This window comes from Cyprinodon tularosa, unplaced genomic scaffold (assembly GCF_016077235.1).
Source record: "Cyprinodon tularosa strain WSP-4 unplaced genomic scaffold, ASM1607723v1 ctg125, whole genome shotgun sequence".
In the NCBI taxonomy this organism is placed as follows: Eukaryota; Metazoa; Chordata; class Actinopteri; order Cyprinodontiformes; family Cyprinodontidae; genus Cyprinodon; species Cyprinodon tularosa.
Window position 1 is genome coordinate 483,340 of NW_024038059.1, and position 121,896 is coordinate 605,235.

At 39.1% G+C, this 121,896-nt stretch overlaps 4 protein-coding genes across 4 annotated transcripts; 3 read left to right on the plus strand and 1 right to left on the minus strand.

The window, feature by feature from the left end:
* Positions 1-62,773: 62,773 nt before the first annotated feature.
* Positions 62,774-67,851, minus strand: naga (N-acetylgalactosaminidase, alpha). Its single transcript, XM_038276522.1, has 9 exons — positions 67,695-67,851; positions 66,265-66,421; positions 65,906-66,046; positions 65,365-65,576; positions 65,178-65,272; positions 64,911-65,072; positions 63,789-63,986; positions 63,546-63,686; positions 62,774-63,424 (listed from the first exon to the last, which is right to left on the minus strand). Exons 2-9 carry the CDS (start codon positions 66,417-66,419, stop codon positions 63,224-63,226), a joined length of 1,305 nt encoding a protein of 434 aa, XP_038132450.1. The 5' UTR covers positions 66,420-66,421; positions 67,695-67,851; the 3' UTR covers positions 62,774-63,223.
* A 3,664-nt stretch (positions 67,852-71,515) lies between these two features.
* On the plus strand, positions 71,516-75,367 carry LOC119777587. Its single transcript, XM_038276524.1, has 2 exons — positions 71,516-71,602; positions 73,810-75,367. The coding sequence occupies exons 1-2, from the start codon at positions 71,584-71,586 to the stop codon at positions 75,198-75,200; spliced, it is 1,410 nt and encodes a 469-aa protein (XP_038132452.1). The 5' UTR covers positions 71,516-71,583; the 3' UTR covers positions 75,201-75,367.
* A 222-nt stretch (positions 75,368-75,589) lies between these two features.
* LOC119777586 (adenylate cyclase type 3-like) lies at positions 75,590-93,169 on the plus strand. Its single transcript, XM_038276523.1, has 20 exons — positions 75,590-76,655; positions 77,989-78,138; positions 81,256-81,395; positions 81,508-81,619; positions 83,332-83,459; positions 83,622-83,780; positions 83,857-84,016; positions 84,124-84,231; positions 84,845-84,921; positions 85,069-85,230; positions 85,372-85,459; positions 85,559-85,675; positions 88,403-88,674; positions 88,770-88,851; positions 88,965-89,123; positions 89,974-90,120; positions 90,962-91,078; positions 91,202-91,328; positions 91,408-91,532; positions 92,050-93,169. Exons 1-20 carry the CDS (start codon positions 75,987-75,989, stop codon positions 92,230-92,232), a joined length of 3,282 nt encoding a protein of 1,093 aa, XP_038132451.1. The 5' UTR covers positions 75,590-75,986; the 3' UTR covers positions 92,233-93,169.
* Positions 93,170-94,911: 1,742 nt separating this feature from the next.
* wdr26b (WD repeat domain 26b) lies at positions 94,912-120,193 on the plus strand. Its single transcript, XM_038276525.1, has 14 exons — positions 94,912-95,629; positions 97,567-97,666; positions 100,720-100,776; positions 105,041-105,177; positions 113,409-113,506; positions 113,598-113,754; positions 114,758-114,896; positions 116,294-116,434; positions 117,001-117,120; positions 117,955-118,100; positions 118,218-118,296; positions 118,438-118,567; positions 119,589-119,783; positions 119,883-120,193. Exons 1-14 carry the CDS (start codon positions 95,325-95,327, stop codon positions 119,906-119,908), a joined length of 1,830 nt encoding a protein of 609 aa, XP_038132453.1. The 5' UTR covers positions 94,912-95,324; the 3' UTR covers positions 119,909-120,193.
* The last annotated feature ends 1,703 nt before the right edge of the window (positions 120,194-121,896 follow it).

Consider the following 121,896-nt stretch of genomic DNA (forward strand, 5'->3'; position numbering starts at 1 on the left):
TTTTGATGCATGCCTGTGCCTGTTTCTACTACTCTGTAGAACACAGCCTTCATTATCATCAGTAGATGGTATAGAAAGTGGAAGGTGCAGTAGTTGGTGTTATGTTTCTCGAAGTTTTTTTTCTATTTTTTTTTCTGGTTGCAGTACCTTTTTTTATTTGTTGACAGTGTGTTTTCTATTATTGGCCAAAAGGTTTTAGCCAAAGTTATGGTTATTGCAGTCGCCAAAGTCATCATGTATGATCAGTGGAGATTACAAGATAAATAAATATAATACACAAATAATCATGTCAGTGGAGTCAATTGAGGTGGTCTTATTGAAAGCTCTTCTGTCTATTTTTGGCACATCAAACTAGAAAGACAAACCACAGCCATCCCAGAATACATTAAAAGGCTTAAACTTGCCTTCAAGCACATCAAACTTCACAATGATCTGGGAGTCTTGTTTAAGAATAGTTATGACTGGGTACTTCTTACCCTCATAACTCAATTATGGGTAAAGGACAATGAATGCTTGAATTAAATGATGTGTCAAATGTAATAGTGTGCAGAGTAGAACATTTCAAATCTAAAAACTGCCAATTGTCTTTAGCTGAGTCATTTAGGTCTTTGGCATATCTACTAGGCTTTTAAATTGTTTTATCAGTTATCTATGTAATTTATAATGGTTACTATTATTGTGATGACAATGTTTTCCTCTCTTTTTGTTCATTCTTGTAACCTTGCATTTGATCTATCTGTAGGGTAATTTAAGTAGCAATTTTACAAAAGTCACAATGTCCTGTTCAAAGGTGTCATTTGTGTAATGTCTAGAGAAAACCAGGGCTAAAGCTCTCTCTGTGTTACTGAGCTATATCACAAACGAGCGGTGTGACAAATGTACCCTGGAGAGGATCAGGTATTACTATGGGAAATGAATGAGAAGAAAATTAGGAAAATGGAGACAGGTGGGACTGAAGTCTTGCCAGTGGAGAGGACGTGCTTCCAAGCAGGTAAATCAGCACATGCTGCTGAGCTAGAGCGAAATAAATCCCAACTCTGCAAAAGCCCCTCCCTGAGGTGTGTCAGCGGGGCAGTATGTGAACACTCACACGTACTATGTCTTTAAGGCCTCCAATCTATATTTACCCATGTTTTATGACTGATTGTGGCACTGGAAAAGACTACATGGGTCATGTGGCAGGCAACGAGAGAGGGAGGGAGAGGGAATAAGACTAAAATCAGTTTAAAGAGGGATCACTGGAGCACAGTGCAAATGAGACTAATTGAGGTGAAGGGGCAGGAAATTTGTGTTGCTGAGAGCTAGCTAAGAAAGGAAAGAGAAAACTTGAGAAGAAAGGAGGAGACTGTAATAAGGTTCAAACTTCTTCATTTGCATTTCTCCTTAAAAAAGAAACTCATAAACATTTAATATGCCTTCCTTCCAAACCTGTTCATAAACACAGCATTTTAGTGTTCCTTTTTTATACATTTACAGAAACTAGTGAAGGTTAACATTTTATCACTTAACAGTCACAGAATTCAATATATTTTATTGATAATTTGTGTTTATTAAAACATAAACACAAATTCAATTTAAGTGAAAAAAACTTAGATGATTTGTCTTTATCAAGAAATGTGGTGTTCTCTTTAACCCCTTCTACTCTGTTGCCCCAAAGGAAAACCTAGTGCAGACAGTAGCCTTCAGAATTTACCTTATCATTAAATGCTTAACTCTTAGTTCATGTAATTTTATTTCAGTATGAAAATGTGACAAGAAAGAAGATGGCGATTTGTTTAAACCAAGTGACAGGCCCATTTTAATTCCCAAAGCAGAGTAGGGGGCACAAAACACATGTACAGTAGCAATATGGTTACAAGACACCAAAACTGATTACCTTTGCAGAATACCACAGGTTTGCAAAGCGGTGTACATCACACGGACAAGAGCATCTTCACTGTGAAGCTTTTTCGGGTGTCTGCAGTATTATGTTGTGGGAAAACAATTTAATTCAGTAGAAATTATGAACTGGTTTGAGCCTATGCAATATGCTTTGAGCTAAATTCAAGAATCTGACGTTGTTCTATTTTACAAAGAAGTATGAAAAACATTTTGATTTCTGCATGTTCAAAGCTATAAAAACTCCAAAAGGCTAGAAGCAACCATTAAGTGTTAAATTTACCACCAATTCGAGGACATTTGGTCCCAGTCTGAATTAGTGTCAAATTAACTCTCTACATAGTGTATATCTTTCTCCAGATGTTGTTGTAATAACTCTATAACATGTACTTTGACAGTGCATAGTTAACACTGTGGAATTTATGAAACATGTTTTACTGACTCGGGGCCATATGAAAAGGCATGCTGTATTTTGAAAAAAATATTTTCCTTCCAGTTCTCCAATAACTTGTATTGACTTAAATGCTATATTCTAGTACATTTCACAAACATTGTAATAGTAAACACATCGGCAAGACAGTATTAAGTTGCACATATTTAAACCATCATGTTGGCTAGCTGTAGTTTAGGTTAACTGGCTACACTGCACCCACTCAACCCTCACATGGGTGTAGTCCAGATTACCCTCATTACCACAGCATTACCACTCACCAGGCATATTCATGAGCACAAGTGTGTTCCTGTGCATGTCCCTGCATTTCTTTAGATGTGTACACATGCAAATGGATATTGATTAACTGGACATCAGTATTTCTTCAATACATTTCTGTCAGTAGACTAGTTATGTGTGATGGTATGTTTTCTAGAAAATTTTTTCACATAAATGTTAAACAGTCAAAGCTTGAGAGATCTTAGTACTAGAACTTAAACTGGTTACAGGATTTGTGTTAACACACAAAACACAAAAAACAATGGTTCAACTGGAAAGTGGTCTTTATTCTACTATTACACAAAGACATTTTTTGTAGATGTTGTAATAGAGAAAACATAGTTTTTCTAAAACCATTAAAGTCAGTTTGAATCAGGGAGTAATTTCTTGCTAAGATACTGTGTGACTGAACCAAGAATATACACTACAGATATCTTACCAGTGGCTCTGTGCTACAAAAGTATAAAGCTGTGAGGAAGTGATGTGAGCTTATGGACTTACTGCAGATCATGCAGAAATGAGCTGGATTTGTGGGTTCTCGTATTAAGGGAGACCAGGCCTTGTTACCGAATCCACAAAGGCTCTGTGTTGAATAAAGAAGAAAAAAAATATTGGCAAAACCTCACATGTTCTTGATCAACAGCAAATCACTCCCAAAAAAAAAAAGCAACATGTACGGGAACCAACTTAAAAAACGTTTCAAATTAGTATTTATTCTACAAAATGAAATCGGTAATTAGATGAAGAGTGACGCTGGGGAATTATGGGCTTTTTCCTTTGTTGGAGGTGGATAAAAGTCCGTTCTCACAGGGAAACTTGATTCTTGGAATCCCAAAGTCCAAAAAGGGACTTTTGACTGCATCTCTTTTGCATCGGCATGTCTGCAGGTTACTGTTTGACTTCTTATCTGCCTTTCTTTAATGTTTGTTTATCATATTGTAAAACAGTCTTTAAAGCCCATTTATGGACACTAACATAGACTTTCTTGTCAAGTGTTCGAAACCAACACTAGTAGTGTTTTAATAGTGTTTGTTTATTTAGATTTTTGCTGTAAATACTACAGTTATGTTTTCATATCTGCACATTTGGAAGTTTTTATTGTCTCCTTTCTTTTAAATGATAAAATATATGTTTCTGCTCTGAATAAATAAACTCCCATATCTTTACAGTTATAACCTGCATTGTATTACAATTTTTCTATTTTTGCCATAGACGCTGTAAACACCCATTCTTTCCCTCTGTATTTAGATTATGGAACTGGCTGCACGAAGAGTAGCCTTCTGCTGTATATAAAACTTTGGAATTTTGTGCAGTTATTTTCTAGGCCTGGATATGAATGAAAAAGAGAATACAATCTAATAAAATGCATATGCACAATATGCAATCTGCTGAGACTCATTTGTCACATTTAAAGTACCTTTTGAAAATGACTTAACTATTGTAATGATGCCAGTAACGCCAAGGTAGTAGTGCCAACAAGGTTCATTAGAAATTTCTGAAGCAATAGCTCACACCTCTAACAACACAACTGCAACACACAACCAACCGCTTGGTATAGCCCCAAACTCTCTCTACTTCCGGTCCTGGAACTGCTGCTCTTCCGATCCCCCATGACAGAGAGGAAACACATAATAAGGAGCACAGTACACATAACCATATTGGCCGCATAGAACCAAAACACAGAATCGTTACACTATCCCCCCACTACAGAGGGAACAAACAAAGGCATCAAACAACTTTGGGGCCCTTCTCATCCCCTGTAGGCAGGCTCCCTGCAGTGCTTCAGGGCATCTGCACTCTGTAGACAACCTCCCCCATGTGTTCCAACACTCTGCAGGGGCCAACCCACTGACTGTCCAAGTTCAGGCAATGGCCCCTCTTTCTCTGGGGGTTGTAAACTCAGACCAGTTCCCCTGGTGTAAAGTGCTGGCCCTTCATCCTCACATCATAGTTCCTTTTTTGACACACACCAGCTTGCTCCTATTGCCTCTATGTGAACATATGTGCTGTCTTCAACCTGTCCTGGAGCTTTCTATCATACTCAGGACCAGCTGGAACAGCAGGTGCATCCGGAGGGCGCCCGAAAGGCATATCTGCTGGTGTGTGCAACTCTCTCCCCAACATGAGGAGCGATGGAGTGCATGCTGTGGAGTCCTGTACAGCTGAGTGGGATACCATTAGCACCAGTGGAAGGTTCTCGTCCCTCCTCTGTGAGAACATCCAACTGCTGTCCCGTAGGTGCTCTGTGCTGTGCTGCTGTCCGTCGGTCTGGGGATGTAGTGGTGTTGTCATTGTTTTCTGGATTCCAAGATGGCTACACATTACAGAAAACACCAGTGACTTAAAATTTCCGCCCTGGTTACTATGAATATGTACGGTACTCCAAACCTGCTAATCAGCCCTCTACCCGTCTCGTCACAGTCATCTAAATCTAATGGAGACGGCATCCGTTTAATGAATAAGCATTACTATACAATTTTCAGAAATGGTATATGATTTACTAGGAACCACATTAAGCACAGCCAGTGATATAAAACTAGCTACTTACCACCAGAGTTGCCTTCCATGCTGGTCGTAACTATAGCTTCTGTCCGGAAAGCATCAAAAGTAATATGTATGCCATGTTGTGTGTGCAAGTGTTTCTGCATGTTGGATGTATTTCCTCCCGTGGATGTATTGCCAGTTTGCAATGATTGCAAAGCACCTTGTTTTCATCTTTCTCTTCCTTAAAATGAAGTCAAAATTTAAATAGCTTTACCCGATGGGACGCCATTTTTTTTTTATTGCTTTTCTAGACCTACGCCTGGTCACGTCGTACTTGCTTACTAAATGCTGTGTGCCTAACTTGCGTAAAAAACGTGACGCAAGTTGTGCTGCCCATAGCCCTAGGCTCTGGTGCTGCCTGAAATCGATAAGATAATCGTTAAGTGAGCTGCCAAACAGTGCCATGGAATTTGAACAGACGGAGCCGGTTTTGAACAGGAACCTGTTTTCGATTCCCATCCCTACAGTACCCCCTCACCAGGCACAGCACCTCAAACTTGGACCACTGTCCATGTAGTTACTAGAGAAAAGGCCAGCAAAATCCTCCCATGGTGGCTTTAACTGTCTTTCCAACCACTGCACCACACGCTGGATGTCAAGATCCTGGTCCTACCACTGCCTCCCGGTATCAGTGTCTACTGTCTGCAGCTCTCTGCCGGAAATCCAGTCAGTCTGAGACGATACTGGCTGGCAGCTGCTCCTCCTCCATCCTCTCCCTCCAGTTACAGTAACTGCATCCTTCCATAGCACAGGGGAGCCAGGAGAGGGTGTCGGCATTAGCATGATTTGTTCCAGCTGCAAACTTGTATGTTTGCAGGCCTTCTAGCCACCGGGCCATTAGGTTCTTTAAAGGACATCAGCCACTAAAGAGTGGTCACTATTGTGAAAGGCAAGGCTGCAGAGGTAATACCAGCAGCTCCCGTCTTGTCACAAAGTAACACTTTTCTGCCTTGTTAAAGGCCTTGCTGAAGTACCCCACCACCCTCTCCCTTTCTGGGCCCACCTGGGAGAGGACAACCCCCACCCAACTTGCATCTGTGTCAAGAATGAAGGGGAGAGTGGGGTCAGCTGGAGCTGGAGTGAGGCTCTCGATGTCATTAGCTAACACACGCAAAGGTTCACCTGACAACATGTTCCTGGGGGAGAGTTTATTTTTAAAGATATCATCCTGCAAACATTGCCCAAAATGCCTCTTTATTGCTCCGACCAAAGCATCATAGTCATAGTCAGTTTTGCTGAGGCTACAGATCACACCTCTAACACAACTGCAACACAAAACTGACCACTTGATTGCGAGCCTCCCTCAGAACTCTCTCTACTTCTACATGTGAGAAGAAGTCAGCAGAGTCAGACAGTAACGAACACAATACACATAACCATATGGACTCCAATAGAACCAAAACACAGAATCGTTGCACTATTAAAGACAGTTCAAGACCATTCCACAGCTTTGATTTTTCCACATAAAATATTTGAAAAATTAGCCTTATGGAGAGTTGACCAAGGAGGTGGTCTCTGTGATTGACAAATGAATTGACAGTGACACAAACACAGAGAGCAATCACATTGATGACAGTTTTGTAAAACTTCTGGATGTTATTCAGTTGATAAATGTATGCTGATCTGACAATTAAATTCTTGATAAACTGTGTGCTGGTCTTACAGCTTATTCATGTCAGATAGATATAACTGTAGAGGAGAAGGGTTTCTCTCTATCCTCTTTACCAAAACAGAGAAAATGGGGGGAAACTGTAAAACTATGATCTGTCTCTAACTCCCTCTAACTCACTATCAAGCAAAGTAGAGACGGAGTCCCTTCTTTTATCCCACAGGGCAGAGCTACTGATGACAGTTTTCCTACAATAACAAGGAAGCCAAAGCTAATACTGGCAAATTCAGATTCAATATACTCGTTCAAGCCTAAGGAGGGCACCGAAGAGACGGTTTAAGACACAAATTAGGATTTCAACAAATATCAAACTAATTCTCAAAATAATGCCTGGAACAAATACACAGGACTATAAAACATCCATGTATCTTTCCAGGTTATTAGAAAAAAAACAAACTTTGATTTAGGGATGAGTTCTTAAATATAAAAAATTCAATCCATCCATCCATCCATCCATCCATCCATCCATCCATCCATCCATCCATCCATTTAACAAATACTGAACAAAGAGCCAACAGGTTTTTAAAATTTTTCTTACTGTTGAACAGTGGGAAAATAAGATTGCTGGAAAATAAACTGCAATGCCAAACTGACAAAGCAGGAATTCCAGGATTGTACACCTGTGCGTCACCATGACGAGGCTGCTGAGAAGCGGAAGAGAATTACAGTAGCAGCAATTCCAGGTAAAAATGGATTGTGTAATCCCGGACGTGATATTTAAAAGGTGCTTTTTACATCCTGGAAAGGGAGGTCTTTAACTGTCAGTTTTTATCCCTCACATCTAAAGATGGCTTTCCAGCTAATTCTGTCAGTGACTCAATTGGCTCTGAGGCTGTCAGGCCATGAACTTCACTAATCTTTTTTCAACTGTCATTTTTCTCCAACATAATTCATTTCAAATAGTTACATGTACATTAAACTCATTCAGGTACATCAAATTCAGGTCAAATAATATATAAATATTCTGTTTCCATTTTTTCTAGAATGCATCCCACAATTATGTACAGGACAGAGTTTCAGTGGAGGGCATTAATGAACACACAGCACCACAAAGACCAAGGATCAATAAACATGTAAAAAAAGGATTATTCATATTTTTATCTGTAAGATATATAAAATTAAACTGTTACTTAAAGCAATAAATAAAAATTAGACAGAGTCATAACTACAAACCTACCGTATAAAAGAGACAGATCTAGCTTGAACAATCACAGTGCAGGAGGCGGGACTTTATAATGTAATGTGTGAATCTCAGTGCCAGAATAACCCATAATACATCAACGCTTTTCTATTGGCATAACAACAACATGGCGCAATCAAGCAATGCTACGATGACAATTAAGGACACAAATTTAATCCTCAGATATTTAAGGCCAAAACCAGAAGAAATTGTTCAATGCAAAGTTTTTTCGATTGCTTGACATTTTTCAAGGACTACAAAATTACGAAGACAGAGCATGTCGCTTGGAGTTTGCATCACATTCGTACTTATCTGAGTGGTTCCAACCTGATGACACCGATCCTGATAGCCCAGTCTTTGACATAGAATAGAATTCATTCTTAATTGTCATTACAATTGTCACAAGTAAAAAGCAATGAAATTCACTTACCTCTGCATTTAACCCATCCCCTTGGGGAGCAGTGGGCTACCATCGTGTGGCACCGAGGGAGCAGTTTGGGGTTAACGGTTTTGCTCAGGAACCCAGAGTGGAGACTGTGGGGATTGGACCGGGTACTTGCAGCCTTCTCAGAGCACAAGTGCATTGCTCATACCACTAGGCCAACACTTCCCCGTTTGCACTATATACCAAACTCCACTCGTTCCTGAACTTCAGCCAGCTCATTTGTTTCTTGTCTTTCATTACTGAACAAAATGATTGATCCAGGTGTGTCTGACCTCAATAACTATGACACAATTAGCCCGACACAACTAGTTTTCACCGCCTTCCATGGTTTGGAGTGGCAGACATAACTTTTAGATAAAATTACATTATAATTGTTTTCAGATGACAAAGTTGCCTGTTATTTGTATAATCAGAGGCTCCAAAGAGTCATGTAGTTCCTATTAGGAGGAAGAAGATAAGCTTTTAGCTTAAAACAACCACAATGATGCAAATTTTGAAAGGAGTAGGAGAATGTGACAAGAGTAGGAAAGTTGGCTCCACAGGAAAGTAGGCTGATAACTTAAAGATGTGCCTCTTATTCTACTGTCAAAAAGTCTAAGAACTGCCAGTAAATCTGCAGTCTAGAAACAAAGTGGAATAACAAAGGAACAATCAGATCTATGATGTAAGATGGAGCTCAATTATTAAGATCTTCATAAGAAAGAGGATTTTAAACGTTATTCTGGATTTACTAGGAAGACAATAAAGGGAAAATAATTTAGTTGAATTATTATATATCTTTGTAATTTTCAACGGGTTTCTTTTTGCAGTCTTTTCAGATAAGAAGAAGGCTTTTGTTTGCATAATGTGGACTTGTGGTTATAAACGTCCAGCATTAAAAATTACCTAAATGTTAAAGTACCTTTAGCATCATTTTTGGAGAGCTCAAGCTTTGATCAAATTAGAACTGGATACATGAGATTTAGTGTGCTGGCACATCTATGAATGAATAGGAATAGTGCTATAATTCAGACAACTCTGTTTTAACTGGTTTTATTATGGTTTGTCGAAAGGTCAATAAAATATAATAATAATAATAATAATAAATCTAAACATTTATAACAGGGAACTTTGTGCTTTTCAACACAATACACAGGCTGTTTGTGGGGATTTTTGACTTTTCCCATAATAAACTTAAATTCAGTGCCTCATCTCCTTCTCTCATCGGATGACATGCAATTTAAAACCCAGTATTAAGTTGCCAGAGGCTGTAAGATTATTGAGCTAGCTTTTGGTAAAATTATACTGTGCATAAAAGAAAGGAAAAACGTTTTTGGTTAGGTTTACAGTAAAACACTTATGTCATGATCTTGGCACTGATGACTGGACTATTAATCATTTCATTCACCTGCCTAGCTCTGCCCAGTTCTCATTACCATTTATCTGATGCACCTGCTTCATCTGTTTAACCAGCCTTCAACCATTCATCAGTGCTAGATTATTTGATCCTGTGGGGAGAGTTCTCTAATGTATCTAAATGTTTTCTAATTGCCTGATCCTGACTGTTCTCAACCACTGAGCCTGCCTTTTCCCATTCTTATCTGTTTGCCTGACCTGTCCTTGGACTCCTGCTGCATTCTGCCTGTGTACCGAACCTGGAATTGATTCCTGACATCATCCTGGATTTCCCTTCTGTACCTCTTTGGATCTCTGATCTGGACACCGGCTTTGGCTTCGCCCTCTGGATTATCCTTTCCTCTTTGGTCTGTTTGGTTTTGATCTCCTGCCTGTCCTATCCGACCTCTTCAGCATCTGGGACTCTCTAGGCGGTGCCTGCCACGTCTGGTTGGCAGTGGGTGGACCGGCTGGAACCAATCTCTTCTCCTTAGCTTGGACTGGACTTTAAGAACAAGTTAGTGACTCACACATTCATTATCATCCTCCGCCAGATAGACAGGTTTACTAACGTGTGTTCTCCCCCTGCAGAGGTTCTTGCCTTGGACGCCAACGCTGTTCTTTGCAGTTCCATCTTTAATAAACATTTTGTCAAACCTAAATGTCTCTCCACCTCGAAAACGGGGTCCTTTTGTTCTGAGTCTGACAGCATATCCATTAAGTATTTTAATATGCAAAATTTACCAAAAAAAAGTCTTTGGTGAAAAAAAACATTGCTTTTCACTTATGTACAGCACGTTTAATTTTCTTGCCACTCAAATGTATTATATAGAAAAATTGACTTGCCTTGCCTTATCAGTAGCAATGAGTGAAACATAGACTTAAACAATACAATTTCTTTTAAGCCCTTACAAGTCTCTAGTTGTAAGGATTTCTTAAAGTGTAAATCTGGCTGTGCAGATGTCAATTGTTGATCAAATGGCAAAGTTGACAAACAGATTGGTGGACCAACTTAGTATAAAGTATTAAACAACTCAGACTGCTTGCCATCCCCTTTTCTCTGCTTGTCCCAACCAGCCACTCATTGTTTCACAACTGCTGTTAAGAGCAAAGTGTAGTGGATGTCAGGAGGAGGTTGTAGGAGTAAATGGCTGTTTATGTTTGCACTGATTTTCTCCTGTTTATTTAGTTAGAGACGTAAGCTATTGTCATTTGGTTTATTTCTTTATGTACGTGTAGTTTGTTGAGAAAGTTCCTTTCTTTTGGTTTTGGCTTTGGTTCACTGTAAATACTAAGGTATGTATTTTGCTCGTCTGTAGGCAGAATGGGTCATCAAACAACTTTGAAGAAATCAGCAGACTGCCAGTAGGATTTTACAATTGTTTTGGTTACTTGGGATTTGCTGAGCATTGGGATCATTAATAATATGGTGTTATCAGAGCCTTTCCCCTAGACAGGTTAAAAGATGTCCCAAGCATATGTGAGAGGTCCTGGGCTTAAATCCTGGACAAGTCCCCATATCATGTTACGACCTATCTTCAAACAACGGAGTGTATCTTATTTGTCTAGTCAAGTAGAGTTATTTCACATTTCGCATGTGCTACTGGTTCTCAAAACATGAAAGTTATTTATTTTTTATTTCTCCAGAGTGTTTGGAGCTTTATTGATAGTCCTCGATGAATCACCATTTGCAGTGCAAAAACTAGCTAAAAATAACTAGAAATTTCTTTATAAAATTGTATTCACCATTACTTTGAGTAAGCATATAAGATAATCTACCAATGGAATTAATATATTTACACTTAGAATAAAGTAATCATGTATCATAGACTGGAAATATTTATTTCAAATGTAAATTGTCTTATTGCATTGGCAGTCCCACCTGCCCTTCTTAATTCAAGAACAAATGCACTTATTTTAAGAAAACTTGACTTGTTTAGATTAAACTTTTGGCAGTGTGTGGAAGGATGATGATAAACAGGAGAAGGATGAGGCTGAATCACGCTGTAAGTCAGGTTACAGGCAGATGAGTTTGATCTGTACTGTTCCACAAAGGAGGACAAAGTTATGTCATTTTCAGGGGAACATGAAATACAACTTCAAACTACAAAGACTTGCTGAAGCGCTCCGGGCTCCTTTTGCTTTTTCATAATAAGTGGCACTATAAAGTATACATAACCTGTGTGATCTCAGCAAATAAAGAGTTCACAAAATCCCCCTGCAGTCACCGTGTAGGAAGCCAGTGTCCGATCGGCTGTCCGAACGGTCAGTTAATTGAGTTCACTATGAAGTCCACTATACATTATAGTCCCTGCTCTATATAGTGATTTAGGGGTTAGGGCGGACATTTGGACACAGCCACAGTCTCTCAGGGAAATTTAGTTGCAACAACTCCGTCTTTATATCGAATGCGAAAATAGGGAAGAGATGCATGCCATAAAGCAGTCTGCACATTTGTAGTTGTAGTTGTTCCTGCCACCCTCCTCAAAGTTGCTTAGTGCCGGTGAAGTGATACAGACCTCCTCAGGCCATGACAGAGGTGACATATAATCACAAAAATTAAAATATTTTATGAAGGTTAAAAAATAACTTAGTGATGGTTTAAAATGAGATGAGAAAATAATATGAGATGTATGAGAGATCAAATAAATGTATATAAGAGCACAGATGTACAGTATGTATGTGAAGAGTAAAATGTAAATGAAAGATAAGCTATATCTATGTGAGAAGAGAGAGATACAATGTACACATGTATGTTAGAGATCAAATGTAAGAAGTAAAATGTAAGAATAGCCAGAGTGACTGCATGCAATGGCTTCAGATTGTTGAACTCAAACATTTACTAAAACAAATCAAACGTTTACCAAAATAGATATACTATAGATAAGATAAAGATTATTTGAAAGTTATGTTTAGGGGCTAGCTTATTGTGACACCCTATTAACTTGAAATTTATTTCATTGGACTTGGACTTGATTCGGGACTTGACTCTGAAGACATAAGACTAAGTTGTGGATTGGGAAGCAATGACTAAGTTCCACTTTCGGGGGAAATGTTTTCATAAATACTTTTTTGTAAGTCACTGTAGTTCATCTAAACTTTACATCAGCCTTCAACCAAAATAAAAAAAAAATTGAAAGAGATGCACAAGTCTTCTGTGTATTTGTTTTCATAGATCTGTCAGCTAAACTTACACAATACTGCTCCAACTTTAGATCTGTACTTCAGCTGAAGCCATTAAGTCAAAGTTGATCCTTCTAGTGTGTCAACCCTCACCTCCTACTTATGTTTTGTTCCCGAGTGACTCACTCATCATCTAACTCCCATAGGGCAAACATAGGACAGTTTTACCCTCTTTAAATGACCACAACAAACTTTGACCAGGACGTTTTACTGGCAACAGCTTTTCAGCACAATAAACAGGCTGTTTGTGGGGATCTTTGACTTTTCCCATAATAAACTTAAATTCAGTGCCTCATATCCTTCTCTCATCAGATGACATGCAATTTAAAACCCAGTATTAAGTTGCCAGAGGCTGTAAGATTATCGGGGTAGCTTTTGGAAAAATATACTGTGTATAAAAGAAAGGAAAAGAGTTGTTGGTTAGGTTTACAGTAAAAAGCTTATCCATTAACTATTTTAATAGGCAAATTTTACAAAAAAAAAAAACCTTGGTGAAAACGATACTACCAGGTTTTTATAACAACCTTTGTGTTTGTATTCATGTTTTTATGCCTGTGATATAATTTGCACAACCTTTTGTTGTAAATAAAACAAATCCTTTAAACATCTGCATTTCATCAGTAAAGCGGGCAATGATGTAGATTATAAAAAAAGGTTCCTATTAAATATATACCAGTTTGTGGCTGTGTGTTATATTTATGTGTTTAGCACCATCTCTGCTGTATTTTGTATGATTTTATTAGTTTGAATTAATTCATGTTTTTCTATACTGAGAGAAAACAGAAAAACACATAAACATACAAGGCTTAAAAATATCAATAAAAGAACAAGGAATTTAAATATCTAAGCAAGACATTACATAAAAACCCCACAAATACATTCACATTGTGTGGGGCTAAATAAGAGGCATTGTCCATTTTATAGTGTGAATCCTGGCACTAATGACTGGCTTGATTACTCATTTCATTCACCAACTCCGCAAAAAAAAACACCTGGTGCAAAAATGCATTGATATGGAAGTTCAGAGCATTACATATGTATGGTGCAAATATGCAGAATTTTGGATTGGTGTTATCAGTGTGATGCGTAGTCAGTGATGTGTTTAAGGGTTTTCACAATAGTTCAGCTGTCTGATGGAGGAGGTGAAGGAGCTGTTTTGGAATCTGCTGGACCTGCATCGGATGCTTGGAAGTCTCTTCCCAGAGGTAAGCAGGGAGAACAGTCCATGGTGGGGGTGTGAGGGCTCATTGATGATGTTACGGGCTCGGGACGCCCTGGGATGAATTGTCTTTAATGAAGGGAAGAAGAGCCCCGATGATCTTCTCTACTTTTCTCACCACTCTTCTCACATTCTTCCAATATGAGATGATGGCAGCCTCCACACCACACAGTGAGACAACTGGTCAGAACGCTCTCTATGGTCATGAGGATGGGCTTGGGCAAGTCGGCTCTCCTCATCTTCTGCAGGAAGTACAAGCGCTTTGTACCCTGTGACATCACTGCTTAGAGAACTACAACATGGCGGCGCACCTTCCCAAACATTTATAAACAATGCCTTATTATATGTTTACATTTGTCACATTTGTAATATAATGATTGACAATAGTAAGACACATTCTTGTAAATTGTTTAGTTGAGCATTTTATTTTTACTTTATGGTTAAGAATCCTGAGGGTCATGAGATATAAAAACAAAACTTTCAAATAAATAAAATTAAACCAAATGGAATTAAATTCGAATAAATGAGATTACAAATGAATATAGAGGTCAGTATAAATTATGAAAATCAAATTTAAATAGAAAAAAATCACAACTCTTTTTTTCTTGCTTCATAAAATTCTTTAAAGTTGTCTTAAATTGAAGCACCACATTTTGAAGCAGGGCTTAGTCGCGGTTAATAATGTTATGATAGCTTCAGAAAAAAAACAAGCTCTTCCCCTTTTTTCACTTAATTTAATTCTAATTCCACAATTTATTGACATTATTTACTATGCCTTTTTTTTAATCCTAAAATCAACACTCTACAATTAAATTAACACCTTTAGTTTTACAAAAACACCCAACAGCCCTGACAATTCAATCAATGGGTCTTTACCCCTTGAGGTGGTACTGTATATATATAAATAAGTTTCACCTTTTTGTAGCCCCTTTCAGGCATAACCACGAAATCATACATATGATGTAATTATATATATATTTAATTATACATCATGTTTATCATCATGTAGTTTCTAACTAATCTGAGGATGCACAAGTTAACTTTAATTAACTGCTGTTTTTAAAACTCTGTAACTGAGAATGTGTCTAGCAGCAAGAAGCCCCTCGCAGCTGAGCCATGCCTTATTGCTTTATTGTGCACAAACTGGCCTGCTGCTGGCGTTAATTAGTCGTGGCTAATTGCTGGTAACATGTAGCTGAGAAACCTGGTATCCTGGAGCTGCAGATATTTCAGAGATTAGCAGTTTGAGGGGGCCACTAAAAGGTGAGCTTAAGACATTCTCAGCGTGTTCCTGGTGAAATCGGCCTATTTCTGACCACTTAAGTCATTAACGTGATTATTTTCACGTCGCTAAGGCTTCAAATCGTATATGAGGCACAAAGAAATGGTTGACATGCCTTGTTTAAGTTATTAGCTCGTCTGGAAGGAGGCAGTCTCCTGGTTAAAGGTTAAATATATTTGTTACGGATCTCTATTTTTAGCATGACCCCAATAGTCAGTAATCTGAAGCCTGTGTGTGTGAGTGTATAATAAACTTTAGTGGTGGTCTTCTGCAATGAACATGCATCACATGCACTTATTTTAAAATGGGTTATGTAAAGCTTTAACGATGGGTTTGCAGAGCAAACACTTCAGCTTTGGTGCAAGTTTCTGTGAAAAAGCAGCAATCCCACATCTTAGATTCCTCTTTTTTTCTATAAACTACACTAAAATACTTTCAATGGAATTAGAGAAACGTTGCAACACTAAATCTCTAATTTTCTGATTTAACTCTTAATATGTGACCTTATCGCATTACGTGCTCTGTTGTGATCAAACTACATATTGCCTATGCTTTACACAAGGCTAATATCAAAACTCCTAAGTGGATTAGTGTAATCTCCTTACTGTGCGTGTATGTGTACTGTTCACGTAGACATATTAGTGGCTGCTCCCAAATCCGTCCGGAAAAACCATCAACCACTGTCGCTCTAGCCTGCAAGGTTTCAGCGCTGCGTCAAAAGGTCCTCCTCTGCATTACAATGTGAAGTGCTGCTTCACAAAAACCCACAGCCACAGCACATCTCAGGAGGGTCAACATGACAGACGCAACCCGAAGGGGAAACCATGTATCACAAGGCAGTCGTATCAGATGTCCAACACTTGGGGCTGCATCAGAGAACGAGTTGTTGCATCACAGCATTGGACTCAGGTTAACCCGTCATTACAGTACATCTGTTTCTTCAGTTAGCTGGAAACATGGATTGCGTTCAAACCCCTCCTTCGGTTCACACATACTCACAACCCAGTGGACAAAAATAAAAGTTCCTATTAGGGAAGAAAACAAATAAGTTTGTGACACCTGTTATTTGTAGATAAATATACACCAAAAGGACAAAAAGCCAACAGGTTTTAGAGGCTAATTGTTTAGTTTGGCAAATTCCAGCTTTTATTTATTTATTTATTTTTGTAGTTGTTATTACTAGGGCTGGGCGATAATTCAATAACAATATATATCAATCGATAGACGTGTGGCGCAATAGAAAAAAAGAGAGTCAATAAAAGTTTGATAAAAAAACACAGTTTTCCTTCCTTCTCATTGTAGCCTATCATGTAAGGTTTATGCTAGTCACTACTTCCTCCCAACCAATCACAATGGCGGACCCAGGCACGCCGTCACAAAGTGCCGCCCTCTCAAACCACAACACAGAGCACATGAAGATGTCGCAGCAAGGAGAGGCGGAGGAAATTGTTCCAAAGAAGGGTTTTTGTAGTTTGCCTGTTTGGCAGTATTTCGGTCATGGCAAGTCGGACAAAAAACAAACCACAGTCATCTGTAAAATGTGTCGGGAACCAGTGAAAACGAAGTCTGATAACACAACCAACTTTTTTTTATCATCTCAGCCGCTCACACCCGCACGAGTACAAGCTGTGTAGGCCCCGGCACGGCTCTCCACCGAGGAATCTTCGGGAATTTCAGTTCTGGGCAGTTTCCCACGTATTTCTAACAATTGAGAGAAAACTGCTGAGGGGCCAGAAACTTCAAAGTAATAACTCAGGTTAAAGCAGGAAACTAAGGTGAACCAGGTTCAGCTTAGAAGAATGGGGGCAGCGAGGGGGGGTCCATTTATTTATTTGTTATATTTATTTTGGTCACTTTTCTGGTCACTTTAGTTTATTCTTTGTCAGTATTTAATAACATAACTTAGGTCTCTTAAATTATTTTTCTTTAAAACAATTCTGTTATGGTTAAAAAAGTTGGTTAAATAAATATTTAATTGGAAGTCTGTGTTTGTGTTCTTTACTAAAATCAAATCATTTAGCAAAAGTACAGGCAGAGATGCACATAAAATATGGTTTCAAATCTTTTCAATAATTATCGATATCGATCAATATGCTTTTTTTATCGATAAGCTTTTTTTCTATATCGCCCAGCCCTAGTTTCTACTACAGTGTTGTTGTTTCTAGCTAAAAGTTAGTGATTGACACCCATCAGTTTTCTTCTGTAAAAATGTCTAGCTCAGTCAGATGAACTTTGCGCATTTTTATGAAACTACTTTCAAGTCTGACTACAGATTCACTCTCAGATTAATGTCTGGACTTTGACTAAGCCATTCTAACGCATTTATATTTTGATTCAATATTTTATTGTTACTCTGGCTGAGTTTAGCTCATGCTAGTCCCTGTTCTTTTTAGGCTTTTTGCATTTTTTTTCAAGTCTCTAACAGGTTCTCTCAAAGGATTTTACTGTATTTAACTTTATCCAACTTATTATGAGCAGTGATCAGCCTCCCTACTTAACAAAAGCCTCTAAACGGCATGGTGCTGACACAACAGTGAAGATGTGGTACTTAGCCAGTTTTCCTCATTACGCAGATCACTTTGTATGTAGGCCAAAATGTTAGCCTCATCAAAGCAGTTTCCTCCATATGTTTGTTGCTTTGCCAACATGTTTGACATTTTTATGGCTCTCTTTCAAATAAAACTCATTTTGTAACTCATCCTAAAGGACTAAATTTGCAGAGAAAAAGACAGATAGTTGATTTATTTATAGATTCTGCCCCCTACACCGTGGATCAGAGTTCAAATGCCTGCATCTTTGTCATTTTCCTATGTTTTTGTTCATTTTTGGATAACCTATAATGTGTTCTCTGCAAGATAGCACATTGTTTTATAATCTTTACAAATTTTCACCAGTTTGTGTTTGATCATACAGGAGTGACACATAAGCTATTTTCAGGTTGACTGGAAATTGAAGAGGTGTCAGTTGTAGTCTCACAATTGCAAGAATGAATGTAAATCCATCTGTTTAAATCCATGTTGTTGTTTTTTGTTGTTTTTCATAGTTCCCACTAAATCTTTATCATGACATACAATCTCTTGTCAGGACAATAAGTATATGACTAAAATACATCACCATATTCCTCCAAAGGGAAGCAGCCATAACGGTTAGGGCAAATCTATGGAACAGTAGCGGAAGAAGGGTGGCATTGTACAAAATCTAGCACCCCAATACTGTATGGGGGGTTCTAGATTTTACTCTACTGGACCGGGAGGGAAATGCCGCCAACTTAAATCATGCAGCACAGTTTTCTATGCTTTCTCTGACAGTGAGTGAGTGAGCATTGGACTTGTTGTGATTCTTTGCACTGAGATGACTTTTACGTCAGTTTTGTTGTAACAACAATAGAATAATCTTTACGGGATATAATTTGATGGCACAATAAAATTGATCGCGTAAATTTCTGCACAGAGCAATCTCTACGGAGAGCCTAGACCATCATCAGGTCAGATTTTTTAAGCTCAAAAACATTTGTCCAGATTTATCTGTAACTTTCACTAGAATAATACTTGCAACGTGAGTTGATTAAGACTGTTGCACATTTTCACTCGCATGTCCTACACCTTAGATTTCAAAGCTGCAAAGCTTTAAATTGGAAAGAGTAATTGTTTTACATTTTTTTATATATAATATAAAATCTTTTATCTTTTTTACAGCAAAGAAAAATTATGGCTGGGAAGGCGGATGTGCTATCATATCCACTGACTATAGGGGGACCCTAGGAGTGAAAAAAACTTCTGATTCTCTCTGTATTTATGTTTGGAATTGTATAAGAGAAAACCAAAAAACATACTTATTTAAATTTAGATGGTATACAAAACCAAGGTGGTTAAAGAAGAAAACATCTATTTTTTTCTTAAAGAGGCTGGTACAGTATGTTGATGTTACCCACTGAATCATCTTGAGTTTTGCGGGTTGCAAATACAAACCAAGTCATCCAGAAATGGCCACTTTAGCTGTTTTCATATCTGCAAAAGACAAAGTAATTGAATTATAGAATGAATTATAGAAAACACAATGTAATTGAAGGTTTTCTATTAAAGGAAAAGATGTAAAGAAAATACATTCAAGACTGGAAAGAGAACATGTGAGAAAAATAAAATATAAGCATCACAAAGAAACAGTAAAGGATTGCTTTGAAATAAACTAATAACTAACACACAATGGAAAAAAAATTGATAAAGTAATTTGGAGGTATATGGGAAACCTGCAGTGATCATTGACATTGTTAATCTAGATTTAAAGGAACCAACAGTTTCTACAAACAGAGTTTGCTCTAAAGCTGAGGAGCATTGATATTCCCTCCATTTGTATAGTTAAGGTCTTGAGAACCCTAAGGGAACAAGGATTTCGATAGCTCACACATGATCTGCAACTTATGAAATGGAGCCTAGGTGGAAGTTCAACTGAAGAAACTCTCCTACATCCACCTGCAACACAGCCAATCAGCTTTGAACCACACCTCCTCCACGAAAGACAATCGGCAACCAAAGCTCATCTTAAAAGGCCTCCTATACACACCTGTCTGCTCCTGTGCACAGGCGGCAGATGCGCTGTGTGACTTCATTCATATGACACCGTTTCAACCCACCTCTAGCCCCTCCACCACCATCGTAGCTAAAGCTTAATCAGAGTGTCATTCCTCCCGAACTCTTACTGTGTTGAGACCACCATGTTGAGCCTGGTTCTGCCAGAGGTTTCTTCCCAACAGGGAGTTTTTCCTCTCCACTGTCGCTCTAAGCTTGTTCATCATGTGCAGGTTCTCTCAACCTGTGTTATGCACACTGGACTTCCATCTTCCAGGTCTCTGAGTAAAGCTCTAGTATGAGCTCACGCAATCCACTGGATCTCCCCATAAAGCTCAGCGTACCGTCTCGCTAACCAGCAGTCTACAGACTGACCAACTTCATCTATCTCCACTCCACCACCAGTTTCAGGCCTGGCGGGAAACAGCCCTATTCTTTGCTCCTGTTCATGCATATCTATCAAAAGCACTGTTTCCTGCCGAGTTCTGTGCCAAAGGGGGTGCCAAAGACAAGTAATTGTATCAATAAATTTCTCCTAATTTTTTTTTCTCTTCGTGTGTGTTTTTCAGATTGTAATATAATTTTCTCATGAAGCATTTGTTTCTTTCGTTGAGATAACTTTTTTTTTTTTAAATCAATAAATATACAAGCAGGAGGATAGTTCTGACTAATACTATTTCGTGGCAGCAGCAGTTTGGATAAGTTCCATCTGCCTTATTGATTTCCTTTTTTTTATTGAGCCCACAATAAAACCACTGGCAGACATTAGCAGGACCTTTTACTGGCAAACATAGTTTCTGAGCAACTAAGTTAATATTTACTCAAAAAAACTTATTTCCAGAGTCGATATCAGTGGTTATAAAGCACTGAAAGCTTCAGAGGTTCGCTAACATTACAATAAATCTATTACAAGTTAAATAAAACCGACAAGGTACTGATTTCAGTGCATGTTAGCATTAAGACAAGCAGCTATAAATGCACAAAAAAAACAAAAAAAACTGCCGCTTTAACCTGACAAAAAAAGGTTCCATGACGTCAAATATTTTATTTACAGCATTGCATGAACTCAGTCAGACTGGATGAGATAGTGTGAGCACTGTATCTTTTTTTTTATTCTTCCAAGAAAAGCTTGATTTATATCTAAACAAATTAACAAACAAATGAAAATAACAATTATGGGCTCTATTTACTAATTAGTTGATCTCTTAAGACATTTCGTTGCCATGGATTTTATTTAGGAATTAAGGTTTTGAATACAAAGTGGTACAGTTTTAATCTTTCTCTTTGTAAAAAATATTTTGACCACCACATGTTTACCCTCTACTCTATATTTATGCGCTACTTTGTGTTTGTGAACCACATAAAGCCCCTATAAAATCCATATACATTTTGGTGGTAACATGACAAAGTTTGCTAAATTCAAAGGTACATAAGTCTTGTTGAAAGGCATTGTAACTTCAACTTGTCAGCAATTTGTCAAAGAGAATCCCTCTTCTTGTCCAGCTTATCTACAAACCTTAAAATCATCCAAATCCAACCACTGTAAAGCCTTCAGAGCTACTATTATATGTCCTCTCTATTATAAACCAGTACTTTCCTAGTTCCACAAGCTCCTGTCACCACCCCAACTCCACCTACTGCCAGGGGACAAAGGACCTCTCCCTGGGAAAGACTCCCTCTGGCAGGACTGGAACTGCTCCTGCTATTCACAGCTTTTGAGTCTGCGTTGAATTGTATCATCTCAGTTTCACTAGGTGAAGGCTCTTCAGATTGATTCTCATAAGCTTACTAGTCCTAGAAAAAGCTTGGCATCTTCACTGAGCCATGATACTCCTGTCACACTGTCAATGTGGCTCCTGGCAGAGACAACTGAAGATTTGGCTGGTTAGCCCAGTGAATCTTCTCCACTCAGCTATGTGATTTAATTTGGGTAGGGTGGCAGAAACACCATATCTAAGATGCACCACTGTTTCAAACATATCTCTTTCTATACTGACTGTTCGCAGGTTTAACCAGGTATGTCAGACTCAAGGACAGACAGATAAGAGCACCCACTCACACAGACTTCAAAGACTAAATTAAATATTTATTAAATTCAGGGAAAGTTTAAAAAGGTTTAATCTTGACCTTTTGAGATCTGGTTTAATAGATTTTTTTAAAGAAAATATGAAATTGCTTACAAATATAAAACCATATATATCAAGCATACATATTGATAAATCTGAATGTTTTCAAGGATATTAACTTTAACAATTGGGTTTTATATAAAAAAAACTGGACACAGAGAAATGTAATTTGAATTGGTGGTGATAGCTGCAGTTCTGCTGGGGTTTAATGGAGTCCCAGGTTGCTTTAGTAATGTCTTATTCATCTGTATTGATTGCTATTGTGTCTTGCCATACAACCTTCCTTATATTATCCAAGGCTTTTTGTTTAGGCCAATCTACTCTCCAGTCAAGCATTCTGATCATGAGACAAAATGTTGTTTGGCAATGTGGGTTGGTGCAAATTGCTATGGCAGAAGATGGTTTAGGTAATGAAGTAGCTGCTTTTTTCTTTAACAATGACCTTTCACAATATTTTCAGCGATAATTAGGGCATGCTAGGCCACAAAATAACATCTATCAAACATTTCTTTTTTTGTTTTGTTTTATCCACATCTTAATTTCTTCAGAACCTGAATTTTGGATTTTGTTAGGTGGTAATTTTAACAATTAAATTGTGTTAAAATAAATGCCTGAAATGGTTTACTTGTATAATTAATCTATAAGCAGTAATTGTAAGGTAAAATAAACAGTTTATTCTAACAAGCTAAATAAGAATGTTAGTTCAGTATAGTTTTTGATTCTACGGCCCAATCCCAGACTAACCCCTAAACACTTCTTCTAAGTTGGAACACCTCCATCTGTGCATTGCGGCGGAGGGTACGCCACATTAATGGACATAAAAAAAAACACACAGTGCACTGCAAAAAAATGGAAATCTAAATAAGTAATTTTTGCTCAAATTAATTGCATTTTTTTCTTGAATTGTGGAGGTAAGTGAGACACTTTTCCAATGGAACAAGACAATTTCCATCTAAAATAACAAAAAAAAAACAATTGCTTTGTCTGATTTTAAGTGTATATTATGTAATTATTATTGAATTATTATTTTAGGACAAAAAAAAAACTCCTTACATTGACAGATCATCTTGTTTACCTGAAGATAAAATGTTTCTTTTTTCTAGATGTTTTTTGCAGTGTGAGTAGGACGAGTGGACCATTCTGCCTTTAAAGCTACAGTGTGTAACTTTTAGCGACATCTAGCGGTCAGACTGCAGACTGCAGCAACATGAACATCTCCCCCCCACCGCTTCTCACCCCCAACAGTACGGCGAGCGTTACGGGACAAAATGTCTTCCACGACGTCCGCATCACCTACCTTCTCAAGTGATGAGGTTTGTTTACATAGATAATTGTACAGATAGTATTTCATTAGTCTGTGTAGGGTATAGATTTCATGTAGACTTTAGATAATAAATATACCCGTTATTTTTTCTACATCGTTGTGACGTTTTGGCGATCTCGTAATCGCTAGTTTGTTGGCTCTGCACTGCCGTAGCGCAAAGATGTCTGCCTCCATGGCTGCGAGACCCGCTCCTATGTAATTATAAATAACGAATTCTAAGGCAACGCAAATATTAAGGTTAAGAGGCTGAGCTCGTAGATGATGATAAATAACATAGTTATGTATAATATATTACATTTCTGACTGTATATCCCTGTAATTATTACACACTGTAGCTTTAAATAGTAAATTTGCCTCAGAGCAGGCTCTCTTGAATTTAGCAACAGATGTCATTATGAACTAATGCCGGACGAAACACCTGCTTTCAAATGTTAATTCCACCGGTTTGCTGCATCTTCTTCACAATGACAGAAAATCTCAAGTTAGGAAAAAGAAAAAAGTAGTCATTGATTCCAAAAAAGAAATTTCATGTTACCTTGTGCCACAGAGATACAGGCATGCACTGTGTTTGCCATAGAAACGGTTCTTTTCCGTGGGAGGGTATAGGGTGTCCCATTCTCATCTATATTCCCCACCTGCAATCAAGCTGTGAGTGTGACTTCATTGGAAGTGGCACTCAATAGTTAAGGGGTAGAGCATAAAGGAGAGTTTGAAATTGGGCCTCCATTGGCTGTTTCTAAGTGTGTGTTATGTATAAGTTTGTTTTGTCTCTGCAATAGATTGTGACTTCTTTGGTGGGGCCACATCTTACTAGTCCCTAAAATGGTTTATATAAGACTATGCATGCATAGACGTAAATCCTATTCAGAGGAACTTTATGTTATTTTTAGTCATAACATGCTTCAGTCAGATGGTGTGAATGAAACCAATATCTGTCGGAACCAGGTGAGCTCTGATGTTATTTCACTTCAAGTAGTGTCCAAATGCCTGATAAGCAATGCCATTTCTTGTATTCAAGAACACTGGTGGCCTAATTTTGGAGATAGTAGTGAGAAGGAGCTTTCTCAGTTTAAATCAGCGCCAACACTCTTCTTTTTCCTAACTGCCAATCCATCATTTTCCCTCAGCCATTCAGAACTCCCTTTCCTTCAACTGTCCCCCCAACTAACGCGTGTCTCATTTTAGCACTGAATCTCTGTAAGCCAAGAGGACGCTGTCACCAGATCCTCTGGTCCTGCAGTGTTCTCAGTATGGCATGTGTTCTCAACTGGCCTCCCAATCAGAACCCAACAACAAACCAAGCGTTTTCCCCAGGGCGACAGTGGGCTATTCTATAGGTCCCAACTTGTAGGTAATAAATTGAAGACTTGGACGCACAACAAAGTGCTTTTAGAGGTAAAACATGAGAGGGAAATGTGGGGAACGCTTCGCTGCATGCCGGTTTATTTATTCATATGACAGTTGTAAACGCTTTGATTTTTTTGGCGGCCTCTTCGTTTAAAGTCTCACCACTTGTGAAGAAATACTGTCAATGCTGCAGATCGGGCTGCAAAAGAGTTTGCCATAAAGCTTTAGAGACACTCTTTCTGTGCAGAGATGAGCCACACCACAGCAGCTATAAGCAAATCTGCAGAACATGCACTGTGCATTAAATTTAAATGTTTTTTGGCATTTTATTTGCTAAATGTAAACATAATAAGATATATTTTATTACACGATTATATAATGAAACCCATGTAGGCTTTTTGAAGTCAGAGAATTAAAATCTTAGAGAGAGAAGAGGAATCATTGAAAAGAAAGCCATATTTGGCAGCCTAGTTGTTATGGCGTTGTGCTTGGAATCCAGAGTTTAATCCCCACTCTCACAGACTGCCACACTGGGTCCCTGAGCAAGACCCTCAACCCCACACTGCTCCCCGGGCACCGCACAATGGCAGCCCACTGCTCCCCATGGGGATGGGTTAAATGCAGAACTTAATTTCTCCAGTGTGAGATCAACAAAGTTCAATTATTATTATTGTATTTCAATGATCAAGCATGCAATTGCCTTAACTGTAACAAAAGCTTATAAAATCTTATTAAAGCTCTACTCTTTTGAGTAGAGAGAATCCTTGCACCTCTTAACACCCACCAAATTTTAAGTAATCCTCACCTTTTTACATACCCAAATGGAAAAGCAAACACCCAAGGAACTGTAACACCAAGTTATATATGTGATACATCATCTGAAAGCTAACCCTTTTCTAGTTTCTGAAAATATAAATCAAAACCGTGTGATTAAAACACAACCTAAACTGCATCTGTTCAACGATTCATGGAAAAATGGACAGACCTGAAGCCAGGCCTGAAAGATCCTAACAAACATCGGACATGAATCTTTAAGTCTGATGAAAATCTTTGAAAGGACTAGAATATGTACAGTATATACATCACCCTAACTATACAAACCCTTATACAGTGGCAGTAGCAACATACTGTGGGTTACTTTCTTCTACGAATTAAGCCAAATAAACAAAATTCCTGAAAGACAAAGAAAACTGAGAACATGAGGTCATCCATCCATCTTCTTACTCCGTCAGGGTCACAGTGACGCTGGTGCATATATACAGCAGTTTATGGATGAAAAGCACAGTACACCCTTGACAGGTCACCAGTCCATCACAGGGTAACATAGAGACACAACCTTTCACACATGAAAAAAGACCATGGACAAGGACTCAAACCCTGGTCCCTCTTGATGCAAGGCAACAGCACAACAGCTGCACCACCGTGAAGGGGAGTGGCGGCCTAGTGGTTAGGGCATAAAGCTTGGAATCCTGAGGTTCTGAGTTTGAGCATCACTCTCAGACTGCCACTATGGGTCTCTGAACAAAACCCTAACCCCGATTGCTCCCCACGACGGACGACCGCTGCTCCCCAAGGAGACGGGTTAAATGCAGAGGTAAATTTATCCAATGTGAGCTCAATAAAGTTCAATTACAGTATATGCAGCCGATCAAATGAGTTATAAAATCTGAATAACTATACCTTGTAATAATTAAGCATAAACATTTTGTTTGATGAGTTGTGGTGGTGGATTGTAAAAGGAAATAACTATACACAAATTAACAATTAGCATCGTCATTGGGTCTGATTTAATGGTCAATCAAAAAATTATCATATACATTGTTTCTTTTTGAGCTGAGCTGATTTAAACTTAATCAATGTGTGCACATATTCTGCCTGCACCACTGTAAGAAGCTATGTCTCCCACCGTCCCTTTGGGAGGCAGAGGAAAATGGCCTGTTACAAAGGAAGACAGGGCAGGGTGGCACAGCATGGGCCAAATATATCTCCATAGCTGCAGGATCTAAATTGAGAATAAGCAAGGAGGCAGTTTTTCTTAGAAAGCATGCCAGTGACTAAGCAAAATCTGCAAACTGGCCTCATTTCCCTTGTATAATTTTCTCCTTTGGTATTGATTTTTTTTCATGCACACAGCCATCAATAGCCATACTATTTCAGACATAGCTAGTTGAAATACACTTTCAAGCTTAATGGCTGCACCTCAGGGATTTCTTCTAACTCCCAGCTACCTCAACAGAGCTCTTCCACTTCCTTACATTGTTAAGGCAGAGCAGAAGCACAGACATTTAAACTCACACACATACAGTGAGGTAAACCAGCAATTAGAGATACCGTAATTGTGACTTAGGATTGTAAAAGAGCAGGGCAGTATTGCCAGGGAAGGGTTGTTGACTATAGCATTATAAAAGAGAACCTAAATGGCATGTGTTTATCTACATTCTGCAGTGCTGAGAGCAGCTGTCTAAAATACCCATCAGGTTCCCAGTAATGGAGTTGGCTCAGGCTGTAAAGTTTAAACAGTCATCCTCATTCCTGGCATCTATAATGCCTTAGTAACAGCAGCAGGGAAGTGCTAAATGTCATAAAGTATATTATTTCTTTATTTGGTTGTGGATTTGTTCTTTTTTACAGATTACCTTCAGCTTCTGTCTGTAGTAGTTAAGCTTATATGTGGCATATGAACCTTTTATATGACTAATTGACAAAGTTACTCACATAAATGACAATTTCAGGCTTATCGTATTATTATTATCATCATATTATGAGGGTGCCATCATTGTTTTGCAAATAAATAAACACTTCAAGATTTAGTATAACAACATCCTCAATCCAGATCTGCAGATCTATCACAAACCAAAGACCAGACTTTTATGTTCTTAGTCATGAAATGGGTTGGTAGTTTTTTACAAGCTAACCAACAGTCGTTCTCTATGGCTTCTCTGAAATCCTTTTTGCCTTTGTAACATAAATGTGGCAGCCCTGTCAGCTGTTCATGGGGCCCACACACACACATCCAAGGCCAGAGCCTCATTCTCATCACCTCAGGTATTCTGCATATGCTGAAATCAAGTACTGAAATTAGCTGCAAGCAAAAGGGTTTAAAAGACTTAATAAATTTGGTAAATTCAATACAGCGCTAAATTTATGGCCTTTCACACTAACTCAATAAAAAAATCAATTGAGTCGTTCACTACTTTCTGCTTCAAGTGAAAAAAGTGAAACCTCAAATTGTAAATATTTGTGAAAGTGGAATAGATGCATGTTCATGCCAGAAAGGATTGTTTGCCCTGAAGAATGGGTTCTGATGAATAATTTTCAAAGTTGTCACTGAGCCAAACTAAAGATCCAAAGTTCATGGAATTTGTGGAAGCAGTCAGCGATTGTACAACATGCATGCTGACTAAATGCAAGGGGCCTTCAATTCTTGCAGGGTTTTATATGTTTTCCTTTAAAGTTACAGAAATGTTTAATCATATTTTGGTAAGAAAAAACTTCTAAATTTAGATCCTATAAACATTAAGCGATGACATCCTCATTTACATGTATGCTAAGGTATATAAGCAGAGATAGGTAAATCTGACCTCAGAAAGTGAAAACCCTGCCAAGTTTTCCTTCATCCTGCTTACTTTAAAGGCCTATAACTTGCAAAATCAATGTAATATTGGAAATCATACCCAAAGTGGTACGATTTTGCTTGGGTCACACATGTTTGAGTAATCCTTGTGAATTCTGCTCTCAGAACAGCAGCCCCTCCCTGCCCTAGAAAAACTAGTGGCCATCACCAGTCTTAGAGCTGTCATTACCCGCCCCCACCAGGAGACACCTATCTGGTCTGGACTGCTCCTATCCAGTAAACAATATGTCTACTTTCTCTGATCAGTGAGTAGTGATCAGAGAAAGTGGAAAGTGGATCTTTTAGCACCAAATCGGCAGTGTGACAGCTAGTGACAGCTAGACCTAAGCTTTGTTAGCTTAGGTCTATGTCATGATATCATTTTTTTTGGTTGTGCAAGAGATCTCATATTTTGCTCAACACACCTATATAATATAATGCGGATGCTGCGCCGGCCTGTTGTGGTGAAGACATGCAAAAAGGCAAAGTTCTTGATCAAAGGTATTGTGGAGGATTTTTCACAAATTTTTTGCGCCCTCTCCACCTTATAAAAAATGCTTGTGCACAACCCTGTACCCGCTCCTGAGAAGGAACGCCTATCAAACGTGTGCGAGAGCATGCGCTAGCCCATTTCTCCTCATGTACGCTCTGTTTAAAGTTGCTGTTCTCATAGCTCATACAAGCTTACTGTGCCCAAACGTTCACCCTAACCCCTAAATCCCTGAATCGCTATATAGAGCGAGGACTATATAGTAGAGTTTATGGTGAATTCAGTTAACTTACTGTTCAGACAGATTATCATTACTTTTTGCTCCCCATTGGTAATGTAACTCCTCCTTAGGGCTAGTTATTGTTCAAAAATTTTCGGTTCCAGTACCAATACCGATACCTTCACTTCGATACCGGTTCCTGAACGATACTTTTTTCGATACCAGTTTTATAATATCAATTCGAAGAAAAAGAAAATTACACGACATAAAAAAGTACAAATCTTGAGTTTTATTTTAAGCTCTGATTTTTTCCATTTACATTTTTCCTCTTACATAAAAAAAAAAACATTCACTGTTACATTGTGAGGACCTTTTTACTTAGCAGTTTTCCTTTAGAAAAATTACCATGTCTGACAAACAAGCCCGTTGAATGGGATCCTATTGACAGCGCACCGCTGGTATGTGGGGGTCTGAGCGGCTCCCACAGAAATATTGGAAGGCAGGATGAACTGACTGCATTGATTAAGTTTTCAGGTGGATTTTCCCACTTAAAAACATAATAAAACTTCTTTATTCCCACTGATCACAGCAAATATAGCTGCAGGGCAAATAAAAGATAGAGTACTGTAGCTCCGCCCAACGCGCGTCAGAGCCACTTTTCGACCGTGCAGCCAGAGCAGCAAAGCTGCTTCAGCCGCGCGTCAGAAGCTGGTACAAGCCGCAAAAAAGGAAGCAGCAGACACGATTTTGCTGCTCCTGCTGCGTCCAGTGTGAAAGCAGCTTTCTCCAAGAGTGTCTCGCATTATTCACTCCGCTCTGGCTTTGCTCCACCCACGGGCTGCTGAGAGGAGGATGGTCGCGCTGGCTGCGGTCCGCTCTTCTTGCAGTCAAACACCGAGCAACTTTCTGCTCTTAAATTGTTTCCGTGCACGATGTATTGCATTTTGCACAATTGGCATCAGTCTTAATAAAGTGAAGCCATACTTTTGACCTGGGAGGCATTTTAAAGGGGTTCCACGACGCTCGCAACCAGTTCACAACAGATACACATGAACCCTGGCTGTAGGCGTGACCACCTGTGTATTTTTCCTGGATGACGCAATCACGTTAAGTGTTACAGCCAATCACCGAAACTTGGTACCGAAAGACGAGGCATGTTTCAATACTCTGTAGAACCGAAGCATTTCGGTCAGTACCATAAAAGAACCGATGTTCGGTACCCAGCCCTACTCCTCCTCCACCACGCACTGCCTGCGCCATCTTTGTTATTAGTCGCGGCTGTCGGGTAGTGACAGCCTATGGCGACAGTGGGCCACTGTGACAGTAAATCCCATAATGCTTTGCGGGGAGAGCTCCACGCAAAGCATTTCGGGATATATTTGCCTCTTCTGAGGCCTTTCTTTTCTTCTCATACACTTCATAGACACTTTTTCTCTTACAACCCTTTCAAAGAACCGCCATTGTCATGATCGTTTTAACAAATCTGACCCACATGCAGAGAAACCACTGTGAGAGCACGGTAAAAGTTTAACAGGTTTATTGAAGGAGTAAAACAGAAGTTGGATCTGGAACTCGGTGAGCTGGTGAGCCAGAACTGGAAGTGAGAAGGGAAGTTCAGTGGTCAGTTCAGGTACCGTGGGAATCTTGGAAGCTCTTAGAATTTGCAGGTTTGGGACTCACGTTTGAGGGGGGCCTTGTTAGTCCTTGAATCCAGACTGTGTGGTAAATCCAGAGAATAGTGCACACGTTGGAGGGTGGACAGGTTGACAAGCGTTGGACCCAGAGGAGTAATGGAGCGGACTGTCACTCGGATATCCGATGGGTACTTGAACGGAACATATGGAGGTTTTCCCCTGCTCAGTGTAACTAGGTTTTTCATACCTGGGGAGAGAAGGTCCAGGAATCCAGTAACACAAGAAAGCTTCTTGCCGGGGAGCAAAGACAAAAACTTGTTAGACTCAGAGAAACAAAGCTAAGTTAGACTCAGCTAAACTCAGCTTGGCTAGAGTACCCAAAACTGCCAAACACTCTGTCGTCGAGGTAGTGACAGTCCACTGCTCGAATACTCCTCCAGATAATGATCCAATGAGCGGCAGGTGTGCAGGTAGGGACAGCGAAAACAGGGCACCTTCTGGTGGGGGAAAAGGAAAACACATAAACAGGCCACACAAACTGGATTCCTAAAAGCCATGAGAAAGGTGAGCTTCAATGACTGTCTAAAACCGTAGCTCACAACACAACTTTTGAAAGTTTGCATATACAACGATGCTAATGAGATGAGCACGTAAGACGGCCTCACGTAGATTGTCAATCTATAAGCAAATCATTATCAGAATATCAATCATTACCAGAATGATTGACAATTGGAGGACCACTTATTTAGATGATCTACCTGTAAATAAAAGATCATCCCTTCTACCTTTAATTGGTCGGTCTACGTTCCTAACCTCACCTTTGAACATAAAATCTGAATAAAACAACAAGATTCCAGATACAAGCGGCAGAAATAAGCCCTCTCTGCAGGGTGGCTGGGGACACCCTTAGAGACAGGGTGAGCAGCTGGGCATCTGGAAGAGACTCAGGTAATCTTTTTCGGATGCCCCCCTGGATGCCTTTCTCTGGAGTAGGCCTGAGCAATAAACTGAATATGAATATATACCAACATTCACTCCAATAAACAGCGAGTGAGTAAATAAAAGAACTTAATTTTACTGTTTCACCTGTGTGCACTGGTGGCTGCTGTAAGACATTGCGGCATGTGTGTAATAATGTGACACCACCCATGCATCAGAAGCGTAAACAAAGAGAATGGAGGATGAGCCCAGTGGAAACATCCGTAAATCAAATTACATCAGTTAATCCTGTGAAGCCGAGTGAAAGCAGAGATTAAGCTTAGCGCTCATTGCCAGAGTTGACCATGCCGCAGTCAGGTTTTAAGCACAGGTTTGTGAGTTTCAATGATTCACATTGTTCTCATTGCGCCATCAGGTCGTGGCACAAAACTACACCAGAGATGTTGAGTACTATCGACACTACCCACATCAAGATGTGCAAAAGGCTCCTGTTCAATGAGACATTGTTAATTGTTTAATCATGGATGGTTACAACAGTTTTATAATTAACTAAAAGTAATATGTAATGTTATTTGGTCAATCAATAAATTAAAGATATTATCAGTTGCATTTCCTGCACATGCAATTATTGTCAGAAGAGCCAGAACATTTATCGTTATTGAGGTAAAACTGCCCAATTTATCGTGATATTGATTTAAGGTCATGTTAACCATGAAACTTTAGTTTTTGTTAATCAAGGGTTTAAGTAACTAAAATTTATGGGTGAAATCAAATGATTATTCTAGACGTTCATATAAGGTGGAATGCACATATTGCAGTATTTCCTTCAAACAAGGTGCCAGAATGCTTAGGAGGGCTTCAATAAAAAATGCTTTTTCCCAGTTCTATTCCGAGATTGCTGCCCCCTTGACCCAGTCCCAAACCACGGGTACGAGTAAAAGTACTCCTGAAGAAGAGCCTGATTGTCAGAAGTGGCATGATAAAACGATGAGTCGACTTTGAAAGGCTTAGTAAAACAGGATATCAAACATGTACCCAGGGGGGTTTAAGCAAACTAATGAATGGTTTGCAGTCAAGTTTTCCAAAGCTATTATTAGTCCTTGTCTGTGATGTGGAGCGGGAAGTACATATTATTGGAACTAGTCAAAACTAATATTCAAACTAAAATGAGGAATTAAAAAGATGACCAAAGAAATGGTTAAAATAATGACAGAAAATTGACATTAGAACATATTAAGCTACAAGAATGCCCACACAAAGATAATGATAGCAATAACTGAAGACTTTAACATACATATCAGCATTTAAGCTTCAGCATTCAGCTTAAACTGATTTATTTATGATCAGAGGAAATGTTTCCGTGATATAAAGTTTACTAACTTAACAGTTGGCCTTCTCAAAATTAAGCTCATAGCAACTAAATCTTAAGGTAAACTATTGCAGGTAAAGCTGAAACTATTTAGTCATTGAAACATGAGAGTGTCAGCTGCTTCAATTCAATTCAGTTTATTTATATAGCGCCAAATTCACAACACATGTCATCTCAAGGCACTTTACAGTTCAACCAGATCATACAGTCAAATTGATACAAAGTTTTCTATCTAAGGAAAACCAGTTGATTGCATTGACTCATTGACTCAAATACAATCCCCCACACTAAGCATGCTTGTAGCGACAGTGGAGAGGAAAAACTCCCTTTTAACAGGAAGAAACCTCCAGCAGAACCAGGCTCACTGCGAGCGGCCATCTGCCGAGGCCGACTGGGGTTCAAGGAGACAGAAGCAGAGATACAAAAAGCAGCTGTAAAAGGCGGCCCCGTCCAGGAAACACACAGCCAGGCAGACAAGCTCCAAGGCAGCTCCCATGCCAGAGGACGAAGAGAGCACATCCACTCAGTCACGGTCAGAGAAACAGGACCACACTGGAAAACAGGCCGATCTCCAACATCTATAAACAAGGGTGTTGATAGAAGCAGCACAGCTGATGTTTCTTTCCAGGATGACGTCACAGCCAAACAGAAACAGACGAGGCAAAGCTACTCTGAGGAAAAGCAGAGAGAGCAGAAGGTTAGAGATTGAACTAACAGATTCTGCAGAATAGGAGAACAGAGAGAGAATGAAGCAGAATGATGAAATGGGGGTCCCTATGTCCTTCCATTTACATATACTCTGCTTTTTGCAATTACTGCAAAACTCACTAGCATAAGGGGTTTTCTGTAACACTGGAGTTGTTTGAAATAAAAGGGAGCACTCATGAGCATGTGTGAACATTTGAAAAAAAAATTTATAGACAGTATCCTCGCCTATTTCTTCTTTGCTTTTCCTATTTTTTATTTATTTTTTTATTTTTTGCAGAAATAGAATATTATTATATTTATTGTCTTACCAAGGGGATATTTTTGGAAGGATTGTGGCAAAAAAAAATCTATAAATAAAAGACTCCACCAGACTTATGCACTACATTAAATGATATGAATAAAAAGTTCATTAAAAAGTTCACCTGTTCAGTAGAAGATATTTAACCTACAGAGATGGAAAGAGACACTGCTCGATTGTCAATAGAGGTTGAAAATGCAATTTTTCAATCAAAAAAAAATAAAGACAGCAGCTTTTTCAGAAAATGATGCAACAAAACAAAAAAAAATGTTATATAGATACAAAGACTAATAGAAAGCTAAAAAGTTTGAAAATGGACTTATAAATATGAAACATTGTAAATGATTCTTGAACACATCGGTTAACCTTGGATCCAGTAGCATTTTTGTTTTACTTTTGCTTAATTTGTTGAAGGCGGCAGAAATTATAGTTTTACAGCAGTTCAGAGGATTTGTGGTTGTACTGTCTAGGATGCTGCAGTGAGTCACTGAAACAGCTTTCTAACTCTGCAACAGTTCTTCAGACTGAAACAGTGATGTTTTTTTTTTTTTTTTTTTAGCCAGTCCTTTTATGTCCAACCACCTGAACTGGGGCCAGGGGGCATCCTAGGACAGTGCTTGTCCTCCTGGTGAACCTATCCAGTTACTTCCTCTAAGCTACAGAGAAGCTGGTGCTCCAACATACCACACCATAGAAGATGTTTGATGCAACATAAGAAGGTTTTGGGATTGCTTCCTACTCTCCAAAAGCCCCTGCTCTCCTCAAAAAGTAGAGTCTCCTTTGACCCTTCCTGCAAAGGCATCCATTTTATGACTCCAGTCCAGTTCATTGGTTAGATAACCATCCAGATGAATATAAAAGGGCATTATAGCCCCTTTTTTACTGGAAGCCACCGGATATAAACCCAATAATTTGTCTTACAAGGGTAATACAAATCCCAGGGAATTATAGTCTGCTTTTTCCATTACTCAAAAGTCCCTAGAGCATTGATTTAAATATGCCTGTGAAAAAATAGTTTTTTGTTGTCTCAAATTATAAATAATGATAGATGTACAGCTTTAGATTCATGCAGTTTATTAACTCCTTTCACTTTAAAAAGAGAGTTTAAAAAGCCTAGCCCCTAAAGTGGACAGGGTGTCTGCCTTATGTACTACAACAGGTAGTTCATTGCACAGGAGAGGAGCCAGGGGTTCTTCACACACAGCAAAAGCTGCTGCAGGTGGGCTAAAGTTAGGCCAGGCTACAGTGAGCCTCAAAATTCCGCTGTTTGCCTGTTTGCTGTTTGTAGGCCTCTCAACATAGGAACCTCTTGCAGGAAGATTCTTGTAAAAGGTAATTATGGCTATCACTCTGTGAGTTTGGCAACTTTATAAAAAAAAAAGGACTAATTCTCATTCCTCTCTTTTAATGAAGAAACATAAGCTGCTCTTGTTCAAAAATTATCACATTGTACAGCAGTAGGCAGTTTTTCTAGCCTAAATATTTCTTTTCTCTCCAATGCCCTAGTCTTATGTGTTAAAGAATGCTAACATAAACCTCCTGCTGCATCTAGGTTTCTGTAAGACAACATATACTTACTGGCCATTTTATTAAGTACAACTGATTGGTAACAAAAATATATAACAAGCCAATCACCTGGCAGCAACTCTATGCATTTAGGCATGTAGAAATGGTTAAGATGATTTGCTGCAGTCCAAAACAAGCAACATAATGGGTTGCTGGTACCAGATGGACTGGTTTAGAGTACTTCAGAAATTGCTGATCTACTTGGATTTTCACAGATCACCATATCTAAGGTTTACAGCGATGGTTTGAAATAGATGCATTTATGCCCACATTTCTGTCGTTGCAATTGTCTGGCTAATGTCATAGGTCAGACTGGTTTTGGCTGATAGGAAGATGATTACCGGTACTACTCTTAAAACCAAGGTATGCAGATGAGCGTCTCTGAATGCCCAACCCATTGAACCTTGAAGCGCATGGGCAACAGCAGCAAAAGACCACACCAGTGGCCAATTCTGTCAGCTCAAAACAGGAAACCAAGGTTAGAATTTGCAAAGGGTCATCAAAATTTGACAAAAGAAGATTGCCAAAAATGTTTCTTGGTCTGATGAGTCTTGATTTCTGCTGCAACATATGGATAGTGGGGAATCCATACCATCCATATGACAGCAACATCATGGAATGCTGCCATTGTATTAACTGTAATGGTGTGGGGGATATTTTGTTGACAGACCTTATACCAATTGAGCATTGTGCCAATGCACAACCTACCTTAGTGTTGTTGCTGACCACATCCACCCGTTTATAACCACCTCATACCCATTATATGATATCCACTTCCAGCAAGATAACAGCTCATGTCATAAAGCATGAATAACCTCAGGCTTGTTTTTGGATAATGAATTCACTGTACTTATATTATCTCCACAGTCACCAAATCTCTATCAAAGTTTTAGAGGACTAATACATTCAGCAAAAATAATAGAAAGAAGAGCTGCATCATCCAAGCTTTTTGAATCAGACCAGGATCTCCCCATAAAGTTTTTCAATTATCAATATAGCCTACATTGTTTTCAAAACAGCACCTAAACAACCAGCAGTTGAACATCAACATGTGGCTAAACATGTCATCACTGGTCAGATCGGAGAGGGGGCAAGAGAAATGATAGAATCTGATATTGTTTTTGAAAATTTGCACACCAAATTAAGACCCATTTTTGTGACCTGCAATCAGCGTAACCAGGTGATTAAGTTGAAAATAAATCTTACTGTATGTAACCCTCTCCTTAGCCCTCAGTTTCAGGTAGGATTTTATTATGCCTGTTCTGCATCTGAGCTGGGATCTTAGACTATGCTTTCTACTTACTGTAACCCAGCCATCCAAGGACCTTGGCCGATCGGGACCCGCTGGAGGAATGTTACATTGCCATGATCATAGTCTTGGTGTTTCCAAGCTGTTAGCTACTGGGACTTGTCGTATTCCTAGATGTTCAACAATCCTGAGCCAAAACCCTTGCTCTGACACCCTTACCTCCAAATCTACACAAATACTACACATACTACATGTACTATATCACTAATGGAGGGAGAAGAATATCTGACTCAGTAAGGAAGAGATTTAGGCAGAGACAGGCTGAAAGAGTTGGAGCAGATGAGTGACAATGAGAACTCGGTGGAGCTAGGCAGTTGAATGAAATGTGTAATCAGGCCAGTAATCAGTGCCAAGATCATGACAAAACCATGATAGAACTAAAGCTAGTGCTTGTCTAGCGACCTCTAACCACTAGAAATAAAAAGAACTATGTGAACATTAAGAGTTCCTAGTAGGGAAGTAAAAATGTGTATAAACCATGCTTCTATATTCCTAGAGTAACTCAGAGATATTACAGAAAAGAGATGTGGTCTGTTAAAGCTAAAAAAGAACACCTCAGCAAAAGTATTAGAATTTATATTATGTTACTAGAAGTGGATTCCCATATTATACATAATGAACAAACTATATTTACTTTCATCAGCTTCAAACAGATAAGGTAGCTGTAACAGGGGACTCCCAGTGCAACTGTCCGGTTAGCTTAGCAAGCCAAGGAAACTGTCTGTAGGACTCTGCCGCTCGACTACATGAAAATATGTAAAAGTTGGATCATAATCTTGATGGACTTAATGCCTAGATTAAATTATTAGGTGTACTTTCTCACTAAACCCTCTTCAAACTACTTTTATAGAATAGAATTAAACTTTACTGTCATTCCACTGTCACAAGTACAGAGCAACAAAATGAGTTCCCTGCATTTAACCCATCCCCTTGGGGAGCAGTGTGGGGTTAAGGGTCTTGCTCAGGGAACCAGACTAGCAGTCTGTGTGAGTTGGGGGTTGTACTCACAAGATTTGGATTCAAAGCCCTATGCCCTAACCACTAGGCCGCCACTCCCCCTGACAAACTAATTGACAAAAATTTACTAATTGACTGCCTGACATTATGGCAGCAGTAACAAGGGACCTCAAACTCTATTTGTACACTTACCTTCTTCAGTTACTTTAGTTGGAACACAGCCCTTCAAGATATCTTGCTAAACAAACCCCTACACCTTCAACTGTCTCCTGTATTGGCTCAGTGGAGAGAACGAGTTTTTGGAATACCGTAGTTCATGATATCCTGTCCTGTTCCACCTCTCTTACGCTGAGCTTGCCTGTTCCCATCTGGTCGTCCTACTGTGTGGACTTCTGGAACTCCGGACCAGCCTGTTCCTGTCCTCATCGGTATCTGTGACCAGGCTACAGACCCCTGGACTTCTTATGCTGCGTTCACACCGGATGCAGCTGGCGCGACAGAAGCAGCGAGTTTACATGCAAAGTCAATGGTTGACGCGCGTCAAGGCGCAGCAAAAGGTCCCGCAGCGCGTTTTGAGCCACAGGTGCAGCGTGTCTGAGCAGCTGAAGCAGCGCGTCGGGCGTGTTTAAGCATCTGACGCGCGTGGCGCGCTGCAAACGCGGTGCTGCTCGAGATGGAAAAATTTTATTTTTGCTGCTCGCCGCGCCGCGTCAACCAATCAGAGAAGCTGATTTGGGAGCTGGCAGGGAGAGAGACACAACGCTGATGATCAGAGCGCTATGATCACTCCTCTGAAACAGTTTATTGACGCATAAACTAACTTAAAATGCAGAAATCTGCCGGCAGAATATGTTCGCTTTTATTATTCTGGTGCCTGCAGATCGCATTGTTTAGATGAAAAACACCTACCAGGCCTCTGGCCGCAAGTAGGCTACCCGGCCAGAGGCTGCTGTTGAAGGGATTCCTACTGTCGGCGCACTGCCGGTATGTGGGGCTCTGAGCGGCTCCGACAGAAATAATATTGGAAGGCAGGATTGTATTCTGGATGAACTGACTGCACTGATGAAGTTTTCAGGTGTATTTTCTCACTTAAAAAGATATTAAAACTACTTTATTCCCACTGATCACAGCAAATATAGTTGCAAGGCAGAGAAAGGATAGTGAAGCTCCGCCCAACGCCCGTCAGACCCACTTTTGCACCGCGCAGCCAGAGCAGCAAAGCTGCTTCAGCCGCGCGTCAGAACTAACTGGTACAAGCAGCAAAAATGAAGCAGCAGACGCGATTTTGCTGCTCTTGCTCGTCCGGTGTGAATGTAGCATTAGCCTTCCTGTTCTGATCAGTTTCCCTGTTCTGGATCGGACTCCTGCTGCCCTCTAGGACTGCAGCATCTGGTTCACTCTGGGCTCCGCCCACCACATCTTGCCAGCTCTCCGGCTGAATTCTACTGCATTCAATGGAGATGGACTGAACTGTCAAACCAGGTAAGTGACTCACATGGATAATCATCCTCCGTCAGATATCATGTTAACTTACCCTTTGTTTCTCTCCACCAGAGTATCCAGTGATGAGCGGTGCGCAGCCGCTACGGATCCGCAGCTCTGCTTATGATTTCAATAAAACGGTTTGAATTTTCCCACTTTCTGTCTTGTCTGAATTCTGGGTCCTAGGTTCTTGCTTTCATGACACAATCCGGATTCTTTACATATTTTGGAACTTCAGACTAATAAAACTAGTTCTTACCAGCTGAAGATAGTTGAAAAATAAACTGAAAAGAAAGTCTAAACTTTTTCAGAGTAAATGGGACTTTGTGGATGTACGTGAGGATAAGAAATTTTGATAAACAAGTGGAAAGTATGACAAAAGCAAATATTTGACACATACTTAGTGCAACTTCAGTCTTATGTCTACAAAGTAAAACTTTCCATAGGTGTTGCAATCAGGATCTTTATTGCACCAAATTTAATGTTCCTAAACAAGACCCATAAATATATGTGTATTCATTTATACCATATGAATATACATATACAGCATATAAAGACTGTGACAGGTTGCCTCTTTTTCCTCCCTGTGAAAGTTTTTGGTTTCCCACACTCAGCAACAATAAGTCATTCTTCTACAATATTTCCTTGGCCCCACAAATCACAGCAATAAAAGTGACACATATTCACTCATTCTTTGTCTTTTTGTGCATTTTAAACCCTAGTTTTAAACTAACCACAAATATTAGAAAAAATACTTTTTTCTTCAATTGCATAGTCTTCTAAAACAAACAATGGTTGCTTTTCAAGACTTAAAAGACCCAAAGGGGGGAAGAATAGGTGGCTTTGTACGATAAATTATCAAGGTGAGATTAGGGCTTATCAGATGTTTCCATTCAGAAAAACTGTTCTGCCCTGCAGCTGCTGCTGGGCTAAGCAAGGGGTGGACTTAGAAGTGTCTGGGTGTTGCAAAATGTCAGAGGGTCAAACACAGGGGATTTTTGCACACAGAATGAAAGCTATGGTCCACATAGATTTTATCCATACAGTAGTTCTTAAAATCATTGCCTCTTCTCCCATTTTGTTTAGCCTAATGTGACCAGAAAAATTACAGGATGGTGCTAACTTTCTGGGGAAGTCCAGAGGCAACAATTTTCCATCTGACTATTTCTTGATTTGAGAAGGAAAAAAGGGGGGGGGGGGGAAGAAAGGTTATCAAAATGTAAAAACAACAGCAAAGGTCAGCAATAGGGATTGTTTTTGAAGCGCAGTATGGTCAGCGAGTGCGGCTGGGGCATTGGAGACAAGGTCACAGCTATAACTGATGTCACTTCAAATGCCAGTCATTCATGTAGGTGTGGGTCATTTCATCAGAAGACATGTGGCTCAGTGTTGGGGAGAGGGAGACTACCTAAGTTACTTGGGGGTAAAGCAGTCACAACTGGTGTTTTTATACTGCCCTCCTGTGGCCATGGACAGATCCTAATGGTGTTACTTTAATGGACTGACATGGTAAACTGGAGGAAGGTGTCAAGTGGAAATTTTAGCAGACTATAACACACATTTCTTTCCTAATCAATTCTCTATGTATGTATTAATAACAATATTTAGCTGGGGTGTGGTGAAGAAAGAAAGGCAACACAGCTGATAACGAACTATAATCTTGCAAGTTGTTCTTCAGACTGATTTCATCTCATCAATGAGGTTGCAGATCATGAGGCACAGTGAGCAATCCAGATAAAGCTGACATAAAGCAACCTAGCATGAGTAATTTACAGTTCTGTACGTGACAGTTTTCACACATAACTGTGAGTTGACCCAAAACTTCCCTGACACTTTGACTCAAAGGGGGAGATTTTTGCGTCACTGCTATGACAAGTAACTCTTTTCTTCAAGCTGCACAAAGCCTCAACTGTGTGCATAATGGAGTGAAAGAACAGCTGCTGGTATGTCTGCTCCAAGACTGTGAGCCAGTTTTCATGGGTTTTAGGCAAACCCCCTCCAAAATTCTGCAGGTGGCAGTGAAGCTCCCGGTGTCAGTTCAACAGCAGCAGCACAGGTGGAGCTCTGCAGGTGCATTACGGCCTTCAGTGGAACCAGACATACTGTAGCTGTGCCAGCGCTGCAGGCGTCGTCTTCACCAAGCAAGCGTCTTCATTCCACCTCTATTTGCATTGCTCATTTATAACATCTGCTTTCTTCCGCTGACATGCATTAAATAAATATTTACCATCTCTGCAATTAGTCTGCTCCAAAAAGTATTGCACAACAGGTGAGTAAGAGCACATACACAACATGCACACATATTGATGTCAGCTCCATTAGACTAAACTGTGCTGAGTCTCTGAGTTAATGTTTAGACGCATTAGGCTTGCTGAGATACATGCAGCAGTCAGCTGAAGGTCAGACCCGCATGTTCTGTGTGATCTTTTTGGGATAGACTTAAAGTATACGGATTCAAACACTGGGGGGAAGTAGCTCTATGGAACTGCCCAGTCCTAACAGCTGGCTGATGGTCACTCATGCTCTTGTGTGGTCTTTCAGACCAACAGCAATTCAAATGACACGGTTTTAAAGTTTCAGCAGCTGACTGAGTCAATAAAAGACAAGACAAACACTCTCTCAGTCTCTGAAAGAGAGAGAATCCCAGTTGCTACACATGGTTTGAAGTCATATAAACAAATAACGTGCTTATTTAATTGAACTCTCACCTCATTTAACCTGTTAATCATTATCAGATATCAATAAAAATAAAGTGACATAAATAAATGAAATAAAAACTTCATATAATAATATATATATATTACATCTAACATGGAGCAACTCAACACAGAACTTTCTGCCTTACAAGTAGGAATGATTACAATGTTATTTCAACAATAATACATACATCTTTTTTTACTTTAAAGTATATAAACAAAGACAACATTCCAGCTGCAGTGGATGTTGCTCATTTAAAACTTCATAAACTGCATAAAATATTACGGGTCTCAAGTATAAAGTCCAGATTAGAGAGACATCCTGAATAAAAAGAATCAATTTCAAATACAAATTTTCTCAAACCATTGTGAAATTAAAATGATGGAAAGGCACTATTTGATTCTAAAGGAAATAAAACAACCAACATGCTCTATAGGTTTTAGTCTGGTTAAATCCCGATCTATTCCCTTTGAATTTCTTGGACTTAGAGCAATAGACTGTTCTTTTTCTAAAATGCATTTAAAAAACTGTGGACATTAAAATATAGGATCTGACATATCCTCTGTCATGATATGGTTCTGTTTTATTAAGCACTGACAAATGCTGGTGATCACTAATGGCTAATAAAACACATCTATTAATGATAATTTGTTATCAATGTCATCCTCCATCAACTACTGAATTCGATGTTTACATTTTCCCCAAATACAGCCTTATATACTCTACCAACGTACCACTGGAACCTTAAATTAGATTTCTCCAGGAAAAATTAGTGAAGGAGCAACTGACTGTATCTCTGATTTTATCACCATCATGCATGTTAGATATAAATTAGAGGCCCAAAAAAGTTCTTGATGAATTCTTTATTGACTTTTTATACTTCGTTCAGTTTCTGGTTCATTATTACTTTTTTCAACAAATAATCTGCAAAATTCAACATTATAAAAGCATCAGATGCCTAGCATCATTTTGAGTATAACCTTATAGGGAAAATGTGTAACTATTTTGGCTTTTATTAGCAAAAATAAAGTATTGCTTTTATAAATGCATGTTCTTCCAAAGTCTAGAATCATCCCATCTCATATAAAAGCATTCTTGTAGCTTTGAATTAGTTCATAATTACAATTGTCCAGGTGCACACCAGAGGGCGCCATATTGGGTAGTCTCCATGTGACTACAGTTGCCGAAATAGAGCAAACATGTCAGCCGATGCCTTCCATATCTATGTGATGAACCGAAATAAAACAAGGGTCTATGGCTGCGTCCGAACATCCGCCCTAACCCCTAAATCCTGCAATCACCATGTAGAGGAGGGACTATATATTGGACTTTATAGTGAACTCTGTTAACTGACCATTTGGACTGCTTTTTGCTCCCCGTTGTGACCAACGGGGAGCAACCCGCTGTCGGGTAGAGACAGCCAAAGGCCACTGTGACAACAAATCTATATCTGCTCCTCTAGTGACCATGGATGATCACTACTTTTCAAGGTGTATTGTGGAATGTACTTCCATCCACTAGACATTCGGACAGTCATCTAAAATGGCATAACCACTATAACGTGCCCTATATAGTGGTAAGGGTAGACATTCGGACACAGCCTATATCAATGTAGCTTTTACAAGTTGGAAATCATTTATGAACGAGCGGGGCTTCAAAATGGACTCAGAAGTTGCAAGCTTTCTGCTGGACAGTCAGGTTATTTCAATATAGCAGTAAAGTTTGTTTCTAACTTAAGTTAGAAACAGCTCAGCATGGTCAAGCAACTCCTTTGGCCTCCAGGCAGCCGTACTTCTCGAGGTATTTTTTCTTAAGTTTCATCATTTAACAACTTTATCAAATGTAAAGGGGGTAGATGTTTTCCCTTGATTTTCTTCTTCTTTTTGGAGAGCAAAATGACTTTGCAGCTCGTGAAAGCAGCTCCGAATGTCAGAAGCCGAAATGCAGTTATTGTTCACTCTAAGGATGGGCTTCTAGCTTTGGCTCACCGTCCATCCAGAGACGCTGTAGCTAGCAGGGAGTAAACAGCACAAATCTAAGACATTAGTTTAAACATTCCTGGCTTCCATCTAATCAGAGGCCAACGGACAAGCGATAGTGGTAAGAAGAGAGGAAGATGTAGCCATTTTTATTGATGATCGCTGGCGCAGCTCAGAGTACGTAAGAGTAGAGTCCTGCACGGGTCGAGTTTTACCAACCCGCACCCGCCCGAACACGTTAGGATGAGTACCGAACCCGACCCGTCACCCGCGGATATCTTCAATTCAAATCCGAACCCGACCCGTTGATATTTAACCCGCAACCCGACCCGTTAACACATCAAGTAATAGGCCATAGTACGCTGCGCTGCAGAACAGCGCCATTAACACTGCAGCAGACGTGTATGCACTGACTGTGGCCTTTTTGGAGGGAAGCCCACACTGCCGGCAGGGCTTTAAGCTACAACAAGGGTGACCCCAGTGCCTGATTAATATAACATTTATATTAACATGCATGTCCATAACAACACACACGCATAAAAAAAATTCACCAACTACCTGCCCGCACTAAAAAAATATCCGCCCAACCCCCGACCCGTTTATTTTTATTTATGTATTTTTCACCCGCAAAAGAGCATTTTAGCGGGTGACCCGTCGGGGACCTGCGGGTACCCGACCCGTTGAAGGACTCTACGTAAAGAGTTACAGAGAGATTTTGTGCAAGGTACATTGAGTTCCTACTTTTGTACTGCTGCCGCACATGATTCTAAATGAAGGACATTTCTGTTACTTATAGCCAACAATAACAACCATATAACAACAACTATGATCGTCATCGACAAATTTATGACATTCCACGGCTTCTGTCGTAGATATCAAAGCAAGGTCATATGTAGATGATTTAGCTGACCACTAGATGGTGTGCCAGCGTGGAAATCTTATACACTGTGGCTTTACTAAGAAAAGTCAATGGGAACCTTTAATTCTTTGTGAAAAAAAAATGGAAATGAAAAGAAGACAAGGTGATTTAAAAGATGTATTGACAGAGGATATTACAACATTAAAAAGCAGACACTCTATTATCTAAAAGAAATGAAATGAATTAGAAGCTGTAAAAGGGTAGCTTAGTGTTTGTTAAAAAATGGGATCTGTTGAAGAGTAATGAGTAGTTAATATTTGTACAAGAAAATGTTCATGATTAGTTTTCTGTTAAGACCAAAGTTAATAATAATTGGAATATAGCCATTGAAAAATGGAACACATATTCCTATCATGGCAAATATAGTCTGATAAAACATAATTTTTTTATACAACATGACCTTCATATCAAATAGTTAACTCTGGTCAGAAATGCCTAACTTTACATAACGTGTCCATGCTTTGCATTCAAGGTAACTGGTAATGGATTTAGCCTCTGGGAATAAGTATTTTGCTTTTCAAGACACAAGGACAACTATCTTACTTAATAACACATGAACTACTTTTTACTCTCTAATGGAACCACACTCATAAAAACATCTAGACTGCCCTTCTATTTTACTTGATACCTTTTTTTACTTTACATTGAAATTTATAATTTTTTTAACATTAAATTTAACATAACTTTTCATTGTAATACCAGGGGGAGTGGCAGCCTAGTGTTTGGGGGCATAGGGCTTGGAATACTGAGGTTGTGAGTTCGAAACCCACTCCCACAGACTGTCACTTTGGGTTTCTGAGCAAGAACCTTTACCCCTGATTGCTCCCCGGGTGCTGCACAGTGGCAGCCCACTGCTTCTTATTTTTTTTTTTTTTTTTTTTTAATAGATGCTTGTGAATGCTGATTAAAATATTTTTATGATTTTGCAAAAGATTAGATTTGAAAAAGAAGGCCTACCTTTCAACAACCATATCACTGTGAACAAGCTCTACAGGTGCTGGTCATAAAATTAGAATATCATGAAAAAGTAGATTGATTTCAGTAATTCCATTTAAAAAGTGAAACTTGTATATTATATTCATACATTACATACAAACTCATATATTTCAGATGTTTATTTTGTTTAATTTTGATGATTACAAATGACAACAAATGAAAATCTCAAATTCATCATATCAGAAAATTAGAATATTACTGAAGACCAATAAAAACAAAGGATTTATAGAAATGTTGGCCAACTGAAAAGTATGAACATGAAAAGTATGAGCATGTACAGCACTCAGTATTTAGTTGGGCCTCCTTTGGCCTGTATTACTGCAGCAATGCGGCGTGGCATGGAGTCGATCAGTCTGTGGCACTGCTCAGGTGTTATGATAGCCCAGGTTGCTCTAATAGTGGCTTTTAGCTCTTCTGAATTGTTGGGTCTGGTGTATTGCATCTTCTTCTTCACAATACCCCATAGATTTTCTATGGGGTTAAGGTCAGGAGAGTTTGCTAGCCAATTAAGAACAGGGATACCATGGTCCTTCAACCAGGTATTGGTAGCTTTGGCACTGTGTGCAGGTGCCAAGTCCTGTTGGAAAATGAAATCTGCATCTCCAAAAAGTTGGTCAGCTGCAGGAAGCATGAAGTGCTCTAAAACTTCCTGGTATGTGGCTGCGTTGACCCTGGACCTCAGAAAACACAATGGACCAACACCAGCAGATGACATGGCACCCCAAACCATCACTGACTGTGGAAACTTTACACTGGACTTCAAGCAACGTGGATGAAGTGCCTCTCTTCTTTTCCTCCAGACTCTGGGACCTTGATTTCCAAAGGAAATGCAAAATTTACTTTCATCAGAGAACATGACTTTGGACCACTCACCAGCAGTCCAGTCCTGTTTCTCTTTAGACGCTTCTGACGCTGTCTGTGGTTCAAGAGTGGCTTGACACAAGGAATGCGACAGCAGAAACCCATGTCTTTCATATGTCTGTGTGTGGTGGTTCTTGAAGCACTCACTCCAGCTGCAGTCCACTCTTTGTGAATCTCCCCCACATTTTTGAATGGGTTTTGTTTCACAATCCTCTCCAGGGTGCGGTTATCTCTCTTGCCTGTACACTTTTTTCGACCACATCTTTTCCTTCCCTTCGCCTCTCTATTAATGTGCTTGGACACTGAGCTCTGTGAACAGCCAGCCTCTTTAGCGATGACCTTTTGTGTCTTGCCCTCCTTGTGCAAGGTGTCGATGGTCGTCTTTTGGACAACTGTCAAGTCAGCAGTCTTCCCCATGATTGTGTAGCCTATAGAACTAGACTGAAAGACCATTTAAAGGCTTTTGCAGGTGGTTTGAGTTAATTAGCTGATTAGAGTGTGGCACCAGGGGCCATCAATTTTGAACCTTTTCACAATATTCTAATTTTCTGATATGATGAATTTGAGATTTTCATTTGTTGTCATTTGTAATCATCAAAATTAAACAAAATAAACATCTGAAATATATGAGTTTGTATGTAATGTATGAATATAATATACAAGTTTCACTTTTTAAATGGAATTACTGAAATCAATCTACTTTTTCATGATATTCTAATTTTATGACCAGCACCTGTATTTTTTTTATCTTCTTTGTCCTTATTGCTGTTTTTGAATGACTGAGCGGTTTTAAACATAGCAGAAGTTTGCTGTCCAGAGTGCTCATGTTAGTATTGGCAGACAGTTATAACCAAAACCTTAAAGCAAATGGTGCAAAAAAAAAAAAAAGAGAGATGCATTTATTGTTTTTGAAACAATCATGCAGAATGACATTTGAGATGAATAAAAACATACTAAAGCCACAAGATAAAATGCTGAGAATTTCTTATTACTTCTACCATGTAGGTTAACAATGCTAATCATATAGTCAAACAGTCACTGTGGTCTATGGTTCACTTTAGTTCAATTTGAAATTTTTCAGATTTTCTAGTACAGAAGACAAGAGAACCTCCTACTGAGGACAAAGTAGAGAAATATTTTTTTATTGGCTTTGTATTGCAAACATATGGCTAAGTTAACTTGGATTCATGTGGCATCATTCAAAATATCAAGCTTTAACTAAAGAAAAAAGTTGACAGAAATGTCCAAACATTATTGTCTTATAATGTTAAGAATAGCAGGTTCCTTTGGTATATTGACTAGAACATGATCTTTTTAGGTATGGTGTAGTTACAAGATTTGAGCAATGACCTCTGCGACAGACAAAGTGAAGCAGAAGTACAACATATCACTGAAAGAATCATTTATCAAGATATTTTGACCTCATTGCCTTAAATTGAATTATCATAGCCCGTTTGACATTCTTGACACATGGATACTTGAGCTCAACATAGTGATACTATATGAGCAAATGACAGACAGGCAAGCCAGCAAGCCAGAGGGGTCAGCTGTATTAAAAAGAGAAAGTTCAAATGTTATTAGACCCAAACAAAAATAGGACATGTAACCATGCATTGATTCGCGCAAGCCAGACAAAAGGTTATGAAGAACATTGTTGACCGACCATGCATCTATTTTTGCTTGCCTCCTGCAACAGGTCTCTTTTTTGCACACTAATCTCATCAAAAGTTTCTGCTACATCCTGCTGGGGGCTTTATAAGGCTTTTCCCCCAAAATAGACTGATTATCAAAAGCAAGTGACAAACTGCTGCTGTGCAAATGCTTGTTAAATATCTGCTGGAGCTCTCACAAGCCTCTAATGCACACCCACAAAACTCTTTTTCCAAGGAACTCCACCTGCTCTTTCCAGCTTTCTCCAGCCTTTTTCCAATGAACCAGCTTGAGCCAGATCAAGCTGCTGGGCTGGCAGTGTAAGGCTTCCAAAGCTAAGAGTGGCTTTTTTTTCTTCTTCTTTTTTTTTTTTTTTGATTTGTGCCCAGAAAGGTAGCAGAATCTCACTAAGAAACCTCAGACATAAAATACAATAATTGACTTTCTGACAGATAGGAATTATGTCTACAGGAGTCTCTGAGAGTTTTCCTGTGTGGTATTAGATCATTTTGACTGCACAGCAGAAGTGTACCAAAATGTGGAGCCTACAGAAGAGAGCGAACGAGAGAATATGAGTAGGACGTTGTGTGACCGAGAGTGCAAAGTCAAAAAGGGTAGATATAAAGTTAAAGGGAAAGAATGAGCTCATGGCGAGTGAGCAAGAGAGGGAATAGTATTGGCTGTAGTCGCTGACTTTGACCCACACAGACTGGCAGTAAGAAGGCAGCTGACATTTTGGCCTGCTCCCAAATGCTCTGCAACGTGCAGCCTGCCTCGTTCGCAGTAAAGTCAACGTAACAGTAACCAGGCGCGTCTGTTTAACTGAGTCAACAGCAGCCACTGGTGGACAAGTCCAGACATTCATTCATAAAAATTACAGGCACTAAACTCAATGGCTGCAAGCAGGAAATTTAGAACACTAAAATTCCCATGAGTCATGTAGAATTAGGACAGTTCCTACTGCTACCTTCAGACATAAGATATGATGTACATGGTCTGTGTCTTCTCCAAGTGGGTAAATGTCTTGAAAATGCAAAGAAGATACTGTATACGCAGACAGTCTCCTACAGCTGAACTAACAAATCTCTAAATAGACAGTAGGATGTCTTCTGTTAATGTAGGAAGAAAAGAGAACAACTTCCACTTGCTATCAAAATTCTGGAACAAGGTCAAGAAATGCACCAGACCCAAGTAGGGTCATAGAGTACAAAAAAGAAGGGGAGGAGTGTGTGCCGCAGCCGCTGTAGTGTCCAGTCATCAGCAAGTACATGAGCAAGGGAATGCAACAGGAGGAATACAACAGAGTCACAGAAAGAAAATAGTCTGACGTTAAAGTTCCTGTTAGGTAATACACAGGTAAATTCTTTCCCCCTTGCTTTATAGAAAATGGTGTTGTCACGTCTAGACTCTTGAAGTAGGAAAATGAGAAATCACTGATTCATTCTGGCCAAACCTTTAGCTATCTATGATGACCACCAGTTAAGCCTTAAAGGTAGGATTCTGTTCACATTAAGCAATTGTTACAATCTCTATACATGTAAGAGGTTACCAGATTCCTTTCTATGTAATACATACATGGAAAAAATTGTTGTTACCACGTGTTAAATGAATGAAAAAAACACTATAGTCACAGAAATAACTTGAACAAAAATTAGTATTAGTAAATAAACAAAGTGATTAAAAAAAAATAGACTCATTAAACGGACCTGGACAAAACTGATGGAACAGCAGAAAAGACTAAAAATAACGTGACCAGAGGGACATGTTAAACATAGATGTGTCCACTAATTAACATTACAGGTCTCTAAAATATAGTAATTAGTCATTGGGCCTATACATATGGCTACAGGTAGTCACTGTGCTGACTGGTGACGTGGTGTGTACCACACTTAACATGGACCAAAGGAAGAAAAGGAAATACTTTGAGATTAGAAAGAAAAAGCATGTTAAAGGTATAGGCTTTAAGACCATCTCCAAGTAGCGTGATGAGGAATTTTGATTACAAATCAAAGAGATTGATAATATGAATGGTAACAAAAGAGCCCGCAAAATCTTCTAAAGAGATTAAAAGCGAGAAACAGTGTTAGATTTCAACATCTGACGTTGTTTGACTCTAAGTGGAATTAATGGGAGATGACCAAGGGGAAGGAAAATAAGTGTTGAAGATCAAATGTCAAATGATGCATGAAGCGAATCAAGCCTTCTTCACATTTGATCACTTTAAAACTATTGCACAAAATCTTACCATCATCTTTGCCCTTTGACCTCTGGGTGTGATAAGTGAGACACACTGGTCTTCAGCTGAAGCCAAGCATTACGTGGCTGGTGAAAACTGCCTACGATTCAGAGAGAACCGAACATAGTGTCAATTCAACTCGATCCTGCATGCTCTGAAGTAGTTAAAAAAAACCATTGGGTTTTTTGCCTGATCGACCCTTGTTTGCCAACAACGGAGCAGTTGTACCCCAACTGTGTTGCAGAGGTGCCTTTGTGACAAAGTTTTCAGCCACCTTTGTCTGACATTTGAGACATCCTCTCAAAGACGCTGTAAGGGATCAAATTAAGCCCTGTAGATCTTCCTCTACTACTTTGCATCTGACTAATTCAAGTCTATCCAAGAGCTGCCTGTTGGACAAGTGGGCTGGGTTTCTGAGCTGAACCAGACATCGTCCCTTCCTTTCCAATAAACCAACACACAGTGACCTTCCTTTTCCACTCTTTCCCCTCTAGCTTAGGTGAGGTATATAATAGATAACTGTATGTGTTTTATCTGAAAAAAGCTTTTTAATTTCAACTGTTCATTTTTTAAGTAAAAGAGTTCTGAGCTGAGTCTCACTGTAAATTATCTGCAATGTGTGTTTTTCTTTTGTCTGGAGAGTTAATATGCTACGGTTTGGTTGGCTACCTCATCTTCGGCCATGCATGTATGGAGGGATCACCATCTTAGGACAAAGTTATATAGCCCTTTGTCCTGGCTCAGCCCGGCTCATAACCTGGTCTCCAGTTCTTATCTGAAGGCTGCTTTATACTCAGAAACCAGGTCGTCTGCGTCTCGCATTGAATGCAAATGTGCCTCCGCCCCTGCCGCAGAAACTCTGCTGCACCTCTCCATCATTGTAGGTGACCGCAACAGTGCTGCAGACAGGAGGCCTCTTATTGGTCAAATCTGCATCCGCTCTACACTATGCATAGTGTCGTTTAGCACCATTGCGGAAAATGACTCGTGAAGTTGGACCAGATAGAAGAGCAAGTTGCGCAAGAAAACTGGGACCCCTTTTCCACCTGGATCCCCGCTCTTTTTCGCCCTCATGTCCCTCCATTGTCGCACAAACTTGCCCCCACTTCCTCACCGCCTCAGCCGTATCTAGACCCACAGCTAGTTCATGATTGTCCCTCTTGCGCTGTGGCAGGGAATAACATAGCGCAGACCACAGTTCAATATTGGGCATAAATCAAAAATCTGCGAAAAGCTCACTGCGACACACTGCTGTTGGAGGATAACCAGCCCTTTGAGCTAACCCATTTCACTCTGGTGTGCTGCATTTTAATGCATTCCTGAGTCAGTATTCATTATACACTACAAAACCAACAGAAGCTTCACTGATTGCATTTAAGATCTCTGCAGCAATTGTTATTACATTTATCTGCCGATATTTTAAAGGACACCCTAAATGCATTAACCCACCCAAAATTGAACATTCTTTAGAGGCTCTCGAAACGGACTCTTAGACCCCTTGATGAGTCTTCTGTTATAACAATTTAACTAATAATCATGAATTGGTTTTACCCTTGATTTGAGTGACCTATTAATTAACTATAACTTGCAGTTCTAGTTACTTAATATATTCATAGTCTGCTGGTAAACTGCACAAAGCCATCCATCCATTTTTTGTTACAGGCTTAATCCCAAGTGGGGTCACAAGGGGTGCTGGTGCCTATCTCCAGCTGTCTATGGGCGAGAGGCAGGGTACACCCTGAACAGGTCGTCATTCCATCTCAGGGCAACACAGAGGCAAACAGGACAAACAACCATTCATGCACACCAAGAATTTAGAGAAGCCAATTAACCTAACAGTCATATTTTTGGACTGTGAGAGAAAGCCGGAGTACCCGGAGAGAACCCACGCATGCTCAGGGAGAACATGCAAACTTTATGCAGAAAGACCCTGGGCCGGGAGTCAACCCCAGAACCTTCTGCAAGACAGCAGTGCTACCCATTGCGCCACTGAGCACATCAGAAAAAAAAGACTGGAATTTGCCAAACTACATGTTGACGAACCACAAAGCATCTGCAAGACAAAAATGTAACTTTTTGTCAAGGCACATCAGCTTGTCAAGAAAAGAACACCATCCCTACTGTAAAATTCGGAGGAGGCTCTGCTATGTTTGTGGCTGTTTTATTTCATCTGGCAAAGGGTGTCTTGAATCCTTGTGGGGCCCAATGAAATCTCAAGTCTATCAAGGGATTCTAGAGAAAAAAGTGCTGCCCTGTGTCAGAAAGCTTGGTCCCAGTTGCAGCCACGGGTCTTCGACAAGATAATAACTGAAAACGTTCGGCTAAAAACACCCAAGAGTGGCTCAGAGAAAAATATTAGACTTTTCCGAAGTGGCTTTTTAAGTGTTAAACAATATATATAGTAACTATTCTACAAGTTTATAGCCAGGAGAAATAATGTTTCTCGGCTTCTTCACAACATTCCCTATTTGGAACAAAGCATTTTGCTCAAATTTGTTTCTGCTGACACTATATAGCTTGTGGCAAACTTGCAGAGAGGTATTCTTCTTGCTTTCTATTTTGCAAGACAATCAACAATCAACAAATCCATTTTTATATCGGACTATTGGTCATGAAATGTGTGTCTTAGAGTCGAATCCACAAATTCTCCTGCTTAAACTGTGGATCTCTACAGCTCCTCCAAAGTCACCATGACTGGCATGGCTGCTTCTCTGATTGACACTCTCCTTGTCAGATCTCTATGTTTAGGTAGATGCAGTCGCATCACCTGGCCTGGGCATTCCCAACTCTAGCTCCGAATAATTCTCATCAAGTCTCTGATTTTTGTTTACCTTGATAAATAAGAAATAAACCGAGCCACCCTAGGATATAATGATGTACTTTCCCAGCTCCGGTGAATGCAACACAGGCCTGACACCAAGACCAATGAAAGAGGAGTTTATGTGGAAGCGGGCACTAATCTATGTTTTATTTGCTAACAGCTCTCATACTATTTTATATATAGGAATTTCTTTAGTGAAAATTAATAACATTTTTAAACCAACTCTCATGAGGTGGAAGAAATAAAATCTTCCACCAATCTTTACACGTACTTACACAGAACTAGACCATACTGTCACCGCATGACATCCCTCACCCTCCCACCCAACTCCGCCTCAGTGCAACTTGTAATTGGCCAACTCTAGAGGGTCACATGTTGAATGGACCAAGCTTAACTTGTAAAAGTAGAAAACACATTTTTAAAGCCTTTTAGTCAGGGGAGACAGTATGTTCTGGTTGGTACTGTGTAACTGCAAATATTGGGTGGTATGCAGTACCAACTTCAGGATGTTGCTTTCTTGTATTGTCATAAACAAACTTATAATAAATTTTTTTTATTAAGTTCAGGATTTTCATGGCATTATAAGGTAGTTTTTGAAGTGATGAACAAATTGAGGGGGGTGTAATGGGTGAAACAGTTTTAACCCTGACACTTTTGTTTTAGTCAATCAAGAGTTAAAATAGCTAATCTGTTCTATAACTTACTTTGAAGAAAAGCCTCTGTAGTTGTTTCATGAGCCTCAGTATAGCCCCAAGGGAAAAAATATTAATTACCCCTGAATATTTTTTTTTTATTATATATCATTTTTCTCAAATCAATTAAATAGAGACGCTAGAGGCTCAAAATCAAAAATTTAAATGTATAATTTAGGTTTAGAGTTTAAGAAAACAGCATGAGTCGCTAACATTTTTTATATAGTTTGAGCAAGAATTAAAAAGTGCCGTAACCCCTGCTCTTTGTTTCATCAATAATTTCTTATCAAAGGTTTTTTGAAAATGTGATACGAATTATGTGGGCAAATTAAACTGATAATTTCCTTTTTTTTGTTATTATAAACAATTGTATGTTCTGCTTTTATCCCTGAGATGTTAGAACAACGTGTCCTGTGTCATAATAATGCTCTAGCTTTTATGTCAGACTCTCCTTGCTAATTAGAAGGAGCATAGATATATTTGCTCCACCTACATCTCCAGTGACACAAAGATCTGGTTCAAAGAAACCAGCTGGTCCAGTTCTACTTGTTCTCTCTTTAGATTTTTATGTATTCCACGTGTTTTTGCATGTTCAGAGTGCAGGCTTTCTGAGCAGTATTACCACTTGTGGCTGGCCCTGTAAACCAGTGGATTATGACCACTTAAAAATCCTATTAGTTGCTTCTCAGTTTGATTCGCTGCCAGTTTCTGCTTGGAAAAAGTGCATGTGGTGTACGTATCAATGCTGCTTTTATATTTACTCCCTAAATCAGGGGCCTCCAACATTTATCAGTCCAAGAGCCTAAGATTCATGAGACAGCAAGGATTCTTTGCCTCACCCCCGGCATATCCTTCCTGGGACACCCAGTTAAGGGATGCTGACACGAGGATTGCCAACAGAATTGATGCAAACACTGAAATAAGCCCAGAGGACAAATTTCAGCACAAATTTCCACCTCATAATATTTTACAAAATAAAAGAAGAATAGTTATCAGGTTTTAATGCAAACCCTTGGTCCTGTGGAAATAGTAGATTTTTGTAGCACCTAGCCAATACCCTCGTTGGACTTAAGGGGGTCCGCGGAGTTGGGTTTGCAGAAAAAATGATACCTATGAGAGCTACAAGAGTTTTACGGTCCTGGAGCTGAAACATTTTGTCAAATAATTTAACATCACAAAATGGCAAAGCTCTGATTCTACACTAGCAACCAGTCTGAGCAGGATGGTGGAAAAACTGTAGAGTAATGCTTCAAAGAACACAACAAAGAGTCTGAAGATTTGCTCGGCCTGAATCCACGAAGAGTGGGAAGAAAGCAAACTTCACATAGACCTCAACCCACAAACTGTTTATTTCTACAATGCTATTGCCATTTCCCAGCAGTGCAAAATCTATTACATCCTGAGATTTAATTCCTCCAAGTATTGGTAACAGGGTCTTTTAAAAAATATTGGTACTTTTTTAACTTTTCCAAATTTACTCATATTACACCCCAAAAAACATTTTATTTTGTGGGTCTTGTGACCACAGAAACAAAGCGGCGAAATATTAGGAAGTTGACAAAAAGGATTCAAACACAAATGTATAAACTGTATTGAAATTTAGCCTTTTTCACTCTTTCAAGCTGTTGAATCTAGCTGCCTTTATATGTTGACAGCACAACTTTCAGTCATGCACTCTATTATTTATGAAGTAGTGCTGAAAAAAAAAAAGCCATTGTTGGAAAACAAACATAAGTCTGTTTGCAGTTTGTTGGAAGCCATATGAACACAGCTAACGTGGAGAAAAATGCTCTGGTCCAAGATGTTTTTGGTTTGCACTAGGGGTGTGCAAAATAATCGTGATGATGATGCATCGTGATTCTAATTTTCGTGATCTACTGCATCGATTCTTGATGCCAAGAATCGATTATTAATTTTAAAAAATGAATAAATAAAATTGCATGAATGGTTGGCGAACATCAGCCAAAAACAAGTGTAATACAAATTCCAGTCCAGTAGATGTCGCTGCAAATGTGTTGACGCACGCTGCCTTGTGTCACAAGCATTTCCGGCCATGGGATACTGTGCCGAGTCATTCAAAAACAAAACATGGAGGAGAAAATATTGCAATGCATCGCAATAATTCAAGTATCGTGATGCATCGTGATAGAATCGCATCGTGGCCTGTGAATCGTGATTCGAATCGAATCGTGACTTCTTTGGCAATACCCACCCATAGTTTGCACCATAGCAGTAATAACATGAGAGTGGCATCTTCTCTTCAGTCCAACTTCAAATTTAAGGATAACTGAGAATCTGTGGCAAAACTCCAAACTTTAACCTTATGCGGCTGAATACATATACAGAACGCTTTCTTTGTTTTATACAATTAAATGTATTTGAATTAATTAGAAATGGCACCATGAATTGTTTATATTCCACTTCAGAAGTATCTATTGAATGAAATCCAAATAAGTTTTAATTACGGTAATAATGATGGGTTTAATGTTACAAAGAGACAGCAAGATTGAGGGGTGTGAATACTTTTGCAAGGCGAGGCAGATCTGTTCCACTGGATAGAGCAAAAGCTAAATAATTTTATTGTAGATTTAATTTCCTTAATAAGCCAAACATTTTTGTTTAATATAACTTTTATAAATAATTTTAAAATGATTTACCGGTAATTTGACTACATTTGTGGATTTAAATTTCCATCTGACAGAACTGACGGGTATTCCGATATATTGAGTTTTGTGTTTATATATAAAATATATGGGAGTAAAATCAAGATTACAAAGGTGCCAAACATTGGTGTGGTCTCGAACAGGTACAGATAAAGCTTGAAAAGCAGTTTTTTTCTTTCTCTATTCAGTAATAGAGGAATCTTTTGTTTCTGTTGGTGGATCATATGAGCATGTTTTATTGTTTTCTGTAAAAGGTTTAGAGTCAAAGAGGATCACACCACCATAAAAAGGGGGAAGAGATTATGGTGTATGTGCATATCAGCTTTCCGGTATTGGCGGGAGTTAAAGGATGGTGATGTCACGAGTTAGCAGCCAGCCAAGCAGACTGGCAGCATCGGATGATGTGGTAGGGTGATACCAGGATCAGGTGCATGGAAACAAGTGTTGCAGTTTCTTTAGATCGAAAAACAATCCAGTTTGTATCACTGCACAAAAAACAATGTGTCCACAAACACTGAGTCTTTCTAATTGCAGATTTAGAGAATTTAGACAAAGATAAATGTAATTACAAGACACTAGAGGCTGCTTCTCACTTTCCTTTCACTGCTGCTGCACCTGAATGACTAAGCCTCAGCCCACATTTCAGAGATGGTGCAGTTATTCTGGCCTATATAGAAAGTCTCGTCTGAATACATTTAATGTCAAAATTCCCTCCGTGTGTTGGGATCTTGGAGGTGTGAGGCAGGGAGTGTGACTAGCAGCGTGACAGAAATGAGTGGGAGGGCTGCAGGAGGGAGGGCTGAACAGAACAGAATCAGGGGTGTTAGTACGACACAAAGACGAGACTGGCAACTGCGACTCTGCAGCTGTGGGCCTACGTGAGCATCGGCAGGAACGCTCCTCTCCTCTCCGCCCCTCCCTTATCCACTCTTCCTCATCTCCTCTGCTCTCTTCCCCTTGCTGCTTCACTCATTTGCACCCCCAAACAGACTTTTTGAGGGCCCCTGCCATCCTCCTTTGTGCAAATCCTTCTTCACTGTTCTCTCATTATCTCAGGCATAACTCCCTTCACTTCAATCCCATGTCAGGCTGCCAAACGATGTGGCCCTGGACTAGGGAGAGATAGGCTCTTGCTCAGTTAGCCAACAGATATCTGAGCAGGCTGAATGGAAAAGAAAAGAAGGCAAAGATCTTGTTTCACACACACACAATTTGGCCTGAAAGGACCGAGGAGAGCAATGTGTGTGTGGCAACAAATCACAAGGAGCAAGTTTCTTATGCATGCATACCACACTATAGGCCCATGTGACTACTCCAGCATCATAAGAGTGTGAACAAACACTGGGCTATAAGGCCAAGGTCGGAGGTGACATGCAAGAGACTGAGAAAGGAAGAAGATAGCATAGGGAGAGAGAAGATGAGGTGACAGAATAAATACAATAAAGAGTTCAGGAGATTCAAGGACAAAATTGAGCATAAAAACAGTTTATACATTGTAGTAAATGTGTCAAAATTGGACAAAGTGATGTCAGCAGAAAGCAAATCATAGCAGCAAGAAAAATGAGCCAAATGAATAGCCTGATTGTCCTTGTGCTGTTGAGCAGGTGCATTTTTTGGCAGAGGATGGGACTGACAGACGCATGTTGCTATGCATATAGACTGAAGAGTGATGCTGACCTCTACAGGCTCATAGTGAATGTACAGAAAAAAATCCACACCTTAGGAATGAAGATGTGGGGTAGAAATATACAGCTTTTCTCAAAGGTGTTCATATCCCTTAAACAGTTTATATATTTGCAGTTATACAGGTGCTGGTCATAAAATTAGAATATCATGAAAAAGTAGATTGATTTCAGTAATTCCATTTAAAAAGTGAAACTTGTATATTATATTCATACATTACATACAAACTCATATATTTCAGATGTTTATTTTGTTTAATTTTGATGATTACAAATGACAACAAATGAAAATCTCAAATTCATCATATCAGAAAATTAGAATATTGTGAAAAGGTTCAAAATTGATGGCCCCTGGTGCCACACTCTAATCAGCTAATTAACTCAAACCACCTGCAAAAGCCTTTAAATGGTCTTTCAGTCTAGTTCTATAGGCTACACAATCATGGGGAAGACTGCTGACTTGACAGTTGTCCAAAAGACGACCATCGACACCTTGCACAAGGAGGGCAAGACACAAAAGGTCATCGCTAAAGAGGCTGGCTGTTCACAGAGCTCAGTGTCCAAGCACATTAATAGAGAGGCGAAGGGAAGGAAAAGATGTGGTCGAAAAAAGTGTACAAGCAAGAGAGATAACCGCACCCTGGAGAGGATTGTGAAACAAAACCCATTCAAAAATGTGGGGGAGATTCACAAAGAGTGGACTGCAGCTGGAGTGAGTGCTTCAAGAACCACCACACACAGACGTATGAAAGACATGGGTTTCTGCTGTCGCATTCCTTGTGTCAAGCCACTCTTGAACCACAGACAGCGTCAGAAGCGTCTTGCCTGGGCTAAAGAGAAACAGGACTGGACTGCTGGTGAGTGGTCCAAAGTCATGTTCTCTGATGAAAGTAAATTTTGCATTTCCTTTGGAAATCAAGGTCCCAGAGTCTGGAGGAAAAGAAGAGAGGCACTTCATCCACGTTGCTTGAAGTCCAGTGTAAAGTTTCCACAGTCAGTGATGGTTTGGGGTGCCATGTCATCTGCTGGTGTTGGTCCATTGTGTTTTCTGAGGTCCAGGGTCAACGCAGCCACATACCAGGAAGTTTTAGAGCACTTCATGCTTCCTGCAGCTGACCAACTTTTTGGAGATGCAGATTTCATTTTCCAACAGGACTTGGCACCTGCACACAGTGCCAAAGCTACCAGTACCTGGTTGAAGGACCATGGTATCCCTGTTCTTAATTGGCCAGCAAACTCTCCTGACCTTAACCCCATAGAAAATCTATGGGGTATTGTGAAGAAGAAGATGCAATACACCAGACCCAACAATTCAGAAGAGCTAAAAGCCACTATTAGAGCAACCTGGGCTATCATAACACCTGAGCAGTGCCACAGACTGATCGACTCCATGCCACGCCGCATTGCTGCAGTAATACAGGCCAAAGGAGGCCCAACTAAATACTGAGTGCTGTACATGCTCATACTTTTCATGTTCATACTTTTCAGTTGGCCAACATTTCTATAAATCCTTTGTTTTTATTGGTCTTCAGTAATATTCTAATTTTCTGATATGATGAATTTGAGATTTTCATTTGTTGTCATTTGTAATCATCAAAATTAAACAAAATAAACATCTGAAATATATGAGTTTGTATGTAATGTATGAATATAATATACAAGTTTCACTTTTTAAATGGAATTACTGAAATCAATCTACTTTTTCATGATATTCTAATTTTATGACCAGCACCTGTATCTCTCTCTCTGTTGTGTATGTGGCGTGGCCTATATATGGATCAACCCACAATTTGGGCAATTGTCTGTTATTGTTTCAAACAAAAAAATCAACACTTTTTAAATTTATGCTGTGCACAAAGCATAGAGGACTTTTGTTTCCAAAAGACATGTAGACGTTTTCTCACCACAAATCACAACAACAGTCTTACCTAAGCAGGACTGGGATTTGAATGCTCTTGGCAAAGGTCACTTTAAGTGACATAGTTTGAAGAAAAATGAAGTGAAAGATAAAAATGAAAAACAAGTCTCTTCACATGTCAGTAGAAATATTCTGGGCCAAAACCCTCTGATGGATTCAAGATGCTGCTGAGTAATTTAAAATGGAATTTAATTTAAGCCTTTGATTCTTTATACTGTCGCTTGTCAGAAACAGATATTTTATGAAACACATTGATTATATCATGCCGTCACTGTTTAAGATGATTGTTTTAAAGCAAGACCTCATTTATTCACGTATTACTTGTAATAATTTTTATGAAACTGATGTATTTTAGCAACATGTCTGCCATGTATTTAAAAAAGAACTAATAATCAAATTAGGGTATGTTTTAGTAACTAAGCTATCAAACAACCCTGTCTGTGTTACATATTGTGTAAAGACTTGGCCATTTATCAATTTATATAGCAGCACAAGGATCGTTGGGTTTGTTTTCCTTTTCAGTCAGTTCATTATGACCCTTGTTTAACAACGCATCTGTAAAGGGGATTGACTAGAATCGCATGATGGAGCACAGGCCTATTTCCACTGTATTTAGTAAGTATCGGTAATAAATGTCATGCTCTGACAGTATTTTTGCACATCAATCATCATTAATAAATAGGATCAAGATTAAAAGTCTTGTGAGGTCAAAGTCATTTGTGGCAACTTAAAAAAAAATCTGATTAAACAATGCTAACCTCCTTGTGCACATAAATCTAAAAAAAAAAGTCTCCTTTGAAGAACTGGAAAACAGATTTTGACCAGATGATTTACAGTGTGCTGAAAAATGAACACTAGAACAGCTGTCACCAATTTCTACATCAAATAAAACATCTAATAGAAAGCATTACACAGTCTTATTTCATCCCTATTGATATATACAGTTTAGGTAATAGATACTTGTTTGTTTTTTTCCACCGATGTCTTTTTTACCGATCCCCGATACCTAACTGTGCAGTATCGGCCGATATTGATATGATACCAATACCACGTGTTTGGTGGGTGTGTGTGTGTATTCATATGAAGAGCTAAATACTACTTGGATGTAAAATAATTGCCATCATGGCTTTGTCAAGCTGCTGCCTACCTTTGTGAAGCAGGAAAAAGACTAATACAAAGTGAATCCAGTAGAACTTTTATTGCCTATCTGGAATGGGTGACAATAGTTGAATAAACTTTTGGCTCTAAAAATGATAGCGGTGCCTGCCTGATACTGGTATCGGTGCAACACTAATAGATACTAAAGAAAATGAGCATCTCCACTCCTTATATACGAAAAAATGGAACCCGATTGTGTCAATATGTAAGATTTGTGACTAAATAACGTTATAGACTTTTGTTGTTATTTGAATCCAGCTCTTGGATTAGGATCAATTCTATGTTAAACTGCAATAATCTGTAAAGCATTTTATATGCTGTAAATAATAAATAACCTGTTACAACAGAATTTATAACAGTCATTGATTACATACATAAGGGGATGACGGCCTAATCGTTTGGGAACAGAGCTTGGAATCCTCAGGTTCTGAGTTCAATCCCCACTCTGACAGACTGCCACTCTGGGTCTCTGAGCAAGACGCTCAACCCCACACTGCTCCCCGGGTGCCCCATGATGGTAGCCCACTGCTCCCCAATGGGATGGATTAAATGCAGAGGTACATTTCTCCAGTGCGAGTTCAATTATACATCGTTAAGAACCAGTTGTGAGGAAAATAAGGACTTGCCAAATGCTCCTAGTTCTGCAATCATTGTGTAATAAAGGTACTGGGAGAATGCAAACCCTTACTGGGCTGCTTACGTAATACAGAGGGTTCAACAATGGGCATAAAGGATGGGTAGATTGGAAAGAGACTCAACATAATACTTATGCATTTCTTTCTTAAAGCACATAATTCATGGCTGATCCTTCACACCAATTTCATTTAAGTTTGCTCTGATTTAGATGAACCTCTGATTAAATATACTCTTGGTTAATCTGTTAGAAAAGAAAAACAATGTAAAACTTCACAGTTCATTAGTGAATATCACAAAAAAAACTTGCAACTTATAAATAAACATCCAACAGCTATTCCTAAAACTTACTTAAGTTCAAATAAACTCAAGGAATAGCTTCTTATAAAATTTATTTTTATTTAAAAAAAGAATAGGAAATTTTTTACAAACAAATTTTTCTATTACATTTTTCTAAAAAGAAAAAAAAAGAAAAATAGAGAATTTACTTTATGTATCTATAAAGTAGTTGTGACAGTGCCAACAATTCTTGAATTTTAGTTAATTTTGTCTAAGAAAATTTCTTTGGAATAGATTTAGAAAACAAATAGACAAAACATGTTGATTTAAAGTCAGTTCTAAACGGCTTTATATGTGAGATTACAAAATCACAGCCGAGAATAAAATCTCTTTGCGATTTAATCACACCGTATCTGCAACCCCCAAAAAAACTGTGCGAGTATGATTGCTGAAATTGTATAAAAACTTAAAGCCTAAATCACTCTGAGGTTCCCAAAACAAAACAAAAAAAACGCTTTTAGCGAATGGCTGAAGTTGATGCAAATCAGACTAAATGTGGACAATGACGCTGAGGAAAAAACTGTAAAACCTTTAACAGATAATAAAGGTTTAAAGAAAGACTCGAGGAAAAGCATTTTCCTCTGCAACGTAGGCCGGTCTATGGAGTTTGTTCCCTTTGAAATATGGGTGGTACTGTAGTTTGCCAGGCGCTGAGACATACCACATGACCACACCTGTTGGGTTCACAGAAACCACAAACTCAGTGGAGTCCTTGAGGACATCAGTCTGGCCGGTGTAGACATCAGTGAACTAGGAAAAAAAAAACAAAAAACAGTGAAAGCAGTGATTCTTGAAAGAAAATCTCCGCATTAAAACAATTTTCTCATTAAAGCCTTAACCAGCACTGGAAAACTAAATGTCAGAGACCTACCTTGTAGCTGCCTGTGGTGAAGTTGAGTTTTTTTAGGGAAGTTTGGTAGCGATAGGGCATGTCAGTACGGCGGCTGAAGAACACTAAAGCGCTGGCGTTGTTCAACAGGGGGCGCCAGAACACCTCAATCCCATTCTTCTCCTTAAGATAGAAAGCATGTCAGAGCATGTATCAAATTTCTAATCGTTATTTCTGTTTTTATTTTGCTCACTGCCAATGATGTAACAGCAGCAACATCCACACCTTGAGAATACGTCTTCCCTGGATGCCCAAGGGGTCCTGGTTGATGCTGATGATCATTTTGTTTTGAAGGATGCTGCGGGCTCCACTGCTGATGGTGCGAAGGTCGTTGGACATGAACAGGGGAGCAGCCATGATTGCCCACAAAGCCATCTGGGAACGGGACTGGTCCATGCTGAGGCCAAAATCTCCAATTACCAGCTGTTGAGAACAAAAAATGATCACCCAGTCAAAGTAGATATCTAACTGGAGAAATTCCAGCCTCTTTGACAAATCAAATCTCCTTATCTCCCATTGAGAGAGATACTGTCTCCTTATGAGCAAGAACATGTCGGAAACAGAGACAGAGAGTTCCTAAACAAATTCAGACTTTTTGAGACTTTTAGGCCTTTTAAAGGGGTTTGCACAACCACCAAAAAATGGATTGCAAAAAACTAAGTAAAGCAGTTAAATCACTAAGTCTACAGGGGGCTGAGCTCAAATACAATTTGGTAACATACTCAATTATTTGTTAGCTTAGCCCCCCTGTAGATCTGACCTATGTAAGGAACTAAAGAACAACGAATGTAATGAATAACTTTTTTATAAAGTAAGAAGCAATGTAGAAAAGTGATTAAATGATTAACTAACTAAGAGCATAAGCAACTTATGGAATAAGTGTTGAATATCTAACTTAATTTGAATTATAAGTAGCTTTTTTAACACTGGAAAATTTTTTATCTAAATAAGTTTTTTTTTTTCTTAAAATAAGTGCATTTTTTCTTGATTAAGGAGCAAAATGGGGCCCTTTGCCAATGGAATAAGACAATTTACGTTTAAAATAAGAATAATTGCATTGTCTTATTTCAAATGCATATTATCTAATTATCTTCTTTTAAGAGTAAAATACTCATTCCATTGGCAAATCATCTTATTTAACTACTAAAATTAAGGGTAAATACACTTAATCTAAGAACTTTTTACCTTTTTCTAGCTCGTTCTTGCAGTGAAGTCAGTAAAAAAGTGGCTACATGAATTAGTTAATACATTTATAAGAATTAAATAACTAAGTACATAAATAACCAAGTCAGAAGGAAGGATGGAAGGAAGCAAGGAAGGATCGATGAATGGATCACAAAGACCAACCATGTCAGGGTCGTTCCACCTCCCAGGTCCGGCTGCCGGGGCCAGTATATCCTGGTTGTTAAAGAACCAATCAGCGATGCTCAGCACACTGCTCCATGAGTCTTGGATGTCACCATAGTTACGCCAAAGGTTGCAGATCTGCCCGAGCTGAGTGTAATTCACCTGAAACGTGATTTATATTGATTTTATTAAGCACAACCAAAAAACATTTCCTGGTTCTGATAGAACAAGGTCCTCTTCTCATATCTATTTGCCAGCATTAAATACCTTTGGTGGAAGTCCACCCTGGTAAGCAGGCCAGCTGCAGGAGTAGGCAATGGGGCGACCGGTTGCATTCAAAGCCTTTGACATTTGGGGATATCCTGCAAGAAAAAAAGAAAACACAAGGGTCAATCAGGATTACACGGTGAATAACCAACCAGTAGGACCAAACTAAAATCTCAAGCGTTCTTACCCAGCTCCTGCTCAAGAGCGTTGGAATAACAGCCGTCGAATTTAAACATATCCACCTCCCAGTCTGCAAATGTCTGAGCATCAATTTCAATCTTATCCAGCGTTGTCCCCGGGTAGCCCCCACAAGTATGGGTGCCCATGTCGCCATAGATACCCAGTTTGAGGCCCCTGTCATGCAAGTATCGCGCCAGCCTATGGATTCCCCCTGGAAACCTGAATCATTGGAAATTAAACGTTAACTACTGAATGTTATCACTATTTCAAACCGTGCTTAAGATAATATTGTGATCCAATAGTAACAGTAGAAAAACGTTCCCATTTCTTTAAAATAGTGGGTCATCTACGCATCAAAACTTCCATAAGAGCCCAAAGGTTGCTATGCACTTCTGCTGACTGTGCACTGATGATATCTGTAGGATTAGGTGCTTGGCTGAGTTTGTGACACTGTTGTACTGACACTCCTTTTGTTTTATTGGCTTGTTAAATTAGACATGAGAGAAAAAAAAAAAGACTTTTGATGTCTGAATGCCTCCATTCTGTACCTATTAGGGTCAGGCTGCAGCCGTCCATTTTTATCTCTCTCCATTGAAGCCCAGCAGTCGTCTATGTTCACATAGACGTAGCCCAGTTCCTTCCAGCCGTCCTCAAAGAGTCTGTCCGCCATGTCAATAAATAGATACTCACTGGAGGAAGAAATGCAATGTTTACCACTGAACTTAGCAAGAACTCATGCTGCATTTAAATAAAACTATTGTCTGCATCAAAGTGGAATAATTTCATTAATTTCATCCTCCATCACTATTAAAAAGACAATAAACAATTTACCTAATGTTATACCTTTGGATTGCCTATATAAAATAATATCTCTTTAAGTGTGCTTTTTTATTAAAAGCCTGCTTGCCTGATGCAGTTCTTTGGGTCGTTTTTGCAGTCAATGTCACAGCGGTATCGTTCCCATGCCAACCAGCCCATTGGAGGTGTCCTCATCAGTCCATTGTCAAGGGCAAAGGTGGTCATGGAGGCCACAGAGGCAAAAAAAAGCACAGAAAAATGCATTCCTAATGTAGGAAAAAAAAGGGAAATCTAATTAAAAATTGAACTAGAAAAGCATTCAGATGAATTTTTAACAACAAAGTTTTATAATCTTTTAAATAACCACAAACACAAAAGTAAAACCTTAAGAATTTTTTTACTTTTTATTACATTATAGATGCAAACTTTATATATCAGACTGACTTTATGTGATAGAATTAAACAATTAAGTGCTTAGTTGAGAAGAAGCAGAAAAAGAACACATAAACATCAGCATTACTTACACCTTTTAATCGATTGAGACAACAGTAGTTCTATTCAATCACCCCAATCAAGACCTTATAGAACAACATTTTCCTGCAATTACAGCTGCAGCCCCTGACAGGTTTTGGCTGTACCGGCTACATATCTAGAAACTAAAGTTATTTCCTTCTTTTTTATAAAACAGCTCAGGCTCAGTCAGACTGGATATGAAGCCTCTATGAAAACCAGCTTTTAAGTCAATAATGCTCATTTTAACAGTGGGTGCTGTTATTATCCTGCTAAAATGTGAACCGTTTTACTATCTTTATTTTTTTTTTCTATTTCAGGCTTCATCCAGCTTAGTTTTTTTTCATACATTTTAGTTTGTGGTTGTAAGTCATAAATACATTGTAACTGTGTATTGGCCTGTAAATATACAGTCATATGTTTATATAACTTTTTTATGTATTGTTTACTGTTTTCAAGGCTGCACTTTAAAAAAAAATGAAATTGTCTGGAGAGCTGTTCTTATCGAAATTTCTTTTTGTTTACATTCGTGTACACAAAAGGACAAAATAAATCTAAAGTCTAAAAAAACAAATATATTTAAATACTTCCAATTAATTTAAAGAACAGTGTGTGATAAAACATGGGAACCTTATGGAGGACAAAACAAAAAGAAAATAAATGCCCTGCAAAACAAGAAAGCATATTTTAAAGCACTTTTTAAAAAGGTGTGATGTTGTTTTCAAGGTGTGTTTAACCTTAACAAACACCTTAAACCTTGTGATACTCAGCTGACTGGGAGCAGCAAGCTACACCAACCTGCTGAGTGACATCTGTTAAATGTTAAATGTTTGACAGCCATCAGACTGACAATAAATGTTCATCTCTTTGAGTAAAAATGCTGGATTGCAACAGCAAATGTCAGCATTTATCATAAAAAAAAATTTGAAGTCATTCATCTATACTATTGTATATACAAATATGTGTATTTCCGTTAAAACAAATGCTGAAAACCATTCCAAAAATAAAAGGTAAAACAAAAAAACTTACTGTTGGCAGCTCGCGGTCTTCTCTTATTTAAGTTACTGCTTTATTTTACCCCTTATCAATTATTTAAGCGACCGAAAAACTCTCCTTTCCAAGTAAAAGGAACATTAGTTAACCTCCTCTAAACACGGAAGTAGTATTCACGTGACTCTACCGTCAGCTGACGCTACCCCGGAAGTCAGTAAAGGTATGGAGTGCATTTTGTGTCATTATTATTGTAGCAAGCAAAATCACTTTTTCTAAAAAAGTTACATTTGCAAAAAATGCGATACTACGGAAGAGGATTAGGGCCACTGGGGAAAAAAAACTGATTAACTGATTTTTACATTTTATTTCAGATTAATATGGGAAAACAGTCAGAGTTGTGTTGTGAGATTAAAGTCAGCATTCTGAGATTAAAGTCAGAATTCTGAGAGAAAAAAAAAATCTTAATTCAGATTTTTTTTTTCCATATTAAAGTGAAATAAAATTGAAAAATCTGTTAACTTTTTTTTTGCAGTGGTTAGTTAGTCAGTTCGTTTTTTAAATAACTTTTTTTCCCCCTAAAACTTTATTAACAGATTTAACATTTTCAAATCGTCCTTCTTCAAATTTCATTTTTAAAAAATACAGATTTAATATTTTTTTTTAAAACATTCAAATTTATTTTTCTTTAGTTTTACAAAATCCATTCTTTTCAAATTGTGTTTTACACATCATATTGTCTTCACCTCTGGGGGCAGGCTTTTCTGTTGGGTGAGGAGCAAAAATACATTTTCATCGGTTTGCATGGTCAGCGTTTGTATTTTGCTGGAAGTGAAGAGAATGTGATCTATGAAACAGAATTTGAATAGAATGGAATTTGTAAGCTTAATTTAAAAAATAATTTTCAAGGGGAAAAAAATCTAAAATTGGTAAAGAAAATAAACGTTTATAAAATTGAAAAGATCAAATATGTAAAAAATAATTTAAAAGAAAAAAACGTAAAAATTGAATCTGAGAAATCAGCAGAGTTACTCTCAAAACCTTGTTTTATTCAAACATCTTTCAAAGCCTCACTTGTGGATTGCATCAGTTCCATTTTTAATTTATTATTCTTTGGATTGAATGCTTTCAAAAATAGCAAACACTCACAGAGGAGAAAAGCATAAGGCTGTAGAAACAGCAGAAATAAAAAAAAAAATAAAGGCACCAAACAATAGAATTAGTCCAAATTAAGATCATCTTAAATTATTACAGTTTATTGAAGACATTATGTGATTAATTTAGTGGTTCTAAAAGAAGCGACTTCCATAAACAAAATATTTTAAGGGGGACAAATATGCTTTAAACAAGTAATAAATAGATGACTGTAGGACTTTTTTTTATTTACAGCTTGGCATTAATTTATAACATGAAAAAAGTATTATAAATAATTAATAAACCGAAATGAGGCTTTGCTCATTCACTACACTGAATGTGATCTTAAACCAAAAGAATTCCCAATATGGGAAACAGGCTAATGTCAGATTAGATTAGATTTTGATTAGATTTTCCAAATTATACAATACATAAAAAAATTCAAAAATTAAGATTATTATTTATTTTGAATGCATATCTAACCAGAATTTTTTTTGATAAAAGGTGTGTTTTAATGTTTTTTTTTTTTTTTCTGTAGCATTACAGAAGTTAGAAAAGTCCACTCCAAATTTGAATCTATTTTTTGTTTTAAACTTCTACTGGGTATATTTTATTCATTATTTTAAAATGGGCTTCCTTCACCTTTGTGGAAACCAGCTTATTTAAGAATTTAAATGATGATTATACTTTTTATGGATTTGTACTTCCAGATAACCTTTATGAAAAAAAAAAAAATGCTCATACAAATAAAAGTGTTAATAATGTTTTTTTTTTTTTTTTCATTTTCACTCATTTGGGCTTAGGTATTTAATTATCTATTTTTATAGGGCAGGTTGAACATTGTTATGCATTAATATATTCTGCATTGAGGATACATAAATAACTTTATAGGCATAAGTATATTCTGTAGATTATGTTTTATATATACATGTCAAGTCTCTGTAATACAAATAAAAGGCCTTTTGCTGCCATGAATTTAAAACATTGATGTATTGGTTTAGGTTTATTACCCTGCTGTTACCAAATGCTGAAGATAGGAAAAAGGTCTGTGTAGATAACATCTTCGATAATTTAAGGACCTACATGTAGAAGTTGGAAAACCTGGCAAAGTTTGTCCTGCACTGTTTGAAAAAAAAAGGAATAATTGAACACCTGGTTCTGGTACTAGTTCTGAATTCAGAGACCAATCAAACAGACATCTGTGTCACAAAACATAAGTATTGCCATCTTATTTACAAAAAGAATCCTAATGTCTCTTTAGTTGCTGTATGGGGCTTTCTGTTGCCATGTGTGTTGGTAATTATTATGCCCATCCAAAAGGATGCATACTTGTACAACAAACATCCCTCTACTTTGATAAATATCTAAACAATAAAGTGTTTTAGCTGAATGTGTGCTTCAATTAAAATGCAGGTTATGGAAACTTAGTGCCTCATAGTTGTGTTGCCTGTAATTTGGTGACAAGTTTAACCTCTATAAAACTGTGTGGCTATGTGTCTGTCCTGTACATTTGATAATGAAACTAATGTACATGTGTCCGGCCATGGGAAATTAATTTTCAAGCACAGCTTCAGCCCTCATAATGTCCCACTGTGGAACAACAGAGCCATTCTATGTGGTAGAAGATGTATATTTATAAAGGATTTGTGGAATAAACAAATCTGGTCAATTTCTCACTTAATGGATGGAAATGGTGATATTTTAAGTTTGGACGATTTTAACAGGATTCGTGGAACTGATTGTTCATCAACAAGGTACAATAAAGTTTTACGTAGTATACCTAATGTTCTTCTTATATCAGTTAAAAACAGTATATCTAATTTCTCTATTCCAAGACTCCATAAGCTTCAAATTGAGCATGTGGACATTAGAGATAATAAATGCACCAATAGGTTCTTGAATCAATATTCTATACATAATATGTACCCTGGTCGAACTAAACGTACATTTCTCTTACAACATTTTAACAAATCTACGATAACCAAAATTAGAACAAATTATTTGAAATTCCCAATTCCTCCTAAATATAAAGAATTACAATTTAAAATAATAAATGACATATATCCTTCAAATGAGTACTTAAGAGAGAGATTTAAATTCAATGTTGGTAATTGAGTTTTCAGTACAATTCAATTGGAAACTACTAATCATTTGTTTTATGAATGTAAAGAAGTAAGAAACCTATGGGATCAACTTCAGATTTTTCTATCTTCTAGATCTATAAATGTGAACTTTAATGCCTTACAAATAATTCAGTTTGGTTTATATATTAATGAAAAAAAGGTGGAATTCCTAGTTAATACTTTGATGATTATAACCAAATATTATATCCATAAATGTTGTTATGCAAAATGCTCCCTCTCATTCTCTGCTCTCAAAAACGAACTTTCCTCCTTTAACCGATGTTTGAAAAAGATGCAGAACCTTAAAGCAAATAAATTGTCTGAATTATTGGAAGAATTCCAGTTAGTCCCGTCTTCTTAATAATTTATTTAAGTTTTTTTTTCGTTCTCTTCCTTGTTCTAGCCTCTGAATTTTTTGAGTTAATAGGAGTTGTGATCTTATTTGTTTCTTGTAATGTTCATTATTGACGGATTGTTGAGTTTGTCATTGATATTCTGCATTTTTTTAACAAACAAAAAAAATGTGTCTGTCCATGCTTTCACACTGGTCAACACCCATAGTTTGGTATGTTCTTTCTGATTGGCTCCTTTCACAGTGACATCAGTCTGATGTCAAACCCGGAAAAGGAAGAGCTGGTAAGGTTAGTGAGGAGCACACTGCTGGGGGAGAAATGGCAGAAACAGGCCTAGGTAAGACAATAACATAATCCTGAGCTTCACACACAGCCTGAAAAGCAGTGAAAACTGAATATGAGATCTGTTTGGTGGAGTGGTCGCTGCAGAGCAGCAGCTGTATTAATATGATCCATTGAAATGTTTGTTGTCTTTGGTACAGGTGACAGACTTCCTGGTTTTAAGTTTCATTTTGGATCACTTCAGACATATTTCTCTTTCCTTTTACAGTGACATAGTTGGATTGAGTATTTAAAGCTTTTACTCAAGTAAGATTAGCATTACTTCAATATATTTATAATCACAATAAAAAGTTGCCATGAAACTACTTTAGTAAGATTAAAGAAACATTTGGTAAAGAAAGTTACCATTGAGTCACCTGATTTAATCTCTGCAGTTTATGCCATCAAACAGACAAAGCAATTAATATTCTGCACCAATTATGGTATTATAAAAAACATAACATAAATAAAAATTGCAAAACAAAATTACAGAAGAAACCCTTTTCCAATTTAAGTTTATAATAGATGTATATGTCGTTTCGTTCTAGTTTAGTTTTTCTCAGTTCTGACTTTGTTTTCCTTTAATTTATTTAGTTGTATTTAGGTGTTAGAGGGGGGTAGCAAGCTTGTATTAGTTATTACAGCTTTATTAATGCTTAGTTATAGTTTAGATTTCATGTAGTCTATTAATATTTTTAGTTAATTTTAGGCAAAGAATTCAAAAAAGTAAAAGTGTTGTATCTATGTATGTAATAAAGGCTCAACACAAAAACAAATTCAATTTTCAAAGCTTGATGTTCATTAAGGTACCTGACATACATCAGTGTGCAAGGCTTATAAATAAATTGATAGATTTCTGTATTCTTGTTTAGTTAGTGTTATAAATGCTCAATACAGTTTAACCTCTTTTAATTTCAGTTCTGTTTTATTTCACTTCACTAAAATGTTTTCTTAATTATACTTTTAATTTTTTCGTCAGTTTAAGTTTATTATAGCAACCCTGGTTAGACAGTTGGCAGAGCTGGTTTAGGCAGGTATAAAGGAAAATTAAAACATCACAGCTTGTATAGAAACAAGATAAGTAATTTTAGTATAAACTCTAGAGTCTGTGTGATTTATTTTCCTGCAAAAGAAGCTTCTTTTTTTCCTTTGGATTAAAGTACTTGCAATGGGTAGAAGAACCAAAAAGTCACTGAAGTTAGAGTAGCAATACTTTATAATAATGTTACTAAAGTAAAACATATCATGCAGTAAAGCTGGGCCTCTTCTGGGCTCAAGTTACATCAACAAGCATTATTTCCAACAGTTGCTACAATTTTTGCAATAATATTTCTGTATGTATTGATATTAATTGATTGATACTCCCACAGAACAAACAGTGGAGGAATATAGTGAAAATTACCATTCCAACAACACACTCAGCCTCTACCAATAAAAAGTAATGCTCATCCCTAAAATAAAACAGTATAAAAATGTCAGTTTTTCTTTACATTAGGTATTTGCTAACTTCATCAGTGCCTTATTGTTATTAGTAGTAAGACTAACTTGTAATTTACTAAGTAGTAATTTTCTAATTAAATCTCAGGTCATATCCAATCCAATGCCCTGAACTACTTTGACGTTTCAGATGAAAACAATTTAGACTAGTTTCTGATGTTATGTGTTTGTTTTATAACTTACTTACATTTCTTTATCAGTTCAAAAGGATTTTCCCAAAAGTCTTAGAAATTATTAAGATTTTTTAGGTAACCCTGGGACAGTTGTTTGTGTTCTGTAGAGCTGACTATGGCATTCTCCCTATTTCTTGCCCTATCAAGATGTTTTTCTGGGTTTTCCTGGGACCTCCTAGAGTGACAGTCAATGTGCTTTTGTAGTAATTTTAGTTGACTAATCGCTGGTCAGAACGCTCCAGCTGTTCCATGTTGTCTATGTTTGTAGATGGTGCTTTTCATTGACATTTGCTTAATTCCCAAAGCCTTGGAATAGCTCTGTAAATTTTTCCACTCTGTTAAGCGTGATATGCTCTCAAATATACTTTTTTTTTACAACACTGTATATCCACACATATCTGATTTAAATGGTGTGTTTAAATTATAAAGGAGACTGATAAAGCTTTTGTAAGTGTAAGTGTACTGTATAACAGCTTTGAAGATTGTTTAAATCTGGATGTAGTAATCACTTAGCAGTTTAAATAATAAAGAATAATTGGATTTTTGTCTTTAGGTGCCTTCTGTGTGGTGAAATCCCTCTTCAGAAGTTCAGCAGCTGGTTTTGTGTTCGGACAAGCTGCCTCATTCTCAGTCCATCCCTCTCTGACTGAAGACGTTACCCTACTGAACTCTGCCACTCGAGCCACTGGACGTGCTGGTTCAACCGGTGTAGCAGTGGTGACGGCATGCCTTGTGTTCACTTCAGCACTCCTGTCTCTTGGAGCCGGTTTTCTCCTCTGTGCCCTGGTACTGAAGCTGCTCACTAAGGCCGAAGTGAGCCTCCCATGGCTGGTGGGCCCCATATTGGGGGCCTCAGTTGCCGTGGGCACAGTCGCCACCGGAGTGATGGAGGGCATCCTTCCAACATGGACCTACATTGTGGCTCAGGGCATTCTGGTTCTTGTCGTGTACTCTTACTCCAACATCAGTGACATGACAACAGCTCTGTTAATTATCTTTACCACTCTGTACCTCAGTGTTATATTTGGAAAGTTAGGGGCCATATTCGGCTTCTTTTGTTTGGGAGTGACCATCCTTGTTCTCTTTGCTCTACGACGAACTCTTACAAGAGGGTCTGTGCAAGAACAGAACTCTAAAAGTGGGTGCAAGTTGTTGGAGAGAATCTTCTTCTATTCTGTTTTTGTGGGGATTTTGGGTTTTTTCGTTGGCTTAGGGGCAGGTGGGGCAGAAGAAGGCACTAAAGAACAGGTGGTATTAATGCTACAGTCAGTGGTTTGGGTCGTCTTTCTGTCAGCAGGGCTTCTAGGAGCTGGCCTAGGAACAGTGGCAATGGTTTCACTTGGATCAGAGTTTCCTGGGAAGCTTTCTGTCGGAGCTGCTGTAGTAACATCAATGGCCTTAAAAGGTGTTCTACTTTGGAGCGCCACTCTTGGGCCCAGAAGCTGTTTAGGAGCAACTTTAGGGGCAACCACAGCTGCAGGGGTGTCACTTGGTGCTGCAAGTGTGTCAGCAAAGCAAAGTTTTGGGTCCAGGAACTCGACCCTCGTACTTTTAGGTTCCGTTGTCATTGGTGTACTCATAGCCATCAAGGTTCCCGGACTGACACCAACACAGCTAACAACTTCCGAACTCATAACAGTGACAATCACTGCTGTTGGAGCATTCATCCTGGGTGCACCAAAGAGCCCATTCAACACTCAAGTGCATCTGCGGCAGGGCCTTCTCACGGGGGGAGATCTAATTAAAGGAATCGGCATGGAGACGGTCACCGCAGCAGCAGCCCCTATTGGAGCTGGAGCCCTGGGGGCCGCGGCATTAGGCACGGCAGCTCTGGGGATGCTGGGGACTGTAGGAGTTCTAGTGGCTATAGGGTTGGCCTTGGGAAGCGCTCTCAGTGGAATGTTAGGAAAATCACCATCGACAACCAACACACACAGAGACTGAATGACAACTGAGTCTAAGTCCTTTTCTACTACTGCAACCAAATTCTTGAGTTCTGTTAGTAATGGTTTGTACCAGCAAAGATCAACTCTGTTATGTTGAATCATGTTTTTTGTGCATACAAATGTGATATTTGTGTCATTAAAACCTGCTGTTTTGTCCACCGGTAACCAATGGTGTTTGTTTCCTTTTCAGAGAATTAATAAAACTAATTTTTTTTTTGCCATATGTCGTAAATTACCTCCACCCTTCTGTCTTTTTCTCAGTTCTGTGCACCAGCACATTTCCCATGACATAACTGTGAGACTTTAGTGTCATCTTAACAACAGTAACAGAGGATTTGCTGTTTACCATTGGGAGAGGTTGAGGTGGGAGGAAACAGAGGACTTATCCGAGCACAGACAAGCCTCTGAGAAGTGTTTGTGGTTTTACATACGAGTTTGTGATGCCGTTAAACCATTTTTAGACATGCAATACCCTCAAATGGATACCTGGACGTGGCTCCTTTCTACTTTAAAACTGAACAGGATTTGGATACTAAAGGATGTCATATTTTCTCTATGAAGTTTTAGGTTTGGAGGAAAAATTATTGTTCAAATGATCCTAAATGTCATAAAAGGTAAGCACCTTTTATGATGAATAGCTTTTTAATACCAATGGAACTAATATTTTTGAGATTCAGTGTTTTTTAAACACTAGATTGAAACTTTTGCCGCTTTTCTAATGAGTTTGACTGTCATTTGGAAATACCATCACATAAACCAAATGGATTACCTTTAAACAAACAGCATGTCACTGGACCAGGCCAACACAGCAAACACAGAGCAGTCCACTGAGTGCTCTGCAGAGTATTCAGGGCCAGCTCCCAGGGATCCTGGTCGTAGTCGGGATGTGGCCATCCTACAGTCTGGCTGCTGCCGCTGCCTGCCGCGGGCAGTACGCCTCACTTTTACCCCTGAGTCTCTGGAGAGGCTTTATCAGAATTACTTTTGTCGGCAGAGAGAGGAGAACCTGCTGGTCTTAGTGTTATTCGCAGCCCTCTTTAACAGCTTCATCATCATCATGTGTGCAGTGGTTTACACAGAGGACAAAATGGCAATGGTGGTGGTTGCAGCCGTGGGGTTGACAGCAGATGTAGTTCTCTACCTGCTGTGCTGGTTTCAAAAACTCCCTACATCACCTGTGGCACGAGGGGCAGTACCTTATGTGCTGTGGCTGATGGTCACCATCCATGTTTTATGTTACATGGGACTGAACTACGAGCAGTACTCTGATGCAAGTGACTCAGTGGGCTGGCTGGCTTTCTTCAGCTTCTCCAGCTTTCTGACCTTACCACTGAATCTGGTTCCCCTCGTCCTTCTCACAACCCTCTCCTGTGGGATACACACCCTGGTACTTGGGGTCACCGTGGCTCAGAGGTTTGGGGATAATCTTCAGGGGCCCATGCTGGTGAGACAGGTAAATAATTACATGTTTGGATCTTAAAATGTGAATGTGTGGGTCTTGACATGTGCACATACAGATCTTGACCTGTGCATGTGTGGATCTTGACCTGTGTATGTGTAGATATTGACCTGTGCATGTATGGATCTTAACCTGTGCATGTATGGATCTTGACCTGTGCACATATGGATCTTGACCTGTGCATGTATGGATCTTGACCTGTGCATGTGTGGATCTTGACCTGTGCATGTATGGATCTTGACCTGTGCATGTATGCATCCTGACCTGTGCATGTATGGATCTTAACCTGTGCATGTATGGATCTTGACCTGTGCACATATGGATCTTGACCTGTGCATGTATGGATCTTGACCTGTGCATGTATGCATCTTGACCTGTGCATGTATGGATCTTGACCTGTGCACATATGGATCTTGACCTGTGCATGTGTGGATCTTGACCCATGCATGTGTGGATCTTGACCTGTGCATGTATGGATCTTGACCTGTGCATGTATGGATCTTGACCTGTGCATGTATGCATCTTGACCTGTGCATGTATGGATCTTAACCTGTGCATGTATGGATCTTGACCTGTGCACATATGGATCTTGACCTGTGCATGTATGGATCTTGACCTGTGCACGTATGGATCTTGACCTCTGCATGTATGGATCTTGACCTGTGCATGTGTGGATCTTGACCCATGCATGTATGGATCTTGACCTGTGCATATATGCATCTTGACCTGTGCATGTATGGATCTTGACCTGTGCATGTATGGATCTTGACCTGTGCATGTATGCATCTTGACCTGTGCATGGATCTTGACCTGTGCATGCATGGATCTTGACCTGTGCATGTGTGGATCCTGTGTGTCTGTGTAGATCTTGTCATATGCATGTAGGGATTTTGCTGTGTATAACGTGTAAGACACATGTAAGTTTGTTAATACTGAGTGTCTTCCATATATGTTAAAGTTCATAACAATACAGCTATAAAAAGACAAAACAAATGTGCCTTTTTTTTCTCTTAAAGTAATATTGCAGCAAGGGTTGAGAGAGGAAGACAAACATATAGTAAATGTTCGATCTTTCCTTTTCCATGACTGTGGCTGTTGACGGTACAGTTTAGGGCCACTGCATTTTTCATTCTGTGACCATATTCAATTGATTAAAATTGTATTGTTTCCTTTTATACTCACTGCATGTATCATTTGTTAGTGATCTCATTTAAGATTCTCACATTTAGGAGCCTGTCGATATGTAGCTGAAAAAACAGACATCCTATTACAGACAGGTGAGAGAGCACCTCTCTACAGGAAGAAAAACATTTCTTCATCTTTTCAGCTGTTGGCCAATGTGATGCTGTACCTGTGCGCAGCCATGGTGGGTGTGATGTCATTCTACATGGCCGATAGGAAGTACAGGACAGCATTTTTGGAAGCTCGTCAGTCACTTCAGGTCAAACTGACTCTGGAGGAGCAGAGCACCCAGCAGGTAAGATAACTCTTAAAAACAAAAGGACTTTTGCTTATTACCTAGGAAATATAAAACAACCTCAGCTTCATCTTTATTCAACTTAAACTGCAGCCTAAAATTCTGACCACAAATCCTGAGTTTTCTGGCATAGAAACATAAAGGGATCAGGAAACAGAATGCCCTGTGTTCATTAATTACTCTGTGTTTTCCTATGCTGCTTGCTAATAGGTTGATTAGACAGACCATTGTTTTCATCATTAAATCAGACAACAGGGACTTGTATAACACATTGTCATCTGAGCTGTTGGACAGCAAATACAAATGTATACTGCATCCTCTAAGCAGCATCATTTAGAGAAGATATTCTGAAATATTTCATTAATTTAGCATATGCTTAAAATTGACAAATTTAGCTTGTTGTTGTCTTTTGTTCCTTTTATATCTTTTCCAGTGCCTTGCAAAACACCTTTATTTTCAAAGTAGAGCATAATTGTGAAGTGGAAGGAAAAGAAAACTTGTTTTTTCAAATTATATTACAATCAATAATCTCAAAAAGGTGGCGAGCATTAGCCCTTTCTGTCTGATCCCCCCAAATGAAATGTGGGGAAACACCCTAAAAATATCCTTAGTCAGATGTTACAATATTCTGCAAAAATATTGCTCCTTTAAGAAGGAGTGGCAAGATAAAAGGCATTGTTCAAAGAAAGCTACGAGAATGTCTTTCGGCAGATTGGGGTAAGACATAGCAACAGGAAAATGAAGTGGATGCAGCATCACAAGGTATGGAGGCTTTTCCATTAGCTAGGTTGGAGAAGCTGATCAAATTTTAAAGAGGGATGGAGCTGAGCAGAGGGTGGTTTTGGAGGAATAGCTTTTAGAGCCTGCAAAACAACATACGGCTGGAGAAAAGGTTAAAATCTAAGCAGGTCATTGGCTCAAGAACCAAAGCTACAATAAAATGGTTTAGAGAAAGCACATGCATACGAGAGAATGGCCCTGTCAAAGTCCAGACATTGAATGCAACCAAGAGTAAAAAGGTACAGTGAGAGTATGTATATGAATTGGCAGATTACTCCACAGTTTTGGGGCCACAACAGAGAAGACACTATCCACTTTTCTACTTTGACTTCAAAAAATCTTTAAAAATGCATTGTTTTCTTGTGGATGTCTAGCTTTATATCAGACCCTTTATGCACGCTGGGGTAAGTGTATTATCCCTTTTTAAAAAGGAGTGGCACAGTTTTAAAATCAACCTGGCGCGGGCAAGTGGGGCAGTGGTTAGTGCGCACAACCCAAGTACGGAAGCCTTAGTCCTCGACGCGGCCAACCCTGGTTAGAATCCGGCCTGTGGTCCTTTGCCGCATGTCTTTCCCCCTCTCTCATACCCCCTTTCCTGTCAGCCTACTGTCAGAAAAGCTCGCCACTAGTGTCGCAAAAATTTAATAAATAAATAAATCAGCAATGTAACAATCAAGAAGCCAGTGGAGTGAATTTATATGTTTCTGTTTTGTCGTTGCTGCTAAGAACCGAGCAGCAACAGTTTATACCAGCTGAAAGCAATGAAAAGATGCCTGATATAAGCCAACACATGCAAGGACTCAGAACTGAGGACCCAGAATTCAGAAAAGACATACAGTGGAATAACTCGAAAGTGTTTATTTCATAGAGTGGGTCTGTAGAAGCAGCTGCACAGGAACTTCTATAGAAGAGAAACACTGGTTAGTGACCACGATAATCTGAAGGAGGACGATTATGAACGCATGAGTAACTAACCTGGACTGACAGTTCAGCCATGGCTAGAGAACAAGGATGATTTCAGCTGGTCAGCTGACAAGACTCTGCGGACGCAGCGGAGATCAGACAAGGTCAGGCAGGCTTAAAAGTCGGAACACAGAAACTGGTCAGGATCAGGCAAACGGAACACTATAGTAAAGCTCGGAAGCTCTCTACACCAGAGGTCACGGATTAGCGGACCAAGGTCTGGATCCGGACCCACCTGCTTGTTGATCCTGACCCAACCTGATTTAAAACATTTATAAATTACTGCGTGTAGTTCGACGACAGTCTCTAAAGGTCACTTGCGCTGCTTCTCCTGTTTGTATGGTAAAGCCATCCAGAGCGTCCAGCACCAAGCTGCACGTGATACAAATTAGCCAATCAGCTGTGTCAGTCTGGGTTGTTGCTGCTAGCCACTTTTAGACACAGCAGGCAAGCCGGGCAATGGAAAGGAATGAGAATACAATGAGAAAAAGAGAGCAGAGAAAGTGCAGACTGCTGAAAGAAGCGCACTGAACTGGTGAAAGAAAAGTGAAATGGCGTGCTCAAAGATGACCCTGCACATTTTGAGTATGTTTGGCTCAACCTCCTGCTGTGAAGCAGGATTCTCCACCATGAACATAATCAAAAATAAATATCGATCCAGGCTCAAAATCAGCACCTTGATATGTGCTTGAGAGTGGCTTTGTCGCCAGTCAAACCCAGGTTTAAATCCTTGCAGTTCAGCCTCAATCACACTTCTCTCATTAAGCCATAAAAAATAAAGAAAAAGAAAAGCGGCCAGTTCAGGTGTTTCATTAAAAAGTAAGAGAGGCCTCAGTCTCTATATGTGCCATGTAGAAAGAAATACTCCAAAAGACAGCAGCTATGTTAACAAGTATTACATTCAGGCTGTGGAGTTTTAAATGCATTTCCCAATATCATTTTGCTGTTTGTAAAATGATTCCAAAAACAGATTTACTTGACTTCTACTTTGCAACCGTGTCTAACTTTCTGTTGGTCTGTCAAATGAAATCCAAAAAAACTTACAGAAGTTGAAAGCTGTAACGCTAAGTCAAAAAAATTATGAGTTGTACAAATTTTGTAAGGTACTTTCTTTAAGATTTTGGGTCTGTTAGACTTTGAAAACCTTTATGAGTTACATTTGAATTAAAACAGAAAGTCACAAACAAACTCATTAACAGCATACTTGATGTGTAACCTGATAAAACGGAGAAAGAAGCTTTCTAAGATGAGCAAAGCTGACCAGAATCTTTTTAGATCCACTGATAGGTTTACATTTCGAGCACTCATAAAGAGAAACCTTTTGTATTTTTTTGTTAATTTAATACACATACATTCCTCTTTCTGTTCATGTAGGAGGAATTATTGCTGTCTATCCTACCAAAGCATATTGCTGATGAGATGCTGCAGGGTATGCAGAACCAGGCCAATCAGAATGAGGTCCAGCAGCATCAGCAGTTCAATACCATGTACATGTACCGCCATGAAAATGTCAGGTCAGAGTCACAAAATCTATTGGAGAGATCTTAAAATCCCACAACACATGTGATTTCTTTATATGAAAGAAGAGAGTTGGGGCTGATGTTGTTTTGTGCCTTTTTGTTGCAGTATACTCTTTGCAGACATAGTCGGCTTCACCCAGTTATCCTCAGCCTGTAGCGCCCAAGAGCTGGTCAAGCTGCTCAATGAACTGTTTGCACGCTTCGATAAACTGGCCTCAGTAAGTATGAGTTATGAATGCCTAACCTGTCAGTTTCTAAGGTTCCCAGTCTTTATTTCAACCTAATATAAAACAATCACATTAATAGTAATTGTTGTGTTTTTTTTTTACTTAATCAAATTTTGTTAAATCACTGGTTTCTATAAGAATTATTTTTAAATAAAAATAGGCATTTGTAATGTTTACTTTTTATTTTAGGTCACCAGAACATTTTGCCTCTCTATGGTACTAATGGGAAATGATTCATGAACCCTTTTTTTATCAAACGGCCAACAGTTCACCACTTTTTATGGATACTTTTGTTGATTTTGTTTGTTTCTTTTAAAATCTTAAAAAGAAACAAACAAAATCCACTCAAACTATGTGCGTGTACTTACTAAGTAGTTTTGCACCAGTGGTATCCAGTTTTAGAAAATACCATTATGAAAAGAATAACAAAATACATTGATTGTGATTATATGAGCTGGTATCACTATATTTTGTAGATTATGTAATGCATTGTTTATTTTACCTAAACAACTATAAACAGTCAGGACTTTCCAATTTAGTCTGAAGTAATGATCTTAATATGTTTGTTGTTTTTCCTACTGTATTGTTCTGTTGAGGGTGGCTTTGCCTCCTGGGGCACTAGACACAGGTGGCTATAATCTTTAATATTTACCTTGTGTTCATTATTATGAATTGTCCATTTATAAAGAGAAACAAACAAATATAAGTAAGTGGTTCTGTTAACTGTTAAATCACAAAAAAGCATATTTTAAAACCTGTTGTTTTAATGTTAAAAACAAACTACTGTTTCATTCTGACTATATGCACACATTTAAAGGACAGAAGTACCTCCTTCCCAATGAAAATAAGCTTTATTTGTGATCCTGATTTATCTAAACTTTCTTGTCAAGTGTCTTTTATTACGTTTCTGTTATGGTACCAAAGACCGAATTTTTTTGACAACCATTCATCCATTAATTTCCTACTAATTTCTATGGCCTAACCATGACCCATACCCTAACCCTAAACATAATTTAAACTCAATTCACATCTTAGTCCTTAACCTAACCCCCAGAACCTTTCCTAATTTGGATAAAATGTTAGCCCCCACAAGTACCTATAAGCCTCCAAAATGTATCATATTCCTGGGAACGTGTCCCAACCAGGTACCAAAGACATGGCCACACGGACACACACACAATATATCCTTGGATACTTTCTACTTATATCATAATGTGGTGTTACTTCTGAACAACTTGGTGCTGAGAAACTGTGAATTATTAGCATTATGATTTATATATGATTTCTACTTCAACTCATTATCAAAATTCAACAAAAGCCGGAGAAAATTTCTTTGTGTTTGTAACAACATGATAAAATCTGATCATGAACATTTTGAAATGTAAAATGCAAATTTCACACCTGTCAGAATTTGAAGGAATTATTGAGTTTATTTCAGACAAACCACAAAAAAATAGATAAAACATACAAATATGACATGCAATTATTATAACTATTGGTATTTATAATTGTTATAAATATAATTTAGTGCTAATGTCTAAAGAAATGTGTGAGGAAATGAAACCTACTTAATCATACCTTTTCACCTTCCTGTTCTCCATAACAGCAGCAATTCTTTGGATTCCCATTTCACTTATAATTTTCATTACCATCTACTGCTAACACATTGTAAATGAAACCTGAACCTTTTTGTTGCTCTGCAGCAACATCACCAACTACGAATTAAGATTCTCGGGGACTGCTACTACTGCATCTGTGGGCTGCCAGACTTTAGGGAAGACCATGCCGTTTGCTCCATAATGATGGGCCTTGCAATGGTGGAAGCTATCTCGTAAGCTCTCAATTTTGTTTCCTTTCTTAAATGGAAATAAAGTTAATGTCAATGCATGAAGCAGAATCAAATCAGTACAGAGTTTTTGGTTTTTGGTTAAATGGAAATAGGATTAGAGCACTGAAATTGATGTAGAAAAGGACGGTTTCTCTATTTGAACAGGTATGTGCGGGAAAAGACAAAAACCAACGTGGACATGCGGGTGGGTGTCCACACAGGCACTGTGCTCGGTGGAGTGCTGGGTCAGAAACGCTGGCAGTTTGATGTTTGGTCAACAGATGTCACTGTGGCCAATAAGATGGAATCTGGAGGAATCCCTGGGTAGGAAATATCAAGTAAGATGCCATTATAGTCAAGTTGTAGTGATTTATTAATCAAATATTCATGCATCACACAGGAGAGTGCATATTTCCCAGAGTACCAAGGACAGTCTGCATGGAGAGTTTGAGGTTGAACCTGGAAATGGGGGAGAGAGGTGTGAGTACCTGTTGGAGAAAGGAATTGACACTTACCTGGTTCTCAAACCTAAACAGGAAGCAAATGGACTTAATGGAACAGTGAGTTAGTTTTAACTTTCCAAAATACAAATCTGGAGCGATTTTGGTGCCAACCTTTTTCAAAAATATGATATGTCTTATAAACAAATGTCCCCGTTTCTCCTCAGACACCAGGTGATCTGACCCACAGAAATTCAGATCAGGTGATCAACACAACCAAAACTAATGGGAACTCAGTCTCACACCAGTCAATGTTGGCTAATCCTACTCAGGAGGTAAATAACAATGCACATCTGAGACTCTTGAATGGGACACTAAACTGTCATTTTAATCCTTTTAAAACTGAATTATTCCAAGCTTTGTAATTATTTTACTTATTTTGGAAACATCAGTCTTTCCAATTCAAATTTCATGTCAAGCATATTTCCTGCTTTTTGTTGTAGTTACTCTAGTCTAAAATCATGTCTTGCTTTTTTCCTTTTTCTTGTTGACTAGTCTGGGTTTAAAATCCTGGAACCTCCTTGAACAGCCTTGTTTGTTCTTGTTCTTTCTAACCCCTATTGCCACAAACAGATATGATTATAGTGCCCTGAACTGTATTGGTTGATATTTGTTATAACAAGCTATATTATTCGGTTATACAATGGATGCTGTGTTTCCTTTACATGTCATGGGCCATTCATTAAAATTTAGCAAAATTGTGTATCTGTTTATAAAAGGCTATATTTCTTCCTTTACGTTGCTCTAAAAGTTTGGTCACATGTTATAACTGAATAAGAACCACTGGCTAAACAGAGATAATTCTGCACTGCCAAGTTTAAATTATCTACTACATATCTTAAGAACCTTAATAACATTTCATTTTGGGTTTGTTGCAAACAATCTTAGAGAAATAAGATGGCGGATGAAAAAGCAATCAACAGACGACTGCAGCAGGAGCTCCTGGACAGAGAGTCTCAGCAAATGTAAGATGAATCGTTCATCTTTTTGAGAGCTCTAACAGTGAAACATCCTCTCTTTGTATTTTTTCGGTTCACGATTTACTTGTTAATATGCAATTTCTGTGCAATACATTACTTTTCTCACTGCAATGTTGTTTTGTTATGAGACAGAATGAAGGATCACCAAATCAATCCAGTTTCTCTGCGCTTTGTGGATGGAAAGCTGGAGGAGCATTATTCCTCGGAGAAGGAGAAGAGAAGTGGAGTGGCCTTTAGCTGCTGTATCATCGTGCTCTTTTTCATCACAGCAATGGAAGTGTTTATTGATCCATTGTGAGTTAGAATTTGATTGTTTAGCCCATTTATAAGGTTCTAACACTCAATCAATGCGTAAATTACAAGCATTGACTTTCTTTATATGGGCTTGAGCTTATGTTGTGATTTTAACTGTTTTCTGTGTTGTTTTTTTTCCAGGTTGGTTGTGAACTATGTGACTCTTGCTGTCGGACAATTGTTGTTACTAATTCTCACAGTTTGCTCCCTGGCTGCAATCTTTCCTAGGGTGAGAAATCAATGATTTGTCAATTAATTAGTCATAACATCAAGACTGCCTTTCCAAATTTACATTCCCTCTTGTTTACTTTTTTTTTTTGAGTTACAGATGTTCTCCAAGAGGTTGGTTTCTTTCTCGATGTGGATCGACCGTACGAGATGGGCTCGGAACACCTGGGCCATGGCTGCCATATTTGTGCTAACCATGGCAGTAATAGCCGACATGGTAAGACTAAGGACATTTTCACAAACCCTGCTTTTCTGTATGTCCCAGCAGGAAGATTTAAAGGAGCTTTTGTTATGTTTTCCAATACTGTTTTCATTTATTCAGGGCTTATGGATGTCATCAATCCAAGCAGTTGTGGTGCATCTGTGGTTTTTCATTAGTATGTTTCCACTTTCCGCTCATCAAACTATTACTGCCTGTTACACTTCTGACTGCATACTCCCAGCGGGGTCCATTACAGTAGCTGTCTGCATCACTGCTTGCCACCTCGTTTGTCACAGCCTCACAGGAAAAACCTGCCACACACACTGCTGAGTTCTGAAGCAGGGATGCAGAAGTGAACCTTTGTTTTTTGTTTTTTTTTTGTCTTGTTGGGCAGGCAGGGGTAACAGTCATTCCTCTAAGAGCTCCTTAAAATTATGAGCTACTTTTTTGCTCATAAGGAAAAATAACATAAATGTAATGATTGCAAATTACTCATTGATAGAATTTGGTGTAGGTCAAAACCTAAGCCTGTTAACTACCATATTAAACCCTAAACTTCAGAGGGAAAAAAAGAGTTGAGAGTATTTTGACAATGGCTTTTTAGAAGCAGGAGAAATCCATGGAAAAGGGATTTTTGTGAACATGCTTCTATGGGTTTATCATTAAAAAAAAATTATAAAAAAAAAACTCTGGACCTGGTTAGACAATTCTTAAAATGTTACTGGATGTAATCCCAAGTTTGATCTTTTTGCAAAATGCTTAAACGGTTTTAAACCATTTATAAGTAGCACATCCTTAGAAAAACAATTTGTTAGCTAACAAACTTAGATTTATGAATTTGAACCATCTATTTCTCCAGATTATTTTCCATACGATCAAAACACATCTGATCAAGAAGGCATCAGCATGAACTTGTTACATTTAACAACAATAAAAATAACAACATTAACAAAATACATTGTTAACATTGAAACACGGATGAGGTTGATTGCAATATTAGTATAGCATCAAAATCATTCAGACTAACCAAGGTGGAATGCGTAATTTAGGTCATGCATTTAGAGCTAAAAACATAAAATCTTCCTTGTCTGCTTTGACTGATGCATAGCTGCTATGTAATTTTAGAATATTATTGGTAAAAGGTACGTGGCAATGAAACGGATTTGTATACAAACACTTGTATACCTCGATATCTTAACACACATGTGTTAAGATATCCAGGTAATCTCAATAATTATGAACTTTTTTTAATAGGTTTTTTTAGCTCTTATCTTCAGACTCCTGACATAAGAAAATGAGCAATAGAATAGAAGACACATTCCTTATTTTAACCTGAACACCACATTGTACCAAGAGGGTGAAAATATAAAACAGTTAAAAATAAGAGACCCATTAGCAGAGGCAAATAAACAACATAAGAAAAAATCTCTTAAGCTATTAAAAATTATATCCTCAGATTAAATATATTTGCAAATCTAGGGTCATTTAAACAAAGAAAAAACATCTATATATACCTGTGCATGAAAAACAAAAAGAGACATTTTACAAGAAAGAGAATAACTTTGCAAATAATATCAGGGATATAAAAAAAATTGTGTGTTCATTTGTCAGGATTGATATTTCTAAACTCTAACAGCTGCTTGGAGGAAAGACTATTTAGACCAAACTGAAAACCAGAACTTTTTTTTTTAAATCTGTTACTGTCTATTTAGTCTGTATATGAAAACATAAAACGTGCATTCCTGTTTAACTATCTCCAACCCAGAGATTATCAGCAATTTGTAATGTGTCAAAATTAATAGTTTTGGTATTTTCTCTTTACTAAGCTTTTACCTTTTCTTAATGTTTTAGCAGCACTGTTGTTGTACCAACAAAAATAATCAGTCCTGATATGCTGTGTGCAATGTCATCCGGCTCTTTGGATGAAATCTTATGCAAAATAAATGAAGTAGAATAGTTGTTGCTTAAAGTATCTCTATGAAAGCACCACAGATTTTCTCAAAGGCTGAATGGATGAGTTGTTTTGCCAAATAGAAATTACCCTGGTAAATAATTAAAAAATTGAAATGTTAAATGTTTAGATCAGGTTTTATAATTAAGAATGACAGAGAGGGTGACAATGTCATCCATTAGCCTGAACCACTGCTCACAAAAAATGGACAAAAAACATCTGAGATTTACCAAAAACTGTATTTATCATCTTGACATTCATAGAAGTACTTCTTGGACCTATAAACAAGCAAGATTCCCTCACATTAGCTAAATAAACATACAGAACATGTATCAAAATGGTATTGTCAACATCAAGTTTTGGACCAGACCCTCTGATGTAGTTAAATTAAATATTTTTGCAGAGAGTTAGGGAAAAAATTCATTCATAGTAGTGCAAAATAGTCATGGCCTGCGATCATTTGATGATATTTTTGTCACCAGACTTAGTACTGACTATTAGATCTGTGAGGTATTCATTGTTTTCACAGAGGAAGGAAATAACCTTATTATCCCGTACCTGCCTGTGGTAAAATTGCAATCAGCTACTTCCTCTTTTGGATTGGTCTTATTGTTTCAACCCAACTCTTTCAGTTGTCAATTCCCTTTTCTTATTCACATTTATTTTTTATATTATTTCTCTTCTTGCACAAAATAAAGTATAAAAAGAAACAATGCTTTTGCCTTGATGGATACGTTTTGAGTATAAATACTGCCTTATATATTTATGTCTCTTCAATCTAAATTTTGCAGCTCAGCTGTGTACCACCATCACTGCGGCTCTTCAACAGTACCTTTGGCCCGATGCTGGAGTCACTTGGAGACCGGGGATGTGCAGAAAATCCAAAATATTACAGCTTCATGGCTGTGATGTCCCTTATTGCAACGGCCATGTTGGTGCAGGTCAGCCACCTGATCAAACTGGGCCTTATGGTGCTAGTTGTCACAGCAACTGGAGCTGTTAATATTTACAGCTGGCGGGACATTTATGACCTGTATGATTTTATACAGTTTGCCTCCTACAGGTAAGGAATTGGGGAACGTTGATTTATTTTTTTTGGCAATTACTGCATTTGTCCATATATTACTTCTAATGCTAACCCTCTGCTTGTATTTTTAGAACATCCATGGTACCATCAAAGTATCTCATGACAATGATGATTATCGTCATGATGATAAGCTTTTATTTCTTTGCTCGTCATGTGAGTAAAAGCAAAGGACCATTGCCGGGAAAGCCTGCACCTTCAAAATTGTTTTCAAATGATGCTTAGAACTGTTGCATGACTTCCCATCTATCCACCTTGCATTTCTGTAGCTGGAGCGTCAGTCCAGGAAATTATTCCTGTGGAAGATTGGGGTCCATGACCAGAAGGAGCGAGTATTTGAGATGAGGCGCTGGAACGAGGCACTGGTGACCAACATGCTGCCAGAGCATGTGGCTAAACATTTTCTTGGCACTAAACTAAGAGATGAGGTACAAATAAAGCAAGTTTTACGTATTTTCTTCATATTTAGCTCAGAAAAGGTTGATCAAAGTGGTGCATAACGCATAGATTATCAGCAGCACAAACAATAAAAAATAAAAAGTACGATAAAAACAATAAAACACAAAGTAAAATAAGTGGGAAGATAGAATAAGTATGAAAACGGCCACATCAGAAAATGGGTTGGTACACTCACAGGAAAGCTCAGTCATCTCTATCTCTGAGCTGCAGTTTGGGTGGAGTTTAAAGGTGCAACAGTTCAGACACGTGTTATGGTGCCATAGCACTATAACATTGTATACTGAAATGAACAGGAAGGCAGCGCAAAGAGGTCAGGGCTGATATAATGTGGTTGCAGCATTTAGTCCTGGTCAGAGAGCGTGAAGCAAGATTATGCACAGCTTGCTGCCTCTTAGATTTATCAAGACCAACATAAAAAGAGGTGCGGTAATATAAGCATGATGCAAGAAATGCATAAATTACTTTTTCAGAGTATTAGTGGAATGTATGACTTTAACAAGCCTTGAATGGAAAAAGATACAGATATTATGGCGTCAACAAACATTTTTAGAGCTCTATTTGATCTGAGTTGGTTTGTGCACAACCATATCATGTATAATTCTGATGAAAATGAAAATGTAAAAATATGCATAATGATTTTACCTATGTTGTTTTTTGTGTTATTCTTTTGAAAACCAGCCTATTAATGTGAAGCTTACATTCCATTATTCATTGCATATCAGTGCCATCTTGTGGTTTGTTCCACTGTAACATATTTGATAACCACCGGCTCTTCTTAAATGTCAGCAGAGCTACTAAGTTCTGATATATCTGTTGCAGGAGCTGTACAGTCATTCTTACGATGAAATTGGTGTGATGTTTGCCTCCATTCCAAATTTTTCTGACTTCTACACTGAAGAAAGCATTAACAATGGTGGCATTGAGTGTCTAAGGATCCTCAATGAGATCATCTCAGACTTCGACAGTGTGAGTTAAGGCATTTAGCCAGTTACCCACAGTTCTATTCAAATGTGAATATCCTCTCATCATAAGCTTAAATTACTTATTCATATAGTTATTGAATAAAGTGCAGAAGCTTTATTTCATAGTGGTTTAAATACACTCAAATGGGTTAAAAATGAAGATATAAACTTACATGTGTTTCAATTATGCTTTAGCCTTTGGCAAAATTTTGCCTGAGGTAGTTAACAACTTTTCTTATCAGAAAGGGTGGAGCTTGTTTAAATTGGTAGGTTTCCAAGCACAGATCTCTCGTTTAGGTTTACTACTCTATAGATTTCCATTGGGCTTAAGTTTAGGTACATTAAAAACCCTCAAGTTCACCCTACTTTGGCATAATTCTTCTTCTGACACTACCAACTTTTGTCTAAACTATCACTCTCAGTAGAAAACAATTGGTTAGGGTGTGTAAAAACAGCATAGATAACACCAAGACCTATCATAAACTGGAACACCAGTATTACTAACAAGATAAATTACTTCTGGGGAGGTTTTATGATCAAATCAGAGTAGATTAATGATACGCAATGAGGAAAAGATATGTTTGGAGAGGCTCTCAAACCTTTCAACTAAATATACTTTATCAGTTACAGTGATGGTGAAAACATGATATGGGCCTTAATTTGGTTCATTTCATATTATTTTATTAGTAAAAAAATAATAATTAAACTAGAGGACTCCCTTTATGTTTTTCGATCTGAAGAGGCATAATTGAGTGTTTACAGCAGGTCAATCATAGACAAAGGGAAGGGTTCTTTTTTTAATAACACTAAACATTGAAACATTAAATGTGATCTTTCTTCAACAGTTATTGGACCGAGATGAGTTCAGGTGTATCACAAAGATCAAGACGATCGGAAGCACATACATGGCTGCCTCTGGACTAACCCCAGAGAGTAACACCAATGGATATGGCAGCCGAAAGGTGCTACCCTGTAACAGACAACTCGTGCTGTAGTTTTAGTTGCATGCATCCATTGCATCCTGCAAAGTGATATTTACTTATTGATTCATTTATTCAACCAAGTCGCATTTTTTTGTTTTACAGCCAGAAGAGCAGTCCATCATTGAACGCTGGCAGCACCTGGCTGACCTTGCAGACTTCGCCCTGGCCATGAAGGTCACCCTTGATAACCTCAACAATCAGTCCTTCAACAACTTCATGCTAAGGATTGGTCAGTGCACTTTGAGTTGCCTTTCTCTCTTTTTGTTGTTTCTGCATGTGATTCAATCTCTCTGTGTCAATTCCTCCAGGTTTGAATAAAGGAGCTGTTCTGGCAGGAGTAATCGGAGCCCGTAAACCTCATTATGATATCTGGGGTAACACAGTGAATGTGGCCAGCAGAATGGAGTCAACTGGAGTGATGGGGAACATACAGGTAGCACACAAAAATGTTGGACTTTTTATGCTACAGGGAACATCTCATTTCCAAAACACGTTTACCATCCACCATTACCCTAGCCTTTAAAAATCATCACTAAGTGTCTAATATTTACAATTCTATAAATAAAACAAAATCTTAGCAATCTGAAAATATCTACTTTTTCAAACTAATCACCATTTTTAATTAAACTCTTCTAAGTAAATGTTTGGCTTTGGGTACTTTCATAATGAAAGACACATGAAGGTAAGCAAATCAGTTGTTTTCTGAAGTGCAACGGTGGCCTATTGGTCAGATTAGGGTGCATGCATCCCAGATACACTGCAAATTCAAATTTCACACACTACCACTCTGTGTCCCTGAGCAGGACCCTAATTCCCACAATGCTCTGTGGGTCATGCATGAATTCCTTCTAAGGCGAGAGTTAGAAACAAAGTACAAATTTTGTTCCCCTGTACAACATTGCAGTAGCATATAAAGCTTATGATCATTATCTCTGCTGTTTTGCCCTCAGGTGGTGGAGGACTGCTATGACATCCTGAAGGAGTATGGCTTTCGCTTTATCCGAAGAGGGCCCATATTTGTCAAAGGAAAAGGGGAGCTGCTTACCTTTTTTATGAAAGGAAAAGACAAGTCCAGCTGCAAAGCCGGTCTAGGAACCACTGATCTCCCACACCAAGTTGAGGACCTTTCCTGATTTTTTTTTTCCCATGTCAATATTTCAGTGGGCTCTTTGCACAACTCCACTACTTCCTGAACTTAAGGTGGGTATTTTGTTTCCTATTTTATTTCTACTGGGTGAACTGATTAATACAGATGCGCCTGACCTCAGTAAACATGGACAGACAGTCCTGGATTAATCAGTTCATCCAGTAATGAAAGACAGGAAACAAAAAAGCTGACTTAGATTCAGGAATAAGTCGAGTTTTGCATAGAGCACATTAACGTGCAAACAGATTTTAAGAACAATATTAGCTTTGCTCCATTTTTCTTTTATTTTTTTTTCAGCTTTTACAACAGAAAAGTAGGACTATATAGACAAACAAACTCAAATGTTCTTTCACAATTATCATAACTTTTAGAAAACAAAAGTAAGTTTTGTAAAGGGGTAAACATTTCAATATCTTCCAAAGTGTCAAAAATGACGACATTTGAACAACCAAAACAGCCTTTTTCTTCGTAAACAGTTCAGGTGACATACTCAAACACATGATACAGTATTTTGGTTGTCTCTTATTTAAATTGAATTGTTCAAACAACAAACAAGTTGCAAGGAAAACATAAACAAGCATGGAAATGCGTGGCAAATTTCAATCCATATCACGAAGTAAGAATCGTTTTGTTCAGGGGGTGATCATAAAGCCCATCTTACTCTCACTGATGACATAAATTCCCTTTTATTCTTTTTTATTTGTTGATATTGAAGTATGTGATATCATCATAGCCCATATTTAAGTCTAAAGCTTTTAAATATGGGCTATCTAAGCATATAAGGGGAAATGTGCATCTGACCTTATAGTCTCATGGATGTAACAAACATGTAACATAATGTATTTAACCTTGAGCTCAGATTTATAAGAAAATTATAACAGTCAGGCTAACCTTGTTGCATTTATACTTTTAATAAAATATGTTAAGTCTATGTGTTTCAGAATATTTTGTCCTGTTGGATTGTCACTTCTGTTCGTGCCATGTACATTGGCAGTTGTCACCTCGCAAAAGCAAATATTTTAGCAGAAGTGATTGCTTTTTATTTTTTTAATTGTTCATTTACTAAGCTTCTTTTTATCAAAATAGATATATACAGAATTAGGGGTGTCTTAATCTGATGTTGATATCGTAAATGGGTCCAATATCAGCCAAGGAATGAATATCGGAATATATCTGCCTTCCTCTAAAATCTCCAATATTGTTTAAAGTTTATGTTCTTTTACTTGATGTTAAATATTCTTCTCTGTTTGACTTGATCAAGCTTTTCTATCATTCCATACAAGAATATATTGATAAAAGTATGTATGATTTCATGCTGATATCGTATCGGGTTAATATCAATATTGGTAAATTCTTAAACATGCAATATCGATATCATATCGGAAATGAAAAAGTTGTATTATGGACCATCCTATACAGAGTCAAAACTCAAGTCAAGGGATAGATAGATAGATATAAAGAGCAATAAATTATAGGTGGGGCAGTTAATCTACAAATAATGACTCTTGTACCCAGAAATAATAAATTATTCTCAAATAAAATCTAAAATGGAAAAGTAAACATAAATCCCATGCAGGTGAAATTATTCAACAGTTTCTTTGGTGTGATTAACTATAAAGAGATAAGAATTTTACCTGGTGGTTCTTGGGTAAGAAATTGTCATATGGTTTTTAGCAAAGACAAGTTTAAAAATTAGAGTTTTGGGGAAGATATATCTTATCAACATCTGCTTAACAATGTTCATTTGTTCTATTTAAAGAGATTTTTTTAAATGGTTAAATTTTAACTTAGTAGACTTAACAAGTTATTTTAAATTCAATGGCCGTAAATGTGTGGCCACAAACTTTATCTAACAAGTAGTGAATTAATCAAGCTGTATTGATCTACTGAAGTTTATTTAAAAAGTTTAATGGGGATGGTGTACACCTTGAAACCTGATTTGTGTTGTAGTGATGTACAGGTAATGCTGTGAATTAGGTGTATGCACATAAGGGTTATAAATACCCTTTGGATTTTAGAATTTCAATAAAAATTACGTTAAAATTATATAGGCGTGATACCAGACATCACAACTGCCATCATTTTCAATTTAACACGCTGCATATAAGTTATAAATTATTGAAACAATTAAATATTGTACTATAAATAAATATTACAAAACCAAAAAAGGAGATGCCATCAATAATATCTAAATGATCTAAACTAGATGTCAAAAGGGAGGAGAAGGGAAACGAAAAAAATCCTGCAAGCCTTGCAGCAGAAGATATGTATATTATGTGGTGCAACTTTTTTTGTATATATTTTATTATGATATATTTAATTAAATAGTTCCAAGTTTAGCATTTTAAGATATCATAAAAGTTATTATTGATAGTAAATTATCTATTTAATATAAACAAATGGTTTTAAATTATTTTACTGCAGTTTACTGAGTTTAAAAATTGTAATAAATCATTTACCAGTCATTTACCATTTAACTGCCTAAAAACATGTGTGCATCTAAAAAGAAATGAAATAATTTTTTCAATAAATTTTTAATATAATGGCCAAATTTAAAGTAATTTTATTTTTTCTGTATTGTCAGATATTTTAGTTATTATGCTAAATCTGTTCCATGCAACACCCATGGATTATATTCTACTCGGAAGCCTGCTAGTGTAGGAATTTCCGGCTACGTCAGGGCGTCAGGACTCCATTAGAGTTGCAGCTGTTTAGAGAGAAACATCAACAAAAAACGAGCTGACATTAGGCTCTGAGTCTGGCAACAAGGCCTTCAAGGCTCCTTCTGGAAGCGTAACCTAAATTTCCCACCCGGAGCTTCGCCGGTTTCTAACCACGGCCGCTCTCGGTGAGGAAACTCTGGCCTCCGCTTCCTCCTCCTCCGACTCGGACACCGGCGGAGCGTCGCCGCCCCCGCGGAAGAAACACCGAGCCTCGGCGGCGGAGGGAGCAGGAGAGCCCGGGGCTTCAGCCGTTGTAACAGGCCTCTCTGGAGTTGTCCTAGGACTTGCAGCGCACTCTCAAACCACCTCTACCATCCACTTTAATCGAAGCGTCGTTAACAACTTTAGCAGCAACATGCAGTCAAACGGGGCAGGACAGGGACAAGAATCCTCTGAGCTTCCCTGCCTGAACAGCGCACAAAACGGGGAGTCATCCTCGGCCGGTGGGACTCACTCAAACGGGCTTCTGTCCAGCGCGGACAACGGTAACGGTGTCGGTACCAGTAACGGGTCTTCTGTGGGACCCTGTTCGGGGACTTCGGCTACCTCCACGGCCTCGAGCTCGGAGGTGGGCTCGCTGAAAAAGAAGAAACGTCTGTCGCAGGCAGAGGAAGATGTCATACGATTAATAGGACAACATCTTCACGGACTGGGGCTGAAGTAAGTTTATCCAATATGTCAGTGGAGTAACTTCAGCAGACGATAAATACTAACCACCATTTCAACCATAATCTGCATCGCTGTTTCTTTTAGTGAAATACCAGTTGCTAAAAGCGCTATTAGAGCGCTTGACATACACAAACATGGGGGGATGGGGTAGTAAGTTAGCCTGTGAGCTCGGCAGTTGGTAGGAAGAGGGGTCCATCTTGCACAATAACAGTTAGCTTCGAAGCTAACTTCATTAGCCTGTGCTGATGTGCTCTGCTCTGACATCATTTAAAATAAAATAAAAAACAAGCCACATGAAAACAGTTAATCATATGAAACTTAACAACCAAACACATTTCTGTAATGAGGACATCATGTACTGTCAACATGTATGGATTTCGCACTGGATAAACGCATTACATCATCCAGTGTTATTCTCGTATATTCGCACTAAAAAAAACGCTCAACTTTTTTTCTATTTTTATATTTTAACAATCCTTTTACATCACAGTAAAATAAATTAGTTTATTTCGTGAAAGGGGATGTTGTCGGAGCTTCTTAACGAGGTGCTAAAGCAGGATTATCGAGTTTGTTGTGTACCTGTTAGCGGTTCAAAGGCTGTTGCGCAAAAAAAAAATGCGGATAATTTTTTAAGGTTACTGTATGGATTGTCAATCCGCAGTGATTATAGCTTTTTGGGGTTTTCTTACCAAAAAAAAAAAAACATTGTTATCCAATTTTTTATCTAGATTAGCGCATAATAGGTAAAAACACAGTAATAACAAGGCTATATCTGGTTGTTATTGCTCGTCTTTTCCAACTCTGCGTCTTTTTAATCCGTCATTTTGTGAAGCTGTGCAGATTTTGAAATATAAGACTGTCCCCCCCTGAAGATTGTTATGTCTCTCTGGCATTAATGCCCCTAATTCCTGCGTCTGATCGTCACAGCTATTTGTTAGACAGTCAGTCATAGCCCGTGACATGTGTTTATTTTGAGGGCATGTGTTTATTTAAAGACGCGACTCGGGCATTTGTTCTTGAAATGAGCAGAATCGGATGGTTTCATGGCGGCTGGGGAATGCGCTCTCTACCAGCTGTTTTAGATGGAAACGCTTTGCTTGAATCTAATTATAGCCACGGTGGGGGGTTTCAGGATATGCATGTGTGCACTCGTCGTTTTAAAGTGACTGTTGTGTGGCTTTAACCTGTGCTGATCTGTGGTGCCCAGCTGGGAAAAGTAGAACAGCTTTTATATGAAAATGACAGCCTTAACGTTTCTGTGTTCATTGGGGGGGATGAAACAGAGCCCCTATATTTCAGCAAAGGAAATACAGGAGAAATCAGTATTGCAGTCAGCTGGATGAGAGGCTGAACACAAAGCTGCTGCGCCACTTCATTGATACCTGAGAATGATGTCATCATGCTGAAAGGTGTCAGCCCCCCCACCATCCATGGCCTCCTCAATTTCATTATCTCAAAACTCGCATCCTGACATGCACATTGATGGTATCCTTAGATGGGAGTTGGTGTTTGGACAGATGGCAGTTGTTCATGTTGACAAGCTTGTGAGGGGGAAAGCTTGTCCTGTGTAAAAATCCTCCTACTGTCCACAAGTCTGTGCTCATTTTTCTTCACCCATAAAGACCTATTACATGTCCTTTTGTGTAACAAGGTGACATGGATGCTTGTGCCACCTATTTTAGCCCATTAAATTACGGTAATTTTCTCTGTAAGATAACTTCATATTATACAATGCTTTGACATTTTAGCATCCTGCTGACAGAGCTTGCAGTTTTGATTGCAGCCAATGTTGATGCTGAAAAGCCACCTTCATGCTTAATTTCAAAGTCACCCCTCCTTAATTTTCCTTCCCTTTTTTAGGTATTGTCTCTATACATCAGCATAACTTTGTCTGCCTCTCCTCCCTGCCTGTCTGTGTGTGTCTGCAGTCAGACGGTGGACCTGCTGATGCAGGAATCAGGCTGCAGACTGGAGCACCCTTCAGCCTCCAAGTTCCGCAGCCACGTCATGGAGGGAGAGTGGGACAAGGTTAGTTTAGAAAGTCATAATTGATGAGTTAAGGTTTTACAAATGTGCAATTTGCAAATGTGCTTGAATCTTTTGTACTATGAAAGTGTGAATATAAAAAAAATAAAGAAACTAAATGTCTAAAAATCACTTTTTTATATAATAAAAGGCATAATTCTTTTGATTAATGCTTTGTCGCAAATACAGCCTTTGATCAACCATTGCGCTACAGCTATTCAAGTCTAAAGTTTAGCATTTTCTGCATAGATACAGAGTTTTGAGCATATTTGATAAAACATCACTAATTAATCACTTTATCTGACTCTGACCTATTTCCTATGCTGTAAAATTTGGAGTCGATTGGTTGCAAAGAATTCCTACCTGTTGAAAATATTGACTTTTTGTATATAACCTAAAACCTTACACTATATTATACGATTCAATACAACTTACTGACTTTTTTTTTATAATTGCAGAGTTTTTTTGCCAGGGTTAAAAAAATCCTAGTTTTTAATAATCTAAATAACAATGTTTGATCCAGTATTCAAAAATGGAAAGATTATAGTCAGCAAGATATCTTCTGCTGCAGGACAAGTATCTGTCATACACTCTACAAATGTGACTTTGGAAGAAAGACCTAAAAATGCCAGTGTGTAGTTTATTAGCAGCCATTTAAGGGATGCATCAATACATATAAGGTTCTCTGTTCAGATCAGGTCACAACTAACCTCTAAAATAATTAACATATAATATTAGTATTAGAACTATCCATTTAAATCCAGATTTAAACTTAACAGCATTTGATAAGACTAGGGATGCACATTTTTTCACATCCGATCCAATTCTTATCTTTGAATTTGGATAACTGCAGATCTGAATACTTCACCTGCGCTTATTTTTTACTTAAACTTTATCACTATATTGTTGGTTTAATTTTGTTTCGTAAGAAGTTTTCATACACTCCTCTCTACAAGCAAGTATACGTACACATGTACAGATGTATATCCCAAAAGGCAACTTGAGATTAGATTTCAGAAAAGGAAGTCATAAACAGTCATTTGTATTAACGAGATAAATCCTGAAAACAACTGATTTAATAAATCAGACAGAATTCCATAAAAGGGGGGAACCTTCCTGCTGTTCAAGATTTTTTTTTTATCTAAATCAAATTTATTATAGAAACAGACAGAATAGATGTGCCCCTTAAAGTCGGACCCAATTACACACATCTAGAATTTTTTTCAATATCGGGATAATAAAATGCTTCTCTATAAAGACTGAGGTCGGAGGACCAGAACTATCTATTTTGACTAAACTTGAGCTGAAAAAATACTGATTCATGAGGACTGAATCATCGTCCCAGTGCTTTGTCTCCCTAAAGCACACAACATCTAATTAATATACATTAACGTTTAAGGTGCGTACATACTTTTACAAGGTGCTGTAGGCTGAGAGAAAATCGTCCCTACGAGTGAATCGAGGGCACGCCCTCAGGTGACGTGTTGTTAAAACATTGTCTTCCTTATGAATACATAAAGTGGTTTACAGCAATAGGAACCTAAATCCCACTAAAAGTACTTTTGCTTCCATTGCAAAATTGTTTAGTAATATTTCTGCAATTAAGTCTTGAAATTAAGTCTATTGAATAACTTTGTAGCTTTCTAAAAGACTATACGTATTTAAAATTTTAGAGTGATATAAAATGTTAGATATAAATCTAGTCTTCAATACAGAACGGAGTGTACCCTGATGCCAAATTAAGGGCGGTTTTTTTTTTCTTCTTTTTTTACTAATTTTGAATTGTAAGTTCTGCTTTGAATATTCAGGCTTTGTCTGCTTTAATACCTTAGTTTAAGCTTAGGGCCCTGTCACACCTTAACAATTTAGCCAGCATATGCCTGACGTTTCAGAAACTTCTAAAACGCAGGCCTACGCAGAACTTTCTATGTATTTTTTCAGTTTTGGGCGTATACATAGAGCATTTATAACGAGCCTAGAGCATATGTCCAATGACAGACTAACTAATGCATAACGCACGGCAGCTCAATGCCGATGAAATGTCATAAGCCAGTGTCCTGAGGGGGGCAGCGAGGCACCCAGCCTTCATAAAAAGATGTATTTGAGTGAGGTTTCGACCTAACTGCTGTTTTCCACCTAAAAAAACCCCAAAAGAAATTAAATGAAAAAAGAAAGAAAGAAGGTTTGCAGTCGCAGCAGATTCAACGTCATGTCTGCTAGGGCGCTTGTTGGTCGTGGGCGTGAATGCAGGGAGGATCCATCAAACTCACCTTCTCTTTCACCCTGTGATGGGGATGCAGTCTGGAGGACAACTGACAGTTTTCTTTTGTGAACCCACTTTGATACCAGAACACTGCCCATACGCCATTATACATGTTCAGCGGTCGTCTGAAACACGTCCAATATGTTGATATGCGTTGGCGATTACATCTTGATAAGTTACGCATAAGTTATGCACAAGTTACTTATAGGTTTTGGATAAGCTGGAAGCCATGACTTATGTGGAACTTACTTGTAACTTATGTTCCACGTATCGCTGCCACACTTCTCCACGCGTGCGCCATAAGTTGACATGTGCCAGCGTACTTCAGCTTGCTCATAACTTATACAAAATGTACCCATAACATATCCAACGTATGCCTGTGCTTTTGCAAGATTTTTCGTACGTCAAGCATATGTTGTCTAAATCGTCAAGGTGTGGCAGGGGCTTTAGAAGATTACAGGCCCTATTTAAAAGAAGAATAGTGAAATAATGAACTTAAGCCAACAAATTTCACTGCAGCTTGTTGTGGTAACTACATGATGTTGGTGGCAGGTTTGTTCTTCATAAAAAACTACTTGTAAATTTAAACTATTATTGTTTCTTCTGCTTGGTTTGACCAAACACCATGAATAAGTAAAGCTGAAAGCCTCACGTTTAATGACCATTAGCTCTACACCACCTTATGTTTATATCACTGTTTTTTTCTCTCTCTTTGGATGCATTGAAACTGCTGAGCTAACAATTTTTCTCTCTGTGTCTTCCTACCATCATGCACCCTTTGTGTTTGGTCCAGGCTGAGAATGATCTCAACGAGCTGAGAGCACTGATGCATTCTCCCAACGCTATTGTGGTAAGCTCGCTTTGCCCAGAACCTGAACTGGGCTGAATGGCAGTCAGTGGGCACGCAGACACTGCTGGAGGTTCCAGAACTGTAGCTTTTTAAACCAGGTTTGTGTTGTGGAGCAATAATAAGCTGAAAGGTTCTGGATAAAACCTCATAAAAGGCCGAGTTAGGAATGGAGCACACAGTAGATTTACGCAACAAATATGCTGTTTCTGTTTTGTTTTTTAAATGGATATTACTGACTAACTTTAGGAGTCTTTTATGTTATCATTTTGTGTTTTATTTGTCACATTTGATGCAGCTGTAGTACTACTGGTTTTATAATCATTTATACTTTTGTTTTTAATTTACTTTCTTTTCTTTTTCACTTATCCTCCTGCAGTGCTTTAAAAACACGATAAAACTGCAAAGAAAAAGCTCAATTTGAAAAAGAAAGATGTTTTGCCTCATACAACAGTGAAGTTAAACAGTTGGGAGATGGGTTGCTCTAAGGTCATGTACTTTTAGAAATACAGCATGTGGGTGGATGCTGTCTTGACTTTATGCATTTTTATTTTCAACTCAGCTTGTATCAGTTGTCAGGGTCGTGCTGCATCCAAGAGATAAGACTCAAATTTAATACCAATGATGTGCGCTGCCCACACCGATCAGTAAACACACTTCTTGTTCTCTTAGCGTTAGATACAGAGATTAGAAAGGTTGATTTTAGCCACAGTAAATGTTTTAGTGAAAAAAGCAGAGTAAATATTGTGTTCATGATTCAAACAGGTTCACTCCTCTTTATAAATGTGCAAATTATAATCTTGTTTTCAAAGTTTTAAATGCCGTTTACTTGTTTGAAAATAAAACCAAATTAGCTTCATTCTGGTACACAGATCGGCCATTCTTTTGACTTAATTTATACAGTTGCAATCTTTAAAGTACACAAAGCGATGCTGACTGTAAGTTAAGTGGTCCACGAGTGAGCATCAAGCTGTATAAGTAGTTAGAGGAGAGTAGGAGCATTAATAGCCTTTGCTTTTCCTCCTTCCTGTCTTCATAGATGTGTTTTGTTCCTCCTGTTGGGGAAAAAAAAACTAAACATTTAGCTCTATAGAGCAGTGAAACCTAGTTGGTATGCTCTTTGCACTCTGATATCAGTCATTTTGGGTTGATAAACCTTATATGCTATGGATGAATGAGGCAGGAAAATTATTTCCAGATCTAAGTTCTGATAAAGAGAAAAAACAGAAGTTGAATATCTTTATTTGCTTTATTGCAAAACAGTAATGTTTTTATTATTGGTATCTGGTGTAAGGGCTGCATGATATGAGGAAAACCTGAGGTGACATTATCTCTTGTGATACATAAATGAATACTTATAGTGCATCTAGAAAGGAATCACAGCACTTCACTTTTTCCACATTTTATGTTACAGCCGTATTCTAAAGTGTATTACATAATCACTTTCTTGAGAAAGAACCTGTATACTTAAGATGTACTCTTAAGTAATTAGTATTGATGTATATTTGGTTTAGATTCATAGCAAAGGAAATAAAAATTACATCTGAGGCAATGTTTTGTAATTCTGTGGAAATTATAAGTAATCCAATGAAAGAATGTGGCATCTCCTGTCTGTTTTGATGAAGCCCTCCCTTCTCACTGAAATAATATGCATAATGTGCTTGTCCAAATAACATGCTCCAGCCCCCATTATTTGTTTGAACGGCTTTGATGTTTTATTCCCTGCAAGACTGAAACCCGGACAACTGGAGCACTACACTTTAAAATATTTAAAATACACATCAAACTATTTTAAATGTGATACCAAGCTGCTCTGAACACGCAAGCAGACGGACGTGCAACATCACAGCCCCTGTGCAGCACATACTGGTGCGCCTTGGGTGCCTATTGGATAAGAAACATTAGATGCTAAACTAGCGCATCATACTCTATACCATCCGTTCCCCTTTTCCTCCTGCTGACGGAAAGTGTGAAAAATTTAGCAGTATGTCTCAAGAAATGTGGAAAATTGGTACGCTCAATTATGAGTGCAAAAACTGCAGGGCATTGCGCACAGTATGTGGGAGCCTTCAGCTGTCATGACGTTTCCAACTTTGTTTTTGCTAGCACTATTTTATGCTCTCCGCAGGTTTATGTGGTTGTTAAATTTCCAAATTTATATAAAAAAAAGAAAAGTGTTCTTTTCCAACCAGTAAATGTAAGGCATTTAAATGTTCCTCAATTCGTCTTTTTTTTTTCGGCCAGTTGTTTGCGATCCACCCACATCTATGAAGGGGTGGGAATCTAAAGAGATCCGTATAATTGGTCAAATACTTCAAATACCGCTTCTGTGTCATTGATAAAAGACTATTTTACAATCTGTAAATGTAAACATTGATTCAGCCATTTATTGTACTTTATGCAGTTTTGTGCTGCATTCTTATCTTGAAGCTGCTTTCTCAATGAAAATATTTTTTGATATATTGTGCAGCCATTGTATCAGAGAATCCTAATAAAAAAGAGTGGACTACTGATCTGCTGGAAAGCCAAAAAAAAGATTTGCAGGTATGATGATTTGAAAGAAATCCTGCTATTTTAAAAGGCTTTAAACATGTTTTAAACACAGCGTGAAATAATGATGTTTCTCTACACTGCAAATCAATAATTTGAACATTTGTGTCTTTATATTATGTGTAGCCTCTATGTAGTTGCTATAGCAGCGTATCTAGTCTAGATATGCACTACTTGAGAAATGTTGCTACTAAATGTTGAAAATTCTAGACTAATATTAAGAAATGATTTCTTTACTGTAAAACCCTTTTTAAATCTGGTATTGAACACATCCTGGGTGATTTAGATAAAAGAAGACTCAACAAAGCATCGTCATTTACAGATGTTATTAAACTCTGTCCTGAGTGATCAGATTTCAGGAACCTGTTTTACATACAAAAGAGCAGCTAGCCACAAAGCAGGGTGGTTATAAACTTGACATCAGCAGGATGTCTGCTTTTCTAACATCTCAGAAACATTCAACCACATGAGCTTTATTATCAGTCAGGGGTCAACCTAGTTCAGAAAAGTTCCAGTATTTGGGCTTCATATGCTTGATGAAGGTAATTTGTGGTTAGATAGATATAATATGGAAGAAATAAAATAACATTTGATTTTAAAAAGCTCAGTGTCAGTGCATAGACACTAAAGAATTTAAACTACAAGGCTTTTTCAGCTTGTATACTTTTTACTGCATTAGTGACAGGACATTTGCCAGACACAGACTATGTTTGCACAGTTTTTTTTTTTTCTTATGATGTAAGAACATCAGTTTGTATAATCAGGTCCAACAAAAACATTAGAAAATCATTGTTGGGGGGAGAAATATAGTCTCCCATACAGCATCCTGACATTTGTCAATCAATAGAAACCCAGTTTTGAGGGGATGTTTTGTTTTCCCAAACATGCATTTAGAAGTTAATTATAAAACTCTAATTAAATTAGCATTATCTAGAGCATATTCCAAAAACATTTCACTCACAAGATTGGTGATTGTGGCAATTCTGTTAACATTAATTGTTTTTTTTTAATCGGAGCAATCCATTAACTGTTGTGTAAAGTCATGTTGGTGTGTGTTTCCAATGTTTGCAAGGTTTAGACTGACAAGCTAAAGCACTTATCGATGTTCTAGAAGATCTCTGAAACCATATTACCGGTAGGTGTCAGTCCTGGTAGAAGCTTCAATAAGCACCTCGTTTACAAAAAACTCAGAGCATGGAGCTTTTTTTTCAGTTTGTTGATATTAAGATTAACTACCATGTCACAAGTTTTACTTGTATACAGAAGGGCTTCATTAAAATCAAATTTCTTGTCTTTACATGTAGCATTGTAAAGAGAAAGCATCTCAGTTGACTTTTTTTCATTGCCTGTTTCTTTAGAGAAACACACAGAATCACAACTCTAAACCTCAAACATGTAAACCGAATCCTAAAACAGCTTCTGCCTTCAACTGTGTACTTTTCTAACAGTGGATCTTTTTCAAGGAAGGGGAGCTTTATTCAGCTCAGTGTGTGGGAGCTGTGGCCTTGCATCATTACACTACCACACCCTCTATGCAGTTTGCAGACACTATTAGATGATTGAATATTAACCTCTCTATGAGGGTTAATGAGTATCATTTACCTCAGAGTCCCTACCTGTAGCCAATTCATTAAGGTTTTTTAACTATTTAATGATTTAGTGTAACTTAAAAAATGTTTTAATTGCATTTTTTTCTCTTTCTTCTCCTCCTGCTCAGCGTATGAAGTTTCTACTGTTGCAACAGAAGTACCTTGAGTATTTGGAGGATGGCAAGGTCCTGGAGGCTCTGCAGGTTCTCCGGGGAGAGCTGACGCCACTCAAATACAACACGGATCGGATCCATGTCCTTAGCGGGTACTTTGACTGTTCTTTGTTTATGGATCATTTACTGTAAGGAAACTGCTGTAAAGGATCCCACACAACAGTGCAGTATGTGTCATCTCAGAAAAATGCACAGTTTTGTCAGTTAATGGATTACATCCATTTTTTCTGAAATGTCACTTTGTGTGACTTCTTATGTTTTTGTTTGTTTTTATATATGGTTTCATAATAGCCAGGCTTGTGGTACTTTGGATGAGTTTATATATACAGTTTAAAGGAATTAAGATAAACTTTGATGAAAAGATAAAAAACAGAGATGGCTACAAAATGAGTGGCTTCAAAGGGAAACCATAAAATTAGTGCCACTGGCTACTTGAACAGTACCAGTTAATTTTCTGTTTTGAAGAGATCGAATAAAGGCCTGAAACTGTAGAGGAACATGCTTAGGTTTTCTCATTTCTAGTTGGTGTTAAAAGCTAGTGTTAGATTTTAATTCGGTGTCGTGAAGGATTTATAACTCAGTAGAGAAGCTAATGAGATGTGGAAGTTGCAGAAGTACATTAGGGATAGATTTGAGGCATTTACTGGTTTGTGTCAGATATGAGGAGTTTTGGTTGTTAAACTTTTTTGTACATTTTTCTTGTAAGGGTTAAGAACCACTGCTTAAATATATACCTGTGTTGATAGTTTGGCTCTTTAACCTTGTATTTTGCTAGTATGACTAACTTTTTCAGAACTTTTGTACTTATTGTTGCAGATTGTCAGGTCTTGCTTCCTAATCATTTGCTTTTTTTTTTGACAGTTGGTTATTTTAAGTATCACTCATACAAGCTTGATCTTGCCAAGAATAGGAAAGGCTTGTATCTTTGGGGTTTAATAGAAAGCCTCATCTGGGACATTTTTGGGATCTGCTTTGAACCACAAGTTTTCTCTAGAGGCTGCAATGGATTCTGGCAGAGACAGCATTAGTAGCCCTTGTGTATTATTCAGCAAAGAGCTTCATGAGTAATTTTGTCATGACAAAAATTAAGCAGTGCTTAAGTTGATGAACAAAATAAAGAAAGCTCCGAGGACCTGTGGTCAGGCCAGTCAGTCAGTGGGATCTAAATGTATGCTGCTCTTCTTAAGTCAGCAGGTTATGTTTACCCCTATGAAAACTATGAATAATATGATAGTAAAGATAAACCCAGCTCATGACATGAAATATATGTAATGTTATGTTTACAAGAATAAGACTGGACAAGTTTTTAGCACCCTTTTTAATTGAAATGAAAACATAAAATTTTAATGTCATACACCAAATCCCATTTGAGATCATCCTTTCACCCGACGATCTGCATATTTTCTTTGCCCCTAAGGTATCCCTAAAAATCCTTGAATTGGAAAGGAGGGGAAGTTAGTCATAAACCATAACCAATATGGCTGCATGGGATAAATGTGGGTTGTCACAAATCAAATCTTGCTTTTAGGGCTCCCTTTCTATTCCTAAATAGCAAAGTAGGTGGTACTCCTTAGTAATGGAAAACGAAAGTTACGTATGTAACTACGGTTCTATGAATCCCGGATGACCGCCAGAGGGCGGTGCTGAAAGCACTGAATGTTCCCTTCGGGCATGCGCAGTTCGAGTAATTATACCAACAGAGTCACACCTGTGACACCGGATGACCACTCAGAAGCTATATAGCCTGGTGTCATCCTTTGCTCTGCTCCTACAGAATCTTCTCGCAAAAGCAAGGATTCTGAGTGACAGAGAAGCTCTGGCGGTCATCCGGGATTCATAGAACCGTAGTTACATACGTAACTTTCGTTCTATTTCATCCCTACTGACCGCCAGAGGGCGGTGCTGAAAGCACTGAATGACTAATGCCAACGATGTCACAAGGAATCCTGAGCACATACCTCACAGAGGAGGCCCAGCAGAACCTTGTAAAAGGACCTGACCCAGGGGATGAGGGGCAGCCACATTGACACTGTAGAACCTGGTGAAGGTGGTTGGGGAAGCCCATGAAGCAGCAGCACATATAGCTTCCAGCGGAACCCCTCTCAAAGCAGCCCAGGAAGCGGTGACGCTCCTGGTGGAATGTGCTCTCACACCGACTGGCAGGGAGCAGTGACCTGCAGCGTAGGCGTGGCAGATGACACTCACAATCCAATGGGACAGACGCTGTTTAGAAAGAGGACAGCCTAACCTTGGACCCCCATAGCATAGGAAAAGCTGGTCCGAGCGTCTCAGATTGGCGGTGGCTGCAATGTATGCCTCCAACGCTCTTACTGGGCACAACAACTCCGACTCATTCTCAGTTGTACCAGATTGAGGCTGAAACCGAGCGAGCCGCAATGGCTGGTTACGGTGAAAAGGAGACAACACCTTAGGCACAAACGCAGTATTAGGCCACAGGGTAACACCAGAGCCATCTGGATTCCACCTGATACACCTAGGGCTGACAGAAAGAGCATGTAGCTCGCTGACCCTCTTAGCTGAGACGATAGCCATCAGGAAAGCAGCCTTGCAGGAAAGCCACTTGAGTTCTGCTTGTGCCAAAGGCTCGAATGGAGGGTGGCACAGAGCTGTGAGAACCAATGGCAGATCCCAATCTGGGGCTCGTGGGGCTGGCCGCTGGCACAACCTACGAGCACCACGCAGAAAAAGGGAAACCAGTTCATGGCGCCCCACTGTACGGTTGTCAACAGTTCGGTGAAGACATGAAATTGCTGCAACATACACTTTAAGGGTCGAAGGAGAGCGGCCCTTATCAAGGAGAGACTGGAGGAACTCCAAAATAGTGGGCACCGAGCAGGAAAGCGGGTTCTCATTGTGGGCAGAGCACCACTGAGAAAAGAGGCGCCATCTGTTAGCATACTGCAGCCGAGTGGAGGAAGCCCTAGCACTCAATACGGTGTGTCTCACGGTGTCTGAACACCCAGTCAGCCTCCCAGGGGCCATGCCCACAGCTGGAGACGTTGAGGGTTGGGGTGCCATATCTGTCCCCCCAACTGAGACAGCAGATCCCTCCTTGCTGGAAGACGCCATGGAGTACCGTGACACAGACTCCAAAGCAGCGGGAACCACGGCCGCGCTGGCCAGAACGGAGCTACCAGCAACACTCTGTGGCCCTGCTCGAGAACCCTCCGTAGAGTCGGCCAAACCAGTGAGAGGGGTGGAAAGGCATGCAGGAGAACCTGCGGCCATGGATGAGCCAGTGCATCCTGGCCCAGTGCGCCCGCCATCCCGGTTAGGGAATACCATAGGGGGCAATGGGTCGACTCCTCTGTGGCGAACAGATCTACCTCTACCTGCCCAAAGAGGTTCCAGATTATGCGCACTACGTCGGGGTGAAGAGACCACTCTCCCGGAGCAGGTGCCTGGCGGGATAGAGAGTCCGCAACCTGGTTCTGCCGTCCTGGCAGATAGGCTGCGCGCAGGGTACACAGACGGGGATACGCCCATTCCAGGAGATCCCTCGACACCTTCAAGAGACGTGCTGACCTGGTGCCACCTTGGTGGTTTATATGATAAACAACAGAGGTGTTGTCTGTCCGAATCAGCACGTTCCTTCCCTCTAGGTGGGGCAGAAGGCACCTGAGGGCCATGTGCACAGCCCGCAGCTCCAGCACATTTATGTGTTCGGTGCGCTCCCTTGGGTCCCAGAGACCCCGAACAGCTCTGTGTTGCCACACGGCACCCCAGCCCATGAGGCTGGCATCCGTGGTGACCACCTCCCTTCGACACACTACTAGCCCCATTGGAACACCACTGGACAAAAGGGTCCCGTCTCGCCAAGGAGCTAGGGCATGGAGGCAGCTCCTGGTCACCATTAGCCTGCGATGCCTGTGCAGCCTGGCGTCTAGGCGAAAGCTGTTGAGCCATCGCTGCAAAGGACGCAGAAGGAGCAGCCCTAAGGGCACGACACGAGTGACTGATGTCAGTTTGCCCAGCATTCGCAGGAAGGTGATGTAGGGAAACTCCCTGCCCAGTCTGAATCGACGGACAAGCTGGAGTATGTCGTCCACCCTGTGAACAGATGGACGGGCCATCATGGTAGCAGAGTCCAGATGCATCCCAAGAAAGGTGGTTGTCTGAGATGGAACCAGACAACTCTTTGCCAAGTTGACTTTGAGGCCTAACATTGACACATGAAGTAGAAGCTGGGACGTATCCCGAGAGGCAGCTACCTGAGAGGGAGCACAAAGAAGCCAATCGTCCAGGTATGGCAGAATCCTGACTCCGGAGGCCTGTAGAGGAGAGAGGGCTGCTTTCACGCATCGAGTAAACACCCTCGGGGAAAGGGAGAGCCCGGATGGGAGCACCCGGAATTGCCAATGGCGCCCCCGATAGGCGAACCTGAGAAAACGGCATGTTCTGCCGCAATAGGCACGTGAAAGTAGGCGTCTGTCAGATCTACTGATGTAAACCAATCTCCCGCCACAATGGTCTGAAGGACCTCTGTTATGGTGAGCATGTGGAAGGGAAGGACCTTCAGGTACCGATTCAGTCCCCTTAGATCTAAAATGGGGCGAAAACCGCCGGTCTTCTTGGCCACAAGGAAGTATGTGGAGTAGTAGCCTCTGGGTTGCTGCAGAGGATCTACAGACTCGATTGCCCCCTTGCCCAGGAGGGCGGAAAGCTCCTGGTCTAGTGCCTGAGATTTCACCGGGTCTGTGATGACAGTCATCTTGACCCGGTGTGAGAGGGGGGGCCGCCGTCGGAACTGGAGCCTGTAGCCATTGGTTAAGGTGGCAACCACCCATGGATCTACGGCATGAGCAGCCCAGAAATTCAGCTGCTGATGGGAAAAATGTCCGACGGCTGGCCCGGTGGCATCATCTTCTATCCCCACGGCCCCTGGGGGCTCTGGGGGGAGGGCGTCCAGGATTTGAGGCCCGGGTCTGTCTAACAGGGCGGCAGACTGGCTCACGAAAGTCCCTTCTCGGTCTCTGCTGCACATCATGGGGATAGGAACCAACAGGTCTGCCACCAGTCTGAGGTCGTGGCTGAACGCTGGGGGTAGTGGCAGGGCGGCCCGAACGCTGGGGAAAGGCAGGTATGCTCCTGCGAAGGCCGGAAAGCTGCTGGCTAGTCTGACGTGCCTGAGCAGTCCGTTCCAGCGCCTCCAAGGCAGCTGATCCAAACAGCTCCCCTGGTACAACCGGGACACCCCTGAGGGTCCTACGGCATGCTTCAGTCAGAGGAGACTGTGCCAACCAGACCTGTCTACGAGCTTGGACAAGGAAAGACATGACCCGTCCAAGCTCTCTGGTCATCAGCGCGAAGGCCTGCAGCGCTGCGTCACTATAACCAATCGCCGCACTTACACCACCAGTGTCCTGAACAGATGCAGACAGGGCAAACATGAGGTGCGCCAGGGAATTGCCAAGGCGGCCAGCACGCGCTCCTGCATTGTACGCCTTACAGAGGAGGTCATCTGTAACCCGACATTGAGTCCGCGGGCACCGGACATCAGGACGCAGGGCTTCATCTGGTGACACAATCAGTGAAGCAACAGCTGGTTCAATTGCTGGCATACGGTCCAGGCCGGCCTTCACTGACTCATGCATGGCAGCTAATACACGACCATCCGAGGAGAGACGCGACAGCGCTCTCGGTTCCCGCCAACAGGCGTGTAACTCCTTCAGGTACTCCTCTGATGGAGGTACAGAAAAAGGAGTAGGAGCCCTTCCACGTCTGAAAAAAGCACTGCCAGAGCTGGATGCCTCTCCTTGTGGGAGTTCCAGCTGCAGCTGCTTCAGGGCCATAGACATGACCTCCCGCATGGAACCGTCACCGGCCTCTCCAACCGCACTCTGAGATGAAAATGAACCAGCCTCAGAGGCTTGAGAGGACCCTGCCTCCTCCTCATCTCTAAAATGAGAAGCGGAGGCAGCCAGAGAGATAACGTCATCCTCTACAACCAGCTCGGGCATTGGTGGGGAAGAGAGCCCAACCACTGGGAGCGAGGGATCAGATTGCCGTGTCTGCAACAAGGACTTCATCTCTGCCAGCTCTGCTGACAACTGCTCCACCCTTGTGGACAGGCCCTGGTCAGGTTTGGCCCGCTTCCTCCGGGGGAGGGGCACAGATGCTGTGGTCCCACCACGGCGCTTAGAACGCTTGGGGGGAACCACCTGCCCAGAGGGCGGAAGGTCCGAGCCCTCCTGGGGGCACAACTGGGCCAACCGGGCCACCCTCACTGCATGGGGCATAAAGCTGCAGTTCATACAGGGGTTCTCAGACAGCGCCTCCAAAAGGTGCTCATGTCCAAGGCAGGTAGGGCACAGGTCGTGGCCATCCTCTGCCTGCAGGGCAGCCCCACAATCTATGCAGCTGTGAGAGCCATCCATGTCGAAGGCCGACAAGGCTTAAAGAACAGAAAGTTATCGAAAATCGGGAGAGGGGGCGCAAACGCAGCCGTCACCAATTACAGCAGAGAAACGAAAGAGGCTGCGAGCACAAGGCAGCCGATACTGGGAGAGGGGGCGAGAACCGCTACCGTCACCAGGTATAAAACCAATAAACCAAAAAAGCTAACAACGTTAGCTGTATGGAAACTTAAGTTGGAAGTAGGAGCGAACAACGCTGCCGTCACCAATTATAGCGGATAAAACAAGAGAGGCTGCGGACACAAGGCGGCCGATACCGGGAGAGGGGGCGAGAACCGCTACCGTCACCAGGTATAAAAGCAATAAACAAAAAAAGCTAACAACGTTAGCTGTATGGCAACTTAAGTAGGGAGTAGGAGCGATAAACGCTGCCGTCACCAATTAAGAGAGCAGACCAACGAAAAGGCTGCAAAAAAAGGTTGATATTGGGAGAGGGGGCGAAAACGCTGCCGTCACCATTTATAATTAAGCAGACCGATGAAGAAGGCTGCAAACAAACCAAAAAAGGCTAACAACGTTAGCCGTCTCCAACTTCGGCAACGAAGTAGACCACACTTGGTTGGGAGAGGGGGCGAAAACCGCGGCCGTCAGTAATTATAGCAGCGCAGACCGGTGAAAAAAAGGATGCAAAAGTAGGGAATATACTGGGAGAGGGGGCGAAAACCGCTGCCGTCACCAGGTATAACACCAACAAACTAAAGAAGCTAACTACGTTAGCCGTATATAACTTCGGCAGTGAAGTTATTCACACTGGGAGTAGGGGCGAAAACGCTGCCGTCACCAGTTCGGAACAAAACAGCACGAAGCTGTAGGTAAAAAGCTAAAGTCGTGAGCCGGGAGAGGGGGCGCGGACGCTACCATCACCAGCAAACAACTCACTTACCTTCCGTAATCTTCAGAATCGACCCGTTGCAGCCCTGGGAGGGCGGAGAATAACCGCAACTCCGGTCAAGAGACAGGGGCTTCAGACAACGGGGAAGTTAGCGAACCGCTTGCGAGAAGAAAAAAGGAGCAGAGCAAAGGATGACACCAGGCTATATAGCTTCTGAGTGGTCATCCGGTGTCACAGGTGTGACTCTGTTGGTATAATTACTCGAACTGCGCATGCCCGAAGGGAACATTCAGTGCTTTCAGCACCGCCCTCTGGCGGTCAGTAGGGATGAAATAGAACCAAACGGCCAGACAGGTAAAAGGGGGAGATGATAAGCATTAACAACAGGAGTTCTGGCTGTGCATTAAGCAGATCTCCCTCTGATATCAAAATGCAGAATTTGATGCATATAATAACAGGAAGAGGATGCTGTTATGGCTGTAGGATGGACTGTTTCTTGAGGCAAATTTATGCACTGATTAGTCAAAGCAGATATAGTTTGACTTCTTTGTTATTTTGTTTATCTATGTTGATGTAGATTCTCAGTCATCCAGGTCATAGTCATTCCGTAAAAGTTCGAAAAAAATAAGTCCAGTGGATTTTTTTTTGTTGAACTTTTACGGAATTTGTTTATCTATGTTCTCTAGTACTCTATGGAGATTTGTCTTTTTTGATTTTTGTTTTGCCTTTTTGTTGCTGCCATTTCTCCATACAAGAATTATTTTAGCATAAAGCATCGTTAGCATGTTTCACAAAAGTACTAACTGTCGGTTGGAATATTTCTGACCTGTCAGACTGATTAAATGAGAAACGGAAGGAGACATTTTGCATCGAAGATGGCTCTGGTTCTTTTAGATTTGGGACCAATAATATTAGTTCTTAACGAGATGTCAGTTGAGAAACTTTTTGTTTGTTTTTCTTTTTTATTATATTTGTTTTTGTGCTATTCTCACAGTAGTTTTCTGTTTTTACTTATATTGTGTCGTTTTCCCTAACCGTGATCATTTTCTTGCAGGTACCTAATGTGTAGCCACGCTGAGGATCTACGCGCCAAGGCAGAGTGGGAGGGCAAGGGCACCGCCTCTCGCTCCAGGCTCCTGGATAAATTACAGAGTGAGGAGATGTTTTCTCTATACCAAGCCTCTGGAGCTAGCACATGTTGCTTCCAAAGATATATTCCATGTGCTTTCTCACCTTGCTACAGCGTACCTGCCCCCCTCTGTGATGCTGCCTCCTCGGCGACTACACACTCTGCTACGGCAAGCTGTGGAACTACAGAGGGATCGCTGTCTTTACCACAACACCAAGCTGGATAACAACCTGGATTCAGTGTCCCTTCTCCTCGACCATGTTTGCAGCAGGTTAGCCCAGGTCCTCATGCAATGAAAACAGTGACAGAAATGTACAATAAATCTACAAAGTTTGCACCACCTTGTTAAATGACAGGTTTTTTGATCTACGTTTGAACCTATGATTGAGGTCGATTAAAACTCCTTTTAATTTAGCTAAAACAGGTGGTTTTTGTAGGCCTATAAATACCCCCCTTCTAACTGCTGTTCTTCTCATAGAACAACAAGTTTATATCTTCTGGTTAATTACCCCAGCTATCATTTTGGTTAGCTAACGTTTTATATATAAAGCTTCTTAAACAGAGGATGTGCCTCCCACGCTTTCAAAACCCATCATAGTTTATGTGCAACACAGAGGTTGCTCTGCACCCCATAACAGGAGATTTCACAAGGTGTAGCATTTTCCTCTGAGCAGCAAGCAGAACAAGTAGATACTTAAGAAATAACAAGCAGAGCTGTGTTGTCAAGATGTATGAAGTCAAGATTTGGCCCAAATATCTGTCCACTACAAAGCAGGGGATTTTATGTTTCAGCATCCCAGTGAACACAAGTTTAGATTTCAGATATACACAAAAAAATAATCTCTTCATGACTGTTGAAATCTTTTGAGCTGGCCCTATTTAGTCAAGCTTACTGCAAGGTCCATAATGGTGGACGCTGAGAAACTACCAAAGAAGGCTGAGCGTGAATGAAATCTCGTTTCTATAAAGTATATAGGCTGTGCTGACATACTTAATATTCCTTCCATTACATGTTTGAAGCTTTTTTCTACAGAATACATTTTGACTAAATGCTTTTCCACATCACATTTTAATGGCTTTGTGGATGCCTTTGGTGCTTAAAGTAGCTGTTAGCAAACTTTAATGTTCTTGTGCTTTCAGTCATCTCTTCTTCCCCTGTATACCCATGTTTAATATTTTTGCAACGCTTTGAGGGCTGATTGCTATTCAGTAGGATGATTAAAAAAATGTATTTATTGAAGATTTTAAAAAGTGATCTGTTTCCTTTTTCCCAGGAAACAGTTTCCCTGCTACACTCAGCAGATTCTGACAGAACATTGTAATGAAGTCTGGTTCTGCAAATTCTCAAACGATGGCACCAAACTAGCAACTGGCTCTAAAGACACTACTGTCATAATTTGGCAAGTGGACCCGGTGAGTAAGAAAACAAATCTTTTTTTTTTTTTTATAATAAGAAAAAAAACGATCTGATTAGCTGATTATTAGCGATCATACAGCGATGTTTTGGATATTCTAGTCTTTAAAGATCTAAACTATTAGAAAAATACTTTTTAAATGTTCAAGATGATATTTGAATAACTTTAAGTTGATAAAAGAGGCTTTACTTTATGTTAAATGGCTTTAAGTGGAACCTTTCAGCTTTAACAAATCACTATTATTCTTCACATATAGATGAGGGGAAAAGTCACTTTTGAAGTTAAACTGCTGCCAGTGCTAAACTGATCCGAGGTTATGATTGGTGCAGATTCTGCGCGTTTCCACCACTTCAAAAAAATTTTAACTCGTTATTCGAGTCCCATATCAGCACTGGGAGGTATACGCATAATGAATAAAACCTTGGTTTTATGGAGAAACTAGTGAAAACACAAAAAATGAGATACAAGAAAGTCTGTTTTTCATGAAAAACTTGTTTTTTTCCACTGATTTGAGAAGATAAATAAGATAATATGATTGTTAAATAAAATTATTTCAGTTTAAAATAATTATCCACAATCAACACAATTATCTATTAAAGTACACCATCCAATTACCTTATTTTAAAGGCCATTGCCAGATCTTCTTATTTACAAAATACACTTATTTGAAGAAATGTTTCACTTTGTTTAGATCAGATTTTGCAGTGAACAAAGAGCCTAAGATCTAAACCTAAGCCATTCTGTATAGTGCTGCCGGTGCACTATTAATCCATCTGTTCTCAGAGTTGCTGACATTAATAGTTGGTGTTGATAAACTTTTTGTTTGGATCCCTCATAATATCTCAGACTGGATCAAACATTTAATGGATGAAATGACAGAGACATAGGTAAAAATGGAACCAGTTAAGAATTAGCTCAAGAACCAGTTTGTGTGAAAGCACTAAAACTGCTTTACAGGATAAACCCTACTATCCCACTCAGACATTGGCTTTAAAATGTATATGGATCACTTGGGATTGGCACCGTTGATTCAACCTCCATGTGAAATTGTGTATTTTTTACATTTTAGTTCAGACATGAAAGGCCTCTTGTAAACTGCACATTTATCTAATGCAGTTAAATTGAATCAAAGGTGGATTCCTCTTGATAACCTTCGCTTTTCTATCAGCTTATAGTTCTTTGGTTTTAGTTCAGGTCCTAAAATGAGAGGAATGATATTGTCACAGTTTATGTCCTCTTAACTGTTTGTAACATTGAAGGTATTTTATAGTTTCTTGCACTAGAATAAAAACTAATCATCATAACCCAAGGTCCCCATACCTAGCGCCTACACATCACCTTTAGGAGTTAAGCCCTCTTGTTCCTCCTTGTTGCTAATTTCTCCCTGCCATGCAGGAGAGCCACCAGCTGAAGCTGCTGCGAACCCTGGAGGGCCACGCATACGGAGTCTCCTACTTAGCTTGGAGTCCTGATGACACCTACCTGATCGCCTGTGGACCTGATGATTGCTCAGAACTCTGGCTCTGGAATGTTCAGGTAAAATAAATTGGAGACGGATCCTGAGTTTAAAGAGGGAAACTTAGATTTTGTTAACATTTAAAAAAAAAACACATTATATTTTCCTTTCCAAACAATTTGGCTTTAGTTGTTGGTGGCACAGATTGTTGGATACACACCTCAATTAATAAGCATATTCATATAAAGATATTTTTTTCAGTTAAAAGAAGCATCAGAAGTCAGAATTTGTTGGGCTATTAAAATTCTGTATATCGGCTTAGGGGAACTCATCTAATGCATTATGTCAGTTTTTGTATTATTCAGTCATCATGATGCACAGTGACTGTGTCCTCGTCACCATCCTCCGTGTGTCACGGCCATATAAGCTCCATCAATCGTATCCTAAGACTGAAAGTGCGATGGATACCCTGTAGTGTGCTGTTTGTACTCAGTGACCTTTTTTTTTCGCCCTCCCCTCCCCTCCCTCTTTTTTTCTTACTCATCCCTCCCCCACTCTTGCTCACCCTGCCTTTTGCTCTCTCTCTCCCTTCCCCCATTTCCTTCTCTGTGTTTCTCCTGCCTCTTCATGTACCATTCTTTGCCAGACGGGGGAGCTGCGGACCAAGATGTCCCAGTCCCACGAAGACAGTCTTACCAGTGTGGCCTGGAATCCTGACGGCAAACGCTTTGTCACTGGAGGACAAAGGGGGCAGTTTTATCAATGTGTAAGTGCTCCAGTGATCTTCTAATGTTTAGAAATACAATTTTTTATCTTTTTTTTCTTCCAATGTTATGCTTTAAAGACAGTTTAAGAGTTACTATAAGAAGTGTCAACTTTACCGTATGTTTTCAACTGTTGTTTTTTTATCAATTTCATGTGATTTACGAATTCATAGTCATCAATAATTAACAAACTTTGCTGCCGTCTCAGCTACATATTTTTTTAGGCATTTCTCTGCCATTTTGACACAGCTACAGCTAGTGATTAAAATTAGTGATTATTGCTCTTCCTTTGAAAATTCAGTCTTTCAAAAAAGGCCAGACTAATAATTGCTGGGTGAAAGGTTCTTCCATCTAGGTTACAGAATTTTTACAGGACAATGAGATTTTAATGAGATAATTGGATGAATGGGGTCAAAGGAAAATTATTTCTAAAGGCAAACTGTGGTCCTGCACTTTATGAAATGGTTTCACAATAAATTTGGATAAATACTAATAAGTTTCTAGAAGCTCACTATACAAAAAAAAAAAATATATTATTTTCCTTCCACTTTATAATAATGTATTACTTTATTTTAGTTTTGATACACAAATTAAATGTGACCTAAAGTGAAAAGGTTTTAGGAGTATAACATCTTTACTTCAGGATATATACAGCCAGCCCATTGAGTCCAATGCTGCATGTCTTCTCCCTCTGTACATGCAGTTCCAGCCTGCGTGCTTCTCAAATAAAGCTTCCCTCAAAACTTGAAAACTTTGTTAAATTAAGGTTGTGGTACCTTGCTTGTCAATGTAACGTTATCCTGTCCGGAACTGAGGGTCCTGCTGTGTTTTCTCAGGACCTGGATGGTAACTTGTTGGACTCCTGGGAAGGAGTGAGAGTTCAGTGCCTGTGGTGCCTGGGGGATGGGAAGACTGTGCTGGCCTCGGACACCCATCAGCGTATCAGAGGGTACAACTTTGAGGACCTCACAGACAGAAACATGTATGTATATTTTAGGACCTCTGGCATTTGTTGCATTATAATGTCTGAATATGAGCTTAAAAACAGTTATATTTTATTTGGAGTGAATAAATAATTATTTTTTAACATTCTTTGCAGAGTGCAAGAGGACCACCCTATCATGTCTTTTACCGTTTCAAAGAACGGCAGATTAGCTTTGTTAAATGTAGCAACTCAGGTAAGCTTATCATCACCATCAGTTTACTGACGCAGGGAAATACATTAGAAACATTTTCTCGATATACATTTTGGATTAATAAGCTATTTTTAAACTCAACATCCTTCACTTACGATGGGCTGTGCCGCTAACTATTTATAGGGAGTGCACCTGTGGGATCTTCAAGATCGGGTGCTTGTGAGGAAGTACCAAGGTGTGACCCAGGGCTTCTACACCATCCACTCCTGCTTTGGAGGACACAATGAAGACTTCATCGCTAGTGGCAGCGAAGGTACTGTGAAACAGCTGCTGAAGGTTGAAGGCAGGAAATTGCTTACAATATAACTAACTTTCGATTCCTCTTGAATCCTGTTATGCTGCCCAGTTTTGGGAATTTCAGGTCCTCTGTCCATTTACAACATGATTTCATGATTTAACTTTTCAGAACGCACAGCTCTTAACCACAGCATGCTTTTTCTTCCTATAGTCACAGTCATGCAATCTCTTTAAAAACAAAAAAAGTAGTTTTCATACAAAAAGAAAAAAAAATCATGGCACGAGTCAAGCTAAGACAGCTGTCCATTGCATCTACTCTTCAGGAGAGAGAATTTGAAAGGATAACAGTACAGAGAACCTGGTATTGGTTGTTGTGGAAATGACCATACAAGCCAACAGTGAAACATGGTGTGTGGGAATCTTTTCAGAGTTATGGGAAAGACAAATAAAGCAAAATCCAGGGTTGTGTTGAGAGTAAATCTGAAAAGAATGTAAGAACCAATGCTGATCTTCTTCTCCCATCAAGACGATGACTACCAGTGATAAAAACACATTGGTTTTGATCAAAGCTTTTTACTGTTTTTGAAAGAAGTGTAAAAATTATCTATATATACAGAAATGTAAAATAAACAATAAGCTTTCCAGTTGACATTTTAGCATTGATGGCTCTATAAGATGTTGATCTTTAGCTGCCAAACATATATATATACACCAAACCCTTTTTAGATTGATTTCATTCGTGGAAAAAATGTGAATTTTTTTTTTACCCACAATTAGGCATTATTATGTGCTTTTTGTTATTGGGACCTTTTTTCGTTTTAACTGTCCACTTGTGTTTGTTTGTTAGGCACTTAAATATATGACAAAATGTGAAAAATGTATTTAGCAGATTGTTATAACAGCATTTGATTTTTTTTTTAAATTCCCTTTTTTGTTTTTTTCTTCACTCAGTTGTTGTTGTCGATCTAATCAGCTGTGTTTCATGCCAAACTGAATTTCTTCCATCTCTTTGTCACCTTTCTCACCAATCCCATCAGACCACAAGGTGTACATCTGGCATAGGCGTGGCGAACTCCCTATTGCCGAGCTCACAGGCCATACACGCACCGTTAACTGTGTGAGCTGGAACCCAGCCATCCCAGGCCTCATGGCATCAGCCTCAGACGATGGCACAGTGCGCATCTGGGGTCCTGCTCCATTTCTCGATTCACAAGAGGCAGACGGACTCAACGGTGACTGCTCTTGTTATACCGTTTTATGCAGAAAGACTTGAGCTGTACGGTCAACCCAGTCCCTATAATAAAGAGTACATGTTTGTGTTTTCTTCTTAGAAAACAGCAGTAACATGGACAGTTGATGGTGACCTACAGAGCAGATGACGTCTCACTTTGACAACAATCCAACAAACCTACGACGACAACAAACCACAAATGGGCAACAAAAATTTGATATCACCAGAGAGAAAGTGAAGGAAACCCTCAAAAAATGTTAACGACCCATCAGAGAAAACCAACGTGAGGAAAAACGAGGCTTCAGACCGGCCAAGACAAACGGTGGACGTGATGTTGGACTCTTGGAGTTTCAGGTCCTCATCCAAAAAAAGAAAAAAAAGAATTGGGATCCCTTTCTAAAGGCCTGGAAAGTCAGTCAGTCCTCAGTGGGATCTTCCTCTGATGAACTGTAACAGCTCTTCTCCTCACTTCTAACTGACCCCCTCGTCCTCCATTTCGCTCCAGTTGACATGCCGGGTTTTTGCAAGTATTTGAGGGAATCCATGTCCACCCTGAGCTTTGGGCCCACTGCATCCTTGTGATGTCTCCAGACGGACGGGGCAGACCAGCCCTCTCCTTGCCGGACTACATCCGTCTGCCCATTGGACTCAGACTCTAATGTCTCTATGGACATGGGTGGGGTTCTATTGTTGGGGGAGGACGCTGCAAAAGGGGGTTATCATAGGTCATCTGTGTGTTATCCTTTACCCTTTTTACTTGCTAAATTCTTCAGCCATTTGGACAAAAGCTGAAAATTCATGGTGAACCCATCGACCAACCAGCTGACAAAGAACACCAATAGGCTATGCTAACTGTTTGAAATATTTTTTTTTTTTTTTTTTTTTTATGATAGTCATAGTGTTCATTCTTGTTTAAGAGGCGAACCTTAGCTCATGTAGTGCCCAAGGAAAACTTCAGCGGGAAGATTCCACTTTCTGTTTCTCAGCAGTGGGGAGAAAAAACAAACAAAAAAAACTTTTATTCCCCAACATAACATCTAGCACGGACAGCTCCCCCATTCCCTCTCTCTTGTCGAGCTAGCCTGTGCACAACTCTGTTGAATCTGCCTATAGGAGGAGGATCCACAGGTTACATATCCACTGTGAGGGGGTCACTACCCGTTGGCGAGGTGTGCTTTCCACCATTGAGACACGCATATATATATATATATATATATATATATATATATATATATATATATATATATATATATATATATATATATATACATATATATATATATATATACATATACATTTTTAAATATGTGTGTATATATATCTATATAAACCAAGACCCTTCTCAGAAAGAGACTGTTTCAGACGTGGAGTGCGACTTCATTTGCACGCTTAGTGACTGCTGTCCCTCCTGTGTGATTGTGGATGTGAGTGGGAGTAATAGTGACAGAGTGATCTTTTTTGCATGCACACAGTAGAGCGAGAGTGGACATTATTGGGTGCAGATCTATTTGCCGCAGTTTTTTTTTTTTGTATGTGTGCTACTCCCACCAGCAGAAGATTATCTTCCCCTCTGGTCCCTCATTACATTTTTCCAAAATAAAATTAAGGATTTTAAACCAGTTCTGAGTTATCCAAAGCGATATAGGTACCTCTATCGGTGGAACAAAGAGAGCCATTTTGTAAAAATGAAAAATATATCCTTTTTTTTTTAATATGGGGCTTGAATTTTTACATTAGAATGTGTTTTTGTCCTCAACAATGCAGCATTCAAATGACTGAGATGTTGACATCAGATTTGTTGGATGAGTAAAAGAAAAATACAAAAAGGAATGCAATTTAGGTCAGGCATCGAGGGGAATAAAAGGCTGAAAGGCGTCATCCGTAGGCATGGGCCGGTGTGACATTCTCTATAAACATCACAACTTCAAGTTGCCCCAATATTTCCAAAACACTTTAAAACAAGAAATGGAAAAAAAAAACACAATTCAAGTTTTTTTGTTTGGCTTTTAAACACCAACCAATTCTATTTTCTACTGCCAAAAACTGTTATGATTGTTTTAATATTTATTTATTGTTCTGATTTTGTTGGACTTTGTACAAATTTGTTAACATCC

What these genes read in the sequence shown, in the direction of transcription:
- naga (XM_038276522.1), bottom strand. Translation starts at nt 66,419, where the DNA reads ATGCATTTTTCTGTGCTTTTTTTTGCCTCTGTGGCCTCCATGACCACC. An exon ending in CTGCAGCCTGACCCTAATAG is followed by an intron (nt 65,577 to 65,905) that starts GTACAGAATGGA and finishes CCAATGATTCAG; the next exon opens with GTTTCCAGGGGGAATCCATA. An exon ending in GGTGGAACGACCCTGACATG is followed by an intron (nt 63,987 to 64,910) that starts GTTGGTCTTTGT and finishes TGTTCTCAACAG; the next exon opens with CTGGTAATTGGAGATTTTGG.
- LOC119777586 (XM_038276523.1), top strand. Translation starts at nt 75,987, where the DNA reads ATGTCACTGGACCAGGCCAACACAGCAAACACAGAGCAGTCCACTGAG. An exon ending in GAAGTGTTTATTGATCCATT is followed by an intron (nt 85,231 to 85,371) that starts GTGAGTTAGAAT and finishes TTTTTTTTCCAG; the next exon opens with GTTGGTTGTGAACTATGTGA. An exon ending in TGGCAGTAATAGCCGACATG is followed by an intron (nt 85,676 to 88,402) that starts GTAAGACTAAGG and finishes TAAATTTTGCAG; the next exon opens with CTCAGCTGTGTACCACCATC.
- wdr26b (XM_038276525.1), top strand. Translation starts at nt 95,325, where the DNA reads ATGCAGTCAAACGGGGCAGGACAGGGACAAGAATCCTCTGAGCTTCCC. An exon ending in ATTCTCCCAACGCTATTGTG is followed by an intron (nt 100,777 to 105,040) that starts GTAAGCTCGCTT and finishes CCTCCTGCTCAG; the next exon opens with CGTATGAAGTTTCTACTGTT. An exon ending in TAATTTGGCAAGTGGACCCG is followed by an intron (nt 114,897 to 116,293) that starts GTGAGTAAGAAA and finishes CCTGCCATGCAG; the next exon opens with GAGAGCCACCAGCTGAAGCT.